At 41.5% G+C, this 106,727-nt stretch overlaps 2 protein-coding genes across 15 annotated transcripts; one reads left to right on the forward strand and one right to left on the reverse strand.

The window, feature by feature from the left end:
• Nucleotides 1–12,900: 12,900 nt before the first annotated feature.
• Nucleotides 12,901–17,518, forward strand: LOC119813186 (cytochrome c oxidase subunit 6A1, mitochondrial). Its single transcript, XM_038328354.2, has 2 exons — nt 12,901–13,056; nt 17,032–17,518. Exons 1-2 carry the CDS (start codon nt 12,901–12,903, stop codon nt 17,332–17,334), a joined length of 459 nt encoding a protein of 152 aa, XP_038184282.2. The 3' UTR covers nt 17,335–17,518.
• A 6,753-nt stretch (nt 17,519–24,271) lies between these two features.
• On the reverse strand, nt 24,272–100,972 carry Cdk12 (cyclin dependent kinase 12). 14 transcript variants are annotated; one of them, XR_006020813.1, is made up of 19 exons: nt 99,363–100,972; nt 92,962–93,840; nt 84,497–84,673; nt 82,636–82,775; nt 81,092–81,262; nt 74,735–74,924; nt 69,337–69,393; nt 68,471–68,572; nt 63,210–63,287; nt 57,766–57,882; nt 56,300–56,431; nt 53,959–54,170; nt 52,277–52,729; nt 47,828–48,245; nt 34,480–34,581; nt 33,730–33,848; nt 30,021–30,128; nt 28,017–28,063; nt 24,272–26,172 (listed from the first exon to the last, which is right to left on the reverse strand). XR_006020813.1 is itself a non-coding variant. In XM_038328775.1 (14 exons), exons 1-14 carry the CDS (start codon nt 100,403–100,405, stop codon nt 47,533–47,535), a joined length of 4,461 nt encoding a protein of 1,486 aa, XP_038184703.1. In that variant the 5' UTR covers nt 100,406–100,972; the 3' UTR covers nt 42,173–47,532. The 14 variants fall into 14 exon arrangements, 3 of the variants coding, with proteins under 3 accessions (XP_038184703.1, XP_038184704.1, XP_038184702.1); XR_006020811.1 differs by having other exon boundaries at nt 28,017–28,357; XR_006020812.1 differs by lacking the exon at nt 28,017–28,063 and having other exon boundaries at nt 30,025–30,128.
• Nucleotides 100,973–106,727: the final 5,755 nt, after the last annotated feature.

Here is a 106,727-nt window from a genome sequence, read left to right on the forward strand (position 1 = left end):
CGGCCCCCAGTAAGTACAGGTCAAGAGCATGTTCAGGAAGAAGGGAAAGGTATCGTAGACCATGTAGACTGTTCTAGAATCTGGGAGGTCCTGCTACCGCTAATGCCCCTGAACTAGAGGGAGGGCTGTGCATTTGGCTGGCCTGTAGATTCAGAATGGCACACTTGCTACCCTATGGGTGGGTGCCTGTTCTCACACTCTCAGCTGCTGGCCCGGTGTGGTCACCCAGTAAATGTGAATTGGAAGAATAAATGAATAAATTCACAGAAAAGATAGGCCTAGACTTAGGCACCAAGTTGTGGGGTGACCCCAATTGTGTTCACCAAAGAAAACTGTCACAGCTCCGGAGAAAATGGCCTTAAATGCTCCACCAACTCCCTCTTTCCCAGAGCTTCCGGTGTGGTAATGAGGTACTCACTAGAGTCCTATAGAGACTCACCAGGCCCTTGGATAGGACCGAGCTCAGACACTAGGGGGAGACTGTCAGAGCTGGTGGCCAGGCCCCAGGCATGGGCATGGTGAGAGAGCCTGAAGTGAACGGAGATATTCAATCTATGTCATGCCTTTCCATGCCAAACGCGCCCGCGCATGTACACAGAGGTGAGGCGGAAGGTTTTGTCTTTCTCCTCTGACAGGGGGTGGGGGGCAAGGTTGGCTGGAAGGTTCAGGGTCTTCTCAGTTAAGGGAATTAAACCGTGGAGGACACTCACTTTCCTCAAGTGATCTACCCCAAATAACACAGGGACGGAGGCCAGCCCCACTCCCCAGCATCCTTCCTTCTTTCTGGTGAACTTAGCTAGGCTCCTGGCACCAACACACTGCAAATTATGTAACCACTGATGTTGGGAGATATTTATCATGGCTGAGAAAGGAAGTTACTTGCCCAGGTCACAGGCCAAGTGGCAGAATGAAGACACTCCACCTTCAGGCCTGGCCCCCAGGTGCTTTCTTTCCACCAAGGTTTCAGCCCTTGGTTGGGGTGTAGGTACCCGATTCTGAGGAGGGGTCTTCTTGCCCAGGACTCCCGCAGGTCCGGCCAGACCTTACCAAGGCTTCGTCACCACAGAAGCATACTTGGGAGACCAAGGAGGGCGGTGTTAAGATACGTGTCGCTCAGCCTTGGCCAGGAGACAGATGTCACCTTCCCATTTTGCTCTTCATCTGAGTTCTCAGTCCAGCACAGTCTCCTTCCCCACCCAGACCCCTTTCTGTTCCTAGGGCGGCAGCACTGAGCCAGGCGAGGGAGGCTCTGCTCTTCCCTGGTAGGCTCCCACTCCGCCCATGACCGGCGAGGGCCGGTAGCCGGGCAGCCCGAGGAGCGGCTGGGTCGAGGAGCGGCTGAGTCGAGGACCGGGAATGGGCCCCGCAGATGCCGCTTCCCTCCCCCTTCCTTGGCCGGGGCCCCCACGGTGTCGGGGAGCAGGAGGAATCAATCAGGATAATGAAGCCACAGCCTGCCACGCACCGCGGGGGCACTGAGGAGCGGGGGCCGGTGCCAAGTACGCCAGACGGTTCGGAGGAGCCGAGCCCGACACGGCCCGGCGGCGGCTGCGGCGGCTGCGGCGGCAGCGGAAACCCAGCGCCCGCGCGTTAAAGGCCGGACGCCGCTCCGCGCAGGTCCCTGGCAACCGCGCCTTGGCAACCCAGGACGCCCGGGAGAATCTTAAAGCTGCAGCGTCGCTTTCCCAGCCGCTGCGTTGGGAGCCTGGAGTCCGCCGACAGAGTCCTACAGAGGCGGATTGGTGGTGGATGTCAGAACCTGGGGGTGTGACTCATACACTCACCCGCTTATTTATCAAATGTATGGAGCCTGCATGCCCACGTACAGTCTTAGACACTGGGGAGGGAACGGCAGGAGATTGAAAAATGAACAACATTCTGCCTAGAGGAGTTCACAGTCTAGCGCACAAGGCAGACCAGACTGGCTGAGGTGAGCAGGAGTCCGGGTTAACCAGGAGGAATGGGTTTTGGCAGGAGGGCTGAAGAGGTGTGACAAAATATTTCCGCAGTACCTGCCTTGCTCCAAGTAGTGATTGGATTTCTTTTTACTTGGGCTGCGTTATTATCTCTGTCATGGTCCTGTGAGATGGGCTTTCCCATCGTCACCATTATCCAATCCATTTTGAAGATGACGAATTTAAGCCGGATATAGTGGTGAACACCTTTAATCTCAGCGCTTAGGAGACAGAGGCCGGTGGATTTCTGTGAGTTCAAGGCCAGGTTTGTCTACAAAGTGAGTTTCAGGACAGTCAGCCAGGACTATGTAGACAGACCACTTAGAGAGGTCCAGAAAGGACTTTAGCCAGAAACCTTGCCTTGCCTTTTGGAGAATTCGATAGATAGGAGGACTTAGCTGGCTCTGGCCAGCTTCCATTATACTGGTCTGGAAGGTTAGAACTAAGGACACCCAGTAGAAATGCTGTACCGGTGAGGAAGAAGAGGAGAGCTGAAGAGAGAGGAGGGTGTCCCACCTTTCTGCTACCTCCCAGCCTGGTCCTGTCTGTCTCTGTCTTTGTGAGCTGGACTGGCTGTGGGCACAAGGCTGGATGAGGTGACCTCCAGATGTCCCTCTGGTTCTGTGATTTGATATCTCCTGCCTGAAGTCTAGGCACTGTGCCACTATTCTGGGCAGGAGTTGCTGGCAGGGGGCTGCAACTGGGGGGATTCCAGACTTGTGAATAAAAGGTCAGGGTTGGCGGCAGAGGATTAGAGAGGCAGTGAGGTGGCTTGGCAAATCAAGACAGTGCTTCCAGGATGGCAAGGCTGGGTGGGACTCACCTGTCCTTCCCCGGCCCACCCATCTTTCTCTTTCTACATATCCATGCAAGTAAGAATCTGGGCCAGGACCTGGGGTCCAAACAGAGGCTCCTGGTGACACTAGAAGCAGGCTGGCTCTGGAATCAAGTTCATCTGGCTTCTAGCTCTGTCATCTAACATCCATGTTGACCTTTGGTAGGTGGCTCAGTCTTCCCAAGCCTCAGAACCTCCCCTCTAGAATATAGAAACCTATGTTTCAGGATTATTGCAGGACTTAACTAGGGTGAGAACTAGACTAATTATACTCCTAAAGATATGCCCATGTTTTAATCTTGAGAACCTGTGAATATTACCTTATCTGGAAAAAAAATGCCTTCCTAGATGTGATTGCATTAGAAATCTTAAGGCGGGGGGCTATTCTGGGTCATGTGAGTGGGTGGGCTTCAGATGGCACCACATGTGTCTTTATAAGAGAAAGGCAGGCCTGTAAGTGCTGTCACTAGAGAGGCCTAGGCTAGATTATCTCAAATGTGTGGCCAACCTGGGCAACTCAGAGAGACCCCATCTCAAAATAAAAAATTTAAAAGACTGGGGATGTAGTTCAGTGTCTAGCCCTTGCAGGAGATCCTGAGCCTGGGGGGATGGATGTAGTTCAGTGTCTAGCCCTTGCAGGAGATCCTGAGCCTGGGGGGATGGATGTAGTTCAGTGTCTAGCCCTTGCAGGAGATCCTGAGCCTGGGGGGATGGATGTAGTTCAGTGTCTAGCCCTTGCAGGAGATCCTGAGCCTGGGGGGATGGATGTAGTTCAGTGTCTAGCCCTTGCAGGAGATCCTGAGCCTGGGGGGTGGGGGTGTAGTTCAGTGTCTAGGCCTTGCAGGAGATCCTGAGAGCCTGGATCATGTGTGGGGAAGGGGATGAGGAGACAGAGGGAGGGAGCATCTAGACTGGAAGCTGGAAGAAGATTACCTCCCACAGTCTCCAGAGAGCTTGATGCTGGTGGCACCTTGATTTTGGCCCAGGGAACTGATGTTGATCCTCTTGGTGCCAGAAATGTGAGAAAATAATTTTTTGTTGCTGTAAGCTGCCAAAGCTGCTGCTTTGTTAAAGTGGCTCTGAGAAGCTCATACACTTAGACAGGAGTCAGTCTCTTTTTTGTTAAAACATTAACACAATGCTTATTAAAATATTTATCTCTGGTGCTGGAGAGATGACTCAGGTTAAGAGCACCAGCTGCTCTTCCAGAAGACCCGGGTTCAATTCCCAGCACCCACATGGCAGTTCACAACTGTCTGTGACTCCAGTGCCAGGAAATCTGACCTCCTCACACATGCATGCAGGCAAAACACCAATGCATATTAAGTAAATAAATTTTAAAAGATTATTTTTAATCATGTGGATGCATCTGTGTGTGGGAGCTCATGGAAGACAGAGGTGTTGGGTTCTCCTGATGTTGGAGTTATGAGCAGTTGTGAGTTGCCTGATATAGGTGCTGGGAACCAAACTCAGGTCCCTGCAAAAGCAGTATGCTCTCTTAGTCACCAAGTCGTCTCTCCAAGACTGGGAAAGGACAGCAGCTTCGACAGTGCTTAGAGGTACCCGGAAGCAGAGCATCTTGCCATAACCTTGGAGTGGAGAGGAAAAACAAAGCTTTGGAGCTGGAGTGTGATCAGGTGGAAGACTGAAACAGAGAGAACATTCCAGGTAAAGGAGACTGTGTGGATAAAGGCACCAGGTGGGACCCCAAACCATCATTAGAAACGTGCCCACTTGGGGATGGCAGGAGTGGAGATGGCATGATAGAACTGGGGTGGGTGGCAGGGAAAAGAAAGCCAAGGGCCCTGGCTTCCACCCCATCGTGACATCAGCCCTTCCACCTTTCACTGGCACCATGCCCCACATCAGGGAACCCCGGGCTGTCAGCCCTGGAGAGAAGCCTCAGACACCGTCCCATATAATCTTGCCATTTCACACACAGGGAAACTGAGGTCCACAGAGAGGAGATTGAGCCCACATAGAACTAGGTAAGCGAGACCTGCACAGCCACACTGTATCTGAATATTCCCATGTCTTGGGATTTTCAGGTACTGCCTGGAGGTTTCTTTACAAACCATTTTCAAAAAGCACAGGCCAGGTAGCCTCGAAACAAAGAGTATGCTATTTGCATATTATTTGCATGTTGCTAATTAGATGAGAGGGCGGATTCATTCAGTTCCCCCATTCACATCCCACCTCACTCACATGGAGTTGTTCTTCATACATTTCTTGAGCTTAATAACTCCAGCCCCAGCCTCACTTCCCAAGTTCCCATATGTAACCCTAGCTCAACTCCTGCTACATTAAGTTGCCTGGTGGTCTTTAGTGTGTCTAGGCTTGATGGAGTAACTTCCAATAGAATGGAAGATGAGAGGCTTTCCAGTTCAAAGTTTTCTCCTGTTTCCTTACAGCCCAGGAGCCATCTAAGTGGGACCATGAGAGTGGAGGAGGGTACTCCTCAGGGATCTGATGGGCAGGTGCCAGCTGCATGCCCCAGGCCTGCCCCAAGCACCTTGGCTGGCAGCCACTCTAACTCTTAGAGGAACCAGATTCTTCTTCCAGGGAGGAGAAATCTTGGAGGAGGTCTGGGAGCATCTCTTAGCTTGGCGGCCTGGGGTCAGGTTAAGGCCACCAAGTGAGTTACGACAGAACCTCTGGTGGATGTAGCATATCAGATTCCTGAGGACCTAGTGACCCTGGAAACCATGAAGCCTTCTGCTACCATAAGCATGGTGTCTTGAGGCCATCTACTCAATGCTTCCTGGTAACCGTGGGCTACCTGTAAGAAGAGGAAATCAGAGAGCCATAGGTTCTGCCAATCTCATCTCCATAGATGTCATCTCTCCTAAAGATGGACCCAACACCCCTCCCACATGATATACTTGAACCTGTCATCTCTGGTACTCGGACAGGTACACAGGATGACCTCTAATGCCTCCCATCCCCTCCTGGCAGAGAAGCTACAGGGCTCCATCAGCATGGCTGACTCGAGGCAGCTTCCAGGAGCTGGGAAAGTGGGGTGTATGGAAGAACCTAGGGCACAGTTCAGACTAGCAGTTGGCAAGAGCTGGCTTGCTCTGCATTAGGATGGTGACGGGTGCGTGAAGAAAGGTTGGTACTCTAAGTATGGGTGATTCCCCTCCACTCGTTGGGGATGGTGAACTGTGTGGATTTTTGCTGTGTTGGCCTCAGCAAGCATCCTAACTAACTTGCACATGCAGTGATGTGCACACATCTTAGTTAGGGTGCACTGTTGTGTGTTTCCCACCTTCACGGAATCCACTCCTGTTTCTCTCTTCCCCGTAGAGCAGGCCTTCTCTTCGTGAGCGGAAACCTCAGTTTCACCAACGCCAAGCCTGATCCTTTGAGAAAAGAGTGCCTGCCTCCATTTGCCCATAGGACTAAGCAGTGAATGCCTTCTTGGTTCTAAGTGGGGGGGGTGCCCAGTTCCTCCCTCTTCCCCTGGCATGTGTCTCGTGTCACTGCCTCTTCCAGTGTCCATATCAAAGGAAGGAGGAACTTGAGGTGATGCTGTGGGGATGGGAGGAGAAGGGGGTAGATCAGATACTGTTCGATTCTGCCTAGGTCCCCTTGGAGCACTGCTGTTCATTTAAAATTCCGCTTTAAAGCTGAGCGGCTCTTTAAATTTCCACATTAGCATGCCGCCCTGATGCCAGGCCAAGATGTTGGGATGGATTTGGCAGGAACGCCTCCAACAGCGGCAAGCAGCAGCATTTGCCAGCAATAAAACAACGCATGAATAAAAGAAGGCCGCCTGGCAACAGCAGCAGCCCAGGTAGTTGGGTAAGCCCAGGAGGGGCTTTCGTGTGCAGGGGCTCAGAGGCATGCAGCCCTGGGAGGGCCTGTGGAGGCCTCTGTGTCTGTCTGCGTCCTCACTCACAATCCGTGCCTGCTATGGAATCTGGCGTGAGAACCCAGGCAAGATCGGGGGTTTCTCCCATGAGCCTGCCTCACGTCCTCCCCGCAGGGTTATCTTTTTGGAGGGGGACAGATGCTGCCTTTGATGAGGACACAAGGACTTGGCCTACAGCCTGAGTTGTCCTGTTTTATTAGAGACCCAGAGAACAAGTAGGGTCAGAGAGAGCAACACTTCCCAGAACGACTTCCAGAACCATGACCCAAGATACCTGGGCACTGAGGGGGTGCCATCGGGAACCTGGCTGAGAAGCTGCTCTGAGGGCTGGGTATTGGAACTCAGTTGGCTCAGAGTGCTAGAGCCTGGATGCTTGCTAACTGTGTGCTTGTACAAGGCTAGGAATATGGAATGATTAGGCAGAGCAAGGAACTATGAGGCTTAGCTCGACTCTAACCCCCCACAGACAGGGAGATGATGTCTGAGGTGAGAAAGGCAGCAAAAGGGTCAGATAAGCCTGAGGCTGGGGGCAGGACACCACCTACAGGTCTGCCTGCTTCCCGAGGTCTGGAAAGAGCAGCAGCATAGGACCTGCTATTCCCATGCTCCAGTCACCCGGATGAGACTCTGCACTCAGCTCCCAGGCATTTCAAGGAGCACACAGCTCCCTTTTCTACTAAATTGTCTACTCTTCCTACTTAGCTTAAGCATCTCCCCCAAAACCCAGAGAGAGAAGCAAACAGAGGGGTGGCACCAGATGGTCTCTGTAGTCTTGGCTGAGGTAGGAAAGGGGAATTTTCTTAGGGCACCCTATCCTGATGACCCCCCCCCTCCAAGCTCACATGACCTGATTCCAGGCCTCTCCATGGGGAAAATGATCAGGCCTTTGGGCTGTCTTGGCACTGAGAAGGCAGAGAGTAGGAAGGTGTGGCTATGCTCTGGATGACGGGAAGGGTCTAATGTTAGTCTTGTCCTGATGGCATTTCTAGGGTGAATAAGGTGGTCTGACTCCCCAGGCACCCTACTTCTTGGTTCACACACTCGATGCTTCAGTTCCGGGGTGAAGGAATTGTTAATAAGCTAAGTTTGGGCCAGAGATGTATCCCTTTATCACTCATTCAACAAATAATTGTCATACAATTGTTTTACGCTAGGCACTGTGCTGGGTACTGAGAGCACAAGAGTGAGCACAAATTGCTCGTCTGGAACTTATCATTAAAGCGAACAAAGGCTTTATGTCATTCAAACGCCTGCACAAAGGACTGGGGAGATGGCTCAGTGGTTGAGTGCACACACTGCCTTTGCAGTGGACTTGAATTCTGTTCTCAGCACCCCCATCAGGTGGCTCACAGCTGATCAGTTAACTCCAGTTCCCAGGGGACCTGATGCCTTCTTCTGGCTTCTGTGGGTACCTGCACTCATGTGCACAAACCCACACACATACACATACATATTTTTTAAAAAATTTCAAATGGCTGCATAAGCAAGTGTGAAACTATGCGAAGACTTCAGAAAACAGGACAAATAGCAGCCTAGAAAAGGATGATGTGTGTGTGGGAGGGGTGTGACCCGATGGAGACCAAGGAGTAAAGTAAACAGAGGAGACGGAAGAAAGGACCAGCCCGGGGGAGGGGGTCAGAAAACTGACGGTGCTATCACAGAATCAAAGGGTAGGTGGTCAACTGTACCGTGACGCTGAGGGCTCCTGAGACAAATCCTCTGACTCCTCCCTTCCTGGTTGAGTGCAGGTATGGAAATGGTCTGGCACCGTGCCTGGCTCACAGTTGGTGCTCTGTAATGTTAGTTCTCGTTCCCTTCCCCAAGCTGAGCTTCCCCCCAGGGACTCCAGGTTTCTAGAACAAAGATGCTGTACAGTCTTAGCTGCTTCTGTCAACTCAGGTCCTAAACCCTAACCATCTAGTTCTCAATGAAAGGCCGTAGGTTCTCTACGTGAGCCCCACCACACGGAGGCTGGCTTCCTCCTTTGCACTGTACTTGCGTGGGGGGGGTGCAGTCTCCAGAGGAAAATGCTGTCTTAGCTGAGACTGGACCTGAGAAGGAAGACAGAATCCTCAGCAACAACCAGGGCTTCCCAGGGTGAATCTGAGTGTCTTAGGTGGGGAGAAGGAGTAGAGGGGAGATGAGGGGCTGCCCACCCAAGGCGGCGTGAAGCCCAGAGCCTTTTCCATTGCAGACACCCCATCTGTCTCCCACAGAAGGCTCCCCTTGGAAGAGGTTTGGCGAAGGGGGGTATGGTGGGCAGAATTGTATGTCTGTGAGCTAGTATGATGGCAAGGAATGTGCTGGCCAAGGAAAGGAGTAGAGGGCCGTGTGTGTGTGTGTGTGTGTGTGTGTGTGTGTGTGTGTGTGTGTGTGTGTGTGTGTGTGAGAGAGAGAGAGAGAGAGAGAGAGACAGACAGACAGACAGACAGACAGACGGGGGGGGGGGTCACTTAGGCCAAACCTTGAACTAGAGATCTGAGGTTAGGACTGGGAGGTGAGAAAGATGAAAAGGATACCAGATGACTCTCAAGAGCTCTGTGTTTGATTTGGATTTATTATTCCCACTGCTACTGATCAGAAGGCAGAGTTATACCCTTATTGTCAACAAAAGAATGGAAGATGAGCAGTTTGGAAAGCTGTGGAAAGGGCTTTTCCGAAGCCCAGATCTGGGATCAATTCAATACACCACCCTCTTCCCAGAAATCAGATACTTTTCCTACCTTAAAATAATACTTAAGTTAAATTTGTTCCCTTCCACTTATCACTTTAACTGGTTCTGCTAAGGTCTAACGAGGGAAATGCTGTGACCGTATGTGGTGTACAGATTTAGCAATAACAGTGTGAAAAGGTTAAGTAGAATAACCAGAACATAGGAAAGTAAGAATAGGTGAACTCAAACCTTGGCCTCTTAACTCCTTTTGGAGACAGGGTTTTGTTGTGTAAGCCTGACTGGCCTGGTATTCATTTCACCATCCAGATAGTCTTGCACTCACAGCGGTCTACCTGCCTCAGCCTCTTGAGTGCTAGGATTAGAGGTGTACACCAGCATGCCCAGGTCTGGCTTCATTTCTGGTGATACTGCATAGCTTCCACTGACACATCAGCTGGGGGTTTTCTGGTAAAGAGCTCAGAACTCCTTTCTAGAGAACAGAAAGCTTTTGGGTGATACCCAGGGCCCTAGAAGGACTTCCTGCAGTATAATACCTCTGACACACCAACATCCAGACACTAGAGTCTCTCAGATTTAGAGATATTGCTTTAATCCCTGCATGTAGTTGACCGAAACAGGTGAACCTCTGAATTCAAGGCTAGCCTGGTCTACAAAGCGAGTTCCAGGATGGTCAGGGCTGCACAGAGAAACCCGGTCCTGAAACAAAAACAACAATGGAAGAAATGTGAGAGAGACACGGGAGAAATGGTCAAGAATCAACAGTGGGGGTCAGGGTGGAAAGTGAGAAGGTGCCAGCCTCGGGACGCCACCTGCCAGGATGCACTCCAGGTCTTAGCAGCGACCCTAAGAAACAGATTCCTCCTTTCCACAGTACTGGCTAATTCTTTCCCTCTCCAACCATACTTTAGGAGAACACACTTTCCTTCTTTTTCCTACTCTTCCCTGTTCTTCCTCAGGTGTAACCTTCCGCAGGTCTGATCCTTCTAAGAGTCCTCTAAAACAGGTACCAAGGGAACCCAAGACAGTGCTTCAGTTATTAAATATAAATAGACAGGGGAGAGGAACTGAATATAGAGACAGATATTATATCTCTCAGTCCCTGTGAGTTATTAGGAAGAAGGCAGTAGTGGTTGCTAAGCAACAGGTCCCCACAGAGGACAAGGCACCAGAGGAAAAAAAGCCTTTGACTGAATATTGGGGTGGGAAGGTAGGGAAAGTGGGGGTCAAAGGACTCTGAATTGGTGGGCCAGTTGAGGGGGATGCTTGACTTGTCCTCCAAGATGAGCCCTTCCTCAGGCCTTGGCAAGCTCTGCTTGTACAACCTTCAGGATTGGTGGAAGGAGAGAGGACTCAGGCACTCCTCCCTTCCTACTAGGAAGAGGAAACCTGGTTTCTATAGCAACCTAGAAACAATTCTGGCCTCTTTTTTTTTTTTCTTTTTTTTTGGTCGTTTTTTGGTTTTGCTTATGGTTTCTCTAAAGGCCCTCTTAAAGCACCCTTTCTCTGGCCTCTCCCAATTTCTTATTGTGGGGGCGGCCTCACACAAAGATTAGAGGAGAAACTGCCACACAGTCTCTCTTGGCCTTAAAGAGATCTTTATTAAAACGCTAAAGGAGCTGCGTGGTGGCGACAGTCCTGCCTTTAAACCTAGTGCTCAGGAGGCAGAGGCAGGCAGATCTCTGTGAACTGGAGGCCAGCCTGGTCTACAGAGTGAGTTCTAGGACTGCCAAAGCTTCACAGAGGAACCCTGTCTTGAAAACAACAATAAAAAAGACTCTAAAGGGTGTGTGTGTGTAGAGGAAGAGGAGAGAGAGAAAATGAGAGGAGAGAGGAGAAATGAGGAGAGAGGAGAAGAGAGGAGAGGAGAGAGGGAGCACCCCTGACTGAGACCCTTAGGGGAAAGGGCTTCTGGGTATCCTATCTCTGCACCTTCTAAATGGCTGCAATAGGCAGGGCTAAATGGTATGTTAGCTGCAAACGGAGTTTTTCTTCTCTCCCCTCTCCCCATAGCTCTGTAGATCAGACTGGCCTCAAACTCACAGAGATCCACCTGTCTCTGCCTCCATAGTGCTGGGAATAAAGGCTGCGCCATCGTTTCTAAAGGGTCAGATGAGACTGGGGTTGGGGGTCAGGAAAGAATAAGAGGACAGGCTCTCTGTGCCTCTTGGCCACACTGGCCCATCTCCTAGACCCAAGTCCATCATTGTGAAGACCCAAGAATGGAGATATAGAACATTAACGTATGTCAAGTATAAGTGAGTGGCACCGAGGGGCATAATCTGTTTTTCTAATATGACCACAAGCAGAGTGTTAGAAGAATTAGGCCGACAGCTGCTGGTTTTTCCCCCTTTCTCTCCCCCCTCCTCACTCTCCCTCTCCCTTCCTCCTCAGCGTTTGCACACACCAATGGCAGCCGAGCCCTGCTCGCGATTTCTCTTAATCTTTCTCCGCCATCCTGCGCTCTTTCCGCAGGCGGTGCTGCGGAGCCGGCAGAGCCCCGCGTCACACCTTACTGCTCTCTGAGATTGCTCCACAGAGAGCTCAAGGAGATGGCAATTCGGCGCTGATGCAGGCTGGCAGCAGTTGGGAGAGGGGAAGGAGAAGAGAGGGAGGAGAGGAGGGGGGAAAAGTTGGCACGGATACCAAGTTTTTCCCTAGAGAGGTTGGGGGGGGGGTGAGAGAAGAGAGAAAATGACACAGAGAAAAGGAAACAAGAAAAAAAAAAAGAGGCAGAGAGAGAGAGAGAGAGGGAATATGAACTTCTCTCAGACATCCACATGTGTGTAAGCCTAGTCACCTGAGTCATGACCCTCAGTAGATCACACAGCCCAGTTGGAGTACACACACTCAAACACACACACACACACACACACACACACACACACACACACACGTTCCTAGTCAACCTAGAAGAGCAGCCTAGGCATGTTGTGTGTATTCCTGTGTGTGTGTGTATGCCTGTATGTTGTATCTGTTTTGGATCGCAGTAGAATGCAGTATGTAAATGAGATGGTTATTACCGCAATGTTCATCAAGCTGAGCCGAGAAGACATTAATAGCCTGATGAATATGCATGTGAATTTGTTAATTAAGTTAATTATTCTGCTGAAAATGCATTCGTCTTCCAAGGACATTTTCCCAATGATTTTTACATGCTCTAGCCATTAGTCATGCTATATTTTATCAGGGAAATGAGTTTGCTTAAGTTAAAAAAAAAAAAAAAAAAAGGAAGAGAAAAGAAAAGAAAAAAGAAAAAGGAGATAAAAATGAAAGAGGAAAATTCGTTGAAGTTGAGAGGGGAAGGCATCTAAGCTGGCCTGAAGTTGAAGGCCCAGCTGGGCTTTTGAAGCCTGCCCTCGATTTTTGTGGGTATCTCACTCTACAATTTTTTGTCCTTTTTTTTTTGATGACAAACTTTTTTTTTCCAGTGCCAAATTTCCAACACATTAATTAATTGTTGTAGCCAATTAACTGTAGTTGTGCAAATGAGTTTAGCACTAATTACCATGCAGTGCCTGTAATCACATAAAAAACTTGCTGAGAGAGAGAGGAGAAAGGAGGAATGGGAAGGGAGAGGTGCCAAGGAGAGGAGGGACCTGGACTAGAGGATCCAAAGAGAAGGAACAAGCAGGATTTTGAGATACCCCAGTCAGGCAACATCCAGACTCCACCGAAGACTTCTCAGCATCATTCAGGATGTCTGAGTCAGGAAACCTCAGTAAGGGGGGTGGGAGCCAATCTGCTTTTTGTTAAGAACTTCTAATCACAAGACAAAAATCTTAGGATGGATAGCTCTAGTCATTTCAACAATGCAACATGGGTCCCACATATCCCTTATGCTCCCTGGTTTACGTGGGCCCTCCATACCCCTTAGAATCCCTGGTTTTGACTTCAATGTTTGTGGGTGGGAATGGGGTGCCACTGGGAGATACACTATTCCAGACAAATGAAAAAAGAGAGGGGAGAGGAAAGAGAGAATATCACTTTGGTTCTGAAACCTTAAGTAATTGGGGGTAGGGTGGGGATGTTATGGGTTCACAGCTACTGGAAAGGGTCAAGGGAACAATGGCAAAATCATTCAAACAAGAGCCAACACCATCAGGAAGTGGAAGGTGGTAGCCTTGAAGTAGATGGAAGCTCTCAGGAGCCAAACTTCCTCTCCTGTAAGCTGGCATCTTTTTTTTTTTTTTTTTTTGTTTTTGTTTTTAGGGTTTCTTGGTGTAGCCCTGGCTGTCCTGAATCTTGTTCTACAGAACAAACTGGCCTCTAACTGCCTGCTTCTGCCTCCTAAGTGCTGGGACTAAAGAAATGCGCTCCCCCTCCTAGGTTGCAAGTTGGCATCTTTACTAATCTATCAGATTTTCACTTATCTTCAGCCTCTGTCTGTGGCTGAGAGGCAGATGATTTCTCCAGCTTCTCTGGACCTAGATATCCATGATATTGGGAAAAAAGCACAGGGGTAAAGTTAAGACTATGAAATGGACTGGCATTTTTGCTTGTGCCCTCTCGCTCCACAGTGCTCATGGAAAGAGTATGTGTGTGTGTGTCTAAAGGAACTGTAGTCCCTTGCCATTAAAAGCAACAGGTGGGGCAGTAGTGGCCCATGCCTTTAATGTCAGCACTAGGGAGGCAGAGGCAGGAAGATCTCAGTGAGTTTGAGGGTAGCCTGGTCTACAGAGCAAGTTCCAGGACAGCCAAGGCTACACTGAGAAACCCTGTCTCAAAAAACAAAACAACAACAACAAAAAGCACCAACGACGTGCTTTACCCCTCTGGAATAGCTCACTCTCTATGGACCTCCAGTTCCTCTGACCTGAGAAACATTCAACTCCATTTCCAAGGAGGATCTTTGATATGCATTCAAAAGCTAGATCCTCCTTTCTCATTTCAGGTTTCAGGTCAGGAAGGACATTGCTCAAGGGCTACATTCACATCAGCCTCTGCTAAAGGGGAAATCACATCAAGGCCACACACCACAGCATCTTCACTTTTCAGTACAGCTGCTCTGAGTCTATGAACTAATGTTGTCCGAATTAGACCCAGGTTACTCCAAGAATATCCTTGCCTCCAGCATCTCTCTCTGCTAGTACTGCCATACTCTTCCCAGAAACCTTAGCTAAATGTAGAGGCCTCCAGTCTGACAATGTCTGATGTGGTAAAAAGGGATCAATTATCTTGGAATCCAAGTTCTTCTTTGCCACTTAACAGCATGTGATCTTGGGAAAATGACTTACTATGAGCTTCAAATACCCTCATTTACTAAATGGAGATAATAATGCCAAGCCCAAAGGGTCAAGAAGTTTAATAATTGTGATTATAAAACATTTAACCAAGAGAAATGGGCTATTTCACTCACTGCTAGTGAGTACAAATTGAGAAAACTTTATTGATCAGCAAAACTTTGTAATGTTAAAAATGTTTATGTTTACTGAGCACAGTGGTGTATACCTTTGATTCTAGTAATAGGGGAGCAGTGGCAAGGGTTCACTATGAGCCAGCCTGTTCTACATAGCAAGTTCCAGGCCAGCCAAATCTACACAGTGAATGAGACCCTGTCTCAAAAGAAAAAAAAATAGGGGGCTGGAGAGATGGCTCAGCGGTTAAGAGCATTGCCTGTTCTTCCAAAGGTCCTGAGTTCAATTCCCCACAGCCACATGGTGGCTCACAACCATCTGTAATGAGGTCTGGTGCCCTCTTCTGGCCTGCAGGCATACACACAGACAGAACATTGTATACATAATAAATAAATATTAAAAAAGAATGACAGAACTTTAAAAAAAGAAAAAAATAACTATGTTCTAGATCCATATTTATCACCATGCTCCAAATGGATCAAAGACCTCAACAAAAAGCCAGCCACACTGAACCTCACAGAAGAGAAAGTGGGAAGTACACTTGAACACATTGGCACAGGAGACCACTTCCTAAATAGAACACCAGCAGCACAGACACTGAGAGAAACAATTAATAAATGGGACCTCCTGAAACTGAAAACTGAAAAGATTCTTCACCAACCCCACATCAGACAGAGGTCTGATCTCCAAAATATACAAAGAACTCAAGAAATTGGTCATCAAAAGAACAAATAATCCAATAAAAAAATAGAGTACAGACCTAAACAGAGAACGCTCAACAGAGGAATCTAAAATGGCTGAAAGATACTTTAGGAAATGCTCAACATCCTTAGTCAATAGAAAAATGCAAATCAAAACAACTCTGAGATTCCATCTTACACCTGTAAGAATGACCAAGATCAAACACACTGATGACAACTTATGCTGGAGAGGTTGTGGGGTAAAGGGAACACTCCTGCATTGCTGGTGGGAGTGTAAGCTGGTAGAACCCCTTTGGATGCCATAGAACACCAGCAGCACAGACACTGAGAGAAACAATTAATAAATGGGACCTCCTGAAACTGAAAACTGAAAAGATTCTTCACCAACCCCACATCAGACAGAGGTCTGATCTCCAAAATATACAAAGAACTCAAGAAATTGGTCATCAAAAGAACAAATAATCCAATAAAAAAATAGAGTACAGACCTAAACAGAGAACGCTCAACAGAGGAATCTAAAATGGCTGAAAGATACTTTAGGAAATGCTCAACATCCTTAGTCAATAGAAAAATGCAAATCAAAACAACTCTGAGATTCCATCTTACACCTGTAAGAATGACCAAGATCAAACACACTGATGACAACTTATGCTGGCGAGGTTGTGGGGTAAAGGGAACACTCCTGCATTGCTGGTGGGAGTGTAAGCTGGTAGAACCCCTTTGGATGCCAGTGTGGCAATTTCTCAGAAAATTAGGAAATGACCTTCCTCAAGACCCAGTAATACCACTTTTGGGTATATATCCAAAGGATGCTCAATCATGCCACAAGGACATGTGCTCAACTATGTTCATAGCAGTATTGTTTGTCATAGCCAGAACCTGGAAACAACCTAAATGCCCCTTGACTGAAGAAAGGATAAGGAAAATGTGGTACATTTACACAATGGAGTACTACACAGCAGAAAAAAATAACATCTTGAATTTTAAAGACAAATGGATGGAGCTAGAAAACATTTTGAGTGAGGTAACCCAGACCTAGAAAGACAATTATCACATGTACTCACTCATGGTTTTAAAACATAAAGCAAAGAAAACCAGCCTACAAATCACAATCCCAGAGAACCTAGACAACAATGAGGCCCCTAAGAGAGACACACAAAGATCTAATCTACATGGAAAGTAGAAAAAGACAAGATCTCCTGAATAAACTTGGAGCATGGGGACCTTGGAAGAGGGTTGAAGGAGAGGGGAGAGACAGGGAGGGGAGCAGAGAAAATGTAGAGCTTAATAAAAATCAATAAAATTAAAAAATAAAAATATGGATGTGTCATAATAAAGTAATAAACATATCCTAAAAATAATTATGTTCACAGAAAAATCTGGAGACAAATGTTCAAGGAACTTATTTGTAGCCCAAAAAGTAGAATTAGCTCAGTTGTCCATCAACAGATGAATGGATAAATTAATGGTATAAACTATGTGTGGAGGTGCACACTTGTAATCCCAGAACTAAGAAGTCCAGCATCATCCCTGGCTATATAGGAAGTTCAAGGCCAGTGTGGGATATATAAGACCTTGTCTCAAAAACAGACTAGGGGTAGTTTCAAGATGGTGTCGTCGGTGTGCGGGTAACGGGTGTCGGGGCTGCTGGGCCGGGCCCTCCCACGGGTGGGGCGGCCCATGTCGAGTGGCGCCCACGGAGAGGAGGGTTTAGCTCGCATGTGGAAGGCCCTCACCTACTTCGTGGCGCTGCCCGGGGTGGGAGTGAGCATGCTCAACGTCTTCCTGAAGTCGTGGCAGGGAGAGCACGAGAGACCCGAGTTCGTCGCCTACCCCCATCTCCGCATCAGGACCAAGCCCTTCCCCTGGGGAGATGGTAACCATACCCTCTTCCACAACCCTCATGTGAACCCGCTTCCGACTGGCTATGAGGATGAGTAAAGAGGACCTGGACCTCCCCCAGGCAGCAAGGGACCACAGCACTGGTTTGGACCGTTACTCTTTGTGGACCATGAAAGCGCATGGGGCGCTAAGCTCATCTTTCCTTGTATCCAGCAGTGACCATTACACTGATCTTCCATCCCTTTGCTATGAGAGGGGATGGCCTAAATAAATAACTCAAAGTTAAAAAAAAAAAACAGGCTAGGCTAGAACATAATAAATTAAAACGGTAGTGATCTATCTATACCATGGACTAAAAAGAAGAATAAACCACTGCTATATACAAAATTTTGGATGGATCTCCAGGAATTATACTGCATGAAAAAAGTCAATCCTAAAATGTTACAGATTGATTGCACCTTTGAAGTGGTAAAGTTTTAGAAGAGGGAAGGTTAGCAGCACCAAGAATTAAGACATGGGCAGATGGCTGGCCCAATGATTCAGTAGATAAAGGCTCTTGCTGACTATGTAAATTTATGATCTAAGGTCGATCCCTGGAAATGAGAGAACGGACTCCATATTATACACACACGATGGGGGTGGGAATGGGTGTGATCTTTAACACATGGAATTCTGTGATGTAACTACAAATCCTCCTTTCTCACTTTCCTTCCCTTCCTTTCTGTGGGTACTGGAGACTGAACCCAGAGCCTTGGGAAAGCTAAGCAAGCTGGGGAAGCCTCTACCACCAAGCTCCACTCCAGCTCCTCTGCTCAGCAGTTTCACTGCAGAGGTGGACATAGAAATGGAACACAGGACATAAAACTGTATAGCACTTATTCACTCGCATGCATATGCTTAGTAAAACTACAAATATCTTGGGGCCGGTGAGATAGATCAGCAAGTCTCCTTGTCACCAAGTCTGGCAACCTGAGTTCCATCACCAGGACCCACATGGTAGGAGAAAATTAACTTCCATAGGTAGTTCTCTGACCTCCATATGCATGACGCACACCCCACCCCCAAGACACACACAGATAATTGAAAACACAAAAATTCTTTACAAGATTAATGGACTGTGCCAATATTATTGATACATTTTATTACAGTTTTGCAAAGTGATACCATTCAGGGGCCTCTTGTTTTTGTGTGTATATGTGTAATATATTTATGTGTGGGTACATGTGTGATGATGCATGCAGATCCTAGAGGGGAGGCGTCTTCTGTCACTCTTCACCTTATTTTTTGGACGCAGGATCTCTCACTGAGCCAAAGAGTCACCAATTGGTCAGGATGGCTGATCAGTAAACTCTGGAGAGCCACCCATTTCCACCCTACCCCAACGCTGGGGTTACAAATGTGTTTGTAGGGGATCTGAACTCAGGCCCTCATGCTTATGTGGCAGACATATTTACTCAATGAACTCTCTTTCCAACTTTTTTCCCCCAGGACAGTCTTAGTATGTGGTTATGACTAACCTAGAACTATGCACACCAGACTGCCCTCAAACTCACAAAATCCTCCTGAGCGCTGTGATCAAACCCAGCCCGTTTTGTTTTTCGTAATGGCACAGTCTCATTTTAACCTTGGCTGATCTGGAATTCACTCTGTAGGCCAAGTTGGTTTCAAATTTAAGCTATTCTCCTGCTTCAGCCTCTTGAGTGTGCTGGGATTATAGGCGCCAACCACTATACTCAGATTTTGGTATTATTTCTTTTCTTCCTTTTTTTTTTTTTTTTTTTTTTTTTTTTTTTTGGATTTCGAGGTAGAATATCGCTGTAGCTTTGGAGCCTGTCCTGGAACTACCACTGTAGTCCAGGCTGGCCTTGAACTCACAGAAATCCACTTGCCTTTGCCTCCCAAGTGCTGGGATTAAAGGCATGCGCCACCACTGCCCAACTTGGTATTATTCCTTAAACTGAATGTCTACCTAAAATTATTTCATTAAAAAAATCTATAAATTAAAAAAATCTATAAATTAAAAATGTGGTGAAACATACCTCTAACTTTAGTACTTGGGAGGGAGAGGCAGGAGGATCAGAAGTTAATGTCATCTTCAATTACACAAGTTTGAGGTAGCCAGGGCTACAGGAGAACCTGTCTCAACAAACAAAAAAAAATTTGGGAGGCAGAGTCAGGTGGATCTCTGAGTTCAAGGCCAACCTGGTCTACAGGACAGCCAGAACTATACAGGACTACTACAAACCCCATCTCAGAAATAAACACACATATTTTTTAAAAAAGGAAAGATGCAAGCAAGCTATCTAGCTATGATAAAAAGTGTCTCCATAGTGACTCACTCTTGTCTCTGATTTGAGATTCCCCTCTGTATGTTGTGATTACCATTAATGAATAATGAAACTGAATAGGGCAGAATTTAGGGACTTGGCCTGTTGATAGGGCAGAAGTTAGGTAGGCAGGGAAAACTAAACTGAATGCTGGGAGAAGGAAGGCGGGAAGAGAAGCCATGTAGCCCTGCTGGAGAGATGCTGAAACCTTGCTGGTTGCTATATTTTACCACGGGCATTGTGGTAAAATATAAAATAATAGAGATGGGTTAATTCTAGATGCAAGAGCTAGCTAGCAATACACTTAATTGGCCAAGCAGTGTTTTAAATAATAAAGTTTCTGTGTGATTATTTCAGGGCTAAGTGGCCGGGAACCAACAAACGGCCTCTCTTCATATCACTACATGTCTCCATTGTAAAATTCAAAAGAGGAAGATTAAGACCAGGCATGGTGATGCACATCTTTAATTCCAACACTTGGGAAGCAGAGGCAGGAGGAACTCTGTGAGCTTGAGGCCAGCCGATATACAAAGTTCCAGGGCAGCAAGGACTCACAGACAGACCTTGTCTCAAAACATACACATACACACAGATACAAAGAGTAAGAAATATTCTCAATAGAAAAAAGGACGATTAGTAATAAGTATTATTCTTATTAAAGTACATCAGTAAAATAGTTATAACCATTGGGGAGTAGATATTTGTATCTGTTGGCCCAGTAACTCTACTATTAAAAATGCATAGGGTGGAGCTGACAAGATGGTGCAGCGGTTAAGAGCATTTGTTCTTGCTGCAGATCTGGGTTTGGTTCCTAGCACCCATGCCAGGTACCCAGCTTCAGGGTATTCAGTGCTCTCTTTGGACCTCTCAAGGCAATTGTACTCATGTGCACATACCTACAATCGAGATGTATACACATAATTATAAAATAAACAGGGGACTGTAGAAATGGCTCAGTGGTTGAGAAAACTGGTTGCTTTTCCAGAGGACCAGGGTTGGATTCCCAGAATCCACTTGGCAAATCACAATTATCTGTAATTCCAGGTCCAGGAAATCCATTACCCTCTTCTGGCCTTCATAGGCACCACGCACACAAATAGTGCACGCACGCATGCGCGTACGCGCACACGCGCACACACACACACACACACACACACACACACACACACATACAGGCAAAACACAAGTATACATAAAATAATAAAAGAAAATAATAAAGAGTTGAAAGATGGCTTAATGGTTTGTTTGCTGCTCATCTAGAGAATCTGAGTTCAGCTGATGACATCCACATTGAGTAGCTCCAACTACCTGTAATTTTTTGTTTTGTTTTGTTTGTTTTCTGAGGCAGGGTTTCTCTGTAGCTTTGGGGCCTGTCCTGGAGGTAGCTCTTATACACCAGGCTGGCCTCGAACTCACAGATCTGCCTGCCTCTGACTCCTGAGTGTTAGGATTAAAGGTGTGCGCCACCACCGCCTGACTTTTTTTTGTGTTTTTAAAGACAGGGTTTCTCTGTAGCTTTGGAGCCTGTCCTGGAACTAGCTCTTGTAGACCAGCTTGCCTCAAACTCACAGAGATTCACTAGCTTTTGTCTCCCAAGTGTTGAGATTAAAGGCGTGCACCACCGCTCGACTAACTACCTGTAATTCTAGCTCTTAAGGATCTAATTCTTTCTTCTGGGTCTGGGCCAACTCTCTCTGAAACACACAAAAAATCTAAAAACATATAAGGTGAGTTGGTGAGATCAGTGAACAAAGGCACCTGCCTCCAAAGCCTGAAAACCTGAGTTCAATTCCCAGAAAGAGAGATTTCCCCCAATCTCCATATGCATTCAGTGGTGTGTACATGTGCAAACATACAAATAGAAAAAAATGCTCACACCTGTAAGCCTAACAACAGTCAGCAAGCAGAAGCAGGAGGATCACCAGTTTTGGGTCTTCTTGGGCTACAATGAGTTTTGAAGCCAGCCCAGGATGCCTGAAACCCTGTGTCAAAAAAAGGGGGGAGAGGGGGCTGGAGAGATAGCTCAGAGGTTAAGAGCACCGCCTGCTCTTCCAAAGGTCCTGAGTTCAATTCCCAGCAACCACACGGTGGTTCACAACCATCTGTAATGGGGTCTGGTGCCCTCTTCTGGCCTGCAGGCATACACACAGACAGAATATTGCATACATAACAAATAAATAAATAAATATTTAAAAAATTTTCAAAAGGAGGAGGGAGATACTAAAAGACAATTCATCTGGTAAAAGTGCTTGTTGCCAAGCCCAAGGACCCTGGTTCAATCCAAAACCCACATGGTGGAAGAAGAGAACCTAGTCTCTCAAGTTGTTCCCTAATCTCCACATGTACCAAGCATGTGCATGTCCCAACCTGACATCCCAAAAAGTTCAAGGTCACCTTCAGCTACACACAGAGTTCAAGGCCAGTCAGAACTACATGAGATACTCTCAAAACTTGCATAGTGCTAGGCATGTAACTCAGTAGAGGAGAGCTTGTATATGCTTTGCAAGGTCCTGCTTTGATCTACAGCTAATGAAAAAAAAAAGACCATGTGGGTTGGAGAAACTGTTTAGCAGTAAGAACACTTACTGCTCTTGAAAAAGACCTACGTTCAGTTTTCACCTGTAATACTCCAGTTCTAGGGCATCCAACGACTTCTTCTGGTGTCTAGGGGGACCTGGTACACACTCAGTGTACATGTTGCAGGGAGAAGAGCCTGCTTGTTCGTCCCAGCCACCCGGCTAGCTTAGCCCCGAAATAACCACACAAAATTATATTAATTAAATCACTGCTTGGCACATTAGTTTTAGCCTTTTATTGGCTAACTCTCACATCTTGATTTAACCTATTTTTAAAAGGTTCGGCATGTCTGTCTCTGTTGGCTCCATGGTGGCTGTCTCACTCTGCTTTCCTCCTCCCCCCAGTATTCTGTTTAGTTTTCCCCACTTACCTAAGTTCTGCCCTATCAACAGGCACAAAGCAGTTTCTTTATTAATCCTCCATGTTTATGCCATCATTTAGAACAGTATGGTCCTTTACAGAAGGCTCTGGATTTTTTAATTTTCCTGGTGAGACATGTCCTCCATAGGTACTGGGAATGACTGGGCCACTTTTGGCTTGGGGGCCTGCGAGAGGCCCCTCAAGGAGTTTCCCGATGGTATCAGGTTGCCTTGTCTGTCTGTTGTTGATCTGCATTCACTGGTCCAATGTCGGCTTTTGCCAGACCTTTTACATATACCTGAAGGCTGAGTCATACATACACACATACATACAGTTAAAACATTCATATACATAAGATAAAATTATTTTGGTAATAAGTACTACTCTTAACCACTGAGTCATCTCTTTAGTCTGAAAGCTTTAATTAATTAACTTAGGCATGGTGGTACATGACTTTAATCCTACTCAGGAGGCAGAGGTAGGTGGATATCTGTGTTTGAGGCCAGCCTGGTCTACAGAGTGAGTTCCAGAACAGCCAGGACTATACGGAGAAATCCTGTGTCAAAAACTAACAATCAGAAGCACTTGTTTCTTATTATTTTGTTTTTCTAGACAAGGTTTCTCTTTGTAGCCCTGGCTCTCCTGACATTTGCTTTGTAGACCAGGCTCTCCTCAAATTCACAGAGATCCACCTGCCTCTGCCTCTCAAATGCTGATATTAAATGTGTGGGTCACCACATCTGGCAAAAGCACTTGCTCTTGCAGAGGACCCAGGTTTGCTTCCCAGCACCCACATTGCAGCTCAAAATCATCTGTTACTTGAGTTCCAGGTGATCCAACACCTTCTTCTGGCCTCTGTGGACACAAAACATGCAAGTAAACACTCATACATATAAAACAAAGTAAATCTTTAAAAGAAACAATAGGAAATGAGCCCTATATTTCAGTAAGTCTAGGTAATACAATAGACTTTAAACATATATACAAAATACACACAGTGTAATGCCTGGTGGAGAGACAGTACGATAACGTAGGTAAATATATTTAACAGACTGTGAAACACCTGATAAGTGCTAGTTGCTATACTTCCTAATGGCTACTGCTCTCAGATCTATCCTGAATGAAGCTTAAATATAATGTGGAAACAATGGCTTTTCTCTTGGCTACAGAGGCACAGAAATTAGGGAAACTGAAAAGAGGGATTGTGGTTACTTCCTCTACAGGGAAACTGCTACCTTTCCTTTGTATCATTAAGAAATGTCTAGACAGCCGGGCGGTGGTGGCGCACGCCTTTAATCCCAGCACTTGGGAGGCAGAGGCAGGCGGATCTCTGTGAGTTTGAGACCAGCCTGGTCTACAAGAGCTAGTTCCAGGACAGGCTCCAAAGCAACAGAGAAACCCTGTCTCGAAAAAACCAAAAAAAAAAAAAAAGAAATGTCTGGACAATCTCCCAAGCTTGTATGTACACACAAACACAGACACACACACAAACACACAGAAATAATCTTCAGGGAATCATGCAATCTTTAAAGCAATGTCAGGTCTGCGAGTTCATAAAAACAGTAGAATCTGGGGCTGGAGAGGTGGCTCAGGATTAGGAGCACTTATCACTCTTAGGGTGGACCTGGGTTGACTCCTAGCATCCACATGGTAGCTTATAACAATCTGTAACTCCAGTTCCAGCAGATCTGATGACAGTTTCTTATGTCTGTGGGTACCTGGTAGAGACATGGTTCACAGACAAACAAACAAAACACCCATACACATAAAAATAAAACAGACAAAAAAACCAACAATAATTTAATGTATCAAATACTGCTGACTGAGACCTTTTGAGGATTAGGCTTTATACACTCTGATGAAATTATCACAATCTTGAAAAACATAGTTTATTTGCATTTATTTTTTAAAATTTGTTCTGAAACAATGGAATTAAGAGATTTTAATCACTGCGGTTAAAGAAAGAAAGGCACTTGAACAAAATGTAAGACATACCCAAGAATATGGAGGTGGGCTTCTCAAGGGATTACTGCCTTTTGCATTTCAAACTAGAGAAGTATGGCTGGTACCAGAACCCAGGAATTGCAATGCAATCTAACCACCCTAAAAACAACATTTCAAAGTCTCAAAGAGTACTGCACTGTGAGGAAATTGTGCTGAGGCTATCTATGTGAAGGAGATCTGAAAAAAGAACCATGTTACTCAATTTCCTTGGGTAGGCACAGACAAATTCATTATAGGCAGAAGGACAGTTTATGAAGAGAAATATTTCATCCCATGAGTAAGTTTTTTCATATGGTTAATTCAACCCTTTCCATTAAAATAATTTTTTCTCTCTTCTGCTTCCATGTGGATGGTGAATAGGTACATGGCTCTCCCCCATGAAAAGTCCACTTAAGTAGATGGCAGGGGTCCTGTCTCTATCTCTGCTGAGATTATGAATAGGGTACTTCTCTCTCCTTAGTCACTTGGATCTACCTGAAGGTATCAAACTAAGAACAATTCAAGAAAATGGACCATGAAAGACAAACAGAAGAAGAGAACTCCAACCAAATCAAGAAGGCCAGCTGGAAGAATGCCTGAAGTCTCTTAGGACCTTAGCAGGCAAAGGTTTTCCCAACAGGCTCCACAGCAGGCTTCATGTCTGACATCAATTCAATTGTGGTGGTCTAGCCAGCATTTCTCAAACTAGAACATCCTGCCTCCATGTGACATTCAGTTACCTTGCTCAGACAAGAAGGAGGGGCTATGGATTCTGCCACTCTGTATTCCCCTTCCATTCCAAAACTATCTTGCTGTATTTGCTCAAATTTAGACAACCCAATAAAGGACTAAAGAGATGGTCAGAGAAGAGAATAATTTTGGCAGGAAGATGTCAAGATTCCAAGGCTAGGTTCAGAGGGGCTCTTCTGGGATGTCAAGATCAGATCCAAAACTCTTTCTTCTTTTGTTCTCATACAAGAGCCAGGAGATCAACTGGGATATGGCCCTACCACCGCAAATGTGACTGATCTCATCTGATCTTAGAAACTAAGCAGTGTCAGACTTACTTGGATTGCAGAACTGGGGCCTAAAATTGGACACAGAAATGGAAGGATAATTCTCCTTCCTCCCTCTGTTCTTCATACATTATTTCACTCTGGGCCCAAAGCATGCCAATCTCCACTTTGGTTTCCCTTGACCCATATACCTTATGGACAGGAGAGAGTTAATGATATGATATAGGCAAGCTATAAATTTCCCATCAGTGTGGAGAGAACAGGATTGTTGGCAGGGCAGGGAGGGGGCTGGGCTTGGGGGGGAATCTGGGAAAAAGCCAGGAGGTTGTCTCTAGGTAACAATAAACACTGCAAGCAAGGAGCAGCTGTTACACTTACTCTCTCTGCATCACAATGCTGAAATAACACTAATAAACCAGTGTGCCCAATGCACAGGCATACACACATTTAGGGCCAAGGCCCCAGTTGCATCTCTAAAGCCGCCCTCTACTCCAGAGCAGGGTCTTGATGTCACAAACATAGCAGTCCAGGCCTGGGTATACTTGCAGGGGCTGATGAGAGCATCCCAATCCAAAGGCAGTCGTGGAGTCAAGCTGGGCAGCAGAGGCTGGGAATATAATTCAGATCCTGTGATATTCAGTGGTAGAAACAATTCAAATTCAGCTATCTCTCAGCTGTGAAGAAAGAAGTGGGAGGAGGCATGTGTAAGGAGGGATAACTACTTACTATATCTGGTCAGATTGGAGGTAATCAGGTGGCCAAGAACTGAGCTGGCCAGTGGGAGGTGAAAGGGAGTAAAGAAAGGGATTTGGTTTGAGGCCAGCCTGGTCTACAAGAGCTACTTCCAGGACAGGCTCTAGAAACTACAGGAAAACTCTGTCTCGAAAAACCAAAAAAAAAAAAAAAAAAAAAAAAAAAAGAAAGGGATTTGGGAAGGAAGAGGATCAAGGACAATGTGGATGTGGTATCTTTCCTGGGGCTAAAGTCCCCCACTCCTGCCCATTCCTCACTGTATATCTAGGCTCCCCTCATAGTACAAGCTTTATATCAGGGTCAAATGATACGATAGCTTAGGTCAGAATTGAGCTTTAGCAATGGGTCCCAGAGCTCCTTACACTGCCAGGAAGGAGGAAGAGTAAAACTGACCTCATCTTCCTGCGTGAAGAATAGTTAATCTGTCTTTGTTCAACCAAAGTCATTTTTGGATCATCAGTAGAGGGGAAGAGCACCCTCATTCTAGCTAGAAAGTAGAGCTTCCAACAATAAAAGGAACAGAAAAAGACAAACAAGAACTAATAATCTATCACAGAATACCTGCCCAAGCCTCTCTTCTATGAGGCCAGAGGTCAGAATGTTTATTATCATGTACCTAGATATGCCAGTATCCAAAATCCCTATTGTTCTCTTTTTGCCAATTCCAGCCATGGACTGAGAGAGAATGCAGATGCACACCTGACCAGTGAGGGAGAACAATGCCAGCACTTCTGAACATCGGTGGCTGCAGTCACTTCCCAGCCTGTACCGATACCCTGTTCAGAAGTCTCAGTGTCTCTAGATGCTTCTCTGGTCCAAGGTGCCTGTCTGATTCTAGTGAGGAGAGCACTAAGCACAGGTGGCAATCCTCCCTGGGTCTGGCCTTGTAGCAGTATTTGCTTTGTTTTTGTTTTTCGATTAAGAAATTTCTATGTGGCTGAAGAGATGGCTCAGTGGTTAGGAGCATTTGCAGCTCTTGCAGAGACGCAGATTCAGTTCCCAGCACCCACATGGCAGCTCACAACCATCTGTAACTCCAGCTCCAGAGAATCCGCTGCTCACTTCTGGCCACCACACAGTCACCAGGCACACATTTCACATACAGACATACATGCGGGCAAAACACCCATGCACATAAAATAATCTTCAAAAAGAAATTTCTGGCACTAGGCATGGTAGTACATGCTTATAGTTACAGCACGTTGGAAGACTTTGGAGTCCAGCTTGGGCCAGCTCCATAATCAGATTGTCTCAATAACAAATAAACAACACCCCCCTGCCCCAAGTTTTATGTTAGCTGCATATACCAAGTCCTAGGCAGGCTACTGAGGAACAATAGTAATAGCTGTTTGCCAGGAAAACCTCTCTTTTGGAAGGTACCCAGGATTTCTGGGCTGCCCTGCCACAATGGATGTCAAATATTCTCCATGTAGCATGTGGAGATAGCAAGTGATGTCTCAGTCTTTCCTCACTATGAAAACTCAGTATCTCCTGCTTACTTCTTTTTCATCTCTCCCTTTCTTTCATAGCTGGGACATCTCCTAATCTCGATGAGAGATTTTTCATCTATAGAGCTCAGAGTGGGCAGGACTGGGGCAAAAGAAAACTCGAGCAGACTTGATCCCCCTTCCCCTCTGTTGTTTTCATGAACCACCCCCATTACTGTGAGTCACCAGAACCTCAAGCTCTGCTGAGCTGCCAGCAGCCTTCCTCCACCCCCTCTTACAGACAGGCAAATGTGTATCCAGCGAGCCCCAGTGCGCACCAATGTCCTACCACAGGGCCACAGCACTCTATTTCATCCTTGGGAATCTGCAACACACAGAGATGAATGAGCAACAGAGTGTGAGACCCTAGTATGTGCTCTGTGCAGGGCAGAGTCCTGGCGGCCTGCACAGTGGAACAGGCGCACCAGCCAGGAGAGCTGGCACACTTGGTCCTATCACCTCAGCGGCATATAAAAGGAAGAAGAAGATGGGGCAAGAATGCTGTTTCAGAAGCAGACATCTCCTCCTGGCTTCATCTCTGGCCCGTTGTTTCTTTTTGGCACCATAGCACTGCTACCTCTGTTAATGCCTTTCTCTGCTTTCCTTTCTGTCTATGGCTCTGGAAGATATAGGGAGATCTGTTATAATGTTATAATAGCTTCCTTCCTTCCTTCCTTCCTTCCTTCCTTCCTTCCTTCCTTCCTCCCTCCCTCCCTCCCTCCCTCTCTCTCTCTCTTTCTTTCTTTTTTAGGTTTTTTGAGACAGGGTTTCTCTGTGGCTTTGGAGCCTGTCCTGGAACTTGCTCTTGTAGACCAGGCCGACCTCGAACTCACAGAGATTCCCCTGCCTCTGCCTCCCAAGTGCAGGGATTAAAGGCGTGCGCCACCACCGCCCAGTTTGTATAATAGTTTTCTAAGTATTAGGGTGAGAGGTTCAGATTTCCAGATCTACTCTAAACCCATGGGAAAACTGAAGGGAGAAGGAAGAAAGGGGCCTCATTAGAGTAAAATTTAAATGCTGGGCCTATGCTGACTTATTCCAGAAGACAGGGAATTCTGGATACTGCTACCATACCTATGTCCTATCTAAGTATTTTTCTACAAAGGGCCTGGGTTTATTCTGGACTTCAGAGCAGGCTCTAGCCATGGACTTAAGGCTATAGATCTGAGACCCCAGGACCACCTTGGGAGTGAATAGCAGACCTGGTAGAATTGGAGCAGCTCTATTCCTGAGAACATCCAGAATGTAGAGTGAATGCTTCCCTATGCCGCCAGTACACTGTGAACCAATTACCAAGAGCAAAAAGGAGAGTAGCAGGCTTGTATACAGAAAGTAGTTACCCTCCCTCCTTTGCTGTATGCTAATCTTCACTGCTCTGGGTTCACTTTGAATGTCCTGCACTACATTGAGCAGCCAGTCCCACAGGTGAATTATAGGTCTCAGTTCTTAAATTTTTGGTTGTGAGCCTAGCCTTTTTTTTATGATTAAGATTACTAAATTTATCGAAGACAGTTCTAGGGATGGGAGGAAGTTAAGAATGAGAGCTGGAGAGTGTGGCAAATTCTATTGGTATTGCCTCCTAACCCTGCATCCTATCCTTGCCTCCAGCCCAGTTTAGCCTTATGAAGCACAAATCAAAGAATGTTGAAGATTTTGAGAAAAGAAAAGAATGCCGAGAATACCACCTTTGGCAACTCGGTAGGAAAGCCCCGTTTACCTCCATTCACCCTTCTTTCCCTGGCCCTAGCTATGAGCAGTGAAGGAAATAACAGAATGGGGGATATAGACAGCTGGAAATGTGCCCTTCTCTTTAGGATAAATCAACACTACAAGAGCCAGAAGGGGCCTGAGACTCTAAGGCCAGAATACTAAATGCATTCAGAAACCTTTCTTTCTTTTTTTCCCTCTCTTTAGCTTTTCAAGTGAAGGTTTCTCTGTATAGCTTTGGAGCCTGTCCTGGAACTAGCTCTGTAGACCAGGCAGCTCTCAGACTCACAGAGATCCGCCTGCCTCTGCCTCCTGAGTGGAGGATTAAAGGTGTGCGCCACCGCAAACAAGGCAAAATCCTATAGAGAGGGGCTGGAGGCAAAGATGAATAATGTCCTCTGGAACAGGCTGCACAAAGGGGGATGTTCCCATATCACGTCTCTTATTAGCTGCACCTGCTAGGTCTTCCTAAACTGCTTCCAGCACTCGGGAGACCGTGACAAGAGTCACTTGACACGTGGAGGACAGAACATCATGCTTATAGTTTTCATTGGCTTTCTTCCCTCCTTACCTACCTACTTTTTCTTGCCCTGTGCTCCCAGGAACTCTCCAAATCCAAAACATAAAGCAACTTCAGGGCAGGATTCAATTGGTTCTTCCTCTCTGGGTCCTGGATTCCATATCTGTACAATGAAGGGAGTCAGGCAAGTTGAGCTCCAAGTTCCCTTCTTACAACAATAAAACTCTAAGATTCAGACCCGAAGTCACCAGGTTTCATTTGCATGCCATTTTGCCTGTAACCTCTATGGCACTTAGTTCCTATAGAAATGTATAGAATGGGCCCCAAACTCTTTTCTTGACCACAATCCCAGGTCTATAGTCCCTAGCTCTTATTCTCTCTCTTCAGGGTCTTCTACGTTTAACTCCACTTCCCTTTCATAATCTTATACTCAACTTAGGAGCAAGAAAACAGCCTTACCTACTATTTTGGCTATAAATTTAGGCTGCAGACCTGAGTCAATCAGCACAATTCCATCTCTTTTGGAGGTCCTGGCAGTTGGGGGGAAATGCTGGCACCTTTCCCCAATGCCTCCCCTCCTCCTCCACCTCACTGTTCTCCATGCCAGAACGCAAAGTGGCCAGTGATTGATGGGCCCGGGTTCCTGGTAACCGCACCCAGTGGCCCAATCCTCCTCCCTTATCCAATCCCTCCCCTGTCCCTATTCAGAGATCAGATTGTCTCATGTTGGTCCCTGAGGTCCCATTAATTAAAAATACATCCAATTAAATGGCAGGTGAAAACGTGCTATTGGCGCTCTACACCCCCCGCCCCAGCTTGGTCTTTCCACCCTCACCCCCTCCTTTTAAGGCTCAGCTGTGCTTTGAGCTGAGAAAAAAAAAAAAGATGTGGAGAGAGGGAGTAGAGGAAGACATAGGGTAGAAGTATGACATGGGGGGGGGGTGTGCTTGAACCTCTGCCAGGGTAGCATGTGCCAGTCTGGGAGGGTGGCACCATGCCCTGGTATCTAATTTCTGGAGGTGTGAGTAGGTTAAGTCATCTGGGTACCCACCACCTCCACTTCTCTTAAAGGGGCAGAGGGCAATCATATGGTTAGCTGTACTGCCCTGCTTCTGGATTTGATAGGCGAGGAGCACAAGTGTAAATGGCAGAGGGATCTTTGGTGTGGATAAGATGTTCAGGGGTGGGAAGGGTCTGATTCATCTTGGTATACCTCAGATATTTCCCAAACTAGGAAGATAAAGGACAACTGACTGGGAGCCAGATGTCAAGGCGTGGTGATGCTCTTGAGCTTGGCTATGTCTACCCCTGCCTACAAGAAAGCTGGGAAAAGTATGGAGAGAGGAAGGAAGGAGCCATAATTTGGGTGGGAACAGATGGGTCAGATAGGATAAAATATAAACACAGATGAATGTTCATGTGAATTCCATGTCCCAGGGCACCTTAGATAAAAAACTCAGAGAGGCCTTTCCTGTTGGCTCTTTCTCTAAGCAAAAAACAGCAGCAGTGGCATTGTCATGTGACCATGGCCTGGCTGCCTAGTAGGCTGCGCATAGGGCAGCTCCTTGACAGTCATTGATGATCTCATTTTCTTCCTTCCTATGGAGTCTTAGCATCTTGCCGGGCAAGGTATTTGCTTCCAACCCAAGGTCCTCCTCTGGCCCCAAGTGACACAAGTCTAACAGACACTAGACACTGTTAGGAAGGACTAGGGTGGCGTTCAGAATTAGGTAGAAGCGAGGGTGCCAACTCAGGGTTTTGGCCTGGCTGCCTTGGCAGCCTCCGCACCTCCTCACTTCACTTTAAGGCTAATTGGAGATTTTAATCTGCACTGCTGCTCTGCTCAGGGTGCTGGGGGGAGCACCAGCTGTGCAGTAATTCCAGCAGCACCGACTGTTTAATCAAGCTGTCCTCCTGGGGAGGGGCCTTCAGGCATGGGGGAAGGAGGAAGACCTCTGTCATTTCCCTAAGCCTGTTCATTCTGGAAGGCCATCTGAGGGTAAACTGTGGAGTCCTCGGTCCCACAGGGCCCACGTCACTTGGCATGCCCAGCAGAGCCATGACACGGCACAGGGTAGACATGAGGCTCATAGCCAGAGCAGTCCCCTCATGCTGTTTTCTGATATATTTTTGGCTCAGAGCTCTCTGGAGTCCTGGATGTGCTTTGCCTGATCAGATACAAAGACCTACTAGACTTGAATTCTGTAAATTTGTGTTGGGGAGGGTGTCATGTGGGAGATGAGATAACCCATTTTCTCAGTTTTCAGTTTCTCAATACTTTCTCACTATCAAAGATACTTTTCTTTGAATATTTGTAAAAAAAAAAAACTTTTCCCCCTCTACAATATAACTATTCCCACCCTCCTGGACAGCAACTCAACATCTTTGGGGCAAGGAGGCAGTGGGTTTGACAGCTGGAGTTAGGAATGGCCTACCGTAAAGAGAGAGTACCTGGAAATTCTATGTTCAGCTAGGCACCTACTCAATTAGCAGGCCTGAGGGGCCAAGTGAATAGGCCTTGGGTCATTTTAAAGGAATAACAAGTGGTAGTTATTTTTTTTTCTGGCTTCTGGTCCAGGTTCTCTGGCTCTCCGGGAGTGTTCTGATCCTGTCCCTGGAAAGAGTGCCCTCATTCAACTGTTTCCGAGGGGCTGGAGTTTTAATTGGCCAGCAGTGCCCTCGTGTGGTAGAAATCAGAACTGCAATTGCCCTACCGGGTAGGCTGCTTTGAGAAATCAGGTAGGTGCTGGTGCTCTCTAATGACATCAAGGAACTAAACATTTAGTATATGTACTACCTGACTATTTCCTGGTATAGCTCCTGCTTTCTAACATCTGCTTTATCTCTCTTACTCACTCTGTCATAAATGCTCCCAGGGGAAGTAGCACCTGACTTAGACACTTACCCAGGCCTGTTGCTTTGGCTGTCTGGGTTGCAGAAGTGAGAGAAACACTGCTGAGAAAGGGGCCAGAGAGTCAGAAGGACAAGGCAGTGTCATCTCCAGCATTCAGGAGGCAGGAAGATGCTCTCACCCCCTTATAACTCTCCACAGGCCCCAGAATAAAGTGGTCACCCTTGCTATTAAAAGAGTAACACTAGTGGTTGATTCTACCCTACAGTCATTCTGTTTCCACTCCCTTAGGTATGTGGGGTAAGATGCTGGTCCTTCTGCTGTTGTTGTTTGAGGCAGGGTTTCTTTGTATAGCCCTGATTGTCCCAGTACTAGCTCTATAGACCAGGCTGGCCTCAAATTCAGAGATCCACCTGCCTCTGCCTCTGCCTCCTGAGTACTGGGATTAAAAAGTGTATGTCACCACTGCCTGGCCTAAGACGCTGGTCCTAAGAACAGACACTAGATAAATACTCTCAAAAGATCTAGGTACTTTCCCCAGTAGGCCTTCAGACTTTCAAGAGAAAGGGTATTTGTTCCTGGGTCATTTTTCACCAGAGTCAAAGACTCTGTTTACTGGTCCCTTCACATATCTACTAAATGAGGAAATGGTTCTAATTACAGAAAAGTGATGGACATTAGAAGAGGACCTAGAAAGACTAAGAGTTGGAGATTACTAAGACAAAGAGCTGAGTGACAAATGACTTCCCTTTGTGGAGACACTGAACAACAAAACAATTCCTTGATAAGCTAGATGTAGAACCTACAGACCCATCTCATATGAGGGGTGGAGGGAGGGAGAGAAACAGACACGAGAGAGAGAGAGACAGATAGAGGTCATCATTTGAGAGGTGGGTGAAACAGCACAACCTACTAGCAGGGAAGGAAGGTGCAGGTGCTGGTTCTGAGTACTGAAGACAGAGGAGGCAGGCTGCAGGCCTCTACTTCGGGTGCCTCAGGCAGTATCTGGATAGGTAGAATCTTCCACTGAACCTAGAAAGAATGTAGTGAAGGTGGTTAGAGGCAATGAGAAGAGATAGTACTGTCCTATCTTTTTTAAAAAAATATTTATTTATTTATTTTATGTATACAATACTCTGTCTGTGTATATGTCTGCAGGCCAGAAGGCACCAGACCTCATTACAGATGGTTGTGAGCCACCATGTGGTTGCCGGGAATTGAACTCAGGACCTTTGGAAGAGCAGGCAATGCTCTTAACCACTAAGCCATCTCTCCAGCCCCAAGTGCTGTCCTATCTTGACTTAAAAAAAGTTTTTCGGGGATAAAAGTGTTTAGTGTATGAAGGGGTATAGGTAAATGAGATATCTATCCTAAAGAGACTGACAGTAACCGAGTAACAATGCTGGTACTCAACTGCAGAGGAGTGTCTCCACACAGGAATGAGTGACTGCTACTGCTAGGGAGGGGCTCACCCATTCTAGCTGGAAGAGAACTTAGTAACTGGAGGGTAAGACCCCAGAATGGGCCAAATAAAAAGCTCTGGAACCCTTCTGGAGATCTCAGGAGAGGATTAGAAACTTCCCTGGCCATGAGTGAGGTGCTACTCCATGTAAAATCAGGCTAGTGGCTTCTGACTGACTTTAAGTCCTTAAGACTTCAATACCTGGCTTCAAGTATTGTGGATGAGACTGTTTGACAGGCTCTGGATGCAAGGTAACTGACGGATGTCCCCGAGTTCTTCAGGGGCCATTACTGTTGCTGCCATCTGTAAGGAAAAAGAGGCTACATGAGACATGAGACAAGAGACCAGACAACAAAGAGGGTCTTTGGTCATGCACAGATTATAGAGTTGACAGCTACCAGCGATAGTGTGATAGTTACTGTTTCTCCAATTCTCTTAAGCTTGAATTCCCCCCAAATTGCCAGATGAATCTTAAGAATGCTTTCAGAGGAGTTGACTGTTTCAGATTCCTACTTCCAAGGAACTAGCTCCCAGGCTGGTAAAGTGCAAAACCAGTGCCCCAATACTTAAACATGTATCAGGAAATTCAATAGAAATAGAAGCTGTGAAACGGAGTTATGATAAAGGGCAATGAGCATTCGTGTCAATACAGTTGATGCAAGGCTGTTATTTGGAGGAGGCAACCTAATTTTAGACCAGATCACCATCTTGGATTTAAGGTTCTCATGTCCAACAAAGTTTCTTTAAGAGGAGTTCTGAGGCAGAAAATGGCCCTGATTATGAAACAGAAAGGTTTGCAGGAGCAGACTTGATGCAATTTGGGCAAGTAGGCCTATCATTCATTTCCTAGAAAAAGACAAAGCCTTTGCATGGAGATCAACCCCACATTCCTCCATTCTACCAACTATAGTGCAATAGACTAACTGTAACTGATATATAATGGGATCTACCCCTTTGTTATCCAGATGATATCCACTTGGCAGATTCCCTAACACAGCCCATACCTATCTCCAAGTTGCCCAGTGTTTCTCTGCTTCCTTCAGCATTTCCCTCTTTACTATTACAGGCTCCCAATGTCCTATGTCAAGGGAAAGCAATCATAGGAAAGGGCAGTAGACACAGCTCCAGGATGAGATGACTTACAGAACCTGTCCCACCTGTTAAACCTATTTAGGGTTCTGACTACTGTGAAACACTTTTCCTTATGCATGGTCCAAGAACACCAAACACTGCTTTCCCCTGCCTACAAATAAAAGTAGAAGATTCAACTGTCTTGAATCTGAGAGTAGTTTGTTTTGCCTTGAATCCTATAATTCCATATCCCATTCACAGACACCTGCTCCCAGTCTTGCCTTAAAGAAGGGCTTTCTCTATATATACATTTTGATTCTTTTCAACATATCTTTATTATAATGCCAAAGAGCCTGAGATGACATTTAGTATGAATTTTTCATGTTGCCTCTGAGGATCTTTTCCTACTATCAGCCCTCCTACTTTGTGGCTAAGGGTTCTTTGAAAATTTGGGGTAACAGCATTTGGATCTTTGGCTGTGGCTATCACTTTTTCCACTGTTTCCCCAATAGATTCCTTATACACACACACAGATATGTGTGTGTGCATATATATATATATATATGTATATATATATATAATTTGTATGCCATTGAGTTTTTTTAAAAAAATCACATTATTTGTTTATGATACGTGTACGTGAGGAGTGCCTGTGCCATAGTGCATTTGTGGAGGTCAGAGGACAACTTGCAGGAGCTGGTTCTCTTGCTCCATCACGTAAGTCCTGGGGATGGATCTCAATTTGTTAGGCTTGACAGCAGGCATCTTTGCAAGCTGAGCTATCTTACTGGCCCAGAATGGGTCTCAGTTCTTTTTTTTTTTTTTTTTTTTTTTTTTTCGAGACAGGGTTTCCCTGTAGTTTCTAGAGCCTGTCCTGGAACTAGCTCTTGTAGACCAGGCTGGCCTCGAACTCAGAGATCCGCCTGCCTCTGCCTCCCGAGTGCTGGGATTAAAGGCGTGCGCCACCACCGCCCGGCTGGGTCTCAGTTCTTTAAGACAGGGTCTCACTACATAGCCTTGGCTGACTTCAAGATCTGCCTGTCTCTACCCACGGGATTAAAGGTGTATGTCACCACACCTGGTCACTAAGAGATTATTCTTGAAGATAGAAATACATAACAAAGTTTCATACTAATGACTTTAAATGTACTTTTAGTTCTCAATGTCTTTCCCCTTTCAGAATCTCAAGTTTCTTCTTTCTTGAAGTAGCTTTGGGTTATCAGGAATAGGCAATCTAACAGTTGAAGGCTTGATACTCATGTAGGTTAAAATTCTGCCTCTGGGAGCTAGTCATAGATGGATCAACAGTCTCACTGCATGACTGTGGATGAGACAGACTTTCCTTCCTTAAGCCTTAGCATCTTGCTTTAAAAAGACAGGCTGGACTACATGACCTCTTTTCTAGCTCTGAAAATCTATGATTCAATTCAGTAAAATGCAAGACCTAAATGCTCTCTCATCCCCTTCGATATCTGTGCCTGTCACTCTTCTCTATACCACTGTGGGAAGAAGTACCCCTGTAGTATATGCTTTTCTAATATACTTTGACTAAATGGGAAAAATGAATCCTAAGAGTTCTTCCTTTAAGTGCTAAGTCCTTCTAAGAGGAAAAGTTAAGGAAGAGATATAATTCCGATCTTGCCAAAGCAAACAAGAGACTGCGTCTCCCCACCCTCAAGTTGGCAGACTTGGATTTTCCCTAGGGAACCCCATATAAGTAGTGGACAACATTAGTGTGTGTAGATGGGAAGAAAGGCCATGTAAATACATCCATAGCAGAGAAATAAGTATCAAAGCCCACACACTCCTGTTTTCCTACTGTGGGCCTGTACATGCCTGCAAGAAGCCTTAGCAGGAGTGGACACGGCATTCCAGCCTCCTTTCTCTCCAAAGTCAGAAAGGAAGAGACAGTGCGACAGGAGCTACTTGGCTTCCTATAAATTGTTTTGTCCTTCCTCACAGCTGCAATCAGAGGCTAAGGGCTCCCGCAGGCCTTGTTCTGATCTGCTGCAGGCGATGGAGGGTTTTTGAAACTGAGAGGACTTGGCTGCGGCCCCGTTTCAGCTGCCGTTGGGGCTGGCTAATGGGCTCATTCGGGAAGACCCCCGCCTGCTGCACTAAAGAGTCCCCTGCCGACCCCCTCCCCAGTCCCAACCCAATTAATAAATGGGGGCTCCCACTTTATGGCTCTGGGAACAGGAACCAGAGATACAAATGACCCCCAGGGAGGGACAGAAAAAGGCCTTCCAAGAATCAAACCAGAGAATTGTGCTTCCACAGGCACAAGCTGCCACAGGCTAGTCAATTCCCATTTTCAAAGCATTAAAGGGGAAGAAACAGACAAAAACAAAACAACCCAAAAACCAACCAAACAAAACCCTCTATTTTCTTTCCCAGATCCAGACTTTCTTGGGGCAGGTACTGGGCACATCTGGACACAGCACATGCTCTACTGTCCTTCCTTGACAGGGCCTGGTCCTACCGTCTGTAATACTAAACAAAGGCACATTGCATTTGGCTAGCAATCACCTGCTTCTTAAAACACAAAGCAGCCACCTCTCACCTAACTTTGACCAACAGCTCAACTGTGACCTGGGATCCTCATCTGGAAGCCACCTTCCATCCATTCCATTCACACCCACGCTGCTAGCAAACCTAACTCCTGTCCTTTGGATTCCCCTAGTTCTAGTTCTACTCTAGTGTAAGTCCTTAGTGCTTCAAGTCTGGATCAGAATAAAAGCATCCTAAAGAACTGTTTCCTTGGCCCAGTAAAGTTACAAAAGGTTTCAGTATAATTTTTTAGCTTACTCTGCTTTATTCTCTATTACTCCTGAACAAACCAAATTCTGAATCTTATTTCAGGCCAGTAAAATTGGTTCTTGAACTTCATTTCCTAATACATCTTTTTCGTTCCAGTCCTCACAGAGAACACACATAATGCCCTCTTCTCCCACTCCCTCCACAATGCTAGTAAGATGATCTTCTTATATGGGGCACAGAACCCAAGTTTGCTTTCTCCCCAAAGTCACAAAGAGACAGTGGGACAGGAGCTACTTGGGTTCCTAAAAATTACTTGGGACTATGTGCTATGTCCTGCCATCTTTACTTTTTTTTTTTTTAAAAAAAATATTTATTATGTATATAGTGTTCTGTCTGTATATATGCCTGCAAGCCAGAAGAGGGAGCCAGATCTCATTATAGATGGTTGTGAGCCACCATGTGGTTGCTGGGAATTGAACTCAGGACCTCTGGAAGAGCAGTCATTGCTCTTAACCTCTGAGCCATCTCTCCAGCTCATTACTTTCAAAGAGTCATTCTGATTATTTCTACCTTTTCTACTTATTTCTTTGCTTTGGCTTCTTCTTAGGGTTTAGGCTTACTTCATAACCTGCATAACTATGTAAGACTTATAAAATACATGTTCTTAAATCAGCAAGCTCTCGAGGTAGAATTATTATCCTGGACTACAGTTGAAGCTAGTCTAGGTGACACAGCCTTTGTCTCAAATGGAAAAGCACAGCAAACTAAACAAAAAATATCAATTCCCCATACCTCAGACAGATGTAAGACTCATCTCTCTCACTAAGTTCAGAAGCTTTTTAAAGGTGGGACCTTCTCTTGGTGTTCTTGCTTATCACACTGTCCTGTATTCAGGACATGATTTAACTAGTGATATTCCTGCTTCTCAATGAAGGTGCTGTCATGGCATAACTCTCTGAACACTGTATCTCTGTCAACTTCCAAGTTGCCACCTGCTCCAAAGGACATCAGGTCTTTCCAAATTATAAATTTAGGTTGGGCAATAGTGGCACACACCTTTAATCCCAGCAGGCAGATCAAGGTCAGACTGGTCTACAGAGTTCCAGGACAGCCAGGGCTACACAGAGAAACCCTGTCTTGAAGAGAAAATAAATTACAAATTCAGTTTCATGATTTCAAACAAAAATAAAGTGAGGGGCTGAAGAGATGGCCGCTCTTCCATAGAACCTGGGTTTGACTCCCAGTACCTACAAGGTAGCTCACAACTATCTTTAACTCTAGTACCAAGGGATCTGATGACCTCTTCTGCCCACACACCAGGCAACACACATGGTGCAGACATACATACAAGCAAAACATACATACACACACACACAAAAATTACCTCATTGACTCATACTACTTAAGCATTTTCTTTAAGGACACCTTAAGGATGAAAACTCATTACTTTTTTTTAATAGCATCTCAGCTAGGCAGTGGTGGCACACGCCTTTAATCCTAGCACTCGGGAGGCAGAGGCAGTATGAGATCCTAGTCTATGCAGTGAGTTTCAGGACAGCCAGAGCTATATAAGTGAGACCCTGTCTCACAAAACCAAAACAGAATCTCACACATCCCAACCTGGTCTACAGATCAAGTTCCAGGACAGGCTCCAAAGCTACATAGAGAAACCTTGTATTGAAAAACGAACAAAACAAAAACAAACAAACAAACAAACAAAAAAAAAAACCACAACAAAAATCAGGATCTCTTGGGCTGTGGTGGCATACACCTTTAACCGAGCACCTGCGAGGCAGAGAGCGGCAGATCTCTGCATGAAATCCTAGTCTATGTATTGAGTGCCAGGACAGCCAGAGTTATCTAGTGAGACCTTGTCTCACAAAAAAAGAATACAGGACCTCACACGTTCCAGAATGGACTTGAACTATGTAGCTGAGGATGACCTTAAACTTCTGACCCTCTTGCCTCTGCCTTCCATATTCTGGGATTATAGACTTGCTTAACCATGTTTGGGCCCTATTCCCTACTACAGCTAAAATTAATCTTATATTCCCAAATAATCCCAATTTCTAGAATGGAAAGCAATTCTAATGCCAGGTGTAATCTTTCTCCCTGTAAAAACTGCCCCTGACCATCATTTTAGAATAGTGAAGTTATGTGCTCCTTTCAAATGAGCAGTGATTATTTCCTTAGCCCGATCTCATCCTAAAATGTTGATACTTCACTTATTCTAGATTATCCTTGTGGTTGATTACAGAGGAAAAAGTAGCCTACCATTCCTCTTATCTCTTGCACATAGTTCAGGATCTTCAAAGACATTTGCCTTTTATTCCTTCCAATTTTTGGCTTCAGTTGTCCAAGAATCAAAACACCAAAAGCAGTTCTGATGGTGCACACCTTTAATCCAGCACTTGGGAGGCAAAGTTCAAGGCTAGCCTGATCAATATAGTGGGTTCCTGGCCTGCTAGGGGTAGTGAGTCCCTGGCTGTACATGTGTATGTGAATACACACACACGCACACACACATAAACGTAACACAATAGTGCTTAGCATATAGTAGGTATCTTAACATGAGTTCCCTTTTTCTGGCTTCTTTCTCCCAAGATAGGCTTCTCTGACTCTTGACTAAAAGAATTACCTTTTCTGGGTATGTCTTCACTTGTCAGATGGCACTGAAATAATCAAGCTAATGTTCTTTTGTGGCTCATTCATTTTGAGACACTTAATTTATATATTCTGCTCTTCTATGCATTGCTCATCTAAACCAAGTGGAAGAGGAGCAGTTTGAAGGTTGACCTTAAAACCTGAGTCAGGTGTGGTGGCACATCTTCAATCCCAACTGTTAGGAGGCAGAGGCAAGTGCAACTCTGTACCAGGCCAGTCTAGTCTAGAACCAGGACAGGCAGGACTACAGAGAGAGACCCTGTCTCAAAAATAACAAATAAATACTTGGAAAATATAAGTAACTTTTAACTTCGACCACACTACTCCATATTTCTGAATTACTTTTGAACAATACAGACAGCATTGGTATGCAAATGTCATTAGTTCTTTGTTTAATAGTTTTGTTTATAGGCCAGGCATGGTGGCATGTGCCTTTAATTCCTACATTCCAGAGGCAGGTAGATCTCTAAATTTGAGGCTAGACTGGTCTAGTGTCAGGCTAGCCAGAGTTACATGGTGAGACAGTTTCAAAAACAAAAAAAAAAAAAAATAGAATTTGTTTTTGCTGATGTTCTTTAGATACTGTGAAGGAATATCCTTAAGCTACTTGGTGGTCTGGGGGTTCTAAGTCCATTCTCTAAGCCTAAAGGTAGCAGTGTGACCAAGGGAAACTCTTGACTAACAGAATTACCCTAATAGGACCTCCACAGAATAGTGAAACAGCAAACCCCTCCTAAATTTTACTAGCTCAAGCACAATTTTTCCTCCTCATAAACCACGGCAGCTGCAGTTCTCCCTTCCTGACCTATTTGCACCACCTCTTTGTGTTTTGTTTTTTGGTGGTTTGTTTGTTTGTTTTTTTAAATAAAGCCTTTGAGTCCTAATACAAGTTATAAATACTGGTCTGAAGCAAGTTAGACGTTTCTGTGTTCTTTCTGAGAAGTTAAATCTAGACACACCAGGCTCCTAAGCATTAGCCTGGCGGAGTGTTGCCTAACCATGATCGTCACTAGCAGTATCCCTTATTAAGCACCCTAATTACAGGGAGAGAAGACCAGGCTTTGTTCATTTGCACTGGCTGCTATGCTGTGTCCTTTAGAAACATTACTTCAAACAACCTCTCAGAGATGGTTGTTTGGATACATTGTTCTTTATTTCTCTACAAGTATCAACTAGGATTTACAGTTACCTTTAGATTCAGACACCAAAACATTCATTTATGGGGGCTAGAAAGATGGCTCAGTGGTAAAGCATGTTACTCTTTTAGTTCCCAGTATCCACAGCATGTGGCTCACAAGGGCTTACAATTCTAGCCCTAGGGAATCAGATACCCACTTCTGGACTTGCTGGACACCTGTACACAATATGGCACATGAGCACACAGAAAAAATTAAAAATATTATCTTTAAAAAATTCATTTATTTCCATGTCTTAAGGGTACATCTAAGTGAAGTTTGTGCCTATATCCTTAATTCAGAAAAGTATGTTGAAGTTGAGAACTGTGTAATAAGAAAGCTTCACCAACAATCACCTATCTAAAGATTATGAAAGACTAACTTTACATCAGTCTTTCTCAGTACTGGATTACTAATTTTAGATAAAAGATGTGAGAGCAACCTAGTGGTCAAAATATTTTGGCACCCTAGTGATAATCACCAGAGCCTGTATTTGCTTTCTACTCGGTATGATAGCCTTCTTCTCAACAAGCTTTATTCCCCATATATATCATCTACAACTGAACTTAGAAATGTCACCAGCAAAAGCAATACCCTAAGGATGAGGGAGACAAAGAGTAGAAGCAAGATTACTGAAACATAACACAGAAGTTCCTTTCATACCTTTGCAGTGAGAAAGCATGGTTATTTTTGCTCTTTAAATCTCACTCCAGAAGCTAAAGATCTAGATACTTGTTCTCTTAATTATTTGGAAAAATTTCAAAAACCATGAAATGGTAATAACTCTAAATACCCAGCAGAGTTAAGTCATTAGTAATTATGGTAGACTTAAATCATCCTAGTAGGATCCTGAGTGGGACAGAAAAAAAGGTAAGGAGAAGAAAAGGAAAGGAAGTAGGTAGATAGGATGACAGTTACCCAGTGAGGAGGGGTAGAGCAGATAGCACCAATGATTCCCAAAGGTTATCTTCCAACCTTGGCTAGAGGAATCCCCTACCTGAGTAGTCTAAGGCTGTAGAAACATTTGGGAGGTGTTCTCACATATGAGAAAACCTAGTCAGACAACAGAATCAATTAGTGTCCATGAATGCTCACCTTACCTCTCAGGCCAACTAAAATACTCAGCAGACTGTCTCTCCTTGAAATGGTAGGCTATTTCTTCACTAAGGAACTCCTCATTCTCATTCCACCTAGCCCTTCAGAATTACTAAACTGTGAAAAGTCACCCAGTAAATTTATAAAATCCAATGGAGGGGTTGGACAATTTTCAAATAAAAGAACCCCTAGTTTACAATGAAAAACAGTGTTAACTTACTATAGGCATTAGCCTTTTTAAAATTAAGGGTGTGTATCCGGGAGAAGAGTGCTAAAGATATTTGGGTACTGAAAAGGCTTTCTACATGGAATGGTTTTGTGCACGAAGAGAAAAAAAGTACAGGCTAGTCCTCTGTCTTTAGACACAGAATTAAGACAGCCACTGTTATAAAACAGAAACAACACACTCTGGTAGATGGAAATTCACATCTAGTCACAGATATGCAATGCATAATGACCTAAAACCAAGTCACTGTCTCTGTAGAGACTACTAACAAAATTCTTGGAATTGGAAATATTTTGAGCTCTCCATTCTCCTTCAGGGTCAAAAAAGTATGATTTTGCCTTAGGCAAAGGATACCAAAACCAGAGAAATTTAGCTCAAGTCATCAATCCTCAGCAGCAGCTTTTAATCCTTCATTTACCATGGCCTGGGTGCCACTTACACTTCTAAAACTTACTCATCCCACATACAAAGTTCAGACATTTTTTCCTCTTCCTTTTTCCTGATAGATTTTATTGCCTTTTTCCTAGCTAGACTGCAGCACGTATAGTCAGGGACTTCTTAATGTTTTAAATTATAAGCAGAACGAAAACAATTTTCCCCTCTGGTAGAGTTGGGAAAGATCTTAAGAATAATATAGACTTTAACCTTTAAACAGCTCTGCTTCATTTCTTGTATACTGCTGTTAGGAAATCACAAAGGTTGCTGAATACATTAACCCCCATGCTGATCCTCTTCTATAAGACTGGAAACCAGACTGGGTGAAATGGTGGAGATCCTGGTTTCAGAGTATCCTTTAGGTCTAAACAGCTTCTTACCAGCTTCTTTTGATGACTGTTGAGCTCAAACCCACTTACCTCTCCTGCCAGGAGGAGTCAGGGTACATGAAGCTCAACTCTTGATGGCTTCATACTACCATCCGTTTTCTACTTTTTTTTTTTTTTAAATTCATGTTCTTATGGATTCCCTTAACTAAATTTTTAATTCTTTAGTTTTTACTCTAGTATTCTCAAGTACCTCTCCAAACCCTGAGAATTTTTCTTTTGTTTTGGTAGTTTATGAGTCTTCCGAAATTGAGAACCCATAACATAAAGGAAAAAATGTCCTTCATATACGATTAGATATGCTCAAAGGGTACAGAAATTAGAAGTAAATGCAATGGAGCAAAAGTGGTATATTAACAGGAAATATTTAATTTTCCAATCTCCACTTTCCATCTTTATAAACTGAAAGAAAAAATTAATATATTACAAAATATCTGTACATAGACAAGGTACACCCAATGGGGGTCAAAAACAAGAGAGAGAAAGGAATACAGTGTCAGGAACCTATAAATCAGGGAGAATGAGGTGGCAACTGACACTTTTCCAATGCACCATTCTCTCTCAAAACCTGCTGGTAACCACTTTAGCACTGTACCTATATACGCATATTATACACACACACATACACACATACACATGTTGGGTGGTGATTATGGCATAAGCTAACAAAAGTACTACATACAAACTTGTGCTAATTGCCCTGTTTTAAATACATATCTCTTATGTTATTTGTGAATCCTTATCCATATAGAGAGATAGAAAAAAATAAGGAAACTGGGTTAAGCATGTGCTTTTAAAACTACATACAAAAAAATGATCATGGTCAAGCCAATTTTGTCTCTTATTCATGAGCAAAATCAGATTTCTCGTCTGTTCAAAATAATGTGTTTAATAATGCTATAATAGTTAAAACCCAAACCACTTTTGAATGGAATTAACTAGGTTTCTACTTTTTAACCAGTTGGGTTGAAAATTAAGCCAGAATTTTACTTTCATTATATTTATATATAGTGTAGCTGAAAAATGACCAAATACCTTTTCGTCCTCCATAGATTTCAGGATATTTAAATGAGTTATTTTCCTTTGCTTTCAGAAGTAGTCAAAATTATTATAAAAATATTTTTTATAGTTTACACTTCCAAAATGAGGTGGGGGTGAAATGAGAGCATACATACATATACACACATTCACATACTCAACCCCTTCCCTAGCAGGGATGGGGAAATGGAAGTTTACGTAAATTATTTAGACTATTTGGCATAATTAAAAATATAGTGGCAGATGGGAAGGGAAAACATTATTGATGACTATCTATAACCAAAATACAATGAAAATATATAGAGAAATTTATTCATATTTGATGGGAAAACAATTTTTTTTTTCACTGAATAGATACTTTAGAAAGTATCCCTGCTCAGTTTCTTTAATCAAAAATAGGGGACTGGGGTTCAACACCTTATAATAAAATATCCTAAAATAAGGCCCATTTCTGAGGACTAACTAGTAGCAGAATGAAAGTACAGATAAAACTTTAATGCAATCTATGGATAGCATCTCAGTATTCCTAGGATATCTAAACAGACATCCTGGCATAAAAAAGCTATCAAAGCCAAATGGCTAGAAGGTTCACTTACTATTAGTGTTTGGCCCTGTGGCAAAGCCATACCAAAACACAGAAAATAAAGAAATATACACACTGGTATTTATTTCAGTAACAGGGGAAAATAGTTTTTATGTAGCTGAAGAGGGTTCTTTCACCTCTTTAATTGTTTTTTAAAAATTAATACATCTTTCTAAATATATTTTTTAACTTAAGAACTTGGTATTGAAACATGAAATTTCACTTGAATTCTGAAAACTATTCTCCAAAATGCTCAAGTATGTTTGCTTTTCTCTGTAAAAGGAAGCTTAACCTACAGTTCACAAACTCCCAAGTCTGTGCAGATCAATATATGACATATATGTTTTTAAAATACTCCAGATGCTGATGGAAGAAATGGAAGCCATAATGAGAAGCCTCTCAAGTAATCTCACTAAGATCCTTTCTCTCTTCCATGTTTTGTTTTGATAAGGCAAGGTTCTTGTCAGGAAATCATACTTTATACCCTTTACCACAATCAAAATGTTCTCTATAAGAAATGGTAGGCTATACATGCTGTGATGTATACTTATCAATACTGTTCTTTCTCATGGTAAGCTGCTTAAAGCGTTTTCTTTAAAGGTATCAGAAATTGATATATCTTCAGATATACACCCTAAGCTAGGCTATATATCCATGTATTTCCAGGATTTTCTCTGACAATAACACAAGGCTCTGTTTGAAAGGCTTAAAAAAAAAACATAAAAATATACATGTAAACAACATGCTTATTGATCTTATTATCCTTCTAGGTATGGAGGGACCATCTCTATCCAGCAGCTCAGCAGCAATGTACTATCATTTACAAATCAACCTCCCCATCATAACATGGCTTAAAAAACAAAACGAAAATTTTAGAATTGAAGAGTTACAGAGAACAATGTAGGAGTTTGAATTTCCTTTCCTTTATTTAAAAAAAAAAGAAAGAAAAGAAAAAAGAAAGAAAAGAATCATTCCAGGTTCTTGGGCATCTCTACTATGTTTTCTATCAAACAAATGCCTCAAAAAGATAAAGGAATAGGGGCAAGAACATAGTGGAAGGAAAAAGGGGGGGACAAAAAGGCAAGGAGAAAGGAGAAAAAAGTAAGCAAAAAGCAAAAATTGGGTACAGTCTCCCTTCTTGCCCAAGAATGCCACTTTCTACAGCCTGCTTTAAGTGCAGGAAGAGGGCAAAATTGAGCAAACTTAAGGATGAGTAATTTATTTGGAAAAGGTATGTACGAGATGCTCAACTGAAGCAAAAATGGGAGATGGTAGAGAAAGGAAACATTGAAGCCACTGTTTCCCTTCTACAAAAAGCCTAAGAGGAGCTCAGATCTTGTGAATACTATTCTCTTTAAAGGTGGGGTGGAAAACTAAATAAAAGTTCAAAAGAAACCACACACAAACACATACACACACATACAGAGAGAAAAAACAAAAACAAAACAAAAATATTTTTGAAACCCAAAGCCTCTCCAGAGCCATCTCAAAACAAAACTGTCCTCTCTCTTCTGCTCAAGGGCAGGCAATAAGCTAATGCAACAATTACTTTTCAACCAAATGTCTCTTTTTCTCCATATTTTCTACTATAGCTCCTACATAAAGCAGAAGTAAATATTCTGGCTATTGCCCATCCAGGAGGAACTGGTGCCAAGATCATTGAGTCGCCTGCTAGTAGCAAGTGAGCAAGGAAAACAATGGACATCCTTGCAGTAGCCAAATACAGATGATTACCTTGCTCTGGCAAGAGATTAAAGGGTCAGAGGACTAGATGGAAAGATGGATAGGGAAGGAATTTTTAAGGGCAATGATGTCTCTGGGTTAATAAGGAACTCCTCTCCCTCTTCCCCCTCGAGGTGGGACTCTTGCAGCCCCCCGGTAGAGTTTTCCATAAGCAGAAGACTGAGCTGGGCCCACCCACTGAAGAGTTGCTCCTGAGCTGTTGGCCCCAGTGGCTCCTGGACCCAGCTCCCCATAGTTTTGCAATTTGGTCTCTGTATGTACCACAGAGTTGCCATTTCCCTCAGACTTCAGGAATGGTTGCCCAACCACTGAGTGTAATGCTAATGGTACCCTGGCAAAACGAAGGTCCTGGTCCCCTGGGAACTGCACTGACCCTGTGCCCTGGTAACTGTTGGACTCCCCAAGGTGGCTCACAGAGCCTGAAAAGGTCCTGTTCTTCACCAAGGTCTGGACCAAAGATTCTGTCAAGGCTGGACCAGAACTGCGTTCATCAGTGTCAGCAGCACTGAAACCTGCTTCAGGCCCATCAGTGTTTCCATAAGTCCTGTTTGGATGGGATCGGGTGGAGTACTCCATTGGTCTCAAGGCCTGGTGCTCATGTGGCAGGTGGCCAGGAGGCTCTGCTTCAGGCTGGGACAAAAGTTGCAGCAAGGCGGCTGTCACGGCGGGATTCAACTCCTGGGGGGCGCTGGAAAGATCGCCTTCAACCAGAGGGGGTGGAGGTGGCGGCGGTGGAGGTCCAGGGGGCTCAGGGGGCCTCTTCTCTGGTGGAAGAATGTGAGGAGGACATGCTGTGGAAGGGTTACTTCTTTTAAACACCATCTTAAAAATCACATGTGATTATAAACACAAACACATACTACCCAACATAGATAAATACCAATACAAGTAACCAGATTCATTAAATAAAATCTTGGGATCAGGAAACTGAAATTTATAAATAAAATAATCAAGTGATTAGAAGTAAAACAGTTGTATTATGGATCTAATAGCTGGTATAAAAGATGTTATGTTTCAAATGATTGTCCTGAACTTTTTTGTCTGAGATTTCATTTCTTAAAAAGCCGTTCAGATTGTTGGCAACCTCTCCATCCCTTCTGCTGTTAGATCAAAACATTTTTGAAAATAAAGTAGAAAGAAGGAAGACGAGAAGGAACAACATACATGTTATCATCACATTTCTAGGACATAATCTTTCTGTATAACCTACAGACCTGACTAACACATTTACACAATGTTCGATGATATAAGACTAACCTGAAATACAACTTAAAAGAATATACAGGAGAGAAGCAATCAAGAAAAAACTTGATATGTATAAAAAGTCATTTCACTTCAACAAACTTTAGTCATTTCTCCCCATAACCATATCTTCAAGTTGGATATTAACCAACTACACCGTTATTCAGGAAGAGTATTAACAATTGCAAAGACCAAAGTAAGCCTATTGTAATTTTCTATTTTATTTTCTAATCTTCTGCATGTTTTTTATTCTATAAAAAAGAAAAATCACTCCAGCAGTGTTATGCAGAACTGGACTGCTGATAAAACATGTTGGTCCTGCGTTAAGAATTTACTATTCAGAAATATACTGGAACTAGTACTAGACTCAATTATAACTAAGATCTCTTTGTTGAAACATGTCCAAAACTTTGCTTTTTTATTGCTGCCATTTGCCTGAGAATGACTTCTTACCAAAGCAAGAGATGAGAGTAAAATGGCCTGAGTTTGAGGCCACACAAAACTACTGAGACAAAATGCCTTCAAAGATTTGAGAGTCAACCTGCTAAAGAAAAGGTTTAATGTTTTGGTTTTATCTTTCAAATGACAAATTTTTCTTTTTCCTATGGAAACATTTAAAAACATCTCTACGATCATTCTTCTGTTTTGTTAGTTAGTGATGTAATGTCTATACTTAGACAAGCCAAAATCAGTTTTTGGTTATAATTTGATATTTCTGTAGTATAATTATCTAGCATATACTTTGTATAGATAGTAAGTAACTAAGTTTCCACCCCCCGAGTATGCACATGAAAGTACTCTAAAATCAATATACAATCTTAACACTGCAGTGGAGAAGGCACCGTGCGATACGAAACAACAAACAGAGTGAGCAGTCCAGAGCTCCTGGGCTGGGCACAAGCGGACAGAGAGGAGGCAGGTTATCAGCTCTCAGTTCTGAACACTTTATAATATGGAACCCCAAGTTACTTGTGGGCAGGCTGGTTTTCTGAGTACTAGGTAAGAAATAATTTATGGCAGAAAGATAAACCGGCTACTTAAAATTTACAATTTGAAGAATAACTTGAAAGGATAGGGTAACTGAACTATAACTATGTATTTATATTTCAGATACTTTTACTGTCAACACTAATCTATCTTTACAAGAGAACATCTAAGTACCAGTGACATTAAAAGGAAGTATTTGAAGCCTATTCATGAAATGAAAACCAAGAATTTTAATAGTTGGGGGTTGGAGGGTGGGGAACAACAAGAAAACTCAAACCAACTTTAAAAGGCATGGTTATAAAAATGGCAGTTTAAGTTTACATTCTTCCAGTTATACCACTTTCTATTAAATAACTACTAAAGTTAATAAAGCTTCTTAAAGAAATAAAACTAAAAATATAAATTATAAATCATATTGTCTTTGGATTTAAAATGCTAATGTTGTCAATCTATAATAATTTTATACTAATGGAGGGAGGTAAATAAATGAAAAAATAGTTTCAACCATTACCCTTTCTTAATAAGTACAGAAAAACTAAATTACCAAACGAAAATCATTATCTTTCTTATTTATAGTCTGCCCTCTGGTGGAAGTGTTAATGAACAGTGAAATGGCCAAGTATGAGGCACCAGGGTGTGGTGGTATGAGGCAGGAACATCTTAAAATTTGAGGACAGATTGTGCTACATAACAGCAGAGGCACTATATAATCCAGGAACAACTATAATAATGAGTTGTAGAGTTTGGTGAACAATCTTTCTTTCTTTCTTTCTTTCTTTCTTTCTTTCTTTCTTTCTTTCTTTCTTTCTTTCTTTTTTTTTTTTTTTAATGAAGGTTGGCCTGGAACTTCCTATGTAGGACCAGGTTGGTCTTGAAATCACAGAAATCTACATTTCCCTGCCTCTTGAGTGCTGGGATCAAAAATGTATGACAACAAAACCACCATTTGTATTCAGCTTTACTTATGACATTTTTACATTTGGCTCTAAAAACCTAAGCCAATATCTAGCTATATGCTATGATTTATTTTTAGTTCAATTTTATTATGTGGTTGACAGCTTGCTGACTTGGTTATTTGGTGACTATTTCTCTATAAGGATGCTATTTAATCTGACCAAGTTCTTCCAGATTTTGAGTTGAAATTATTTATTTTTGGGTGGATAGTAGGTAGGATCAGAATCTGAGACATGAAATTAAAAAGCTTACTTTAATTCTACATAGTGTTTTCTTTTTATTAATCTTAAATATTTATTTTTATAGCATTAATGTTTTGTCTGCATGTATGTGTGTTTGTCATGTGTATACCTGGTCCCTGTGGAGATCAGAAGAAGGCATCAGATCTTCTGGAACAGGAATTACAGGCAGCTGTGAGCCAGTGAATGTGTGCTGGGAATTGAACCCAGGTCCTCTACAAGAGCAGCCAGTGCTCTTAACCTCTACGCCACCTCTCCAGTCCCATTATATAGCCTTCTCTACTACTCTTTAAAAACAATTGGAATCATCATAGAGAATAGCAAAGTGAATCAGGACATGTGAGTGTACAAGTTCTAGCTTCATCTGCCAATAATCAGCAGAGCACAGACTTACTTAAATTTCTTAGGATGCAGTTTTCCTATTCACAAAACAAAAGGTTAACTTTATTATCTTTCAGTTTTAATAATTTCCACATACAAAAAAAAGAAAGAAACCAGGTTATATATTTGACCTTATACTAGTGAAAATAAAAAAATATATTTTTTGTACCAACCAAGATGAAATATAAATGCAGGACCCTAAAGTTCATTATACCTCTTCAGTCTCTGTGCCTCTTCTTTTTCCCCAATTCATGGAATCTTCAAGGTCAATGAAAATTTCCAAGGAGTTGAAAACATTTTTCAGATGGAATTTGTAAACAGATTGTGAATCAGAATTGACTAGATAATTTACAATACTTTTCCTTCTAATAAACTGCATGGATGTGGTAATGTGACACAAGGTGTAACACACTTTTATCCCCTTTCAGATTTTGTTTTTTCTTTTCATAATGCTTACTTCCTGATTTCACTGTTTCTTTCAGAAACATAGACTTAAAAATAATCACTTTTGTATACAATTACTTTTTGGAAAAAAAAAGTAAGGTGTTATCTGCTTAGAACAATTCCCCAATTATTTTCAGAAACTGAAATATTTTATTAGGGCTTTCTTGACTGTCATCTTCCAGATAAAATTCTGGTATCCAGGATTCACTGCATTAGATGTAAAGAACAATTCGATGTTTATTTAAAAGTCAGATTTACTAGGACTAGCTAGCTACCACATATGTAGTGGTTCAAGACACTGCACTACCTATGGCTTTGGTTTCCTTGGTTAGAACACAGGGATTTTACTTACCAGTACCTTCTTAAGTGGAAAAATTATCAGTATATGAAAGGTGCTTTGATATTTAAAAAAGCTGGCCAAGAAATACATCACTTGGTGTTATGTTCTCCTGTAGACTAGATTACAGAAACTGAAACTGAGACCAATGATGTAAAAAAGAAAACATTAAGAGATTTTTTTTTTAAGAGGATCAACAGCACCTGAGCTCAATGAGATTCATGACCGGTCTGTTTACCTGCTGCCTCCTCCTGTGGCATTGTAGGAGTTCTTCGGGGCCCCTGTGGCCCACTATTCTTGTCACTGGTGTTTTCCTCCAGGTTACCTGCTGGCTCTTGGGTTTTCATCAGCTGACTCAAGAGAACTGCCAACATATTCTGCATGTCAGCTGGTGTATTCGAAGCTTCAGGAGTTGTCTGTTCTGCTGAAGGCATGACCACTGATACAGAGGGTACCTCCTTCAATGATTCCTCTGGGGCTATGGATTCTGAGTCCTGCTGCTGGGAACTGGCTTCAGTCAGTGCATTAATAGATTGATTCAAGGCTTCCAGCTGCTGTTGCATCTCTGGGTTGGAGTGGATATTAAGCAGCTGTGCCATTTGAGGGATGCTCAGGTCAGTTTGGCTCTGTAGCAGGTTTAATAAGACTGCCAATTCACTTTGATTCAGCTGCTGTGTGATGTCACCAAGACCTGTAGGATGACAGTGGAGCCAATATAAGATGAATAAGAAAGAAAAGGTCCTTTGTCTTCGTCAACTGACAAAAGCAATGCATAATATCCAAACATGTAGCTTCATTTTGAAAGCCTCATAGTTTAATATCTTGGATTAACATCACAGCTTATTTTTTATTTTTGTTTAAAAATTCAAGGACTTAAGACTGGTGAGATGATGCACTAGGTAAAAGGTACTTGCCAACTAGTATGGCAACTGTATAAAGCCCAGGACCCATATACTGGGGCAATTCCCACATGTTGTCCTCTGAACCCTAATATATTATGTGCAATCTCCAACAAAATAAAAACTAAAACAATAAATAAATAAAATACAAAGACTAACTAAAGCATGTCTGAATTATATATAAAAGTGATTATATTTTATCTGTATTCTTCAAGGTCAGTGATTTTCAACCAATAGTACATGTAAAAACTGTTAGGATAGATTTAACATTCCAAGAGATGTGGCATTTATTAAAGGGTTATTTATCTCTGGTACTCGAGGCTGGACTCAAAGATCAAATGTAGTGAAAGATAACCTTGACTTTCTCATCCTCCTGACTCCACCTCCCTAGTGCTGTGTTGCAATTGTTTGCCACCACACCAATCTGAGGATATTAATTTTTCATGTTTTCTGGATGATTCTAAGGAGTACTGAATGTTGAAAATAGCATTGTAATCTCAGCTATTAGAGACTGAGGCAGTAAGTTCCTAATTTCAAAGCCACTTGGTCAATATAGAAGAGGAAATGGCCGGGTGGTGGTGGCACAAGCCTCTAATCCTAATACTCGGGAGGCAGAGGCAAGTGGATCTCTGAATTTGAGGCCAGCCTGGTCTACAAGAGCTAGTTCCAGGACAGGCTCCAAACTTACAGAGAAACTATGACTCGAAAAAAGAAAAAAAGAAAAGAAAAGAAAAAGCCATAAGCAAACTAACTTAAAATTTACTTATTTAATTGATTGGTTTCTGCCACACACAATCTATGAGATATACAACATTCCTTATTTCAAGGAATGAGAATACTCTGCTGTAAACTTTCTGATCATGCGCAGAAAATAAGGTTTATTTTCTCATAATGAAGACAACAATCTTTCTCCTAATATTCCACTGGACAAAAACACATGGATATGAACATATATGCATTCTACCATCAAAATCTATATAACTGAACTTAATAGAAGTAGAGGCTCCATCCCAGCACTGACCTACTGCATCCCCAGGACCAGGCTCTGCCTTGACAGGAGCAGGCTGAGGTGGTGCTGGGCTACTGTTCTTCACAGGCTCAACTGTTGTCCCTGAGGTAGTTTCTTTCCGAGAAGCTTTGGGCGGAGGTGGCTCTTCTATTACCATACCACTTTGTCGCTGGCGTCGACGTTTCTTACTCCACAATTCATGGCAATCCTGCCAGTGAGGTAGACTGGAAAAACACAAAACAAAGGAGGAATAAGTAATGAGTAAATGTAAGAATAATGAATTAAAGTAGGAGAGAAAGTAACATGAAAAATAGAATTAAGAACAAAAACGTCAGAATGTAATATAAAAAGAATTATTGGAAGTGGAAGTTTGTGAAAGTATTTATGTGGAAAGAAATAATACTAAAACTCCTATATAGTCAAATAATGTTTTTGTTGGTATAAAATGAACAAAGAGAACTTTAATGGCCGTGTTTCAGTTGAAGATAAATGTAAGCGCAGAAATGAATAGTTTATTAATAGTTATGAAAGGCTAGGAAGGGGCTGAGAGATGTCTCAGTAGGTAAATGAACTTGCCACCTAGCATTAAAATCCTGAGTATAATTTTGGAATTCACATGATAGAAAAAGAGAATCAACTCCCACAACTGGCCCTGACCTTTCACGTGTGACCTGGCAAGAACATAAACATACACACAATGTGAAAAGAGAAGAGATAGTGCTTTAAATCTTGGGACTATATAGACATATCATGATTTAATCATCAGTTTGCAAATCATTCACTGAATTTCCATGACTGGACATCATCAACTTTCTTAAGGAGTTAGGTAGGATCCTATTAGTTTCAGGCTATCCTGGTCTACTTAGTGAGTTCCAGGTCACCCAGGGTTACACTGTATATCCCCCCCCCCAAAAAAAAAAAGCCAAACAAGCAGACAAAACTATATACTAGTTTCCAAATTTCAGTAAAAAGCTTATACATCAAAAAATATATATCAAATCTAAAAAATAAATTTGGATAGGTCTTCGGAGCAATAAAATTTATAGATACCATCTATACATGTACTTATCTAAATCCTTTTCTTTGGAAGATATTATCAGACTAACCTCGAACTCTTGATTGAGCTGCAATTAAAAGTGTTTACCACCATATCTGGCCATTCCTTTGTCTGGCAAGAAAATTAATGATGCAAGAGGATCCTAAGTTCAACACAGTGAGACCATCCCACAACTCAAACAAAAAGAAAAAAAATTCTCCAAACAAACAAACATACTAAAGGGCTAGAGAAACTGTTCAGGAGATAAGAGCTTGGGCTGTTCTTGCACATAACTTGAATTCCCATGTCCGGTAGCTGAAAGTTGCAGGGACTCTTACACCATCTTCTGGCCCCCACAGGCAACCATTTACATAAATGCATAAAAAACAGCAAAATGAATAAAAAAACAAGCATACAAAACAACAACAACCAAAACAAAACAAAACAAAACCCCAGCAAAAACAAGAGGTTGCTTGGGAACACAGCTTAGTGGTAAAATATTGATTTGACTAACACATACAAGGATCATAGTACTGGCATAAACAAAAAACAAAGAAACAAAAATAAATCTAGCATAAAAGCTATTAATACTGCCAGTGATAAGTTCAAAGACAAAGGATCTTGTATGCGCCATGAAGTTGAATGTGGGTATAGAATCTTGGAAGATCCTCTACTGTACATTCTATTCATAAAATTGTCATGAAAGAGGGCCCTAGAGATGGCCAAGGTAGCAAAGGCCCTAGCAGCAGAATCCAAGCACTGACTCTCAAGTTGTCCTCTGACCTCCATACAAGGGCTGTGGCTTATAGATATGTAGGCCTGCACACGCACACACACACACACACACACAAAAGAGGAAAGTAAAAAAATTATGATGAAAGAGATACATTAAGACTATATATTTATATAAAAATTCAAGGAGACAAAAGCAGGCAGATCTGTATGAGCTCAAGAACAACCTGATCTCAAAAAATAAATAAAATTACTAAACTGACAATGATACAAACTATTTAAAATTAGAACTGTTCTTGCAGTGTAGAAAATATATAGTCACAACATAAATGATTAAAACAGAAGGAATGGTTAAGAGCAAAACCTACAAGGAATACTTAAAAAGACATTGTTTATCACAATAAACAGTAGAGATCTAGAAACAAAAGAAAATAGCTTGAACCAGACTAAACAAATACAGTTAAATTTATTCCTTACTTAATCCAACCTTATCCACAAATAACAGTCCATCAGCACTGACATAATCATTTGTAGTTATTTTGATCTTAAATCTTTTTTTTTCATTATACAGTCAACAATACTTACTCTGGAGGTGCCATTTTGCTGAGTTCCACATCTTTAAGGAAGTCACTCTGCAGGGTTTGTTCAGCTGTGCAACGCTTGCTAGGATCAAGTGTCAGCATGTGGTCCAATAAATCAAGAGCTGCTGAAGGAATACTATAGAATGGAACAGAGACATCAAAAACTCACAACATTCTCTTAGTTCTCAAACCTGCAAACCTGTATCAAAAATTATATGAATTTCCATTTCCAAGTAAAACTGAGCAAGGAAATTGGAAACTGGCTAATGCAAGCAACAAGATCTGAGCCATGATTTAAGAAATGCTACAATGCACATAAAAACTTAAAAAGCAACAATTTTGTTCTCTTTCCTTAGGACAATCAAAAGGACTATAAGGAAAACCACAAGTTGTTGAAAATAAAATGGTTTTCATTTGTCCAAGGCCTTCAGAAGAGAAAATTAGAAATAGAGTCTGATAGAAAAAACTCTTCAAAAATATAATGTCTAAGGCTGGAGAGATGGCTCAGAGGTTAAGAGCACTAGGCACTCTTACAGAGTACCCAGGTTCAATTTCCAGTACCCACATGGCAGCTTACACTCTTTCAAACTTCACTTCCATGACATCCAATACCCTCTTCCGCCCTCTGCAGTCACCAGACACAACATGGTATACATACATGCATGTAGGAAAAACATGCACATATATAAAATAAAAGAATAAAATAAAACGTCTACAATGGGCTGGTTGAGGCAGCTCATCTGGTAAAGGTGTCTGCTCCCAAGCCAGTACTATATCCTGGGACCCACATGGGCAGAGACTGGACTCCTGGCTGGATGGTGGTGGCGGCACACACCTTTTATCACAGGACTTGGGCAGCAGAGGCAGGCAGATCTCTGTAAGTTCTAGGCCATCCTGCATCCTGGTCTATAGAGCGAGTTCTAGGACAGGCTCCGAAGCTACAGAGAAACTATGCCTTGGAAAAAAAAAAAAAAAAAAAAACAAAACACCAACAAAAATGCAATCAAGGGGCTGCAGGAATGGCTCAGTGGTTATGGGCACTGGCTGCTTTTCAAGAGGACCTGGGCTCAATTCCTAGCAACCATATGGTAGCTCACATTGTAACTCCAGTTCCAGGTGATCCAACACCCTTGCACAGATGAAACACCAATGCACATAAAATAAATAAACCTTTTTTGTTTGTTTTTCAAGGCAGGGTTTCTCTGTGTAGCTCTGGCTGTCCTAGCTGTCCTGGAACTAGCTCTTGTAGACCAGGCTGGGCTCAAACTCACAGAGATCTGCCTGCCTCTGCTTCCCAAGTGCTGGGATAAAAAACATGCACCACTACTGACCAGTTCAAAATAAAAAAACCTTTTAAAAATAAAATGTAATTAAAATGTTGTTGTAATAAATTAGGCTTAATAGTAAAAAAAATCAAGTCCCAACAAAAGCTAGAAACAGAAAAGAGATATAAGATTGTGCTAAACTCACAAAGAGAATTCTTCTCTTAGACGTCTCCTATATTGCTTCTTCGGTTTCATGGTGTTGAAGTAGGGCAGCTTGATAACATCAGGCCACACTGCAGGACAAGGGCTACCACAGAGACGACTGAAAAGAAAGCAAAAAGCCACGTAAAATGAAGCAAATCATCAGTATCATGACTTCTAGAGTTTCTTGAAGGAGAAATTATCCTCTTGGATCTGGGAAATCTATGACTTATTACATTAGTAGACATCAAAAAAAAGTAAAGTATGACTTTACTGCTCTAAGGAGAAGCAATATAAGAGAATTGGTTATAAGAAAACATACTGGAAATACTGAAAGACAGCAAGAGAAAACTATTGAAAATACAATCCAAAACGATTCACATATTTTATAAAGCATGTTTTACAAAAGGTTTTCATTCTTATTTTATTCACTTAGAATTAATTTCCTCTCTCCCCTCTCTCTCTCCCCTTTTTCTCCCCTCTCTCTCTCCCTCTCCCACTCCCTCCCCCCCCCTCAGAACAGGCCAGGTCTCTCTATTATGTAGGCCTGGCTTTCCAGGACATATTACGTAAACCAGGAGAGCCTTGGAACTCACAGAGTTTAAGAACCTGTCTCTTCTTCCAGAGGCCACCCCACATCTGGCAGAATTAATTTCAAATAGGAAAAATTTTAAGAGATGGTACACACCTTTAATCCCAGCACTTTGGAGTTAGAGGCAGGTGAATCTATTCTGGTTTATAGAGCAAGTTCCTGGACAGCCTGGGCTACAAAGAACCTGTTTTGCTTCCTTTTTCTTTCCTCTTTTTTCTTTTTTGGTTTTTTTTTTTTTGGGGGGGGGGGTTGTTTTGTTTTTCTGAGACAAGGTTTCTCTATATAACAGTCCTGGCTGTTCTGGAACTTGCTCTGTAGACCAGGCTGGCCTCAGACTTACAGAGATCTACCTGCCTCTGCCCCCCAAGTGCTGAGATTAAAGGCATGCACCACCACTGCCTAGATTTTGTTCCTTTTCTAAAAGAAAGAAATGTTTATAGATAACTGAGCATTTATTATTATTATTACAATAATGAGTTATGTATCACTGTTTATATCTACATTTGCTTGTTATATTTTTCTAATACATTTTATTGAATAAGGAAAAGGAAATGTCATACATGCCTATAATCCCAGCACTTAGGAGGCTGAGGTAAAGGACTGTAAATTTGTGGCCAGTATGGCCTATAAAGAGAGACTCTGCTTTAAAATAAAAAATCAAACAAATATAATCCAAAAGAAAAAGGGAAAGGAACAGAGAAAAGAAAAGGAAAAACAAAAAAAGCTAAGTATAGCAAGAGGTGCCCAAATTCCATTCTTCAAGGCATCCCCAAATTGTCTATATAGAGGTTACATTTTAAAACTGTGGCTAGAGAAACAGCTCAGTGAGAAAACTCCTCCTGCCAAGCCTGATTTGAGTTCAATCATCAGTTCATGACCTACATGGTCAAAGGAGAACGAAAACATGTATTCCACAAAGAATTATGCTCTTTGGTTGTTTTTCATGACAGGGATTCTCTCTGTAGCTCTGGCCATCCTGGAACTCACTCTGTAGACCATGCTGTCCTGAAATACACAGATCCGACTGCCTCTGTCTCCCAAATGCTGCAACTAAAGGTGTGCACTACCATGGCCAGCAACACTTCTTTCCTTAGACTGAGCTAAAGCTAAGAATAAAGTAGCCATCCAAACAAAAGCAAAAGAAAAACAGCATGTAAACTTCAGAAGCTGTTCCTTAAACATTATTCATCTTGTTTTTGAGACAGGTTTTCTCTTGTGGCCCTTTCTTTGCTGAAGGGGATAAACTGGCTCTGGTCAGTGAGTATCAAGGTCACCTATTTTTGCCTCACTAGCACTGATGCCACAAGCATGCAATAAGACACCTAGCTTTTTATATATAGGTTCTGGGGATCAAATTCAGCTTATCCTAAACTGCACAGCAAATACTTTACCACTGAACCATCTACCCAGCTCCCATTTTACTTTTTATTGTTTTAATGATTTCAATTACATTTATCTTTATGTGTTTTTGTGGGAAGTGGTGCATATGCCACACCATACTAGTAGAGATCAGAAAATAAGTCAGTTCTCTCTTTTTAACATGTGGGTCCTGCAGATGGAATTTTGTTGTCAGACATAATGGTAAGCACCTATGCACCCAAGAAGTGATCTCACTAGCCCATTGCACGTTTGGCTTTACAAACACTGACATCACCATCAACCATGAGGCATCATATGAAGAGCTGAAGCTTCATAGATCTTTTTTCAAGGAGATTGGTCCAAAAAATACTTTTTTCAACAATTGTATTTTTGCATTTGTAAAAGTCAGTGGACACTTTTGGGAGTGCCTCCTTTTTTTTTTTTAATTTTTATTTATTTATTATGTATACAATATTCTGTCTATGTGTATGTCTGCAGGCCAGAAGAGGGCACCAGACCTCATTAGAGATGGTTGTGAGCCACCATGTGGTTGCTGGGAATTGAACTCAGGACCTTTGGAAGAGCAGGCAATACTCTTAACCACTGAGCCATCTCTCCAACCCCGGAGTGCCTCCTTCTATCATGAGTATTAGTGACTGAACTCAGGTCATCAATCTTGGAACAATTACCTTTAACCATTGAGCCATCTTGCCAGTTTTTTCTATTTCTATTTTTGAGATGGAGGAACTCTGCTCAAGCTGGCCTTGAACTCAAACTTTAATGATTCTTACTGCCTTGGCCTTCTACACAGCTAGTATTAAAAGCAACACTGTTCTCAAATAAAGCATATTTGTATATGACAAAGAATAAAAACACAAAGGCAAGACTTAGACATTATAGAGTTGGAGAGGACGTTCAGAGGTTAAAAGCACTTTAAGTAGGATACAAGTTCAGTTTCCAGCACCCACATGGCAGCTGACAGCCTCTAGTAACTCCAGTTTTACAGGATCCAATGCTTTCATTTGGCTTCCAATGACACCAAGCATGCATTGGTGCAATTACATATATGCAAGTAAACACTCAAAAACATAAAATTAGCCGGGCGGTGGTGGCGTGCGCCTTTAATCCCAGCACTCGGGAGGCAGAGGCAGGCGGATCTCTAAGTTCGAGGCCAGCCTGGTCTACAAGAGCTAGTTCAACGACAGGCTCTAGAAACTACAGGGAAACCCTGCCTCGAAAAACCAAAAACCAAAAAACAAAAAAAAAAACCAACAAAAAAAACCCATAAAATTAAAAACACATGGTGGCACACACCTTTAATACCAGCAGTGGGGAGGCAGAGGTAGGTAAGTCTCTATGAGTTCAAGCTAGCCTACTCTATTGAGTCGGTTCAAGGACAGTCAAGGATACTCATAGAAACCTGATCTTGAAAAACAAAAACATATACATGGTTATGAACTACACTCATGGTGCTAGGAACAAAACCCAGATCCTCTTCAAGAACAGGAAGAGCTCTTAACTGCCGAGCCATCTCTCCATTCCCCTAAAACTGAATTTCTATGTCTACAGGCTGACACAAAAGAGATGGCAAGCTGGACTGAGCAAAGAGAAATTTATTATGATATCATCTGATGGAATAATTGTAAAATGTTATATAAACTGGAGGATTTCATTATCTATTCATTATCTACTTTTAAAAGTGTGGGTTATAACTAAGGGTTGCATAACTGGATCATGACAAATTTGGCAACAGTAGTACATAAAACAACCAAAAAGCTAACTAGAAATCAAATGTGTGCTAAGTCTGAGATGTTTCTGACAGCATTCCCCAGCATTGTGTTGTATGCCTTCATTGAATCTTGATTCTGAACATACAACAAACTTGCACTGTGAGTAGTATAATCCCACAAAATGCTAATGAACACTGTCTAAAATACCTCAGCCCAGATTTGAGACTATCATGTTGTAAACTGCAGAGTCTTACTATATGTTTAGCTTCTGGTTTTATTAGAAACTAGCTGAGTGTGGTTGTACATGTCTTTAATCCCAGCACTCTGAAGGCACGGTTAGTCAGGATCCTGGAGTTTAAGGTCAGCCAGGGGTACTGAGAAACCCTGTCTTGAAAAAGCAAACATGGATAAAAAAGAAAGGAAAGAAAACAAAAGCTTTAGCCAGGCATGGTGGTACAAACCTTTAATCCCAGCACTCAAAAGGCAGGAGGATCTCTGTGAGGTCCAAACTAGTCTGGTCTATATAGCAAGCTCTAGTACAGCTAGGAATACTATCCGGCCCCTCCCCCAAAATGAAAAAGAGCTTTTAATAAATTCCTACAGGCTGGAGAGATGGCTCAGGGGTTAACAACTGTCTGTAACTCCAATATCTGACACCCTCGAACAGACATACATACAGGAAAAAACAACAATACACATCAAGTAAAAATAAATATTAAAAATAAATCCCTAACACCATTCATAAGGATGTAAGTATCAAATTAGTCTATGTTTAGATTGTATTACGTTAAAATATTTTGATATTAGAAACTATTTGAGTTAATCACTGGAGCTTCATTAAAAAAATGAATGATTTTCCAACTATTTCTTTTATTTATAATATTTATGTTGAAACAAGGTGTCACTATATAGTGGTGACTTGTCTAGAACTCCCTATGTCGACCAGGTCTGCCTCTAGCTTCCCAAGTGTTGGAATTAAAGACAAGTACCACTATGCCTGGTTTACTTTTTCTAACATTTATTTTTATTTTATGTGCACTGAGGTTTTGCCTGCATGTATATCTGTGAGAGGGTGTCACATTTCCTGGAACTGGAGCCAAAGATAGTTTTAAGCTGCTATTTGGATGCTAGGGACTGAACTCAGGTCCTTAGGATGAACAATCAGTGATCATAACTGCTGAGCCATTCTCCCAGTCCCACCCGGTATCTAAAAATAGTTTTTTTTCTACTTACTTCTTTCTTTGTGTGTGTTGTACATGAGTGTTTGTGGAAGTCATTGGACAAGTAGTAGTATATTGGTTCTATGCTACCATGTATTGGTCCATGTATTGAAAAGTTATAAGAGTATAAGGCTCTTTTCCGTCTTCCTCTCTGAGAGGCAGCTTCGCTTCTGCCTCTCTCCCCACTTCTCTGCTCCCTCCCTCTCTCTCCCCCCTTCCTTCCCCCTTCATAACCCCCCTGAATAAATATTCAACCTCACTCTGCAAAAAAAAAAAAAGAGTATAAGGCTGACATCCATATGCACATGCCCACATATAAATTAAAAATTAAAATTCAACTATAAAAATAAACAAGCATATATATTTTATTACTATACAAGTTTAATTTTACCTTTAATAAATTATAAGTTTATGCCAAAGATTACTTTAAAATAATTTTATTATCAGTAAACATTAAATACTTCTACTACCTGGGGTTATGTAAAAATCTTCTAAGAGTGAAAGAAGTTTAAGAAGCAGGCACTTAAGGGCATATTTCTAACAGTACCTGATCAGTTCTAGCTGAGCCAGTTCCAAATTGGCTTGAAAAATAGGTTTCTTTGTGAACAGTTCCCCAAGGATACATCTAAAAAGAATAAAATTTTAAGGTTAGAAAGAAATCCTTTGAACCTATCTAAATTATGTCTCAATAACCATGATAATCTAAGAAATTACAATTTTACAAGGATGGTTAGCTGTTTCTACAAAGAGATTATTATTAACTTTTCATCATTAACTTTCTTTGTAGAACTATGCAATACTATGATAACCCCTCTGGCAATACAATTACAAAGAAACCAATGTATTATCAGCTAAAATCAATTTCATCAAGACTTTTAAATGATTTCTGTCTAAATACCTTTGTTATTTTGAAATGGACACTCAGAGCCAGAGAGATGGTTCAGTGGGTTAAGCAAGGATTGAGACCTGTGTCTGAATCTACAGAAGGCACATAAAGCTGAGTGTGGCGGTGTGCCTATAATCCCAATGATACTATAGCAAGATGGGAGCCAAAGGCAGGAGAATCCTTCGAAGTTGGGCCAGCAGCAAATAACAAAAGGGAAACACACATTTTCACATGCATACACATCACACATGTAACCAAATATAACATTAGAAAAAAGAAACATCAGGGTTAAAGAGGTATCTCAGTGATTAAGATCACTTGCTTTTGAAGGGGACCTGGGTTTAATTCCCACCAACTACATGGTGGCTCACAACAATCTGTAATTCCATTCCCAGGAAATCTAAAATCTTCTTCTGAGCTCTGTATATACCAGACATATAATGGAAAACATAAAAACATACACGTAAACAAAATATTTGCACACACAATAAAATAAATAAAACATTAGTGGAAAGATCACATGAACCTACAAGTTAGAAACTAGGATGTGCAACAGCAGAGAAATGGTTTTAAAAAATAAAAGACAGACTAGTGTAATGTCTCTAGGACATTATTAGTATAAGGATACAACTGAAATAAGAACTATATATTCATCCTATACAATACTAAACTTCCTTTCCTAATTAGCTCTCGGGTTGATCTCAAAATTGGGATCTTCCTGCCTCCATGACTGGCTTCAAAATTATAAGTTTGCACTATACTGCCCAGGTATTTTAAATTTCTTGAATTTTCATATTATGGTTATATAAGATGATATTTCTTGAAAGTATTTCAGATAAATATGAAGGGGAAAAATATGAATACTCCATACATTTCCTCTGTCTGAAACAATCTGTAGCTTCAACTCTAGGGGATCTGAAGCCTCTGGCCTCAATGGGCACTATATTGGTAAACCCATACCCAGATACAGACATTTACCTATACCTAAATAAAAATATGCTGAAGGTTGTTTTGCACCCCTTCAATCACAACACTTGGAGAAAGAATGTTGGATCTGAGTTGGATGCCAGCCTAGCAGTCTTCATAATGAGTTCCAGGACAGTCAAGGATATATAAAAAGATCTGGTTTCCTAAACATTTAAAAAACAAAAAATTACAGCCTGGTCTACAAGAGCTAGTTCCAGGATAGGCTTCAAAGCTACAGAGAAACCCTGTCTCGAAAAACCAAAAAAAAAAAAAAAAAAAAAAAATTAAAAAACGCCAATATTGTGGTGCTAATTATTTTAATGTACTTTTTGTTGGGTTTTAGGGACATATATTCTCATATAGCCTAGGCTGGCCCTGAACTCCTAATTTCACCTGAACTCCCAAAGCCACCACCTATAAAATGTCAGGATTTCAGGCCTTTACCACCACCCTGGACTCTGTATATACTTTCATTTAATATGTTTCCTTAATTCTTTTAGAATTCTACATAATATATTTTGATCATATTCACACCCCACTGGGATTAAAGGTGTGTGATACCACTACCCAGCTTTTTTGTTTTTGTTTTTCAAGACAGTGTTTCTCTGTAGCCTTGGAGCCTATCTTGAAAATCACTATGGAGACCAGGCTGGCCTTGAACTCATGGAGATCCACCTGTCTGTCTCTGCCTCCCAAGTGCTGGGATTGTGTGCAAACCACTGTCTGGCTTACTTTTTATTATTTACATGTGGGTTTCTTGAAGGCTAGAAGTATTTTTTCCCCTTGAGCTGGAATTACGAATATTGCCTGTTCTGTATACTAGAAACTGATCCATGGTCATCCACAGGAAGAGCAGCAAGTGCTCTCAACTGCTGAGCAATCTTTCTACCTCCCAAGAATTTTATTTTAAATTATATTTATTATGTGTGTTGGGATGGGGGTATGAACATGTTTATGCACATGCCCTAGAGATCAAAGATATCAAAATCCCCTGGAACTGGAGTTATGGATTGATGGTGGGAACCAAACCCAGGTTCATCAGCAAGGGCATCAAGTTGTATTAATCACTGAGCCAACTTTACTGGCTCCAGCCCCTCTACAAGTATTTTTATCGCCTTCTTCCTCTTTCTCCTCTTCTGATTCTTTTATCTTGTCTTTGACAAAGGTTTTCACCACTTATACCTGGCTGGCTTAGAACTTGCTATGTAGATCAATCTTGCGTCCATCAGAGAGATGGATCCACTTGCCTCTGACTTTCAAGAATTGGGATTAAAGGCCTGTACCACTCACTATGCCTATTAGCCTAAAATGAACTAAAACAAAATTTTATGTCACCTACAATTTGCTTTATTAACTTTTTTAGTGTCTTCCTTAATTTGATTAGTGGGTAACTAATTCTTTCAAAGTTTAGTCAGAAATAGAAAAAGCAAAAATAAGGTTTGTTTTCATTATTAACTGTCAAATTAACTTTTAAGCACAGTTTTATATCAACTAGTAAATTAGGAAACCATCAAAAAAGAAAATCACAAAGGAATAGATAGCTTTATTTATTTTTGGAGAATGTGTTCTCAAACTTATTGAGAAACCTGTGAAGACCTTGTAATTATTTTTTTGGGGGTGGGGGTTTCCACACAAGGTTTTTCTATGCAGCTCTGGCTGTCTTAGGCCCATTCTGTAGACTAGATTGGCCTAATGAACTCGGAGATCCACCTGTGTCTGCTTTCTGGGTTCTGGGATTAAAGGTCTACACTGCCGAGGCCACCCAGTTAGATCTTGAATTCCTGATCTTCCTGACTCCATTTGTCAACTGCTTCATATATAATTAAACTACTCTTTATACTTTCTGCCCAGATTTGGACATCTAAGTGCTGTCTCTGCTTCAGAGTTTTCTTTGATTTCAGTTTCCAGTCCTGTGGTGTAAAAATCTACTTCATCATGTAATCAACATTTTAGTCATCACAGTAAGCTAGCAGGATGCACAGACTGAAAAAACAAACAAAACAAACAAACAAAAAAACCCAAACCCACAGGGTGGGGGTGGCACACACACCTTTAATTCCAGTACTCGGGAGGCAGAGGCAGGCAGAACTTTTTTTTTTTTTGAGATAAGAGTCTCTCATGCAGCCTTAAGGATGACTCTGAACCTAATTTCCCTGCCTCTAGTTCTTCCTCCTTCATCTTAATAGGTTGTTAACTTTCCAGCATAGCTATAATTAAAAAGGGTTTTTGAATATAAATAAACCCAATTTCAGTCATTTAAACTTAATTAAAGCATCATTTGATTTAGATAGGCTACCATCTTGTTGAATTATAAAAATAAAAACTATAGCACTCCCTTAAAGACTTACAGCAAAAGAAGGGAGAAAAATGGGAAAGATGACACACTATTTTAGAAAGTATGGATGTGGGAATCATAGCCAATTAAAGGTGTCAGCAGTGTGCCACACGACCTACAAACAATTAACAAATGTGGGCCATTTAAAATATTTTGGCCCCTTGCACTTGAGCGGACAAGGTGGCTGAGCTCCAGGTCAGCCTGGACTATGTATCAACTTCCCAGCTTGCCAGGGCTACATAACAAGACCCTGTCTCAAAAGAATAAATAAAATTAAAAACACTTTGATCCTTAACAATCTGCAATCCCAATACTTAGTAGTTAGATGCAGATAAATTAGGAGTTGAAGGATTTCTTGGGCTATACAAAGAGTTTGATGATACCCTGCACTAAAAAGAAAAAAAAATTCAGAGTAGCTATGTTGGTACACACTTACAAATGGAGTATTTAAGAGGAAGAGGTAGGAAGACTGCCACAAATATGAAATCAGACTAGTCTATAGTATAAACCAACATGGCCAGGGCCCTGAGTAGAAAATGAAAAGGAAGGAAGAAAAGGGGGTGGGAATAAACAGATCAAAAAGGAACACTTCTTAAGAGAAATGGCTGACAGCAGATAGAAGGCTGGAACATGAAAACGAGGAAGACTATTAAAGATTATTACCAATGAATCAAGAATATTCAACAACTAACCTGATCAAATTTAGACTAGACAAAATTAGAAAGTCTGAAAAAGAATTAGTACAATAAAAACTGAAGAAATGGCTAGAATATCAAGAGCACTTTCTTGTCCTGAAGAGGACCAGAGTTTGGTTCCTAGCACCTTATCAGTCAGATCACAACTTCCTATCTAGCCCTAAGGGATCTGATACCCTTTTCGGGATTAAATAGGCACTCCCAGAAGGGTGGTATATGCTCATGCTTGCTATCTTCAATTCTCCTCTTTTCTCTTTCCCTCTCACACACTTTCACAAATAATTATGTATTTTTAAAAAGAGTACAATTGTTACATCAAATATATAAGTCTATCAGTTACTAATGAACATAATAAATAAGAAAACCAATAAAACAAATCATTTTGCATGACAGTAGAAAAACCACCTCACTACTTTGAAAATTGGTAAGCAAAAATGACGTAACTAGCATTTTGTAATACTGAATATTAAACCCAGGATTTCACATACTAGGCAGGCAAGTCATTGAGCTACATTCCATTCCTAGCATTTTTTTTAAATGACAGTGACAACAGATACCCAGCCTGTGAGAAGTCTATAGGATAAATGATCTAGTTTTCTATAGAGACTGTTAAATAAATGACAGTCATGAGAGATGAAAGGGGAAAGTTAATTCAAAGACTTGAGATAAGCTAGGCATAGAGATACATGCTAACTGGAGGTTAAGACAGAAGCATTACCAGATTCAGGAAAGACTGGGAAACAGAAACAAGCTGCTAAATTGTTTCCTTTTTTAAAAAAAATATAATTTACTTTTATCTATATTTATGCATGTGTGTAAGTGTACATACACTTAGGATGAAAGACAAAGGGCTAACATAGACAAGAAACAGTATATGCTAATACTATGTGAGTTCCTGACAAATCAAAAGGCTAAAAGAGTCTTACCCACAGCTCCAAACATCAATGGCTGGTGTGTATCTCTCCTCTCCCAGTAGCAGTTCTGGAGGTCGATACCACAAAGTAATAACTTTGTTTGTGTAAGGGCGACTGAAACATAAAACCATCAGGCTGTAAATGTACAATGGCATTTGATGGAAAATGTGTAACTAAAACCCAATGGAAATAGCTGCCAATTGAAGATGAGATTGTTAAACCAATTCCAACATCAAATTAGCAGGTCAAAAGGAAGCTGTCCAGAAGAAGGGAAAGATGAAAGCACTTCTAGTCCAATTTGTGTTAACTTATTCCAGTGAAGGGCTGACTGAGGAATGCAGTGTCTAAGATCTAGGTGGTACATGAGATGGTAGCACATGCCTTTAAATGCCAGCAATCCACACACATGTGGAAGACACTCAGACATAAGTGGACACAAATACACATGACACAACACAAACCCAACTTCAAGATGATCTGATACCACTTCAGTCAAGTATATGAAAGCAACCCATACAAGATTAAAAACAAAGAGTCGTTTTTAAAAAAAATTAATGAGACTGGGCATGATGGCTCACACCTTTAATTCCAGCACTATGCCATTATGCAGACAGAGGCAGGTGTGAGTTCTAGCACACTGAGGGCAGCATAAGCAAATAAACAAAAACAAGCAAGCAAACAAAAATATTTAGGTTGGAACACATTCAAATACTTAAGGAGTCTTAATAGTCACTATCATTTGTAGAATTTGAGTATCAAAAAATTAAAAGGATTCTTCTCTAATTCCCACAAACAGTTTTACTTGCCATGTCAAAGTTGGCCTTAAATCATGAGATACAAATAAACCTTCCCATATGGAGTTTTAATGAATGCCTTACCTTTCTTCAGAGTTATATAGCCGAGCAAGTCCAAAATCTGCTAGTTTGATTTGCCCACTGTAAAACAAACAAACAATTATTTTCATAAGAAACAACTCTCAAACTACACTTGGAAACATAAGTGCCAATTAAACCTAAAAGAATTATAAAAAAAATTAATGCCTAATATTTCTAAAACATTACCTTCCCCATTTTAGCCTCTCCTAACAAAGTTTGTAATGCCTCATAAAATATGTATATGTATGTGTGTGTGTATATATATTTTATTCCATTTTTTATTTGATTTCTATCTTTTCATGGTCATTTTTACCATGGAGTCTACATGTTACCCAGCTTGGTGTCCAACTACTAGACTTAAGCATCATCATCTCATCTCAACCCCGTCAAGAACTGTAACTATAGGTATGCATCTCCCACACCAGTTGTAATTATTTATTTTATTTTGTTTCTTTATTATTTTTAGACAAGAGTTTACCACATAGCCTTGTCTGGCCTCAATCTCACTCTAAAGACCATGGTAGCCTTGAACTCACAGAGGCTACCTCATTATACTGAGATTAAAGATGTGCACCGCCACCTTTAAATATTTATTTTATGGCAGACATCTGTGTCTAGTACCTGGTAAAGTAATAATCTAATAATGAAAGGGTTGGGGAAAAATGGTCTGTTCTAGACAAAGAGATAGATAAGGCCAGGCATGACGGCACATACTTCTAATCCTAGCATTAGAGGCAAGGGGTTCAGGTTCATGGCCAGCCTGGGCCTCAGAGTATGATCCTGTCTCAAAGCACCAATAACTGGAGATAAATAGCTGAGTGGCAGAGAACATTCAAGGTACCTGATAGCTCAGGTAAGACAAAAATCAGATAGTACGGGCTGGAAAAATAGCTCTGCAGTTAAGAGCACTGACTGCTCTTCCAGAGGACCCAGGTTCAATAACAAGCACCCAAATGGTGGCTCACAACTGTCTGTGACTACAGTTTCAGGGAAGCCAACACTCTTACACAGGCATACACACAGTAAAACACAAATGTACATAAATAAATATATAATCAGAGGGTATAGGAAAGAGGTTATCCTAGGAGGTGGTCCCCAAAAGTATGAGCAAAGGGACAGACTATTGAAACAAGGAAAGTAATAGCAGCAAAACTTTACATTAAATCAACCACTATCATAAAAAGTCTGAACACATTTATCCATTTGCCCAAAATACTCCTTCTATAATATATGAAACAGGATCTCACTACATCATAGTCTTGCCTTGAATTTATGATAATCCTCTAGTTTTAGCATCCCAAATATAGGGATTATAAACATGAACGACTTTACCTGGCTCATAACATTTTAAAGTTTATAAATTTTAATTTATAAACAAATTAAAAAAAGAAAAAAGTAAAGGAATATTTATCTTCTATCAAGAAAAACGGGCTGGAGAGATGGCTCAGAGGTTAAGAACACTGACTGCTCTTCCAGAGGTCCTGAGTTCAATTCCCAGCAACCACATGGTGGCTCACAACCATCTGTAACAGATCTGGTGCCCTCTTCTGGTCTTCAGACAGAACATTGTATACATAATAAATTATAAAATAAAAACAAAAAAAATCAAGAAAAACAGCCAGCCTTTAATCCCAGCACTCGGGAGGCAGAGGCAGGCGGATCTCTGTGAGTTCGAGGCCAGCCTGGTCTACAAGAGCTAGTTCCAGCCCAGGTTCTAAAAAAGCTGCAGAGAGACCCTGTCTCGAAAAAAAAAAAAAAAAAAAAAAAAAAAAAAGAAAAGAAAAGAAAAGAAAAACAGCCAGGTGGTGGTGATTCACGCCTTTAATCCTAGCACTCAGGAGGCAGAGGGAGGTGGATCTCTGTGAGTTCAAGACCAGCCTGATCTACAGAATGAGTTCCGGGACAGGTTCCAATGCAACATAGAGAAAACCTATCTCAAAAAAAAAAAACCTGAATTTCTCAACTATTGCTATCCTGAGGTCACAAGAAGAACCAAAATCAGGATACAAAGGAGAACCAAAAATTACATTTCAAGAGTATATCTATGGAAATTTTGCTATCCTTTGACATCACCAGTATTTGCTACATGAATCACATTAGGGACTAAGAAAAGTATTTCTTCACTTGTTTGGTTATTGGGGGTTTTGGTTTGTTTTTTTTTTTTTTTTTTTTTGCTTTTTTTTTTTTGTTTGTTTGTTGTTGTTGATGTTGTTGAGACAGGGCTTCTCAGTGCTGCTCTAGCTGTCCTGGAACTCGCCCTGTACACCAGGCTGGCCATATATTCAGAGATCTACCTGTCTCTGCTTCCCAAGTATAATTAAAGGTAATTATTAGTCTTTATTTGTAGGCAGGTATTAAAGGTGGCTATTAGTCTTTATTTCTGTATGTATGCCATGGTGTGTGGGTGTAGGCCAGAGAACAACTTGCAGGAGTCAGTTCACGCCTTCGGCCTGTGAACTCACATCAGGCTTAGCAGCAAGTGCCATCTCACTGACCCCTGTCAGAGGTGACATTAGCACAAATTTTCTTAAGTATTATAATTTGTAATCTGATATCTATGACTACTCCCTTTTTAAACATGACCATATTGCAGTCACTATTTTCCTTATTCCTGTCTCTTTGGCCATTTCTCTTGGTTTCTACTTATTTTATTATTTAGACAGGGTCTCATTACGTAGATAAACCTCTGCCACCAAGCCTGACTTAAAGATACTCTTCTCCCGCCCCATCCCTGATAACCACCTTGTGCTTGTGCTAAATAACTGGAATATGTCCAACATACATAGCCATTCACAGAACCCTCAGAGCTAAGCCTGGAATGGTTGAAGAACCAATAAATACTTCTACTGATGGAAAAGACCCTATCTTCTGTGGCACCCAATAAAAATTAAGACCACTGAGTACAGAGAAAAGTAAGCAGGTTTAGAAACTTGAAGGATCAAGTTGGCTTGTGACTTCCCACATCTCAATTAGTAACCATGACGGACTTCAATTTAGTATAAAATTTCAATCTCTATGACTCTGGAAGTCAGGGACTAGTCAAAGGGGATCCCACTTAAAAATATATAAAACAGAACTATAATTATTACTTGTTCCGAGATATCCTCTCAGGAAGAAGAAAAAATACTAAGTGCCAAAAAGCCTCAAACTGACAGCTATCATTAAATTTTCTTTTGTTGTATAGTTTAGGGCTGTACTACTGAGCCACAGCTATAGCCAGGTATAATCCTCTTTTACTCATTGTTCTTTTCAGCCAGGTAGTGGTAATGCACACTTGTAATCCTAGCACTCAGTAGGCAGAGGCAGACAGACCTCTGAGTTTGAGGCCAGTCTGGTTTACAGAAAATTCCAGGACAAAACAATTGTATTTTTCTTTCTTAAATAATTTTTTTATTTCTTTTCTTTTTTTTTTTTTTTATATGCATTAGTGTTTTGCCAGTATGAGGATGTAAGATCTTGGAGTTACAGACAGTTGTGAGCTGCCATATGGGTACTGGGAATTGAACCAGGGTACTCTGGAAGAGCAACCAGTGCACTTAACTGAGTCTTGCTATGTATCCCTGGCTGGCCTGGAACTCACCACACAGACCAGGATGGCCTTGAAATCCAAAAGATAAAACCTGTCTCTGCCTCCCAACGGCTGGAATTAAAGGTGTTTATCACCACACTTACCTTTAGACAGATCTTTTTTATTTTAGACAAGGTCTCACTATGTACTTCTTACTGTCCTGGAACTATGCAGATAATGCTCATGCTGGCCTTGAACTCACAGAGATACATCTGCCTCTTCCACCCAAGTGCTGAGATTAAAGGCATGCACCACTATGCCCAGCAAGACAGTCTTACCAGTTACTAGGCAAACTCAAATATACAATTTTCCTGCTCCAGCCTTCCAAGTAGCTGAGACTACAGATGAACTATGAATTATGGATATAGACTTAGTAAAATATTTTAAGTTGCAGAACAGGAACAGAATGGATAAAACAACAACAACAACAAAAAAAACTTTTCAACATGGTGTCTTACTAAATTGTTCAAGCTAGCATCAAACTCCTGATTCTCTCACTTTAACTTTCCTACTGGCTGTGATTATAAGAATGTAAACATAGTTCCAGTTTAAGAAGAAATCTTTATACATCTTGCTTCCCTCACAATAAAGGCATTAAAGTATAATTTAAAGTAGTGCTTTACAAAGACATCTTGAACAGCTCCTCCCAAACTGTAGATAACAGGAACCTCTTCAGTAGGATATACATAATCATAAACTGGTTCCTAGTAACAATTTGGATGCACCTTTCACCATAATTGCTTTACTTCATGCTCTAGTAATAATGTTTATAATTATGTTTATAGTTTTCTAAACATAATACACCATTTACTTTTTTTCTTTTTGAAGTTAAGAGTCTCCAGTTTAGGCTGGCCATGAAACTGCTTTGTGGTACTACAAATCAAACCCAGGTCTTGGTGCACACTGGCACTACCAATTGAGCTCTATTCCCATTCTACTTTCAAATCCTCAGTCTTCCTTCCTTAGCTTCTACAGTGCTGCTATTGCAGCCATGCTCTCTTTCATGTGCTTTTGTATAAGCAATGTCAGAGATTTTGGTTCTTCGCTGTCAATCTTTCTGATAATTTCTATTTATTCCTCAAAGCTGCATCTTTTCAGGTCATTCTAAATTAAACAAACAAACATGGTCTGTTATGGTGATGTATGCCTTTAATCCCAGCACTTGGGAGACTGAGAAAGAGAATCATAGTTAAAAACCACTTGTGGTACATACTGAGACTCTGTCTAAAAATTCTTACTGAATTGAAAAATTAAATTGCTTGCTCTACTCCTAAACTCAGCTGCACAGTGTAAACTACCAGGCTTTTAGCGTTAAAATTTGGACAATCTGAGGCAATCCCACACAGCTGCTTATTCCACCTCCTACCTCAACCACCACCAACCTATGAGAGAGTGTGTGTGTGTGTGTGTGTGTGTGTGTGTTAGGTGTGTGTGTGATGAGGCAAGGTCTTCCTCTAAAAGAAGTAACTGACAAAGTCAGTTGACAGGGGAGGGACGTTTCTTTCCACTAAAAAAGGATACTAAGAACCAAATATATATTTAAGTTTTCTCTGGATAACAGCACTATTTTTAACTATATAGTATATTCTCTAGTAGATTAATACTCTAGAATGTTGGCAATTAAAGAGTATTTGCAATCCTATTTTATTAATTCTAACATTACATCAGGAAAGATGATACAGGACAGAGGTCAAAAGGAGAGAGACAACAATAAATGAACATATTCAACATGTATAACAACTAAAAAAAATTGCATTGCTTATATCCTAATTATCTAAACAAAATCCAAAAGAAAGGGAAAAAGTGATTAGCCTCATTTGGTTATTATGTTACCTGTTATTCAGCAAAATATTAGAACATTTAATATCCCGATGGAGGAAATTCTTTTTGTGACAGTAATCCAATCCTTCCATTAGCTGTTTCATGAATGACTTGATATGGTCCTCAGAAAAATGCACCAAACCGGATTCTAGTAGTCCCATTAAGTCATGGTCCATATATTCAAATACAAGGTAAAAGGCACCTACATAACATGGAAAAAATTTTTTTAAAAAAAGTTGAAATAACAATTCCCAAATTTGAACATAAATGAGGTTAACTAGAGTCTCTCTGAAACAACCAATTTTATAGGTGAATGACCTAAAAATTAGACTAATAAAATAATTTTCCTTTTTTAAGGATAAATAACACTATTGGAATAATCAATTATTTATTTACTTATAATTTATACTAAATAAGTAATAAATCAATAAATCTTGATTCCCACACTATCTATATGTGAATTATTTACGTTTTAAGAGAACTTAATATTTTTATTACTATACATCAAGATCAAAAGTTTATTAACAGGGGCTGGAGAGATGGTTCAGAGGTTAAGAGCATTGCCTGTTCTTCCAAAGGTCCTGAGTTCAATTCCCAGCAACCACATGGTGGCTCACAACCATCTGTAATGGGGTTTGGTGCCCTCTTCTGGCCTGCAGGCATACGCACAGACAGAATATTGTATACATAATAAATAAATAAATATTTTAAAAAGTTTATTAACAGTTACAGACCCTGGGTCAAATCAATTAGCTGGCAATTATAGTTTTTCTTGTTTTATTTTGTGTAAGACAACCATGCCCATTTATTATAAACTGGGTCTTTTTTTCTTGACGTATTTTATTTTATATGAAGAGTGTTTTGTTTGCATTTATATCAGTGCACCACACCATGCATGAATCATGCAAAGGACATAAGATGGTACTGAATCCACTGGAATTGGGAGTTACAGATAATTGTAAACTGATATGTGAGTGTTGGTAAGAAAATAAGGGTCCTTTGAATCATTTTTACCAACCCACCTCTTTCTTTTTTCTATTTATTTATTTGTTTGTTTGTTTATTATGTATACAATATTCTGTCTGTGTGTATGCCTCCAGGCCAGAAGAAGGCACCAGACCCCATTACAGATTGTTGTGAGCCACCATGTGGTTGCTGGGAATTGAACTCAGGACCTTTGGAAGAGCAGGCAATGCTCTTAACCTCTGAGCCATTTCTCCAGCCCCAACTCTCCTCTTTCTACTCCAATTTTTGAAACAGTATCTTACTATATATGTAGCCCTGGCTGGGCTGGAGCTGACTATGCAGGTTGGCCTCTGACTCGGGAGCACAATCCACAATTACCTATAATTGCAGCTCCAGAAGATATGATGTCTTCTGAACTCAATGGCACCCACACACATGTGCTATAAACTCAGACTAACACATAAACAAATTCAGAAACGGGTAAAAGGAGTAAGAAACACACTAAAAATAGCTGTACGGAATCTGGAATTTATACCAATGTTGTAAACGTGGAAATCTAGTCCTACAGGCTGAGGCTGTAGTTTACTTGAGAGAATGTTTGCCAAGCATGCATAAAATCCTGGGTTTGTATTATGTTTTTGTTTTCCGACAGGGCTGGCATGGAACCTACACTGCAGATATGTAGATATGTAGACCAGGCTGGTCCCCAAACTGCCTAAACCTTCCAAGTGCTCAGATAAAGGCACATACCACTATGCCTAGCAAAACCCTGGGTTTGAGTCCAATACCTCATAAATCATGTGTGGTAGAGAAATTAAAGGTCACCCTTAACTACACAGTTATAGAGCAGTCTGGGCATTTTGAAACCTTAGCAATACACAACAAAATCCTCCAGTTTTATAATTCTGTTCACTACTACCATATAAAAACAAAGAAACAAAAAAAAAAAAAAAATCCAACCCAAGGTATCAAGTGTAACTAGGCAAGTGATCCATAATTTAGCTACATCCTCAGTAAAAGGGTAGACCTCAAGAACTCTCTCTCATTTCCGAAATGGTATGCATTTATTTTTTAAAGAGATAGAATGTTTTTGTGTAAGTGTGCACATCCACACAGTATGTGCACAACGACACTTTGGCTCAAATGTACACATGGTATCAAAGGTAAAGGTTGACTCTGGGTTATTGTCCTCTTCTATCATTCTCCACCTTATTTTTTGAGACAGTCTCACACTAAACTTACTGTTTAGTTACTAAGCTTACTGTTTTGGCTAGAGAGACTGGGCAGTGAGTCCCTGAGATTCATTTGTCTCTCTGCCTTACGAGATGCAGGATCAGAGATATGCACTGTTATGCTCAGCTTGGGTCTTCATGATTGCATGGCAAGCACATATCCACTAAGACAGCTCCTTACCCCTTTGCATTTCTTTTTTCCTTTCTTCAGTTTTTTTTTTGGGGGGGGGGGAGATGAACAGAATGAGGACACAAACATTCTCAGTTTCCCGAACATTTTCAAACAGTTCAAAGTTCCAATAAAGAAAAATGGTACTAAAGGAGTACCTTGGAGAAGACTAAGCTATGACCTGGTAACGCTAGAAAAACAGATACGGGATGGAGAGAGAGTGCAGAGAACTGGTTGCTCTACTAGAGGACCAGGAATTCATATCTAAGATCCATACTGTACCTTACAAGCATCTTTGATTTTTCTTAGAAAGAACTAGATATATGGCTCAGTTGTGGGGTTTTTTTGTTATTATATGTATCTATGTGATGGTATGTATGTACTACTGATTAAGAGTGCAGAAGGCCAGAAGAGGATGTCAGATTACCCTGGAGCTGAGGTTGCCAATAGTCTCAGGCCAGTCTGGTCTACATAATAAGTTCCAGGACAGTCAGAACTGTTACAAAGAAAAACCCTGTCTCAAAAAAGGAACAAAAGAGGCTGGAGAGATGGCTCAGATGTTAAGAGCACTGGATGCTCTTCCAGAGGTCTTAAGTTTAATCCCCAGCAACCACATGTTGGTTCACAACATCTATAAAGAGATCTGGTACTCTCTTCTGGTGTGTATGTGTTAACAGAACATTGTATACATAATAAGTAAATCTTAAAAAAAAAGCAACAAAAAACTTAGATGTTTAACTATTTGTGAACAGCATAGACTGTAATTACACAAACATAAATGATGGTGTTCATTACCTACCTATGATAACAGTCACACATACATTTAGCTCTAGAGTGCATGACTAGGTTCAATGTTGGGGAATATATGCTAGGATGGCTTCAAATTAAGGCTATATAAATTTTTACTCTCCTGGAGCCTGTCCTGGAACTAGCTCTTGTAGACTAGGCTGGCCTCGAACTCACAGAGATCCGTCTGCCTCTGCCTCCCGAGTGCTGGGATTAAAGGTGTGCGTCACCACCGCCCGGCCTTTACTGTATTTCTTAAAATCAATCTAAAACTACTATAAAAATCAGTTGACTAAGTAATTTTATCTTACATACTACCTTGAAATTTACTCATAAAGAATGTTTAGGGGGCTAGAGAGATGGCTCAGCTGTTACAAGCACAGGCTGTTCTTTGAGAGAATCCAGGTTTAATTCCCAGAACCCACATGTCTGTAATCCCAGTTCCAGGGGATCTAATGTCTAGTCTCTGTGGGCACCATGCACACATGTGGTATACATATATATGTGCAGACAAAACACCCATACACGTAAAGTAATTGTTTTCTAAATGCATGTTTTGTTTAGTTGGTTTTTGTTTAGGGTTTTTCTGTCCTGGAAATTCACTCTGTAGACCAGGCTGGCCTCGAACTCACATACATCTGCCTGCCTCTGCCTCCCGAGTGCTGAGATTAAAGGCAGGCACTACCAGTACCTGGCCTAAAAATGTCTGTTTTATTAAACAATGCTATTTAGTAAAATCAAACAAACAAAAAACACTCTTTTAAAATAAGAATAAGTCTTTATATATCATCCTAGGTTAGACTCAAACATATTTCATAGACTTAGTTGACTTTGAACCTGTGATCCTCGGCCCAGCCTCCAATTATGATTATAATAATATAACTCCATACCTAGCTTAATGTGCTAATACATATTTTAGGTCAACTGCAGGTGGCATTCACTGTTTTTTTCTTGTTAATTGGTTCATGTCACCTGTGGGATCTATCTAGGTTGTCAATCCTGAAAGAAAGAACCTTCACCTTCTAAGCCATCTGGACATTCCCAACTTGTTTTTTGGGAACAGGGTCTCCCGCTTTATTTAAATCCCAAGTCAATGGGATGACTGACCAGCCAGTGCCAATGACTTGCCCATTTGCTTTCCTGGCACTGGGATTTCATGTGTACTCCACCATGCCTAAATTTTCTGTGTGATGTCTAGGATTTTAATTCAGGTCCTCATAATGAGGGAGCTATCTCTTAAAGCCCTCATCTGCAATCACCTTAACTCATATTACCCTCCCCCAAAAATAATTTGAAAAAAGTAAGATTTGGGACGAAAAGGAAGGATCAGCAGTTAAGAGTACTTGCTGTTGTTACAGAGGATCCAGATTTGATTCCAGCACCCATTCTGTTATTCACAACTGTCGATAACATCAGTTATAGGTCCTCAACCAGTACTGGATGTATAAAACGCAGACATGCATTTTAGGCAAAACATCCACACACATAAAATAGAAATAAAACAAGTTTACAAAAACAAGCACGTGGACATAGAAACAGGTGGAACCCTGAGAGCTTGAGGTTAAACTGGTCTACAAAGAAAGTTCCAGAACATCCAGAGTTTCATAGGGAAACCCTGTGTTGAAAAGAAATCAAATAGGCGTTGGAAGAAGAAGGGGGCGGAGCAAAACTCTGGGGCTGGAGAGATGACTCTCCATAAGGAGCACTTATGGTTCTTGCAGAAGACCTGAGTTCGATTTCCAGTATCCACATGGTGGCTCACAATAACTTATATTTCCAGTTCCAGGGGATCTGACAACAACTGAATTCTGTGGCCACTGTACACATATGGAATGCACATATATATGCAAACATTTGTACACATAAATAAATCTTAGAAAAAAAAGAAATAAAGAAGTAAGACTGAGCTCAACCTGTCCAAAAAAAAAATTGACACTGGCAGAACTACACTTGGCAGCACATCACTTTAATCCCAGCACATGGAAGATAGAGGCATGAGGGTAGTAATAAGTTCAACGTCATCCTTACCTATACAGAAAGCTTGAGGCTAGCCTAGCTTCGTGAGACAATAACCTAAAAAGTTCACACAGTGGTAAGCAAGCTAAGAAAGGAAAAATAAAATTGTGTGGTAGTATAAAACTATAATCACATTATTTGGCAGGCTGTTGAACAAATAAGTTAACAAGAAACTGGAGACCAGCCTAGACTACATAATAAGACCCTGTCTTAAAAAACAAAATAGGAGCTGGATAGATAGTCAAGCATTTAAGAGCACATAATGCTCTTACAGAGGACCTGAGTTTGGTTCCCAGTAACAACAACGTGTGGCTTACAACCACCTACAACTCCAGCTCCAGGAGATCCAGCCTGGTCTACATAGCAAGTTCCAGAACATACAGGACACTACTTAAGACAGTGAGACCTTGTCTGTAAAAGTAAATAAATAAATATAGAAACGGAAGCTGTATGGTTTAGTAAATAAGAATACTTGTAGCTCTTGCAATGGATCTTTATTCAATTCTAAAAATCCATATGGCTGCTTACAACCACTGGTAACCCCAGTTTCAGGATGTCTAGTGCCTCTTCTGGCCTCTGTGCAGACAAAAGCATTTATACAGATAAAAATACAGTTGGGGGTTGGAGAGATGGCTCAAAGGTTAAAAGCACTGGCTGCTCTTCCAGAGGTCCCGAGTTCAATTCCCAGCAACCACATGGTGGTTCACAACCATCTAAAATGAGATCTGGCACCCTCTTCTGGCCTGAAGACACACATGCAGACAGAACACTGTACACATAATAAATCTTTTTAAAAAATACACTTGGGAGTCAGAGGAAAGTAGATACCTAAGTTTATGTTTGAAGATAGTAAAGTGTACATACAGAAATTTCCAGAGGACTCAGCGTTACAAGGAGACTCTGTCTCAAAAATAAATAAATGCTGGGCTTATCTTTAATCTCAGATCTCTGGAGGTGGAGTAAGGCAGAACTCTTGAGTTCAAGGCCAGCCTGGTCTACTTAGTGAGTTACAGAATGGTTAGTTAGTACTATGTAGAAACCCTGTCAACTCTCCCTGCTCACCCTTCAAAAATTCATATAAATGGAGATAGAGAGATGGCTCTATAGTTAAGAGCAGTTTTTGTTTTTGCAGGCACATGTGTGCTTGCAGATAAAACCTCATACACATGAAATTAAAGATGCAGAAATTTCTACTATTACCTTTGTCTTTCTTGAAATCCAGTGCATCTTGTTTGTCTGTAACAATTTCCTTCATGTTAACAACACTTCGATGTACTAACTGACGAAGGATTTTGATCTCTCGAATGGCTGTGATTGGGAAGCCTTCTTTCTCATTATCTAGTCGAACCTTCTTCAGAGCTACTAGTTCTCCTGCAAAAATATAAGTGGACCGTCACCATAATCAACTGCAGTTCTTAGTCACTGTCATGAGTATTCAGACGTACACATTTTTGTATTTTTTACATAAAACCTCTATGTTTCCCTTCTTTGCTTTAGGAGGCTGAGATTGAGCTTTGAGCTTATGGTAAGAATGCCTTCTAAGATCAGGCTACACAACCAGCCTTATTCCTATCTTCATGCTGAAACATAATCTCATTCTTTTCCTACCTCTCTTTCTCATTTCTGAGACAAGGTTTTGCTAAGTAGACTAAGCTGTGTCCAACTTAAATTTCTACCTCTGCTTCCCCAGCGATATCACATGGTAGAAGAAGAAAACAGACTCCCTGCTGTATACCATGACACAAATATAACCAAAGCCAGAAACAGACACATGTATGTGTACTCCCTAAATAAATAAAATACAGGGCTGGAGAGATGGCTCTGTGGTTAGGAACACTGGCTGCTCTTCCAAAGGACACAAGTTCAGTTCCCAGCACCCACATTGCAGCTCACAATTGTCTGTAGCTCCAGTTCCAGGGGATATAATGGACATAAAATAAGTAAAATCAGTTATATAAAAAACAAACAAACAAACAAACAAACAAATAAAATACGTTCCCCACAAAATAACACACAAAAATTTCCAGAAAGCAATGAACAGTTTATAATACACAACAAAGAAGGCTGGGATTACAGCTTTTCTGATAGACTGCTTGTGTAAGCCCTAAATTCAAATTCTAGGACCAAAACACAATATAAAACAAAAAACAAAACCTATCACAAAGTCAAATCAATATTCAGAATAGACAACAAATGTAGAAAATTTAAAATTTTAGCTTGTAATGCTGAAAATCAAATCCAGAACCTCACAAATGTATGCAAACCGTCTACCACTGAACTAGCTTAAAAGGAAAACTTTAGTAATAAACTACCATACAGTCAGCTCTCTGTATTTTGTATGCCATTCATGGAATCAAACTACTATAAACTAAAAACATTTCCAGCTGGAAGGAGATAGTGTCTGAACTGGACATGTTCAAAAATCATTTTCTTTGTCATTAATCCTTGAATGATAATGTTTATTCATAATTTGCTTTTATTGGTAACAAATATTCTATAGATAATTTAATTATACAAGAAAATGGGCAGAGGCTACATGCAAATATTAGGCTATTTTATGTAAAGGAGTTTAGAGTGAAGAGAAACTAAGAACTGACAAAACTAGTTCTTTAAAAACATAATCTACTTAATAATTAAGAGAAAAAAATTAAAATCTAAAACTTATTTTACTAAATCTATTTAAAGTACTAGTAATTATTAAATTATTATGCTTCTGACATCAAGAATTTTAAGGAAATACTTACCTGTGTCTTTGTCCTTGGCTTTATATACTTGACCATACGTTCCTTCTCCAATAATCCCAATAATGTCAAATTTATCCACACATCGCTTCCCCCAATCACTTTCTGTTTGTCTTCTTTCTCCATAACGAGGACAACAAATTCTAAAAAGAAAACCAATAAAAACTGTTACCTTGCCATTGAATAACTGTCTTTTTACACATTTGTTTGTTTGTTTTAATTTGTTTTGTTTTTCAAGACAGTGTTTCTCTGTGTAGCTCTGGAGCCTGTCCTGATATTCATTTTGTAGACCAGGCTGGCCTCAAACTCACCGAGATCTATCAATCTCTATCTCCCAAGTGCTAGGATTAAAAAAGGTGTGTGCTACCATTGTCCAGTTTTATTTATAAAATTTTTGTTGAAATGGCAGAAAATAAATAATAAACTGTCAGTGTTTATAATGGATTCTGACTTCCAAAGATACAAGCTGGTAGTGCAGCAGAATGTGTGAGTTTTCACTAAGTACATAGATTGCTTTTCAAAAGAAATGTGGTTTGGTGTTTTTATTTTTTTCGCTTGAGACAGGATCTCACTAAGTAGCTAGGTCTCTGGCTGTCCTGGAACTCACACTATAGAGCAGGCTGACCTTAAAAATCAAGAGATCAGCCTGTCTCTACTTCCCAAGTGCTGGGATTAAAGGCATGCAATCTCTGTGAGTTCCAGGCCAGCCAGAAAAACATAGTAAGATCCTGTCTCAACAACAACAAAAACGTTAGCTATATATTATGCTTGGTGGTTTGAATGAGAATGGCTGCCATAGGCTCATATATCTGAATGTTTAGTCATCAAGTAGTGAAATTCTTTGATAGGATTAGAAAGATTAGCAGGTGTGGCCTTACTGAAATAAGTGTGTACTGAAGGTGGTTCTTGAGGTTTCTAAAGCCCAAGCCAGACCCAGTGTTATTCTCACTATCTGCCTATGAATCAAGATGTAGCTCTCAGGATGGTGCTTGCATGCAACCATGGTAACAGACTAAATGCCTTAAATTGTAAGCAAGCCTCAATTAAATGGTTTCTTTTATAAGAGTTGCCTCGGCCATAGTGTCTCTTTACAGTGAGAAAACAGTAACTAAGATCTGCAGGAACAGAAAAGCATCCTCCCAAAGACTGTTTCCAATGAAAATGAAATAAAAGATGTATTTTTTGACTCCCGCTTCTGTGAGTTGTAAAAGATAAATAAATTTTAGATAAAAAACAGAAGAGAATACTCTTCAATTAAAAAGAGATCCCTAGCCAGGCCATGGTGGCTCAGGCCTTTAGTCTCAGCACTCAGGAGGCTAAAGGTGGATTATCTCAGGTGGATTATCTCTGTGAGTTCAAGGCCAGCTTGGTCTTGAGTTCCAGGATAGGTTCCAAAGCTACACAGAAAAACCCTGTCTCAAAAACAAAAAAACAAAACAAAACAAAACAAAACAAAAGATCCCTAAAGTGCTGGTGAGATGGTTAACAAAGTGGTTAAAAGCCATGGACATGGGTTCAATTCCCGGCATCTACATGATGACTTACAACTAACTGTATCTGCAGTCCTAGAAGACCTAGCATCCTCTTTTGGACTCCTGTGCTGCAAGCCATGTATTTAAGGCACAAAACTACATAAAGAAAAAATACCCATACACATAAAATAAAAAAGTCATATGCTAGGCAGTGGTGGCACACGTCTTTAATCCTAGCACTCTGGATGCAGAGGCAGGAAGATTTCTGTCAGATCGAGGCCAGTCTGCTCTACAGAGAGTTCCAGGGCAGGCACCATAGCAACAGAAAAACCCTGTCTCAAAAAAACTTAAACTTTAAACTTAAACTTGATCAGTTTAACCGATAAACTTACTTTGGTCTCTTTTTATACGGTTGTTGAGGAGGTGTAATCACCTTTGGCTCTGGAGAATCTGGGGGAGATGGATCTCCACCTGGTAGCTCAGGAGGAAGAGGCAAATCTGTGAGTAGGTGGCGAGTTCTCTGCTCCTTCTCTTTCTTTGCAGGCTTTGATGGAACCATTTCTTTTGGACTAAGTAGAGATGAGAGGATAAAAAGATTACTCAGAGACTATTCAAAAAAAGCTTTAAAAGAATACTATAATGCACATTAACTATTAAAAAGATTAAAGATTTTACTTATGGAATTATGGCTAAGGGCCAAGAATGGCTCTTTAGGAGGACTGCGGCTCAATTCCCAGCACAGACCTGACAGCTCACAATTATTAAATAATTCCAGTTGCAAGGAATACCATGCCTTCCTTTGATTTCTGTCAGAACCAGACATACACATGGTATGCATATATTAATGTAGGTAAAACTTTCATAGCCATAACAAAAATACTAAAAAGTTAGAACTTATTTAAGTATATTAACTGATTAATATAACCAATTTATTAAAGTGTTTTCATTTTAATAAATATTAAAGTAAATTTTCTTAAAGTAAGCACTGTGATACGCCTATTTTTCATGTGTGAAAATAGTGGGGGAATGTGCTTAATATGTTAATATTTGAGGTATACTTTAATTACAATTTTTTTTAATTTGTTTTGGTTTTGTTTTTTGAGACAAGGTTTCTCTGTATAACAGTCCTAGCTGTCCTGGAACTCACTTTGTAAACCAGGCTGGCTTTGAACTCACTTAATATTTATTTTTATATGTACAGTCTATGCACTACATGCATGCAATGACTGTAGAGATCAGAAGAGGGAATCAGATACCTTGGGACTGTTGTTACAGATGGAATGTAAACTGCCACGAAGGTATTAAAAATTGCAATCAGGTCCTCTAGAGCAGCAGCCAGTGCTTTAAACCACTGAGCCACTTCTCTGGTTCAAAGTAATATAATTCTTGCCTAGCAGGTACCAGACCCTGAGCTAAATACCCAGTATATCTGGTGAGGAAGGGGAAGGAAGGATCTAAACTTGGTGAGGTTCAGGCAGAAGGATCAGAAATTAAAAGAGGCTAGCCTCAATTACACTGCCAAGTTGTTTTTTTGCTGTTTTTTTTTTTTCTTTTTCACTTTTCAAGACAGGGTGAACCTGAATAACCACCCTGGCTGTCCAGAAACTCTCTCCAGATCTTTTGAGGGCTTTTGTTTTTTGTTCTGGTTTTTTTTTTTTTTTTTTTTTTTTTTGAGACAAGGTCTCACTAGTATTTCTGGCTGGCCTTGAACTCCCAGCAATCCTCTTATCTTAGAATCTGTGTACTGGGATTATAGACATTTGCTATAAAGCCTGGTAAATCCAAATTTTAAAAATAATTTATTTAAAAATTGTGTATGCACATGCACATGTGTGTGTCTGTGTGTGTGTGCTGTTACTATTATGCCCAAATCTGCGGGGTCCCCACAAAAGCCAACTGACCACACTACTTGCGTGTCTCACCCACAGAACTGAGAGACCCGGCGTGTCTCCTCAAAGAGAACTACTCTCTGCAGAAGGGCCCGAGAACGTCTCTCCAGGCACCACGACTGTGATCTTTTCACGCATCTGCAGATCATTTTCAGGCACTCCAGTTTCTGGGCCCGCTCACAAAAGCTCATGACACAGACATGAGAGACATGTTTCATGAACACAGAAAACTTACCAAGATGAAACAAAAACTCATAGGGCGGTAGAAGGCTCTACATGTGGTAGTCCTAGTGGGCTTTGGGGGATCCCAGACGGCCCCCAAATGTTATGCCCAAATCCATGGGGTCCTCACAAAAGCCCACAGAGGGGCTGGAGTGATGGCTCAGTGGTTAAGAGCACTGACTGTTCTTCCAGAGGACCTGAGTTCAATTCCCAGCAACCACAGGTAATGAGATCTGGTGCCCTCTTCTGTCATGTGGGCATACATGGAGGCAGAATGCTGTATACATAATAATAAATAAAATCTTTAAAAAAAGCCCACAGAGCAGACCAAGTTCCATATGTAAAAACAAAGAGGCTTTATTTTAATCAAGTTTGCAAACTCGGTCTCTCTGCATGTCCAATGTATTGGAATAACGGAGAGCCCCAGCTCAATTAGAATTGGGTTTTTATAGTAGAAAAGGCGGGGGGGAGGAGTTTCTGAGGTTCAAGATCCCCTGATTGGCTGACATTTGTCTAGGGGTGTCCTGGTGAGGTGTACTGGCAGATGATCCTATATACATTTCCTTTGAATGGTCTGCTCTTGAGTGGGAGTCGGGTAATCTCGGTTTGTGGTGTTTTCCGGCTACCAGGTATTGCTTCCTGGTAAACTACTGAGACTCAGGCCTCTTATTTAAATTTATTGATGGCCAGAGTCCCAGGTGATAACCGTTGGAAGTAAAGAACTTCCTTTGGGTGACCTGCCCAGACTTAATATTATCGTGTCTGGCCCCCCACATTTACCACATGCCTTTCATTCCAGCATTCAAGTGGCAGTGGCAAGCTAATCTCTGAGTTCAAGCAAGGCCAGCCAAGCCTATGTAGTAGAGTTCCAGGGCGTGTGTAAAGGGACCCTGTTTCCAAAAACACAAAACAAAAACACAAAAACAAACCCTCAAGAACATAATTTTAAGAGGTAATGCTTCTTATTAGTTTTTATCATCTTAATCCCCTATAAATGAGTAATTAAGGAATCTACTTAGTTTGTACCACATAAACCACAAATGGGAAGTCAATAAAGTATAATCACAAAAGCTTCCTATTTAAATACTCCTAGTAAAGATGAGCATTCATCAGAATCTACAGTCAGATTTTCCTAGCATAAAAGTTTATTAGCAAAAAATGAGAAAAGAATATAAGCTTTCAAAATTTTTGTAATTTTTAGATATCTAAAGATGGAAAATTATAATTCTACAAACACTGTCAAAATATTCTTTATAAGTCTCAATTTTTCAGGAATTTAAGAGATTTTCTTAGTTCTGTTCACTTAAGAAGAAAACTCAAAATATTTGAAATGTCTAGGACTATCACTAAGTCTATGTTTGACTTTTTTTTCTCAAAGACTTATTTAATGGCTTGAATATAGTTTATTACGTTTGAAAAATGTACATCTTGCTAGGCCTGTTAACACATGCCTTTAATCCTAATACACAAAGAGGCAGATGCAGGAGGAGCTCTATCAATTAAGGCCAGCCTGGTCTACATAGTTCTAGGACAGGCAGGACTACAAAGAGAGACAGTCTTTTTAGAAAAAAAAAAAGAAAAAAGACATTCTACAAGAATGGTCCGAAGGTAGTGAGTTATCTCTATTGATTGTTCACAGTGAGTTACAGATTGAACACCTGTTCTACACTTCCCCCCACTTCTCACTACTGCACTTGACTAGTCTAAAAAAAAAAAAAAAAAAAAAAGGAAAAGAAAAAAAAAAAAGAAGATTCTATTATAAGGAAGTTTATAAAGATGAGTCTTTAATAAGACATGTACTATCAAGCCGGGCGGTGGTGGCGCACGCCGCCTTTAATCCCAGCACTCTGTGAGTTCGAGACCAGCCTGGTCTACAAGAACTAGTTCCAGGATAGGCTCTAAAACCAAAAGAAACCCTCTCGAAAAACCAAAAAAAAAAAAAAAGACATGTACTATCAGTTCAGACTACACCAATCTGAAGGGGTCAAAATCTTGCTTCAGTAAATTTCAATATACTAAAAACCTATAAAAAATAATGAGGACCCATAAAATTCCAAATTTAACAAACACTACAGCTTTTACTATAAGGCACTAAATGTGCAAAGTATGGAGAGCCTGACATTAAGAGATGTTATATGCCAAAATAGTTACTAGGAAATACTGTTGTACACACTCTGTCTGTATATATAGCTTGTGGTTTCTCATTCACCTTTTGTTTTTGTTTTTTTCAAGACAAGGTTTCTCTGTAGCTTTGGAGCCTGTCCTGGAACTCACTCCTGTAGACCAGGCTGGCCTTGAACTCACAGAGATCCGCCTGCCTCTGCCTCCCTAGTGGTGGAATGAAAGGCCTGTGCCACGACCGCCTGGCTCATTCACCATTTTTTTAAAGGTTCAACTGTGACAATTAGGTTGCTGTAATTCTTGTATATAAGAAACAGTTGACCTAGTCAGACAGTGGTGGCACACGCCTTTAATCCCAGCTCTCAGGATGGGGGGGGGGCGAACACACTATCTTGGGGGGAAAAAAAAACCAAACTTAACTTTTACTCAAATTTTACAATCCTGAAATTTCTGGTGATGAAATTTAAATTAACCTAAAGATACAACGTAAACATTTCTCATTTCTCACCTGGCTTGTTGGCACATGCCTTTAAGCAAAGCACACAAGGGGCAGAAGCAAGTAAATCTAAAATTAAAATTTAGACCAGTCAGGCACTACATAGTGCCTATCCTTTTTTGTTTGTTTGTTTGTTGTGTTGCTTTGTTTTGGTTGTTCCTTTGTTTTTGTTGGGACAGAGTCTCTCCATGAGTTCTCACTGTCCTGGAATTCTCTAGCTCAAATTAAAGGCAAGAGCCACTGCACCCAGGTGTATCTTTGGTTTTGAGGGATTTTTGTTTGTTTGTTTGTTTGGTTGGTTGGTTGGTTTTATGAGACAAGGTTTCTTTGTGTAACAGTTCTGGCTGTCCTGGAACTCACGCTGGCCTCGAACTCACGGAGATCTGCCTGCCTCTGCCTCCTTTAGTGCTGAGACTAAAGGCGTGCGCCACCACTGCCCTGCCATTTCCTACCTTTAATAATTTATGAATAGTATAATTATCAAACAAAATAATGACACTTGGTTGGGCACAGTGCCCTTCATTTTTAATCCCAGTATTCTGGAGTTAGAGACAGATGGATCCCAGCATTCTGTAGGCAGAGTCAGGTAGATTGCTGCGAGTTCTAGGTAGCCAGAGCTCCATAGTGAGACCCTGTCTCTATAAACAAAACAAAACAAGAGAGAACTAGCTTTGTGGTGAATGCTTGTATTCCTAGCACATGGGCAGCTAAGAAGGAAGATGGCTGAAGCTCAGGAGTTTCAGAACATACTAGACAACAAAGCAAGACTCAAATAGCAAAACACTCTCTTCACTCTCCCACCCTTCCACCATTCACTACTACTCTAGAACATTTTTAAGGTGCAAAGGGTAAGTCTGAAATAATATAGATCTTAAGAATTAAAAACACTCAACAGGACTGGAGAAAAAGTTTTGTCAGTAACGTGTTTGCTGCCAAAGCATGAGGACTTGAGTTTGAGCCTTAATATCCACATAAAATGATGTTTTAATCCCAGTACTCGGGAGGCAGAGGCGGGCGGATCTCTGAGTTTGAGGCCAGCCTGGTCTACAAGAGCTAGTTCCAGGACAGGCTCTAGAAACTACAGGGAAACCCTGTCTCGAAAAAACAAAAAAAAAAAAAAAAAAAAAAAAATGATGAGCCTGGTTGCACAGTCTTGTAATTAAAGCATAGGAAGGTAAAAACAGGGAAATTAAAAGGCTGGAGATGGCTAAGTGATTAAGCACACTTGTTGTTCTTCCAGAGTACAGAGTTCAATTCCCAGCACCTGCATGGTGGCTTATAACCACCTGTTCCAAGGGATCTGCATCTTACAATGCATATACAAATATGCAGGCAAAACACTTATAATTCAAAATTTTTTAAAATATTTATTTATTTATTATGTATACAATATTCTGCATGTATGCCTGTGCGCCAGAAGAGGGCACCAGACCCCATTACAGATGGTTGTGAGCCACCATGTGGTTGCTAGGAATTGAACTCAGGACCTTTGCAAGAGCAGGCAATGCTCTTAACCGCTGAGCCATCTCTCTTTAAAAAAAAACTTAAGACAGGATTTTAATAGACCTGGCTGTCCTGGGATTCACTATGTAGACCAAACTGGCCTCCAACTCAGAGATCTGCCTGCTTCTGCTTCCCAAGTATTAGTATTAATGGTCCACCCCCAGTTAGATTAAATATATTTATAAATTAAAACAAAACAAAAACAAGGTGAGTGACGCCTGAGGAACAATACCCAAAACTGACTTTAGGTCTCTGTTTACACGCCTGCACTTACATATACTCATGCACCCACACAGAATCATCACTTAAATTACTGATGTCAAACTACTGATATCAGAAAAAGTTTGAAAATAGGTTTGCAACTTAAAATAAATGGCACTCATTTTTCTATTTACAATGAAGTCTACTACAGTAAATGCAACTCATCCCCTAAAAAATAAGAGGGTAAGATCTCGACAGAAAAACCAGTAAGACTATAGACTTCTATATGGCTAAAGCGTATCTGTTTGGAGGTCTTGTTCAGCTAGTATGGCCAATAGATTTAAAAAAAAAAAAACAACTTTCATAATGTCATTTATAAGATTAACACTTCGGGGCTAGAGAGATGGCTCAGCAGTTAAGGCCACTGACTCTTCCAAAGGACCCGGTTCAATTCCTAGCACCCTCATAGAAGCTCACAACTGTCTGTAACCACAGCAGTTCCAGAGAATCTAATACTTTCACACCAATTGACATAAAGTTTTAAAAAAAGATGCATGCTTCATAATCATTTCAGTAATCAACACTCAAAATACTAATTAAAATTTAAGGTCATCTCACTGTAAGTTATAGTCTAATTATCAAAGATTCTACATACTGCTCTTTTTTTAACTATAGGATAAGTGAGCCTTATAAATTATATCACCCACCAGAGGTGGTAGTGTATGCCTTTAATCCCAGCACTTAGTAGGCAGAGGCAAGAGGATCTCTGTGAGTTAAAGGCCAGCCTGGTCAAGTTCCAGGACAGTCAAGGCCATTACACAGAGAAAACCCTCTCTGAAGGAACAAACAAACAAGCAAAAAGTATCACTCTACAAATTATTTATTATATTGAAATTAAAATATTACAAAAAGAAAACAGAGGTATTGAGATAGCTGGGTGGGTAAAGATTTATGTTTGTCATGAAACCCTGCTGACCTGAGCTCCATTTGGAACCTATGTAAAGAACATAGGTAAGAACCAACTCCACAAAGAAGTGGCCCTGATTTCCACATGTACAACATGGCACACACACACACATACACTAAACTTTTTTAAAAAATTTATTTATTATGTATACAGTGTTCTGTCTGCATGTATGCCTACAGGCCAGAAGAGGGCACCAGATCTCATTACAGATGGTTGTGAGCCAACACATGGTTGCTGGGAATTGAACTCAAGACCTCTGGAAGAACAGCCAGTGCTCTTATCCGCTGAGCCATCTCTCCAGCCTCACAATAAACTTTAAAAAAAAGATGTGGCAAAGAAATATGGTTATGTAAGACATGAGATCAGGGTGCCTCCTGTACTCCGATGCACACATGTGTACACACACATAAATTAAAAAAAAAAGTACACTTATTCGAGGCCAGCCTGGTCTACAAGAGCTAGTTCCAGGACAGGGTCTAGAAACTACAGGGAAACCCTGTCTCGAAACACCAAAAAAAAAAAAAAAAAAAAAAAAAAAAAAAAAAAAAAAGTACACTTAGACCTGGAAAAATGGCTCATGGGTTTAAGAGTGATTATTGCTCTTCCAGAGGAACTGGTTTGGTTCTTAGTACTCACATGGCAGCTCACCAACACTTATAACTACAGTCCTAAGAGATCCAATAACCTCTGGCCTACATTGTCCTGCATTCATGTGGTGTACAGACTCACACACATGCATATAAACAAACAAAAAATACTCAAATTGAGTAAAAGTGGGGATGGAGAGATATAATTAAGAGCAGTAATTCAGAGTAATTAACTACTAAACTACTACTCTTGTAGAGACTTGAGTGCAGTTCCCACCACCCTTATGGTAGCTTGGAACCATCCATACTCTTATTCCAAAGGTTCCATCATCATCATCTTCTGACCACACACAGTCACAGTACACATACATATGTACAGACAAAATAGTCATACAAGTACACACACACATAAAATCTAATTTTTGTCAGGCATAGTGATGCGTATCTATAATTCCAGCATTCAGGAGATCGAGGCAGGACTGCTGTGAGCTTAAGGTTACCTGAGACTACACAGTGAGCATAACAACACCCTATCCCTGCCCAACCCCAAAAAGTACCCATCAAAATAATTCAGCAGGTAAAGGCACTTGCCACCAAGCCTGATGCTGGATACACAGGACAAAAAAGAATTGACTCCCACCAATTTTCCTCTGGTCTCCACACTGAGACACAGTATACACACTTACACACTTGAAAATAAACAATGTAACTTTTTTGTTTTTTTTTTTAAATGAAAAGAAAAAAACCCAAAAGTTTTAATTCTCTAAAGCATCCTGAAAAGATATACAGTCTAATAGTTTCAAAAAATTTAAAAAGAAAATACATTATAAATCAAGAAGACTGACTTCTTCCGTTCTATTATGGAACTTACCTATCCATATCATCATCTCCAGGTAACAAGGGAGGGAGGGGCAGAGGAGGCAATGTTGAAGTTTTCAGATGTGGAATAGCAGCTGTTACAGATACTTGAGTCTTCACAGAAACCTGTACAGAGGGCTGAGAATTTGTCTGAGAGCACAGAGTAGATGTCCTTGGGTGGGGAGAAGAGGGCAAAGTTGAAGCACTAGAAACAGGAGCTTGACTAGATGGTGGTTGGGGAGGAGGCAGAGGTGGCTGCAGTGGAATAGCTGGTAGTGGAGGCAAAGGTGGCAAAGGGGGTGCCTGAGGTGGAGGGGTAGTAGATGGTAAAGGAGGTGGAGAAGTAATTGTGGGGAGAGGTGGAAGGGCCTCCTTTTCTGATGTCTCTGTCTCCTTAGAAGTAACAATCGCCTCCTTCAGTGCTACAGGTTTAGTGTCTTTTACTCCCTGAGCTTTCAAATCCTTAAGAACAGGATGCTTCTGCAGGTTCTCATCCAACTTAACTTTCCCTGCATCTAAACAATTTTTTACCTCTGTGTTTGAATGTGCTACATTTATCAGTTCAGTATCTGGGATAGATTTTTCTGACTTTATACCTCTGGGTAACTTTTTAGACTCTAACCCTGACTCCTTCACCTCAACTTTATCTTTTTTAGTCAGAGTGATGGGTGAACCCTTGGAATCTTTTCCATCCATTTTTGCTGCTGCTGCAGCAGCTGCTCTTTCCTTCTTTTTTCTACTGAGTTCAGCTCCCAAGCTGGAATTCAATGGAAGCCTGACAGGTGAGATACTGGAATGACGGCTGCATGACCCGGATCTCTTCTTTTTACTATGAGAAGATGAGTGTCTTGAATATGCAGGACTTCTGCTTCTGGACTTGATGGATTTCCTACTGAAAAAAGAAAAAAGGCAGTTTGAAATAGACAATAAACAGAGATATAAAGAAGACAATAGGTCAGCAAAACAGGGTCTAGATCTGTAATTGGATCCTATTCTGAGTTATCAATTTTATTTTTTTTATTTTTTTTAAATATTTATGTATTTATTTATTATGCATACAATATTCTTTCTGACCAGACCTCATAACAGATGGTTGTGAGCCACCATGTGGTTGCTGGGAATTGAACTCAGGACCTTTGGAAGAGCAGGCAATGCCCTTAACCACTAAGCCATCTCTCCAGCCCCGAGTTATCAATTTTAAAAGATTAAAGCCAGGCATGGTGGCACAGTCCTTTAATCCTAGCACTTGAAAGGCAGAGGCATAAGAACATCTGAGTTCAAAGACAAGCTTACAATCTCTAAACAAATAAACAACAAAAAAAAAGCAGGGGAGAAATGGGGTTTGGAGAGATTGACTCAGTGATTAAGAACCTGGAAGTTCCAGAGGTCTGGGGTAAAGCCCACATGGTGTTTAATTAACTGTTACTCTAGTTCCAGGTGATGCAACTCCCTTTATTGTCTCCCGGATCACTGGAAGTACATGGTACACAGACATACAGTCTAACAATCCATACATATAAAATAATAATTATAAACCAAGTTGGGCATTGAGGTACATGCCTTTACCCCCAGAGCTTGGGAGATACAGGCTGGTGGACCTTTGTGAGTCCAAGGCCATCTTAGTCTACAGAGTGAATTCCAGGACAGCCATAGTTACATATGGAGACCCCCATCTCAAAAAAACATATACAGAGAGAAAGAGGTTCAAAGTTGGCACTACAGAAAAGGATTGGCTGGGTGGTGGTGCACACCTTTATTCTCAGCACTTCAGAAGCAGAGGCAGGCATATATATGCAAGTTCGAGACCAGCCTGGTCTACAGAGTGAGTTCCAGGACAGCTAGAGGTACACAAAGAAACCCTCTCTTGAAAAGTTAAAAAAAAAAAAAGGTCAGTGGTTAAACGCATTTCCCAACATCTACTTGGTAGCTCAAATCATCCAACAGTCACTTCTTATTTCCTTGACCACCAGGCATGCACATGGTACACATACATACATGCATGCAAACACACGTAAAATTTTAAAAAGAAAAAAATCAAAGTCATACTCTGTTCTACAGCAAACTCAAAACCAGCCTGGGTTACGTGAGACTACTATCTAAAAACAAAAAAGGAAATTTAAAGATTCTAAATCATGCATGAATATACATTTGAATTAAGTAAAACTAAAAATTCATTTGGCTAGGACTTGACTCCTATTTGTAATCTCATCTTGGGAGGCAGAAGAAAGAGGATCTAAGTTCAAAGCAAACCTAGTCTACAAGAGCTAATTCTAGGACACACAAGGCTAACAAAGAAACCCTGTCTTGAAAATAGGAAAAATAAATAAATAAATAAATTTAAAAAACAAAAGCATCAAAATTGCCCACTGTGTAGTTATAGTCACGAAGCTTACTTTAAGAAATTTTTTTTTATAAATCTTTGCCTTTATTTATGTAAGAGCACCATGTCTGTGTCCACTGTCCACAGAGTTCAAAGAGCATCAGAATCTCTGGGACTGGATTTAGAGATGTTTGTGAGTCACTGTATGGGTGCTGGGAATCTTCTTCTTGAAAAACAACCCGTGCTCCTAACCACTGATCCACCACTTCAGCCCAACTTCTAACCCTTTAACTAGGGTACTACTTACAGCCTCAGCTTATTACAAAGTTGTGTCCTCATCTCCTGAGAGCTGATATTAAAGGTCTTAGTTCCTTTAATACAAAAATGATTTCCAATCAACTTTTTAGGACACATAAAACAAGAAATTACTACAAATAATTTACAATGTACAAATAAACTTACTTGTTTGTTTTGTTTTTGAAATGGGATCATTTTATGTAGCCCTGGCTGGCCTGAAATTTGATATGTAGACCAGGCTGGCTTCAAACTCTGCCCACTTACAGTCAATATTCTTAACTGCTAAGCCATTTTTCCAGTCCAACAAAAAAAAATTATGAAGAATGACTGTGAAATAAAATCTGGAAATCTACAGAACAGATTATTTTAAAGTGTCATTAATTACATTTTTACGTTGTCCTGCTCAAGATTCAGTGTGAAGAAAACCAATCCAAACTACTAAAATTGACTAAAGCGAAGCATGAAGCCTTTAGTCCCAGCACTTGGCAAGAAGAGGTAGGCAGGCATTTGAGACAGCCTGGTCTACATGAATTTCCAGCCAACCAGGACTGCATAATGAGACTCTGTGCCAAATAAATAAATAAGAGGTGCCAAGCCTGGATGTTATGGCAAACACCTTTAGTGACACACTATAGTATCTATAGAGAATCACAGGCAGGTGAAATCTGAGTTCTAGACCAGCCTGAGTTCATTCCCAAGCACTGACCCACAACCAAATAGTGTTTTTCCCAGTCTATTCTTCCCAAATGAAGAATCTATCAGAATGCCAGAACAGCCAAAGCTACACAGAGAAACCCTCTCTTGAAAAAATAAAAAATTAAATATAGGGCCTTAAGCATTCTATGTAAACTGAATTATATCACCAGCCCTCTTTTTGGAGGGAAAGGAGCCTTTTCAATTCTTCTTATGTCAGCATGATAGCACAAGCTTTTAATAGCACTATGGAGGCAAGAGGCAGGTGGATCTCTGAGTTCTAGGCCAGTCTGGTCTATATAAAAAATTGTAGGTTGGCCATAGCTACATAAGACCTATCTCAAAAATAAATAAATTTGGTGGGGCAGTGGTGGTGCACACCTTTAATCCCAGCACTAGAGAAGCAGTCTCAGATTGATCTCTGAGTCTGATTTTAAGGCCAGTCTGGTCTACAGAGTGAGTTCCAGGACAGCCAGAGCTACACAGAGTAACTCTATTGCGAAAAGAAAAAGAAATAAAGGAAGTGAGGGAGGAAGGAAAGAAAGAAATAGATTTTTATTATTATTGTGCATGTATATGATCTATGGATGTTAGAGGATAACTCTGTGAAGTCTCTCCTTTCACCTTACATGAGGTTCTGAGTTTCAAAATCAGATAGGGAGCCATCTTGTCAGCCCATTGTTTGGTCTTTTTGAGATAAGGTTTCAAACAACAGTCCAGGCTGGCCTTGAAATCAAAATTCTCTTGCTACAGTTTCTCAAAACACTGAACTTATGGATGTGTGCCAGGCGGCTCAGGTTCCACACTCTATAATTTTTTTTGTTACTTACTGTTGGGAATTGCAATAAACAAAATTATATAATGGATGAATATAAATAATGCTGTCTACAACACAACAAAAAGTGCATGTTTCCAATATTTTATGTTTATACTTGCATACCCCACCAGCATACTTTCTCCACACACTACTAGGTTTATATCTGCCATCACTACATTCATTTCAATTAAGGAACATAACTTTCTCAGTTCACTTAAGAGAACATGTTATCTGCTGTTTTCTAAGAATCTAAAAAGAATGATTTCAAAACAAAAATTCTCACCCAAAATTCTGTTTTAACCCTTTAAATTTCTAAACTCAAGAGTAAAAAGTTTTTTAATTAAATAACCTTAATGTTAATACTCTGAAGAAAAAAAATATTCTGCCTAATTTTATAGCTAATGTCTGTAATCCCAACAATAAATAGGTTAAGGTAAGATTGCTGGAAATTTCAGGCCAGTTTCAGACCAGTATAAGATACACAGCAAATTTCAGGCCATCCTAGGTACAGCATGAAACCCTGTCTAAAAAACACAAAATTCTGAGACTACTTCTTAGATTCCCTTTCATAACTATGCAACATTACAAATGGTACATTTATCACTTACGTATTCCAGTAGATATAAATCATACCTCTCCAAAAAATTATAAACTCTAAGAAATGGTTTGCATGGTAATGTTTATAAAACACTACCTTTAAGACAGTGAAATATACTGATTTATAAAGCATATGCATGAATTAATCTTTACCTGTGGTTTTCACTCACAAAATGTACATTCTAGGTACAAGATACAGTAACATGCTTCATATTTATTAATCTCACAATAGCCTTGAAGCAGGTACTCCTATTTTTCACATAAAGAAACTCAGGTATGGACAAATTAATCATTTGCCAAAGATTACAAAGAAATAGTAAGATTCCACTCAGATAAAACTAAAGCTCCTGCGGGGAAAGTGGTGGCACACGCCTTTAATCCCAGCACTCAGGAGGCAGTGGCAGGAAGGATCTCTGTACTCTGTAGCAGGCCAGCCTGGTCTACAGAGTGAGTTCCAGGACAGCCAGGACTGTTACAGAGAAACCCTGTCTTGAAAAACCAAAAACACTAAAGCTCCTATTGTTTTGTGGAAAGAGATGGATTCAGACATGAAACAAGAACACAATTTTCCATAGGCAATTTCAAATTAACACATCTTTCTTACAAAAAAATCAAGCTGAAGGCAATTATTACCATATATTTCAAGGAAAACTTTAAAAAGTGCTAGTGTTGGGCTGGAGAGATGGCTCAATGGTTAAGAGCACTGACTGCTCTTCCAGAGCACCAGGGTTCAAATCCCAGCACCCACATGGCAGCTCACAACTGTCTGTTAACTCCAGAAAGAGGAGACTCCACACCCCCTTCTGGCCTCTGAGGATATCATAAATGCATGTACACATACATGGATGGAAATAAAACTCTCATATATGTAATATATGAGACATATAAAAAAGACAAAAATCTTAAAAAGAAAAAAGTACTAGTGTTAAAATAAGTCTAGAAAAAAATTCAAACTCTTTGGAACCACTTTCTGCTAGGCTATATGTTAAAAAAAAAAAAACACCCTCATTAGCTCAATTTTTACTAAACAGTTAGAACATAGGGCTATTCAGTAAGATATAACTAATTAGATTTGGTAACCCAGAAGACAAAATTGGTAGGATAATAGGCAAACGAACTCAAAATAGTAGAAATGTAAATTTATGGGGCTGGAGAGAGGGCTCAGCTTAAGGTTAAGAGCACAGGCTGTTCTACCAGAGGACCTAGGTTCAATTCCCAGCACCTACAATGGCAGCTCACAACTGTCTGTAACTCAAGTTCCAGGGAATCTGACACCCTCACACCAATGCACATAAAATTAAATAAATTGTTTAATAAAATTTTGTAATTTCTTGTTTTTCTTCTTAATTTCAATAGAGTTTAAACACTGGTATCAATATGACTTACAAAGTTAAGACAAAGCAACAAGTGGCTCTAAGTTCGGAGACCATGCACTCCCTAGGCAAATGCAAGATTTCTTACAACTGAAGATTCCCATTACAACAAAGTACCTACCTACCTTGCTTGAGCAGCTGGAGGCATGTGAAATCTTTAGTTCTCAATTCTGGGTTAAGGGAAAAGCCAGACTTACCTAAATGACTAGCCACCCTAGCCAAAGACGAACACTGCAAGCTTTAACAAAATGTTATAAGGACGAATTGCCAACCGCTCCCAATCCACCCGACCTTAGGAAAGACAGGTAACAGCTCACCTGGGGATCGGACTCCGACTCAGAGACCTCTTGCTCAGGAAAGGGCTGCTAGATCGCCTTCGACCGTAGGGACTGGGTGATCTCCCGCTGTAAGAGCCGCTCCTTTCGTAGCTGGATGACCGTCTCCGGCTATAGGGACTCACAGACCTCTGTCGTCTACTGTAGGGGCTGGGTGAGCGAGCGCTGGACTGGTAAGCAGAAGGCTCTTTGTAAGGTGGGCTGACAGACTGCCTTCTTGAGGTACTCCCAGGACTCTTCTTGTAAGAGTCATAATTGCTAGAAGTGTGAGACCTTGGGGGGCTAAGGTCGTAGTCTTGGCCATAAGACGCTCCTGAAGGGCTGTCATCTTGCTTGGAACTGTCAGACCATTTCCTATGCGGACTCCTGGATCTCCGTTTGGGGCTATCCACCGTTTTGTAACTTTTGGGTGTTTCCCTTTTCCGATGACTTTTACTCCGGTCCTTGTGCCCGGACTTCAACTCACGTTCTTTCCGGGTCTTCTCCTTGTGGAGTTTGGATGACCTGGATTCCTTGCTGCTGCTTTTGGATACTTGTGCCTTCCCATAGTCATCACTCCCCTCCGCTGAACGCTTTGAACTTCCTGATATCCGGTCCTTCGTGGACCCAGATTTGGAGACTTCCTGGTTTTTTTCTTTCTCAGTCTGTTTAGTTCTTAGCAAGTCTCGAGACCGCCGGTGCTGGTGGTGACGATGTCTGTGCAGGCGGTCACTCCGATCCGTTCCACGACGCTCATCATTTTCCCTCCTGTCTAATTTGAAGGACATGTCATCCGAGAAGGTGTCTGAATCCGAGCTGATGTCATCATACTCCACCAAAGGTTTGATTACTGTACCCAAAGATGCTGCTTCGGGGGTCACCAACCCCGTATCTTTGGAGTGCTTGGACTTATGCCGCTTGTGCTTCGACACCAAGCGGTGACGCTCCCTGCTGTTGGAGCTGCCACCTCCCGATGACGGCTGCGAAGTTCCAGAAGCTCCTCCGCTCCCGTCCTTCTTACCCCCATGTCTCTCGGAATTGGGCATTCCCTTTTCCCGAGCCTGAAGAAGGGGAAAAAGTTCCCCAGCACTCCAAAAGGCCCCACCCTCCCCCCCCGACCCCGACTCCACGCCCACCAAGGAACCCCTACGAGGGGGTGGGGAGGGAAGGGACCGCAGGCCAGGCTCCTCCTCCCTCTCGCCTCCTCAGCGCCCTCCTACATGAGGTGGGGGGGAGGGAAGGAGCAAGGGAAGAAATGAGAGTTCCTCGGCGGTGGAAGGAGCGAGACACCCGCAGCAACTCGAGTCTGCTCGCCGCCGCCGCCCACCCGCGCCGAGCCGATCTTCAGGCCCGCGAGCCCGGGACCGCAAGGAAGCAGGAAGCCGAGCGCCCGAGCCTGAGGGGCCGACTCCGGCTCTGGGGCCCCGGGAGGACTGCGCGGGCCCTTCCTCTACCCAGTAGCCCGGCTCGGCGCCCAGGCTCGGCGGCCTGGGTGGCCTGACCTCCCGCTTTGTCCCTCGTTCCCGAGGGAGCCCCCTTCTCTAGCCTCCGCCTCACCCCGACAGCTCACATACACATCCCGCTCCCTCACCCAGACTCAGTCACACACTAGATTAAACCGAAACGGCACTTGGCGGAGGGGGAGGGGCGAGTACCCAAGTCTCGCGAGAGGCCCCTAGGCTCCCGCGATACTTCGCGCTTCCTTTTCGCCGCGACCCTTTACTTCGCCAGACAACGCGAGAGCAGGGCCCAAGCCCCTTATGCTTCCCGTTAGACTCTCGCGAGACGTTTCCAACTCCCCTTTTGAGAGAGGCTTTATGAAAGCGGAAGTTGCGGCGCACACCTTTAAAACTTAAACCTAACTGATAATTCGTGGGGGAATTACTGCCAGGTTCGGGTGGAGACGCGTTTTAGCACACTTCTAAGAAGTCTTTCGTTTTGAGAATCTTTTTCAAACAAGGGACAGGTGAACGTTGGGGCTCTTACAACGGAAGTCTGAACGTTTAAACAAAGCTTGTTACTAAGTGCCAGGCAGTCTGTATTTTCTCTGTCCTCAGGGTTAACCACTGGGGCGGGCAGTGGTGGCACACGCCTTTAATCCCAGCACTAGGGAGCAGAGGCAGGCACAACAAGAAATTTAACACTGTCTTCACTGCGATTTTTACAGGCGAGGAACCCCAGATTCATAAAAGTTAGTTTAGGGGTAGAAAAGTTAGTGCAGAGCGCCAAAGCGAAGTCACCCTGTAGCCCAGGCTGGCCTCAAAATTGGAGGATTTAGCCCCAGCTTCCCTATTGCTGGATTTACAGGCGTGAACGTTTTTCCTGGATCTTTGTTTTTACAATTTACATCTGTATTTTAATACTTTAAAATTTCTACATGCTTTTAGTTTTTATTTTTCAGATGGGGTCTCCCTGTGTATCCCTGACTGGAACTCAAAAAAACTGAAATGCCTCTGCCTGAGCCCAAGTGCTGAGGATTAAAGGTCTGTGCCAGCACTCCTCCCTTTCACAGTCTTTTCAAGTAAATTTAAATGTTCATTGAAGTAGATGCAAGTGATATATGGAGTTAATAATGGTTGGAAATGGGATTCCATTTCTGAATGGTTTACTTCACTTAAATGCAGATTCTGAAGACCTTTTAAGAAATGTATTAAAAACCAGGCGGTGGTGGCACATGTTTTTAATCCCAGCACTCCGGAAGCAGAGGCAGACGGATCTTTGTGAGTAGAAAGGTATTAAAAGTCAGTTTGAGCCTAGCGGTGATGGCGCACGGCTTTAATCCCAGCACTCGGTAAGCAAAGACAGTTGGATCACTGTGCGTTGAAAACCAGCCTGTTATACAAATCAAGTCCAGGACAGTCAAGGCTCCATTTCACCAAAAAATCAAACTCGAACAAACAAAAGTCAGTTTGAACCTGACCTGCTAGAGCACACCTTTAAATTCAGCACTCTGGAGGCTGAGGAAGAACAACCAGTGTTGCATAGTGAGACCCTAACTAAAAAAAAAAAAAAAAAAAAAAAATTGGCTTGACTGGATGCATTGTGCACGTTTTATACAAGGACAGATTATCCTGAAAAGCTGAAGGGCCTCTGGATGAAAACTCTGGGATATACTACACCTAAGATTGATGTTTTGTTGAGCTGGAGAGATGGCTCAGTGGTTAAGACCACTGACTTCTCAGACAGAGGACCCAGGTTCAATTCCCAGCACCCACATGGCAATTCTGGGGCTTCTGACACCCTCCCACAGACACACATGCAGGCAAAACACTTATGCAAATAAAATAAATTGAAGAAAAAAGGCTGATGTTTTGCCATCACAAACGTCAAATTTCTACAAAAAGAGAAGAAAATGAGACTCAGAAAGAATAGCTAGATCTAAGCACATTTGCACTCAGTACAGGAAATACCAGCTGTGGTTCCGTAAGGAATATTTCTATTGCATTACACTTTTTTTGATGAATTAAAATCTTTTTTTTTTTTTTTTTTTTGGTAGACCAGGCTGGCCTCTAACTCACCGAGATCCACCTGCTTCTGTCTCCCGAATGCTGGGATTAAAGATGTGCACCACCACCACTCAGCAATAAAATTCTATCCTAGGAAATTTTGTGTCTAAAATTTCTTTTTTTTTTTTCTTTTCCTTTTCTTTCCTCATCCCTTCACCTCTCCTGCTGTCTTGGAGAAGTTCTCCAGGCTAGCCTGACACGCATATTCACCTGCTCAGGTGTCAATACACTGGAATTATAGGCAAGTATTGCCATGTGGGCCTCTCAAATTTTTTAAATACAAAATTTCTAAACTCCTGGTCTACAAAGCAAGTTCCAGGACAGTCAGAGCTTTTTACACAGAGGAAAAAAAAAGTGAAAAATGAAATTGTGAATTCCATGAATTCTCACAATAGCAGTGAGAAGAGTGCTCGTGTAAAAATAACGATTGCGGCGGTGGGGTGGGCTGGAGAGATGGCTCAGCGGTTAAGAGCATTGCCTGCTCTTCCAAAGGTCCTGAGTTCAATTCCCAGCAACCACATGGTACCTCACAACCACCTATAATGAAATCTGGTGCCCTCTTCTGGCCTACAGGCAGGATACTGTATAAATAAATAAATTAATAAATAAATCTTTAAAAAAATGATTGCGACCAGGCTGTGGTGGCGCACACCTTTAATCCCAGCACTCAAGCACTCAGGAGGCAGAGGCAGGCAGATCTTTCTGAGTTCGAGGCCAGCCTGGTCTACAAGAGCTAGTTCCAGGACAGGCTCCAAAATAACACAGACAAACCCTGTCTCGAAAAAACAAACAAAAAAAAATAATAATAATAATGATGATGATTGCGGGACTGGAGAGATGGCTCACAGGTTAGGAACACTAATTGTTCTTCCAGAGGTCCTGAGTTCAATTCCCTGCAACCACATGGTGGTTCACAACCATCTGTAATGAGATCTGGTGCCCTCTTCTGGCCTGCAGGCATACATGCAGACAGAACATCATAAACATAATAAATAAATAAATAAATAAATAAATAAAAGAACTCAAAAAAAAGATTGCTCTTAAAAAATAAAAGAAAAAATGGGAAAAAGAGGATTGTATCACTTTGCAGAAAAACCTTGACCTCCATGATTCAAAAGTGCTTCAGCACTGTATCTGCACACCAGCCAGAGGTAGGGTGTTGGAACTCTACGATGGCAGATCCTGGTCAGGAAGGACATGGATAGGAAGTTATGTGGCTGGAAAGACAGGGCTCAGGGGGTAAGAGCGGCTGTTCTTCCAGAGCACCGACAAAGCAGCTCACATCTGTCTGTAACAATTCCACCTCCAGGGAATCAGACACCTTACACAGACATGCATCTAGGCGAAACACCAATGCACATAAAAATAAACCATAAACATTTTTAAAAATAAACTTAGAGTTACAACTACTTCTTCACAAATGAACTTAATAGAGTCTTGGTGGTAGTGTGCTGTTTGTGAGTCAGGATCTCACGCAATCGCTCAATCGCTCAGGCTGACCTGAAATGGTAGCTCCCTCCTCCACTCTCCACTAGTGATTGTGATTATAGGTTTGAGCCGGCGTGCATCCAAATTATTAGTTTAGGCTTTAGGTTTAAAGAGCTCTCTTGGTCCTGATGGGATGGCACAGGAACTCAGAGATCTGCCTGCCTCTGCCTGCCCAGTACTGGAATTAAAGACAAGCACCTCCACTCTGGGCCTTGCTTTGTATTAGTTTTGAGACAGCATCAGGTGTCTAAGGAGGCCTTCTAGCCAGTAAGTAGAAAAGTCTGACTTTGATACTCCTGATTCTTGCTTTCTGGTGTGCACCACCAAATCAGGCCAAGTATTCTTTGTGTGTACCTTGATTACTTAAACATTTATCTTTCTTCCTTGAATGCATTTTTAATATTCTTTGAGATTGGGGGAGGGGGAGGTGTGGAGCCCTTGGCCTAGAACTTACAGAAGTTTGTCTGCCTCTGCCTCCCATGAGCTAGAATCAAAGGTTTGTGCCACCACTACTAGCTCATTTTATTTTTAGACAAAGTCCCATATTACTCAAGCTGGCCTCAAATTTAAGAGATTTATAAGCTTTGTAAACCTTACATTTTCCTAGCTACACTTAATATAGTTGCTAAGAGAAAGTGTTAGGTCTCAAACCCCAGGACAAATGGCCACCTAACGTGTCTATTTAACATATCAAAGGGGACTCAGTCCAGGCTCCTCAGAACATCTCATCCCACCCCCACCTCAACCTCTCCAGCTCACTGTTTTTTCCCCAGCTGTTACTCCCTACAGAACTCAACCATTTCGGTTATGCAGTCCTTTTTTATCTCTTGGCCACGAGCTGTTGGTTCCTACTCTCCTGGCCTCTTGGCTTCTTGTTACCCTCTCTCCTCACATGGCTGGGTTCATGTGAACATGGGTTGGTCATGTTCACTCTGGACGCTCTAAGATGTCTCTGCCTCTCCGCCTGTGCCCTTCCTTATAATAAGAACCTCGGGTGGGAGAGAGAACCCTGGCTACTAATCCAGAGGTCCTGAGTTCATTCCCAGCAACCACCTGGTGGCTCACAACCATCTGTAATGAGATCTGGTGCCCTCTTCTGACTTACAGGCATACATGCATATGCACTGTATACATAACAAGAAAATTTAAAAAAAAAAAAAAAAAAAAAACAAAAACCTCAACCCATTAGAAGCAGTTGTTCTCCTAAAGATTTCAGCACCAGATAATTGAAAAAAAAAAAAAAAAACCCACCAGAAATAAGATGACATGATCGATCCTAAGGTATTGCAGATTTTGTTTGTTTTGGTTTTGGTTTTTCAAGACAGAGTTTCGCTGTAGTTTTAGAACCTGTCCTGGTCTACAAAAGCTAGTTCCTGGACAGGCTCCAAAGTCGCAGAGAAACCCTGTCTTGGGGGAAAAAAAAAAAAGAAAAAAGCTAACAACAAAAAAACAGATGGGGGGGGGAGGTGGCTGGAGAGATGGCTCAGTGGTTAAGAGCACTGCCTGCTCTTCCAAAGGTCCTGAGTCTAATTCCCAGCAACCACATGGTGGCTCACAACCATCTGTAATGAGAACTGGCGCCCTCTTCTGGCGTGCAGGCATACATGCAGTACAGAACACTATACATAATAAATAAATAAATCTTTTAAAAAAAAGAAATCTAGGGGCTGGAGAGATGGCTCAGAGGTTAAGAGCACTGGCTGTTCTTCCGGAGGTCCTGAGTTCAATTCCCAGCAACCACATGGTGGCTCACAACCATCTGTACTGAGATCTGGTGCCCTCCTCTGGCGTGCAGGCATACATCGAGGCAGAATGTTGTATACATAATAAATAAATAAATCTTAAAAAAAAAAAAAAAGAGCCGGGCGGTGGTGGCGCACGCCTTTAATCCCAGCACTCGGGAGGCAGAGGCAGGCGGATCTCTGTGAGTTCGAGGCCAGCCTGGTCTACAAGAGCTAGTTCCAGGACAGGCTCTAAAAAAGCTGCAGAGAAACCCTGTCTCGAAAAACCAAAAAAAAAAAAAAAAAAAAAGAAATCTACCAAAAGAAACTCTGTCTCAAAAACAAAACAAAAACAAAAAACCTCTACTAGATCCATGTCTCCAGACTAATGGAAGACCTCAAGGAAGCTTTAGGTTATAGCAGTTTGCTTCTTTTGTCTAGAACGACACAGGGATCTGAAAAAGACCTGGATGGTAATATAACTCAATAGTAGTGTCTAAAGCACTTAAGATCCTGGGTACGGAGTGGGTATGATGACATATGTCTTTTATCCCAGCCCCCAGGAGTAGAGGCAGGAAGATCTCTGTGAGTTAAAGGATCACCTGGGTCATATGAGGAGTTCCAGCACAGCCTGAACTACACAGAGAGCCCCT

Source organism: Arvicola amphibius, chromosome 4 (assembly GCF_903992535.2).
Source record: "Arvicola amphibius chromosome 4, mArvAmp1.2, whole genome shotgun sequence".
Lineage (NCBI taxonomy): Eukaryota > Metazoa > Chordata > Mammalia > Rodentia > Cricetidae > Arvicola > Arvicola amphibius.

Bases quoted from the DNA above. Each gene is read 5' to 3' on its own strand.
- LOC119813186 (XM_038328354.2), top strand. From the start codon at position 12,901: ATGGGAAGGGAGAGGTGCCAAGGAGAGGAGGGACCTGGACTAGAGGAT. The intron at 13,057-17,031 runs GTAAGGGGGGTG...GGGTAACGGGTG, and splicing joins GTCTGAGTCAGGAAACCTCA to TCGGGGCTGCTGGGCCGGGC.
- Cdk12 (XM_038328774.1), bottom strand. From the start codon at position 100,405: ATGCCCAATTCCGAGAGACATGGGGGTAAGAAGGACGGGAGCGGAGGA. The intron at 93,841-99,362 runs GTGAGCTGTTAC...TTCTTTTTTCAG, and splicing joins AGTCGGAGTCCGATCCCCAG to TAGGAAATCCATCAAGTCCA. The intron at 84,674-92,961 runs GTAAGTTCCATA...ATCTCTACTTAG, and splicing joins GGAGATGATGATATGGATAG to TCCAAAAGAAATGGTTCCAT.